The 104,502-nt window shown below is 49.1% G+C and overlaps 2 protein-coding genes across 3 annotated transcripts; both read right to left on the bottom strand.

Moving 5' to 3' along the window:
• Positions 1-4,616: 4,616 nt before the first annotated feature.
• On the bottom strand, positions 4,617-6,699 carry GBX2 (gastrulation brain homeobox 2). Its single transcript, XM_069569694.1, has 2 exons — positions 6,174-6,699; positions 4,617-5,140 (listed from the first exon to the last, which is right to left on the bottom strand). The coding sequence occupies exons 1-2, from the start codon at positions 6,697-6,699 to the stop codon at positions 4,617-4,619; spliced, it is 1,050 nt and encodes a 349-aa protein (XP_069425795.1).
• A 17,252-nt stretch (positions 6,700-23,951) lies between these two features.
• ASB18 (ankyrin repeat and SOCS box containing 18) lies at positions 23,952-101,728 on the bottom strand. 2 transcript variants are annotated; one of them, XM_069584720.1, is made up of 6 exons: positions 101,459-101,700; positions 78,481-78,603; positions 74,649-74,916; positions 50,452-50,956; positions 26,927-27,040; positions 23,952-25,705 (listed from the first exon to the last, which is right to left on the bottom strand). In XM_069584720.1, the coding sequence occupies exons 1-6, from the start codon at positions 101,661-101,663 to the stop codon at positions 25,520-25,522; spliced, it is 1,401 nt and encodes a 466-aa protein (XP_069440821.1). In that variant the 5' UTR covers positions 101,664-101,700; the 3' UTR covers positions 23,952-25,519. The 2 variants fall into 2 exon arrangements, with proteins under 2 accessions (XP_069440821.1, XP_069440815.1); XM_069584714.1 differs by lacking the exon at positions 78,481-78,603 and having other exon boundaries at positions 101,459-101,728.
• Positions 101,729-104,502: the final 2,774 nt, after the last annotated feature.

Genomic DNA, 104,502 nt, shown 5'->3' with positions numbered 1-104,502 from the left:
TGCTTTTGTGTGTCGGAGTTTCAAGCGCTTTATTACTCTGACGGTGTGATTTGCATTCACGTTCGGTTACCAAGATCATATTTCTCCTGTTTACACCATAAGGGCCTGAAATGAAGATTAATGCCACCCCCTTTGCCCAGGCACCTCCTTCCTGGTAGACCCCATACCTCAGCTCCCCGCAAGACCCCAGAGCCTGGCATTTAGCTTTGGCAGAACAAGGTCCCGCTGTGCCCTGCCTGTCTGGGAAGGGTTGGCACATCAGAGGGTCCAAGCAGACAGCCTGCTCCAGTCGTGAGTGCCTGGGCAGAGGCCTGGGGTCTCCCGGGACAGAAATAGGGGTGTGTACACAGGAGCATCCTCTCCAGGGAGGCCACAGCTGTGCCAGCAGGGGTGTCAGCAGGCCACTAGGCTGTGTGGGACACCCAAGATTGACATTGCCACCAAGGCCATGGAATGCACAGTACTCCAACCACTTAGGACTCCCCCCTACCCGCCCCACCCCCGCCCCACCCCGCTCAGGACTTCCACAGGAAGCTGCGAAGGCCCTGAGGCAAGAATCAGGTGGCGACCAGATTCCAAGGCTGCCAGAGTGTCCCTGATGGCTTCTTACTCACCAAAGTCTTCTGCCAAGGGGGAACAGAGAGCATCTCCGCGTGGGACAGGCCTGGGGACGGAGGGAGCAGCCGCAGAAGCCTGTGCTAGGCTTGCCAGACACAGTTGAAATGATTAAGCCAATTAAGCTCGAACAAACAGAGGCAAGAAGGAGCAGGTGCTAACCCCAAGAGAAAGGGCTCCTTGGAATGCAGGTACTTGGGGCAGCTACATGCCTAGTGCAGCCAGGCCAGCACGTGGACAGTCATGGCGTCTGGATGGTCCAGCCAGGCAAACATGGTCTCCAGAGACCTAGGAGACCTCTCCACCCGACCCCAGCTCACCCCCTTTAGCTGAAAAGGCCCTGCCAAAGAACCACCCTGGGACTGAGGACTGGAGGGTCAAACTGGGCACGGAAGCCTGTGCTGAGTCTCCAAAATTCCAGCAAGGGCTGGGGTTGGGAAAATCCAAGCACTGGTGGCCCAAGGCGCTGACTCCCCAGGCCCTGCGGGGAGCATGCGGGAGGAGGTTATTTGAGTCCGGAGACCAATCTAAGAGGGCCCTGCCCCCAAAAGTGGAGATGTGACTTCAGGTTTTCAAAGTACCCTTGGTTCTCCAAAGGCCGGGGTACCCAGTTCTCTGAGGGACTAGGGCTGGGGTTCATCCCATTTGGTGTCTCTTCCTGCAGCGCCCCCCCACCTTCAATTCATACCCCTGCCCCGGCTGGTGGACCCAGGGTGCAGACAGCCCCCAGGAGCCTTAGCGCAGGGAGGGGTGGGGTGGGGGGCGCAGGTCCACGGCGCTCCCAAGCGTAATTATTTGATCTGCAGATGTAAGTGGAATTTATTGTAACAACAAATATAGTGATGTCAAAACCCAACCTTGGATTAAAGCCGGCAGCCAAAGGGGAAGTGTATTAATTTCCAACAGCATCTCAGGCCAGAGCCTATTAGAACAAGCTATTCTTCAGGCCCCCCCATCAGAATTAATCATTGGGAGTTAATTTGAAGCTCAGACAAGTTGCTGTTAATTTAGTGCAGGGAGGACGGGATGGAATAAAAAGCGGAGGTGCTGGCCGAGCCTCGTGGGTCTCATTAATCAGCCAGCTGAGACGGCCTGGCTTGATTACAATTTGCAAAAAAATTCATTAGGGCCCGGGCGATTGACAATTTTTCTCTCTGCCTGTGATGTGACTCATTAGGCAGCCAAATGAAAGCATGATGACGGCCATCATGACAGCGGCCATCAAGCCCTGCTTGTTTATCTTCCTCCCACGGCCTGTCTCAGGGGCCTGGGCCTCCTCTGGCTGGGCTCTCAGGGGGTACCCAGCATCCTGGGGCCGGGGAGGGGGGGCACCCAGCCCAGAGAGGGCAGAGGGCAACCGGGCAGTGGTGCAGCGTCCGCAAAGCTGGGGCACCCCCAGGCCCTCCACTCCTCCAGCTTCCAAAGGCCAAGGACCAGCACAGCTGGGGGGTGGGCCTGGGAGCTTGAGCCTCTTTGTTTGTGGGGCTCCCTCAAGGTGCCCCCCTAGTTCCTAGGGAACTTCACTTCCCCCTCAGGTGTGTGAAGCCAAGGCCAGTGGCTCCCTCCCCTCTGCATCTCCCATCCCCACCCTGAGTTTTTGGGAAAGGTAGACAGGGGTGTCACACCTGTTATGGAGGAAAGGAGTATGGAGGGGAGTGCCTTGCTCTCAACACCCAGCGTCTCTTCCCGAGTGCCACGGGGAGTATCCCTGCCCGAAGGCCGCAGCTCCCCTGGCCCTCAGGGCCGGGAATCTAGGCCATCGGCCACAGTTGGTCCAGGGCCGCCTATGCGCCCCGGAAGGGACCGCCCGGGTGCGTGGGGTGGGGCCGGCGTGTCTCCAGAGGCCTGCGTTGCAGCGGCAGCGGCCTGGGGCCTGGAGGGCCTCTCCAAAGAGATGATGCCAACGGGCCTCCGGGCGGGCGCGCTCACTGGCGGGCGACCGACCCGCGGGGTCGGTGGGAGCGGCCGGGCTGGCGGACCCCACGCGGGGCAGGGAGCGGTCGGGGCGCTCCCCTCCACCACAGGCCCAGGGCGCGGGCCAGGGGCAGCCAGGCGCCCCCACGCCTCTGCGAGCCTCGAAGAGCGGACTGAGGCCCTCGGGGAATGGCCACTCCACATCACTGCGCTCAAAATCCATGCCGGGGCCATTTTCTGTCCCTGGAAATCTTGGGGACGCGGAGGGAATCGGGGTCTTGCCCTGCGCCTGAACTTCGGCCTGACACTGGGGTCCCCAGTGCCCCTCCGCCGCGGAAAGGTGATGGGTTGAAGGCCGTAAAAATTAAGTCAATATTCTTATTGATCCACGGCTATAGGTTTCGCCTCTTGGGCTGAGAACCGCGGTGAGCGCGGCGCCCGGCGGCTTCTCAAACCCGCTCCCCGGCCTCCACTCGGGAGGCTGAGGCTGGCTTCTCTTCCCCTGGCGGCTGGTTCGGCGGCAGCGAGGGCTCGGTGACCGCGCTCGTCCGCTCCGCGCCCCTGGGTCTCCCCTGGCCTGTCCGCGGCCTTCTCCAGAGGGGCCCGGCCGCTCGCATCCGGGCGGGCGCTTCGGGTCGGGAAAGGGGCCGCGCGGTCCGCGGTGCGGGAGTGGGCCCAGGGTTCCCGCCCGCCCCTCCCGCGGCCGGCGGGCCGCATCCCACCCTCGAGGCAGGGAGGTGCCCAGGGCTCACCCCCCACCGCGGACCGGCCCCTCCATCTACCCCCGCAACTGGCCGGCGTTCCTCGGGGTGGGGCGGTGGTCGGGTCCCGCCCCTCTCCGACCCCGCCCGGAGAGGGAGGCGCCGGCCCGCGGGTGCCCGCAGCCCGCCTCTGCCTCCCAGCCCGGCGCTGCCCGGAAGCCGGCTCCGCTAGCTGGGTTTCTGCCCCTGTCGGGAAGATCGCGCCCAGAACCCGATCTCTGGACGCTCCGCTTCTTTTCAGGTCGGGGGATGCTTGGAGGGAAACGCGTCCCCTCCCCCGGTGGTCGTCGATTTAGGGAATGAAGACTTTATGCAAAGCCACCCATACCCGCACTCACTGACCCTCCTACGGCGCCCCTCTCCTCCTCTGGCCAAAGTTTGCCAGCTTCCCAGATACTGGTTAGGCTGAAGAGAAGGGAAGAGGTTAGATGTCTAAGGTGGAAATTAGGTTTTCTCGAATTGGTAACCCAATTGGAGCTATTCCTCTGTTTAAAACCTGGTGAGCTGCTGGATGGCTCTGGTCCTTCCAGCTTGAGGAGGCCCCGGAGAGGGAGTGGTGCTGGTCTCAGACCAGCTGCTCGGCCACTGCGGGCAGGAGGGTCCCTCTATAAACAGTCAAATCTGGACATACTTATGAGACCTCGGAATTGGTCTTTTTTCTCTTTTTCTCGCTCCTTCTTTTTATTATTCACAAGACTGAGATTGTTTTAATGTCATAACTTATAGGAAAAATAAACTACATTGAAATAAATTAAACACAACGGAGACGTGCTTCAGACAGGGCTCATAGGATATGCAACCCCAGGAAAGAAAGCCAGGCAAAAACCAAAGCAAAGCAAATTTCCAGGCTGCCCCCAAAAAACGTCTGCTTCTCAGTCAACTAAAAAAAGCCAGAATAGAAACAAAAATAAGTGGTGACCGTGTTTGTTCTTGCACGTGATGTTTACCTTTGGAAAAGTGTGGAAAGGTGGCTGCTGTGCGTGGCAAGTTGCAGCGGAGGCTTTGTTTTCTTCGGGGAATGTAGGTGGAGGAGGTTATTGGTCCTATAACTTTCAAAATACGGCAGCTGAGATCCAATCTATATAGATATCTGTACAAAGTAGGATAGTATAATAAATATTTAGTGTGTCTTCCAGGTGTAGCTGTAGCTCCTTCAAAAGCAGTCTTTCAAGCTCGTTAATGGATATACTCTCAATTTGCTTGGGACGTCCAAAGTTGGGGGGTGACTCTGAGTTTTGCTGCAGACATGGTGGAGCCCACCATGGGTTCCCTCCCCGAAGCTGTGGCTTCTCCACCGTGGTCCAGGCCGCGGCTGGCCCTGGTCCCTCAGGGCCGGGCCTGCTCCAGCTGCTGATGCTGACTTCTGATGGCGAACCTGCTGACATGGACGGGTATGGGGACGACGATCTTGGGATTCCTGGAGGGCTCCCCTGTCTTGGAGTTGGCATTGCCGGCCTTCACCCGTTTCCACTTGGCCCGGCGGTTCTGGAACCAGATTTTCACCTGCACCTCGCTGAGCTTGAGGGCGTGCGCGATCTGCGAGCGCTCGGTCAGCGAGAGGTACTTCTTGCAGTGGAACTCTTTCTCCAGCTCCAGGAGCTGCTCGCTGGTGAAGGCAGTCCGCCGCCGCCGGTTCTTGCCCGTGGACGTGGTGCTGCCCGCGGCGCCGCCGCTCGGCGGGGCTTCCTCCAGCGCGTGGCCGGGGTCCTCCTCCTTGTGAGCCGCCTGGCCAGGCAGATTGTCATCCGAGCTGTAGTCCAGATCGCTCTCCAGCGAGAAGCTCTCCTCCTTGCCCTTCGGGTCGTCTTCCACCTTTGACTCGTCTTTCCCTTGCCCTCTGACAGCCCCGACTGAAAGCAAAACCAAACGGCGTTTTATTACATTTCGCACACTGGCCTTCCTTCCCCGTTCCCACCGTCACTCGGGCATTCCCCCCCTGCCCCACAACTCCCCCCTTAGCGGATTGTCTTTCTATGACATTAACACATTGTGATTTCCTGGCCTTTGAGGGGTAGAGAGGGGAGGGGAGGCGTGAGAAAGCTCAGGGGAGAGGAGGCGACAGTACAGGCGACGGCCCTTTGCCCAGAACCATCACTCAAGGGGCCGCCGGGCCTCCTCCGCACCCTCCCAGTCTCCCGCAGCTTAAGGCAGAAGTTAGCAGGCGGCGTGAGGCCCGTGAGAGCGTCCTCTTTGTCCCCGGGGAGGGGGCTGGGTGAGGGCTGAGGAGGAGTTCACCATTTATCCTGCCTCTCCCTTCTCCACCCACTCCTCACCCAGCCTGAAAATTCTGTGAACTTCAATTTCATCGCACCCAGAGCCGGGGGGCGCAGGAAGGTGCAGACCCCAGGCGGTGTCGGGTTTGGGGTCAAAGGGAAGTTTCGTAGCCTCAGGAGAAGTTCCCACCAGACACCCCAGCAAACTCACGCCCTTCCCCCAGGCAAGCGACAAGCCCGGTAAAGGGGGTTAATAGGTCTGGGCGCCCTCAGGCACACGCGCTGCAGAGATGCGCAGCCCAATTCTCTTGCCCTCGAGGCTGAAACCTACCCGAGACCCCAGGTCACAGCGCCGGGGGCCGTGCAAGACTCCGCCAAACTCGCCGGCGGAGAGATTTGCGGCTCCGCGCAGAAGCTGGCCACCGGGCGCTAAATGCACGCCCCCCTTACTCCACCCCCAATTTCCCCACTTATTGCGTGGCTCTAAAAGACCATCCCCCGTCCCCGCAGAGACCCCTCTGGCGCAGCTCAGCCGCATCTTCCAGCTCCTCTGGCTGGGGGAGCCGGGGGCGGGGGTCCCACAGGGGCATGGCCCTATCCCCTTGGTCCCCCCGAGGGAACCCGGAGCTAGCGCGCCCCCGCGCCCGGGTCGCGCGCGCTTCCGACTCACCGAGCGACGCCTGCACAGCCTCCGCCGCGGAGAAGGCCAGCAGCGAGCCCTCCTTGGCCAAGAAGCCTTTGCCGTCCTCCGAGTCGGCTTGCAGCGCCTCCGCCTTGTCGAAGTTGCCGCCGCCGCCGGGCAGCTGCTGCGGCGCGAACTTCCGGGCGGCGGCCGCCTCCTGGTGCTGGGGGGACGCCGAGAAGCCGCCGGGCAGCGTGGCCATGAGCGTGGAGGTGAGCGCCATGCCCTGGGCCAAGCTGGAGCAGAAGCCGGTGGGCAGGCTGGGGATCTGGTGGTGCGGGTGCGCGGGCGGCAGCGCCGGCTGCAGCGCGGCCTGGGGGAGCGCGGGCGGCGGCGGCGGCGGCGGCGGCAGCACCACCGGCCGGTAGGGCATGAACATTGGGTAGCCGGTGTAGACGAAATGGCCGGGGCTGGGCTGCGGCGGGCTGCCGATCAGCGAGTCTATGCTGAAGGCGGTGCTACTCCCCAGCGGGCGCTGCATCATCATCAGCGACGGCGGGAACGCTGCGCTCATAGACGCGCTCGGGGGAGGCCCGCGACAGGCGAAACGTCCCCGCGCTGCGCCGCCGCCTGGAAGCCCCCCGGGCGCCGGGAGCGCAGCTTGGAGTCACGGGCAGGGGCCGAGCGGGACCCAGAGAGCAGGTGCCCACCTCCCCCGTCAGTCCTGGGCCCGCTGCATGCCGCTGGCAGGCCCGAGTTGGGGCGGTGAGCGGGGGTGAGGCCGTGCGCCCTGGAGTGGAGCGGGCGCCCGGGCCCTCCCCGCGAGGGCTTTCTCCGGAGCTGCTGCCCGCCGTGGGCCCCGCGTCCGGAGCCCTGGCGCGTAGCTCCTGCGGCCCCCCGCCCGGGCCCGCAGCCGTCGGCGCGTCCGTCTGTCTGGCCGGCTGTCGGTCGCCTCCGGCTAGCCGCTAGGGGAGCGCGCGAGAAGCCGGCGCACTTGTCCTCCGCGGGCGCCGCCAGCACCTTTAAATCGCGCTCTTCTTTCTCATTCACATTTTGCCTGCTGCCGGGCCCGGCTCCGCTCACGTGGGGCCTGGAGCCGCCGCCGATTGGCTGTCACTAGGAGTGGGCGGGGCGAAGACGGGACTCCGCCCCTTCCACCGGGACTGGCCGCGAGCTGGCTTGTGGGCGCAGCCAGCGCAGCGCGCGGGCCCGCGAACCGGAGCGTGTGCTCCCGGCCCGCTCCGCGCAAACTTGAAAGGGGCGGTTGGCAGCTCCGAGGCTCGAAACTCGGGTCTCGACGGCATCATAGGAGGGGGGGTGGGCCTCCGAGGGTAGCATTCGGGGCTAAACCGCGGGTTATTTTCTTTCTTTTATACATGCAAGGGAAGGAAACGTGCTGGGTACTGCTGCTGCTGTTGTGCCCGGGGTTCCGGCGAGGTTCCCGGAGTTGGGGGCGAGGCCCTTGCCCTTTCAGATCCGCCCCCTAGGGCTCCTGCCCCGGAGTTGGCAACCGTTTGCCCGCTGCGGGGAACCCTCCAGGTTGCTCACGGCGCCCCGGCATCCCCAGCGGCGCGGGGAGGTGGCCGGTTCCCCCATCCCGAGCCGGGCCCGCCCGCGAGCGATCCCTTCTCATTTTTCATGACATTCTTAATCATCGCACCTATTTACACACTTTGCCGGCGCGCACCAAAATAACAGCCACGATAATTATGATAATAAAGCGAGTCCTTTATCTGCTTCATCCTCGGGGAGGAAGGGGGGAGTTGCTGCGCCGCCGGATTGTATAACGTGAGATTATCCTGATGAAAGCTTTATGATGTTTGCTCAAATAAAAGCTGCGTTTTGTAAATAGGCGCTAATTAAGCACGTTGAGAACGGAGGGAGCGCTCACCCCGGCGCCACCGCCCGGTTTCCAGCGCGGGGACTCGAGGGCGCGCGGGTTCCCTCTGCCTACTGCAGATTGGAGCCCGTTCCCTCAGGATGGTCTCCCTGTCTCAACGATGGTAAAAAACAAACAAACCAAAACCCAGAATTTGGGAGTAAGGGAATTGGAGAGGGAGTGGGTGCCAGGAAAGTTCTTATCCCCTTCAGCATGGTAAAAACACAAACTTTCAGCTCTTGTGTTCCGTCTTAAAATGTAATCGTTTCGAGGCAAGGGCAGAAGGTGCAAAGCGTGCCAGCGCGCGCGGGGCTTCCACGCGCCTCCAGGGCCTCAGCTCCTACTTCCCGGGTCTAAACGTTTGCCCGAAACGGCCGACAGGCCCCGGACCTCGGGAGGAGAGGAGAGAAGGGCATTGTTACGCCGGTCATTAAAAATCAGCTCACGCCAAGGAGCTAGTGGTTGGGGAGTTGGCCCGTGTTGGACGTGTGTTATGTATCACTTACAAGCACATTTAATTGGGAGATAAAGATAAATCGATCTTTATGAATTTATCGACCCGATTCTTTGACTCCCTCTTTTTCGCTCTTCTTTCTCCGGCTTTAACCTGAAGGCCCCTCGGGGGGACGTCTTAATTCCGGGCCAGCATCTCAGCCGGGAGTCTGGTCGGGGACCCGCTGCCCACCCAAGGGGCCCTGAAGGACCGAGGGGAGGGTGCCTCCTCAGCGCCCCGGAGTCCTGAGAAAACTCGCTGGCCCCTTTGCCTGCCGCCCTCCTCCTCGCCCCCGCCCCCCGCCCCACCACCACCCGGACAAAGACGTCTCCGGCGCGTTTCCCCACTCCAGGCCGCAGTAATAGATGGCTTCGGCAGCAGGCGGCTTGAAAGGAATTCATTAGGACGCTCGCTGCCTGTATTGCCTCCACTCCCTTCACGCCCAGACCCCGAGGTGGCTTAGGCGGAGCGAGGGAAAATGAATTCCCGTTGGGATGGAGGCACGGGGAAGGAGGCGTGTGTAGGCTCTGTAAGCACGTCCTTTCTTCACTCCTGCAAAAAAAGAACCAGAAGAAAAGAAAAAAAAAAATCGAAGCCCAGGGCAAAAGGCTGCTTTCTTTATGAGCATAATAAATACTGCCTCTCATTATGAGATACTTAACAGATACACCGTCTTGGGAACGGTTACCTTGTTTTTTGAATACTGAGGGGAAAAAACGCGCGGACTGCTTGCTTGTTTTACCTTGATACAGCCGGGTCGCTTCGCTGCTTGACACTGGCATGTCTGTATAAGCTGTTGCTCATTTTAACAAATTTGCCATCCACTTTCCTCTTTTGGCATAAAAACGTTGTTCTATGGACTTCCGTCTTTTGATTACCCTCTGAGAGACAGAGGTGCCTTTGATTATTTTGGTAATCATTCTGCCTTTAAAGTTCAGCAAGAAGATTTAGGTCCGTTGAATTATAAGTCCACTTGAAACAATTTGATGGTATATTATTTGCCTCCATAAATTGCCGTGGAAAGTATTGACTATAGGGGTTATAATACTAATCTCCTTTTATTAGTGAATTCAGAGAAGGCTCATCGATATGAATTTTTATTTACTAGTGTGCTTTTTCTGGAATGCAATGCAGCCATATTTTCTCATCTAATGTTTAACTGCTTAGAAAACGACTGTTGGCGTCATAAAAGGATCCCTGTGTTTCACCGTGATTAACAAGATTCATTCGGGGCACCTCAGCAACCTGCAAAGCGTTCAGAGCGCGGGGACAGTGGATAATAAAAGCCTTTAGAGTTTTTCCTCCGCTCCGTGGAGAGATTTATGGGCAGCGAGAGACAGGTACATGGCTTAGCCATCCTTCGGATTCCGATCTGCCTAGCTGGCAACTGCCTCAAACTGCAGCGCCCTCGGTAATTCAGCGGCCCAGGCTGCGCGGGAAAAACGTCCGGCACACCATCTTTGCAACTTTCCTGTAAGAGTCCTTCCCATGCCCCTGTCCCACTTTCTCCTAGGAGGAAGACCCAGAGATGGAGCCGTAGGGCGATCCGGGTCCTCCAACTCCAGTGAACTTCGGCGAACTTCTTTTCCTGGGAAACCTCCCGCCCGCCGGGATGAAGCTGGACCAGCCCCTGGACACTTTCCTCGGCCGGTGCCAAGCTGGTGTCAAGACCGTATTAGGCCACTTAAAACATCAGACGTCAGTAAATGTGATGGTAATTAAGCTGTCGCCACGCTTCGGGGCTGGCCCAGTCAGCTTTTGCACGCAGGTGTATGGATGGAGCCTGAGTATAACAAGCTCAGTGCACAAGTGAATGAATATTCATGCCGCTGACTTGCGGTGGCCTGCCGAGTCCAGCCCGGAGGAGGAAGCGGCGCGAACCGCCGCGCTGCCACGCTGCCGCCGGGGTCGAGGTCGCGGGTGGTCGTGGAGAGAAGGCAGTGGGAGCCCCGGGTCTCCGAGGGAGCAGAGAAGCCCGCGGGCCTGGCGGGCAGGGCGCTCCCGCCCGGTGCCCAGTCCCAGGCTTCAGGCCGGTTTCTCGGGCAACCACGTTGTTTTTATTTATAGGGACTTTGAGTGGCCTGATCATTTGGTCATTGCCGCAGCCCTTGCTCCTGGCAATAGTTGGGAAATAGCTTGGGATGGGTTTTATTTATGGAAGGGCAATTGGGATTCACACCCAGCTAACCCAGAACAGTCCCTCCCAAGCCCAAGACGAACTTACAAAGGGGTGCTTGTGTAAAATTCCCCATCAGACACACCAATTTGCAAGTAGCAGAAAGCATTGAAGCCTCATCTTTTTAAACTATTTTATTCAGCCTTTTTTTTTTTTTTTTAAATCTGAAAGCCCAAAATAGACTCCATGTGGTTCTAAGTGAAGTCAGCCCTTGGCTGGCTTTGAAATAGCTCCTGCAATTATGTAAAAGAGCCATTCACCAACAGGACGGAATTAAAAGGGATCTCGCCCGCTTCCCTTTCATTGCCAACCTCTCATGTTTGGCTTTTCAAAGCACTTCCAACACGATGTCTTTCTCCAGGACAAAAGGCAGAACAAAAAAAGTCCCCAAACTTGTAAATTGAACGTCAAGGGAACTTTAAACAATTTAAAGCCCATAAATAATGATAAAGGGGACTGGCAAAAAAGGCAAACCCATTCAATTAATAGAGTTTCCCAAGCAAAGATCAAGTGGTTTATAAAATAAAAGTCTTTGGTTTCATTATTCTGCTCCTTGGCCCTGCAGAAAGCAGGACGGCTTTTTTTTTTTTTTTTCTTCCTAAAGCACCCTGAAGAAGAAACACTTTACAGGACCGTGTGTGCAGCGGCATTCTTAGGTAGAAAGTTTTGCTTTGTGTCCCCCACCTTCAAAATAGCAGAAACAAAACCACCAACCAGAAACGTGAAGACTTTTTTTTTTTTTTTTTTTGCATATCCTTGGAAGAGTTGGAAATTGTTCTCCGTGGCCCTGCAGGCGGGGAAACCTGACCCTCACACCTGCGCCGCCCTCCCCACCCCAGCGCGGAGAAGCGCGCGGAGCCACGGCCGCGTGGCCCTCGAGCCGCGCCCGGGTGGGATCTGGGGACCAGGGTTGGGTGGGTTGGGGGCTCCTGCGCCGCCGGGGAGCTCCGGGGCTGCTGGCGCGGACGCGCCGACGGCGCACCCGGGCGCAGGCTGCGAATGCATGGAGACCCAGGTTTCTCGCACTCCAAGTTGGCCTAGGCTCCTGAGCCAGGGTCTCGGCGTCCAAGGTCGCAGGCAGGGGTCCGGGTTCCTTTTCGGAAGAGCCCTGAAGGTTGGAGAGGGAATCTCATGACCACCGAGGGGGTAATGGATTGCCTGCCACGCTGTCCCTGGAAGCCCCGCGCCGGCGCCTCTCCGTGGAAGCACCCAGGCCGGCGCAAAGGGGCTCCTCGGCGGGCACTGAGCCTGGCCGCCCTAGGGTTCCAGGCTCTGAGGACGAAGCATCGGGCGGAGGCCCGCTCGGGAGCCGGCCCGAGGGCGGTAGTTTCGGGACAGAGCCTGGGGAGCGGGCCCAGTTGTGCGGGTGGGTGGGGGGCAGGGGAGTAGAACTCGCTTGGGTTCCCCGGGGGCTGGCTCCCGCCGAGGCCGTCCTGAACCCCAGGCCTGGGATCGCCGCGAAAGCAGGCGCAGGCCGCGCGGCACTTCTCACCTGCCTTCATCTCCACGCAGCCGCCCCCTCGGATCCGTGCGGTCCCACCTTTCGGGGACTTCAAACGCGCCCCGGCACCCGGCGCCGGACTTTTCATCTCCCCGCACAGGGGGGGCATTGTTTGCGGGGACTTCACAGAGATGCTAATCCCTCGGTCGCAGAACCGGCGGCCCGGGGAGGCGGGCAGAGGGCACTGAGGGGTGAGAAGGTGCGCCAGCCTGGGTTGGGAGCCGCCGGACGGGCACCCCTCCCGGGACGCCGGGGTCAGCTGCTGTCCGCCTTCCGTCCCATTCCCTCCCAGCCCTCCCGCCTTGTCCTGGCGGCGGCGGACACACAGTGACAGGCCTGGGCCAGCCGCAGCCAGCGTCCTGTTGATGCTCAAGTGCGAAGCGACCGATGGCCAGCGTGCCCTCCGCTTCCAGCGCCCTGGGGGAGACCCAGTCCAGGGACTCCAGACTGGAGTCTCTGGGGCCTCTCGGGCCTCCCAAACCGGGGCCTCAGCTGCCACCCCTCGAGGGCCCCGACCCCCTGCTGGGGTGTTGTCTTTTAAAGGGGACGAGGTTTACCTAGAGTTCATCCATTTAACCCTTTGGAAACCGCATTGGAGGGAGCAAGGGAGTGTTTGGCTCAACCGCCAACCACATCAAGGGCGCCGCTCCGACTTCAGCTCTACAGGGACTGAAGGAAAACTGGGGACGCTCCCAGGCGGAACTCGTCTCTCCTTTTCTGCAGAGATATTTGCAAAGCAGGGCTGCGTTTCCTGCGCTTGCCGCCCCCTTCGATTAAGGAACTGTGACCCAGAAAGGATGTCACAGGACAGGGCAGGGCACTGGCTGTAAACAGAGGGGAGGGATGTTGGCTTAATGCGGAGGGAGACTCAGCACGGCCTCTGTCCCTCCCAGTGAATCCCTCGCGTGGATTTCCGGGGTGGAGCGAGAGGTCATTGTAAAAAGTTTGCTTATCAATAAGCTCCTCTTGGAACTTCAAGGGTAGGTACTTCTGTAACTGACCCACCCAGCTCCACTGAGGTTTTCCCGAAGGACAGCTCTGACTCTCCAAGGTCTGTCTTATATGACAGAGGTTTCCCATAGGAGGACAGGAGAGGGTGTGGGCTAATGGGGGCTCGGGGGAGAGCTGTTTGATTATAATCAACCATTAAATGCAGATAACACAGTAGGTGCAGAAGCCCTCTGAAGAGGTAAGCAGAAGCACCTCACTCACAGTAGGGCGCCCGACTCACAGGGCCAGGAAGCAAGAGGGCATAGCCCCCGTGTCGTTGGAGGAGAAGCCCAGTGTGGACCCTGGTCTCACGAGGGAGGGAGGGCCTTGGAACCCACCAAGAACCAGCGCCCACGAGGAGGACAGTCCGTGGAGGTGGGCCACAGAACTCATCCCCACCCCCACCCCACCCCCACCCCTCAGACTCTGAACCCTCACTTTCCTGGGCCCCTTTGCTCAATGACCTGAGGGTGGGTGTGTCATGGGCCCCAGGAGGATGAGCCAATTTCCTGGTCATCTGCATTTGTCAGGCTGGGACACGCCTGCACTGTTTACTGGTTCAAACACACACACACACACACACTGTCCTCATGGTGCACATACACACACAAGCCTACACTGTTTCCTGGTTCACACACACACACCGACACACACACATACACACTGTCCTCATCGCCCTGAGCCACTGCCTGAGAAGGCTGGAGTGGTACTGGAAGGAGGCAATCCTTGTTTGCAGGTCTCTAAACAAACCTCTACAACCTGCCACCTCACACCCTCCCAATATGCAACCCCTCCTTGCTGGGGATTGACGAGAAAACTGCAAATGCTGATCTCCCAGCCTCTGAAACAGAAGCATCTCTTTGCGTTTCCACCATTGATCATCTGAAAACAGAGTGCTCAATTTGCATAAGTTTGCTACCAGCAATTATATTTTCCTTCGGGGTGCAGTCTGCAGTCGCCAAACTTTAGAGCCAGAAGGAACCAAGAGGCAGGGTAGAGGGCAGACCCGCTCCCCCCACCCACGTGCCCGTGCCCACCTCAGCCTGTGTTTTCATTTCGGGAGAACACCAGACAGGAAAGAAGGGGAAGAGGAGAGTGGTTCTTTGAGACCCAGTGGGAAAAACCCAGGAAACTTCAGAAGGCTGTTCCCCTCACTTCCCTAGGGGACATTTCTGTGTTTTGCAGGAAATGAAAGTATTTTTCATGGGGTGTGTTGCTCCTTGCATATGTGGGTTTGTTGAAAGAGTGTTTTGTTTTTGAACGATGAACAGGGTGTTAGAGACAGGCTGTTCATACCTTCCTAAGTTGTTTATCCTGCACACCACCCCCCCCTCGGTGGTAATTTATTCTTGTAGCTCCTTCGCACCCAGGTACTGAGCGGGGACCATGCTGAGGCTACTGCCCCTTGCAGGGGACACGAAGGCTGCTTCTGGGCGCTTCTGTCCATGTCCCTTGCCTGTTCTGATCAGGCCACAGCAGAGCAGCCATGGACAGTCACCGACCCCATAGCCCAGCAGAGGTGAAGGCTGGGCGGATGGGCCCCCTTCCAGCCGTCTGTCTCCTTCTGGACACTTGGGGCCACCTTATCTCCTGGTTGTTACCATTTTCCCTGTCCCCAAGTTTCTCTCCCACCCACTTAAACTGCAACCAAAATGAAACAAGAAAACCCCAGAAAACTTAGGAGATGGGAGACTTCTTAACGTTCTTTCTAACCCCCAAGCCCTTGAAATTCAATGCGTTCAGCATATTGTAACTTGTTTGGAAATTTATGCTTTAACATGTAAAGAAGTGAGTAATTTATTGTGGAAGCAAATTTTGCATTGACAATTTAATTTTAATAACCTAACAAGGTTATTTCATATCTGCAAACAGAAGTCAAAGAAGTACCATATATTTAATAAATTCACCAGGAAAAGGCAGGAACCAGTTTTACTTAAGGCTTCAAAATTTCAAACGTATTAGTCCGCAAAGCACCACGAGTGTACAGAGCGCTCAGGGATCTAGAGCGCCGCCTACGGTCCATGCGGATAATGACATCTCTTTAGGGCTTCTTTGGGTTCTGAGATTTCAAGGGAATTGAAGCCAGCTCCCCTTTTGCAGGATTAGAAGGTCTGAGAAGTCTGTATTTTTCATGTCTACAGTTGCACAAGAAAAAGTCTCAATTCTTTCCATTTCAGACGTCTAGGCTACAAGAGAAGGCTTTGTCACAAATGAGGGTGGTAAAAATCAGACCTCCATGATTACACAAGGCATTAAGAAATACCATCAGATTTTGGACGTGATCATAGAAAACCCACGTCGGCTCTCTTTAAAGTCCATGTAAAGTTCTCCTGGTTCTTTGACTCACCCTGAGCAGGGCCTAGAAGCGGAAAGGATAAGAGACCCTCTGACATCTGGGCCTAAAGGGTCTGGGTGCACCTCTGAGCCAACCCCGGCCTCTGCTTTTCCATCTGCGTAATGGGCGGGAACGCCTGCTCTGTCTCACCAGCGGTCTGACTGAGTCCCTAAAGCGCAGATAATTAATAGATTGCTTTTGTCACGGGTCGTCGTAGGGCCCCAGCTAGATCACTTAGCCATGGTGGCAGGGCGCCTGGCCCGCACAGGATGGTGGAGGGGTAGGGTGGGACGGTGTCTCCAAATTGCAAGCACGGCCGCCAGCCTCCGGAGTGATGTAGATGTTGGGTGCACGCAAGCCTGTGCGCTCAGAGTGACAGTCTCAACTTGGGGCAGTCTCTGATCTCAAGACTCTTGAGCATTTAAAAACAAAGGACAGGCCACCAGTGGGTCAGGACGCAGGTTGTACGTAAGGACCCAGGACGCCTGCCCGGTGTGGAGAGAGGTTCCGAAGCGCCGCCCCTCAGGGGGTCGGCAGGCAGTCCTCCTCTTTGCCGAGGCGGAGACGCAGGCGCCGACAGCCCCGGCCCTCGGAGGGTCCCTCTGCAGGGCGCGCTCATCACTAAATTCAGCGTTAGGAGGGCGCGCTGGGCACCGCCTTCCCAGGGAGACGAGTTCTCGTCGTTTTATATTATTTCATTTTAAATAAAAGATCTGTAAACTCTGTGAGTTAAACGAACAAAGCTCAAACACATTCCTCTTTGCGGGAGGGGGACGGCAACCTGCGGGAGACTCAGGTTCGATCCCTGGGTCGGGAAGATCCTCTGGAAGAAAGCCTGGCTACCCACTCCAGTCTTCTAGCCTGGAGAACCCCATGGACAGAGGAGCCTGGAAGGCTACAGTCCATGGGGCCGCAAGAGAGTCACGACTGGGCCACTAACGCAGAGGCGAGCCGAGTATTTTGGCCTCTTACTTCCACCCAAACGCCTCTTCCCAGAGCCCCCATCCTGAGCCCACCAGTAGGGACACTGAGGTGGACGAAGCTGGGGGGCGGGACGGAGCCGCCCGCCGAGGCCGGAGGGCTGACCCGCGCTCTGTGTCTGCTCTCGCCGCGGGAACCTGGCTCTAGCGCGCTCCCTGCGGGCGGAGGCCGGGATTGGCCCCGGAGCCAGGGAGCCTGGCTGCCCTGGCTCCGGCGCGAGGGGCGCCGCGTCAGGTCCGTATCCGCACGGGGACTAGCCCCTCGCACTTAGAGACTTCCGTTCTCAGAGCAGCGGGAGCCTGGTCGCCTCATTTCAGGTGCGTGTGTGTAGGGGGGGCGATTTTTACCGCCCCGCACCAACTTGATTTTTTTGGGGGGGAGGGTGGAGAAAGGAGCAAACATCTCCAGTTTTAATGTGGCCCAATTATCTCGTTTGCACGACTTAAAGTGTTTCTCTTTAATTCATTTCAATCTAGTAAATATGCTTCGGCAAGTAGCTAATTTCTTAGGGATGGCTTCGCGCCGTCATTTGCATATAAAGCGCGTCGGAGGCCGCCCCCATTTCCTAGTGCGCGTGGGTCGCAGCCAGCTGGGCCACCTCCTCCAGGAGGGACGCCTGGGTTTGGCCAGGGAAGTCTCGCAGGCCGTGGTCAGTGACAGGGCCCGAGGCTTGGGGGTGGGGGGTGGAGAGCAACTGGGCACGGGGGCCAGGAAGGGAACAGGCCCCTCCCTGGAAGCCCCCCTCCGCTGGCGCGCCACGGCACCACCTTAAAAGCCCCTCCACTCTTATCTCGGGATGGGGCGCCCTCGGTGGCCACGTGAGTGCGAGGGTCGGGGGCCGCGTTTATCCCCGAGTGCGGTTATTAAATCGCGTCTGGAGATAGATGGACGTGGATACCGCGGCGGGTATCGCGGCGCTCAGTTGAGCGATCTTCTGGCTTTAAATTCCGAATAAAAGTCTCAAATATTCCCGGGTCAGGGGGGCACTGTCTCATTAAAACCACTCTCGTCCTGGAACTGCAATGCAGACATTAAAGTGCAGTATTTTTCAATTAGAGCTGACGAATTCAATCAAAATTCCATAGATTAGGATGCAATGAGGCATGGGTCATTTACAGGGGAATTTAATTGCCGAGCCATTAGACAAATAGTATATTTGCCATTCCCGCGTTATCCATCATTTTCGACATCAATACCGGGGCCGCGTCTCCCCGTCCCGCAGCCGCCCGGCGTCGGCTGTAAACACTCCCTTCCCTGTATCTTCTGATTATATCTGATTTCATTTAGGGCCATGGGGGATTATAAATGTTCACGCAATCAAGTTCATTAGGACTTCAAATCGCATTTCTGATTGGGATCGCTCTGCCGCTGTCCTCGGAGCGCCTTTCAAACCCCAGGACGAGGCTTTCGAAAACATCTTTTTTTGAATTTAAAGCTTCACAGCCTTTTGTCTTCCGACGCCCCCTCCCTCCTCCCTCCGGGCGGCCTCGCGGTCCTCCGGCCTCGCTGGCGGAGCAGCAGCCCTGAACCCAGATATCCCGGGGCGGGGGCCCCACGCCCCTAGGCTCTCCTGGCGGGGCTGGGTGGTGGGGGGCACTGCGAGCTGCCCAGGCAGGTTTCCCCTTACCCAGACACTAGAATCCCCCGCGCGGCCGGCCGCTGGGCACTGATCATCCGGAGACGTGGCCCACCGGGCGCAGGGGGGAGGACCGGCCCCGCGTGTTCGCGGATCGCGGGTGGGCGCGGGGTTCTGGGCACCCTTCACCGCCGGCCCCGCGCCGCGGGTTCTAAGTGGTGCTCCGGGCATACTGGAGTCATGCGGCCGCAGGCCTGTGGGCAGTATCGGGCCGACCCTGGCACCCTGGGGACGGACACCCGGGACCCCTTTCGGGCTGGGCCCTTTCGCTCCAGAGATCTGGGTTGGGGGCGGGGCGGGGGGGGGTGCGAAGCCAGCGAAGCAATCCTCACTTCTTATTAACAAACCCAGGAAACAAAGGAGCAGCCTCTTCCAGGGAGAGCTCGACAAGAAAGGGTCGAGATATCCCTTCCAGCGCAGCTGAAAAATAATAGCTTAATATTAACTGCCTCTCATAAAAATATACTTCCATAGAGATACAGTTACAAGAAGAAAACCTTCATTTTACCCCCGTACTCTGTGCTCATCGCTGTTAGCTGCCTCAGTAATTTAATTGGAATGAAACGTGAGAAATGTGTCATTTTTGAAGAATTTATGCATCACTTCCTAGAAATCTCATTGTGTTAACTAGGAGCCCACTGCGTTCTGTTTAGAACCCATAATCACATTTTTATGTGTCTGTACGAGGAGTTAATGTGACCTCCTGTTTTTAGCAGATAAAAGAAAAATGTCTTTTCCTGTAACATCTGTATCAAACTCCTGCTTGCCCAAAGTGGGAGGAAGTCCTGTTGCCCCGATGTTTTCCCAACTTACCAACTTTTTCCAGATCCGGGAAAAGATATGTGAATGGGAAAAGTGCTACCGAATGAATAATTACACACCGAATTAAAACCCTGCATTAAACATAGTCGACAGCGAATACTGCATTCTCAATCATGTTTATTGCTTACAAATTGCATTACAAAGAAATCTACTCTTTTTATTGGAGTGATTAAGCAGAGTGTTAGGACTGAAGAAATACCATTCTGGAAGATGAGATGAAGGCTGAAAACCCAGCTAGTTACATCGCAGTGGTGAATGTATAATTTTGTTAAAGTACACGTTGAACACACAAATGAGGATTGGGCTGTCATTATGGCATCATAAAAGAGTCAACTTAAAATTATATTTATTTAGAAACACATTGCCTATAAAATGCGCATACTTAATACAAAGGAAGTAGGCAATGTTATAATCAATATTTTAATTACGGATTTTTAAAAATTATAGCAGCATAACTCTATATGCTATGTCACGACTCTATAGTTTTCCTACACCCTCCTCCCCTTTATCCTATGAGTCAAAATCTTGTTTTCTTCTCTTTTTAATTCTGGGGAGAGCCGGTGGGTGGGCAGGGTAAGACCGTTTGCTTATGGCGCCACCTGCAGGACTTCACGAAAATAAGTTTCAAGACTGGAATCCTTCCGCCTGACCCTAGAAACTGACCTCAGGCTTATTTTAGCAATTTAATGAGATTAATTTTTGTTTTAAAATAGAAAGATGCTGACAATTTCAAGACAAGCCCCGGCGTTTGAAATGCCTACTGAAAGCCAAAAATAAGATGCAGTATTGATCCTAGTGGAAACTTTGGGACTTTTGAATATCCAAAGTGCACATAGAAAATTTGACTAAGGAATAATTTATTCTTGAAATAATGGAATAAAAGATGCAATATTCCGGGTTTATCACTTGGTCCTTGGGCAGCCCTTAAGAGATGAAAAGCACTTGGCAAGCTAATAACATCCACAATTGCAGTGATTAAGCTCTCACAGACCTCCGCATCAGGACCGGTCACGAGCAGACAGGCTCATTCTCCAAGCCTGTATTTTACGCTGTTTTTGTAGAGGGTTAAGTGTCCTTTGCCGAAGTTCAACAGCCTGCCTTATCAACATGAAAACATAAGGTTTATTTCGAAGATGGAAACCGTGGTGCTTATATACAGTTACTGGGATTTGCAAATGCTTCTTAAAGAGTTGTTTTGATTTTCTTCAACACATGCAGAATTGATGATTATTATGTAACTTAAAATTAAATGGATTTTGAGTACACTAGAAAGAGAGGCCCAGGGCAGTGTTCAGAATTTTAAGCATGGCACGTCACGTGGTGCCATGCCTGTGCCCTGCCTGCCTGTGGGCTGTGTCTGTGACTCTCCTGCTGTCCAGGTGATGGGCGTGCTGGAGACGGGCAAATCTTCTCAGGACCATTGTTGGCAGAGAACCTCACATGTGCATTTTGTATTTTCACCCCTGCTACAATTTTTTCACTGTTATTTTATTTTTTGCTTAATTAAGAAAATTGCTAGCAGGAATTAAAGTCTGAAAAACTATCAATGAATTCCATCCCATCTGATGATTAAGATAACCCCCAAACCACCACCATTTTTGTCCTATACACTCATGGCCATACATCAGGGATCATTATCTGGAGTCACTAGAACCGGGGTGACTCTCTGGTCAGATGGCAGTTGCATGAAAGTGAAGTCGCTCAGTCGTATCTGACTCTTTGCGACCCCATGGACTGTAGCCCACTGGGCTCCTCTGTCCATGGGATTCTCCAGGCAAGGATACTGGAGTGGGTTGCCATTTCCTTCTCCAGGGAATCTTCCCGACCCAGCGATTAAGCCCGGGTCTCCTCTGAGCTCCTAGGGAAGCCCTGGCAGTTGTATAGCCAGCGATAATAAAGTTGGAGGGAAAATATTCCTCTGCTATCTTTTTCCTTTTTAGTAGTAAGAGCATCTGCTCTTTTATTACCTTCTGAATTTTGAACCATGTGAATGCGTCATTAAACACTACATTTAAAATTAAAGAAAGTTTAGGTCTTATGGAACTGAATTTATGTAATATACTCAGAGGTAAAAGTAATGATGTTTTATGTGAACTGTTTAAGAATGGAAAACATTTTTACTCTTTAATAAAAGAAATACCAGGCTATGTTTTTTTTCCTGCAAAAGAAGATAGCCAAGATAATTCTAGCTTTAAAGCAGAAGGTGGTTGCAGATATTTTCTCAGCTAACTTACTTCTCTCCCCCAATATCTTTTCTCTCTCCCTCCTTCCTCTCTTTCTTCTCTTAGTCTTGTCCTTCTCCTCCCCTCTTTTCTTTCTCTTATCTGTGTGGAATTATGCAAGTCCCCTTCATTTCAGAACTTCCTCCAATGTGGAGCATAGGGCAGGACTAGACACAGTCATCATACCACAAATTTTTCAGTTACTTTATTTTTTGCTTTGTTGTTGTTCAGTCGCTCAGTCCAGGCTGACTCTTTGCAACCCCATGGGCTGCAGCATGCCAGGCTTCCCTGTCCTTCACTATCTCTAGGAGTTTGCTCAAACTCAGGTCTGTTGAGTCGGTGATGCCATCCAACCATCTCATCCTCTGTCACCCCCTTCTCCTCCTGCCTTCAATCTCTCCCAGCATCAGGGTCTTTTCCAGTGGGTCAGTTCTTGGCATCAGGTGGCCAAAGTTTTGGAGCTTCAGCTTCAGCATCAGTCCTTCCAATGAATATTCAGGGTTGATTTCCTTTCGGATGGACTGGTTTGATCTCCTTGCTGTCCAATAAAATTCTTAGGGATGAAATAGTGAAGACGAATTCTTTGGCAGTGGAGGAATTTCAGGCAGTTACAGGGAGCTGTCTGGGGTTCACTGTGAGAATCTGGTTGTTTTAAGCAGTAATTTGGGGGGGGGAGTGTGTTTTTGAAATGTAATAATTGGTCATTATTTGTCAGAGTTTTAGAAACGTGAAGTCAATGTGGGGAACTCCCTGGCAGTCCAGTGGTTTGGGACTCCATGGTTTCATTGCTGAGGGTGCAGGTTTGATCTCTGGTCAGGGAACCAAGGTCCTGAAAGCTATATGGTGTGGTTTTAAAAGAGTTCTACTTTGTGGAGGGACTCCAAAACGTATTTAAAATTTAGTACATTTCAGAAGTACAACCAAAGTGTTCTCTGAGGAGGATGAGGTGGAGAGGGGAGCTTGAAGAACAGGCTGTGTCAGGCCAGCAGGTTCGCTCAGATTCTCCTTTGCAACATCCCGGGGGGACAGGGCTCCTCGGTGGCTCTGGGGCTGTATTTCTTACTGTTTGCCGTCCTCATTTGTTCTCATAAATAACGTCGCTTTGCTTTTCCGTTTCTACCGTCTTTATTCCAGCGTGAGGCTATTTCCTTCTAACAATAAGACAATCATAATAATAGAAGGGTCCGTGTATTATGGCATTCCTCCTCCTGACCACTTCTGGGTCTGAGGCTCTGCACCGTGTACGGCTACTCCAACCACGGGCAGGGGCGTCACCCAAGCTCGTTAGCGATGTTAAAGTTCCCAGACCCGCAGCATCCAGGCCCCACTCTGGATGCCAGTGTCAGAATCCGCATTTTAACAAGCTCCCTTTGGAGCAGAGAAGCCTGCTGCCGTCACGCATGGTCTTGCTGAGTCCTACCCCAGTGCGAGAGGTGTGCATACATTCACTTCCCAGCTGAGCAAACTGCAGCCGATTTTGGTTAAGGAACGGTTCCTCTTGCTCGGTGGAGCAGTCTGGATCTGAAGCCCTACGTCTGGGGTGTCACCGTGGACTCCTCCAGTGTATTGCATCCCTTTCCAGGACAAAGAAACTTCCCAGTGTCTCCCTGGGGCTTCCCCATGGCTCCGCAGGCGAAAAATCCGCCTGCAATGCAGGAGATGCAAGGGGCTTGGGTTCGATCCCTGGGTTGGGAAGACCCCCTGGAGGAGGGAATGGCAGCCCTTGCCAGTATTCTCACCTAGAGAATCCCATGGACAGAGGAGCCTGGCAGGCTACAGTCCATGGGGTCACAAAGAGTCAGACAGGACTGAAGTCACTTAGCATACACACACACAGTGTCTCACTAGGACCATCTTCTCACCTGCTTCATGGCTCCTCACAGCCTGTACAGTGAAGTCCAGAATCCTCGAGGTCCTCCTGATTTGCCTCCCAGCTCCTCCAGCCCTGCCTCCCTCCAGTTGTGAAAGCCTGGGGCCCGTCCCCTCAGGACCAATCACTGTCCCTCCATAGTGCATGCACCTTCCTGCACCCCAGCCTTTGTTCAACTTTTCCTTTTGACCCAGTGGTGGCTCCTGAATGTCTCTGTGGAAGAGGCTTGGGGAGAGCTCTGGAGCTGTGCTTATGTAGGTCAGGTGAACTGGCTGTCTCAAAGGGCAGGGTGTGGGAGGGTGAGCTGTCCTATGCCTCCCTTGGCCGGACCCGCTGTGTTGAAACCTGACCATCCCTCAAGACCCAGCCTGGCTCCTCCTTTTGTGACATCCGCCCTCACTGGGTGGCCCTGCCAGGTCCCCTCTTCAGCGCCACAGTGGGCTTCACTCATGGCGCAGACAACACCCCACCTTAGACAGCAGTCATCCGCTGGCATGTGAAGCGCCCTTCCAGACTGCCACAGTGGGATGGTGTCCCCGCCAGCCTGAGGTCCCAGCTGCATTGTGCACTGGCTCAAACGGGAAAAAAAATGGAGCCACTGCTTATCCTCAGAGGATGCTCACAGAGTTCTTGTTGTAAAATATGGGGTTTAACTTTTGAGGTCTGGTAAGGCCAACAGAGGGCTTCCCCGGTGGCTCAGTAAAGATCTGCCTGCAACGAAGGAGACACAGATTTGATCCCTGCATCAGAAAGATCCCCTGGAGGAGGAAATGGCAACCCACTCCAGTATTCTTCCCTGGAAAAATCCCATGGACAGAGGAGCCTAGCCAGCTGTATAGCCCATAGGGTTACAAAGAGTTGGACACAACGGAAGTGACTTAGCACACACGTATGCAAGGCCAACAGATGAGAAGAGCGATGTTCAGACCAGTGAAGAGATAGTTTATTCCTCATAGTTCCCAAGAGAAGGGCCAGACCACATGGGGGAGCACCAGGGTTGGTTAGGAGGTGGGGGCGGAGGGAGGAGATGTGGGCAGGAGCCTTGCTTGCAGTTTCCATGGGGATGGATCCACGGGCACAGGACTGGCTAATCTCAATAACTGCAGTGGGCTCAGAGGCAGAGGGGTTGCCCCCAGGTGTCTGGGTGGCCCTGGTTGGGGCAGTGGGTGGGAAGATAAGGACAGGAGATCCAGGGAGGTGGTAGGGGTGTGAGCCCTGGGCTGGTTGAGTTGTATTTGAAAAGGATGCTTGGGGGCACATTGTTTATTGTCTTTAAGAACTGGCTAACCCTGGGCGGGGGGCAGTCCCGGTCCGAAAGGCCCCAGGTGTCAAAGCACCAGAATATAAAAAATATGAAAACATGGTTAATCCAGTCCTAGGCTTTAGAGCTTCCTCCTGTTACGGATGCTCAGGCCGAGCTGAGGGCAGCCTCCACGAGCCTGCGTCCGAGTCTGGCATCCTAGACTGTCCCCCACAGCTGGCTCAGCTGGGTCTGCTGGGGCCGGTGGACAGAAGACTCACACAGGATCAAAGCATCTGCTCACCACCCCTCCAGCGTCCTCCAAGGGGCTCTGGGCGGTGACGCGCTCCGAAGCGCCAGCGGGCTCCTGGGCAGGGGCTCTCGTTACGGAAGCACGTGTCCTCCTCTCTGCATGTGGACGTCTGTCATGTTTAGGGGGGCAGGGTCTTCCCAGGGCGCTGAGCTCTAGGAGGGGTGTGATGTTTTCCTATCCTAAGTCAGAGGGTCTGAAGTCTGGGGATGGGGCTGGCAGGACTGTGGCTGAACCATTGTGGGCAGGGAGACCAACTCTGGGAAAAATACATACACCTTTTAGATCAACCTCTGTGGAAAGGTAGTCCATGTAGTCATGTATGGATGTGAGAGCTGGACTGTGAAGAAAGCTGAGCGCCGAAGAATTGATGCTTTTGAACTGAGGTGTTGGAGAAGACTCTTGAGAGTCCCTTGGACTGCAAGGAGATCCAACCAGTCCATCCTAAAGGAGATCAGTCCTGGGTACTCATTGAAAGGACTGATGTTGAAGCTGAAACTCCAATACTTTGGCCACCTGATGAGAAGAGCTGACTCATTTGGAAAGACCCTGATGCTGGGAAACATTGAGGGCAGGAGGAGAAGAGAATGACAGAGGATTGAGATGGTTGGATGGCATCACTGACTCGATGGACATGAGTTTGGGTAAACTCCGGGAGTTGGTGATGGACAAGGAGGCCTGGCGTGCTGCAGTCCATGGGGTCACTCGACTGAACTGAACTGAACTGAACTGCGGAAAGGTACTTTGTGATACATGTACTATGACATTCACAGTTTCAATTCTCAGAAGTAACCCTGAGAGAGGCAGAAAGGGCTTTTATTACCATCTCCATGCCCAGGTGGAACCTGAAGCGGGGTGAGGTCTGTGCACTGGGTGGGTGGGAGGTCCCATCCAAGGCCCGTCAGAAGAGCACAGTGTCCTGGGCCACACTGCTGGGTTTCAGTGCAGAACCCCCTCTGGCTCCAGAAGCAGGTAGTTTTGCAGGGACTCCGGCAAGGGCAACAGAGGCACGAGGGAAAAGCACTTTCTGCCAAACGATTTCCGGATGGCGCAGCGGCAGAGATGCTGCAGACAGCGGGGTGTGTGGGCCAAGGCAAAGAGGGCCTGGTAGAAAGCCTGGTGCACCTGAAAGGAGGTGGGGAGTGTCAGTCTGGGCACGTGGGACCGGCACGCTTCCTTCTGTTTCCCAGAGAGAAGAGGCCTGATGGCACGGGAATCCTCTCATGGCTACTGATGAGGGAGAGAGTGTGTGTGTAAGGTGCTGTGTGTGTGTGTGCCGCTCTGTGTGTGTGTAAGCCACTCTGTGTGTGTGTGTATGTGTTAGTTGCTTCAGTCATGTCTGATTCTTTTCAACCCCCATGGACTGTGGCCCGCCAGGCTCCTCTGTCCATGGGTTTCTCCAGGCAAGGATACTGGAGTGGGCTGCCGTGCCCTCCTCCAGAGGATCTTCCCGACCCAGGGATCCAACCTGGGTCTCCTGCACTGCAGGCAGATTCTTTACCATCTGAGCCACCAGATCCTACCCAAAGCGGGTCTGGGCACTTTTCTGTAGGGTTGCTCCTGCCCAGTCAGAGGGAAGTCTGTTTTGGGTGATCTCAGATAATATGGGTCATCTCCTTGAATTCCTAATCTGCACAGGGGGCTTCCCAGGCGGCACCAGTGGTAAAGAATGTGCTAAACGACCCGCCTGCAGTGCAGGAGACCCAAGAGATACAAGTTTGACCCCTGGGTCGGGAAGATCCCCTGGAGGAGGGCACGGCCACCCACTCCAGTATTCTTGCCTGGAGAATCCCATGGACAGAGGAGCCTGGAGGGCTACAGTCTGAAGGGACACACCGAGTCAGACACGGCTGAAGCAAATTAGCATGCGTGTGTATAATCTGCACAGGACTCAAGTCAATAAAACATGAGGGCCCATTTTCTAGAGGCTTCTACACAAAAAAAGTTTCTTTCTTAATCAGCAGTCACCTGTGGACTTTGTCGTGTCTGAATGCAGTGCCCGCAGCTGCCTCAGTCGTATCCTGAGATGTCAGAAGGTGAAGCGGACACACAGGAGTCTGGATCTCCATGGCCCACCCTCCCTTGGACACTGGTTATGGAGCCCTGACCTTCCTAAACCAGGGCGGTCCTTGCAGCCCACAGCACCCCAACCAGACCCGTGGGCTTAGTCAGTACTGAGCCTCCAGAAGAAAAACAGAAACGCTCAGACACGCCCCCGATTTGCCCTTCTGTTTCCTTCCCCAGATGTTTCATCCTTTCCCGGATATGAGTGCAAAACCCCACATAGGAGAACAGAAGTAAGACAACAGTCTGTACTAACGGAGGAAGAAGGGGCCACCCTCTCACCTGAAACACTTCTTCAGGGATCACCTCCTTCCAGGACTCGGAGACGCGGAGCTGAGGGTAGGAGTTGAAAAGAACCTCAATGACCGCAGGGACTGCTGCGCAGCTCTTCAGCACCTGGTCGGAAATGGTGGGAGACACACTTTGGGTGGGCTGGGTTTTGGGGCCAGGTGGAAAAGGCTGGGGAGGTGGGAGGGGATGCCTGCATTCTGCGTCAGCCACTTCCTGGCTGTGTGACCTCTCGACCCTCCCAGGGAACAATAGCATCCCAGTAACAAGAGTCCCTTGGACTGCAAGGAGATCCAACCAGTCCATCCTAAAGGAGATCAGTCTTTGATGTTCATTGGAAGGACTGATGCTGAAGCTGAAACTCCAATAGTTTGGCCACCTCATGCAAAGAGTTGACTCATTGGAAAAGACCCTGATGCTGGGAGGGATTGTGGGCAGGAGGAGAAGGGGACGACAGAGGATGAGATGGCTGGATGGCATCACCGATTCGATGGACAAGGGTTTGAGTGAACTCCGGGAGTTGGTGATAGACAGGAAGGCCTGGAGTGCTGCAGTTCATGGGGTCGCAAAGGGTTGGACATGACTGAGTGACTGAACTAACTAACTAACTATACAATAGGGTCCTGGTCAGGCCCCAGGTGTCTGGGCCAAGGAGTTCCCAGTAGGGATATGCTGCTGCTCTCTGGGTCTGGAGAGCTGCTCAGAGAAAAGAAATCAGAACGCCTGGGTGGGTGGAGGGGTGCGGTGGGGGCTGGGGTGGGGCGGGGAAGGAGTCTGCACAAGGGTGGCGTCCCCAATTTCTGGCTTCAGTTTTCTAGTGTGTCAGAAGTTGGGGGAGAAGAGTTGCTTTGCTGTTGGACTTTTTTTCTCCCCTTGGCCTTTCTGGTTTATTTTCGTAGTCCCTACTGGCCAAGGGTGCTTGTTTTCTAACTGGCAAATTCTGCAATTCAGGTCCATTGGCTTCATCATAAAGATGGAAAGTGTTTGCTTTTTAAAAGTAGAAATCTTTTGTTGTCATCATGGAGAAGTTTGAAAGTCCACAAAAGTAGACTGAACAGTAGGGTAAACACTCGCGTACCCACCATCAGCTCATGGCCCATCCTGCCCTCGCCACACTTCCAGTCCCCCCTCCCTCATGTTATTTGAAAGCAAATTCAACGTAGCCTGTCATGTCATCTATAAATAGTCGTGTGTCTCTTAAAGGACGTTTAGAAGAAACACAAATGCAGAATCATTGTAACAGCTGAGAAATTAACCATAGTTCCCTACTGTGTGCATGCTAAGTCACTTCAGTCATGTCTGACTCTGTCGACTCTATGGACTACAGCCCGCCAGGTTCCTCTGTCCATGGGATTCTCCAGGCAAGAATACTGGAGTGGGTTGCCGTTCCCTCCTCCAGGGGATCTTCCTGACCCAGGGATCCAACCTGTATCCATCTATCCTGCATTGACAGATGGATTCTTTACCACTAGCACCATGTGGGAAGGCAGTTTCTTAGTATCATCTAATATATACTCTATAATTGAATTCACAAATTTCTCTTAAATGCCATTATATCAAAACAATCATTTGTTTGCTTGAATAAGAATTCAGATAAGCCCAACAGCTTTACATTGGTTGGTACGATGTATTTTCAGATCTCTCTTTTTTGTTTTGTGTGATTTATTTGTTGAAGAAACTGGGTTATTCATCCTGTGGAGTTTCTCACTGTTGGGATTTTGCTGATTGTATCCCTGTGGGATGCTGCTTTTTCTCTGCTTTCTGTAAATTAGTAGTTGGATTTAGAAGCTTGATGGAATTCAGATTTGATTTTGGGGAAATCCCATGGACAGAGGAGCCTGGTGGGCTATAGTCCATGGAGTTGCAAAAGAGTCAAGACACGGCTTAGCGACTAAATAACAACAGGGCAACTTCATTATTCTCTGTTTTTGAGGTTTAGGATTTACCAAGTGCTGTGAAACAGTTTTGTTTATATCTCGGTTGAAAAACTGAGGTTAAGCCATTTTTTTCTGAGGTCAGGCGCCAAATAGCTGCAGTAGACAACAGTCAGAGCCAGTTGCAAGCCTGGCCAGCATCCTGCTCACGGGCTCCTGAACGCACTCAAGGCAGCTGCCCCCTTTACAACCTGCCTGCTTCTTTCTGGGCTTCCCTGGTGGCTCATTCAGTGAAGAATCTGCCTCCAGTACAGTAGAACCAGGTTCGATCCCTGGGTGGGGAAGATCCCCTGGAGGAGGAAATGGAAACCCACTCCAGTATTCTTGCCTGGAAAATCCCACTGACAGGAGCCTGGAGGGGTATAGTCCAGGGGTGGCAAAAGTCAGACACTTATTGACTAAACCACTACCTAGCTTCTTTCAGATGTAACACCCCTTTAAGTTACAGAAAGGGAAAGTGTCAGTTGCTCAATCACGTCCTGCTCTTTACGACCCCATGGACTGTAGTCCGCCAGGCTCCTCTGTCCATGGGATTCTCCAGGCAAAAATACTGGAGTGCGTTGCCAGGGGATCTTCCCAACCCAGGCCTCCCACATTGTGGGCAGATTCTTTACCATCTGAGCCACAGGGAAGCGTAAGCAAGATTTAAAAATTTCAGACTTCTCTTTTTCAGAGATAACACCTATCAACATTTTGTATATACTAAGGTTTTATGTATTTAGGAAGGAATCAGTATAAAAGACAAAAACGAGCTAGTGATTTGCATATTATTTTGAAACTTGACTTTTCATCAAAATAGATTGTGAACAATTCAAAAATTACAAATGAGCATTTAAACATTATTTTTAGTGGCCATATAATATTGTATGAATGTATCATAATGAACTGAATGAGCTAACTATTGTAAGTTGTATAATATTTTTTTATCTTATCAACAATGAATACCTTGAATATAGTTTCTCTGTGTCCAACCTTTCTTATTTAGATTGCTTATACTGAATCGCTGGAAGGAGAACTGCAAGTCAATGGGTGTGCATACTTTTTTTTCCCCTTTTTAATGTTTATTATTTTTCTCCATAGTTTTTATTTATTTATTTTAATTGGAGGCTAATTACTTTACAATATTGTGGTGGTTTTTGCCATATATTGACATGAATCAGCCATGGGCATACATGTGTTCCCCATCCTGACCCCCCTCCTACCTCCCTCCCCATCCCATCCCTCAGGGCCATCCCAGTGCACCAGCCCTGAGCACCCTGTCCCATGCATCGAACCTGGACTGGCAATCTATTTCACATATGGTAATATACATGTTTCAATGCTATTCTCTGAAATCATCTCACTCTCCCCTTCTCCCACAGAGTCCCAAAATCTATTCTTTATATATGTGTCTCTTTTGCTTCCTTGCATATAGGGTCATCATTACCATCTTTCTAAATTCCATATATATATGTTAATGTACTATATTGGTGGTTTTCTTTCTGACTTACTTCACTCTGTATAATAGGCTCCAGTTTCATCCACCTCATTAGAACTGACTCAAAAGTGTTCTTTTTAATGGCCGAGTAATACTCCATTGTGTCTATGTACCACAGCTTCCTTATCCACTCCTCTGCCAATGGACATAGGTTGCTTCCACGCCCTAGCTATTGTGTTGTGAGGGATACTGGGGTACACGTGTCTCTTTCAACTCTGGTTTCCAATGAGAGTGTATACTTTAAAGGTCTTAAAACATACTGTCAAACTGTAAGTGTATAAGTTGTTACCCTTTTTGAAGAACTGAGTACGAGAGGACCTCTTTCTTCCTACCCAGATCATCTCATTAATCATTTAAATTTATAGGGACAAGTTGAAATATTTACTGTTGGTTGACATTTGTCTTTTTTTTTTATGAATTGCTAGATTATGTCTTTTGCTCATTTTCTCTATACTGCGTTCTTTTTTACCATTGTGAAAGTCACTCAGTCATGTCCGACTCTCTGCAACCCCAGGGACTAAAGAGTCCATGAAATTCTCTAGGTCAGAATACTGGAGTGGGTAGCCTTTCCCTTCTCCAGGGGATCTTCCCAACCCAGGGATTGAACCCGGGTGTCCCACATTGCAGGCAGATTCTTTACCAGCTGAGCCACAAGGGAAGCCTTGCTGATTTATAAACATACTTTATTTATTAAGGTTATTTTTTAGATAGAAAATCATTTTTGCAAATAATATTTTATCCTTCTCAATATTAATATTTATTTTCCTTGTCTTATTACATTGACTAGAGCCTTAAAATTCAGTGTTAAATGACAGTAATTGATAAGAGGCATCATCTAAATTTAATAGGACTGTCTCTAATCTTTCACCATAATCTTGGATAGTAGTTTCACATAAATTTGTGAATTTATTGACAAAATTTATTCACAAAAAATAAATTTTGTGAATTCACATAAATTTGTTGTTTTTCAGTTGCTAAGTTGTGTCTGACTCTTTGCAACCCCATGGATTACAGCATGTCAGGCTTCCCTGTCCTTCACTATCTCCCAGAGTTTGCTCAAATTCATGTCCACTGAGTCGTGATGCTATCTAACTATCTCATCCTCTGCTGTCTCCTTCTCATTTTGTCTTTAATCTTTCCCAGCATCAGAGTTTTTTCCAGTGAGTCCGTTCTTCCCATCAGGTGGCCAAAGGATTGGAGCTTCAGCTTCAGCATCAGTCCTTCCAATGAATATTCAGGGTTGATTTTCTTTAGGATTGACTGGTTTGATCTTCTTGCAGTCCAGGGGACTCCCAAGTGCCACAATTCAGAAGCATCAATTATTTGGTGCTCAGCCTTCTTTATGGTTCAACTCTCACATCCATACATGATGACTGGAAAAAACATAGCTTTGATTATATGGACTTTGTCAGCAAACTGGTGTCTCTCCTTATTAATATGCTGTCTAGGTTTGCCATAGCCTTCCTGCCAAGGAGCAAGCATCTTTTAATTTCATGGCTGCAGTCACCATCCAGTGATTTTTGGAGCTCAAAAAAATAAAGTCTCTCACTGCTTCCACGTTTCTGTTTCTATTTGCCATGAAATGATGGGCTTTAGTGTAGTCAATGAAGCAGATGTTTTTCTGGAACTCCCTTGCTTTCTCCATGATCCAACGAATGTTGGCAATTTGATCTTTGGTTCCTCTGCCTTTTCTAAACCCAGACTGAATATCAGGAAGTTCTCAGTTCACATACTGCTGAAGCCGAGCTTGAAGGATTTTGAGCATAAACTTTCTAGCATGTGAAATGACGACAGTTCTATAGTAGTTGGAATATTCTTTGACTTCTTTGGGTTTGGAATAAAAACTGACCTTTTCCAGCCCTGTGGCCTCTGCTGAGTTTTCCAAATTTGCTGACATGTTGAGTGCAGTACTTTAACAGCATCATCTTTTAGGATTTTAAATAGCACAGCTAGAATTCCATCACCTCCACTAGCTTTGTTTGTAATAATACTTCCTGAGGCCCAGCTGACTTCATACTCCAGGATGGCTGGCTCTAGGTGAGTGACTGCACCACTGTGGTGATTCGGGTCATTAAGACCATTCTGTATAATTCTTCTGTGTATTCTTGCCATCTCTTCTTAATCTCCTCTGCTTCTTTTAGGTCCTTACAGTTTCTGTCCAGTAGCCAAGTACTGGATTTTGGACTCTTTTATTGACTATAAGGAACACAGTTCCTTATAGTTCCATTTCTTCTAAGGAATTCTGGCCCACTGTAATAGATACAATGGTCATCTGAATTAAGTCTGCCCATTCCCATCCATTTTAGTTCACTGATTCCTAAGATGTCAATGTTCAGTCTTGCCATCTCCAGCTTGACCATGTCTAATCGACCTTGATTTGTGGACCTAACATTCCAGGTTCTTATGCAATATTGTTCTTTACAGCACTGGACTTTATTTTCACCACCAGACCCATCCAAAACTGAGCATCATTTCTGCTTTGGCCCAGTGTCTTCATTCTTTCTGGAGCTATTAGTAACTGCCCTCCATTCTTCCCCCAGTAGCATACTGGACACCTTCCCACCTTGGGGCTCATCTTCTGGTGTCATATCTTTTTGCCTTTTCATACTGTTCATGGGGCTCTCCAGGCAAGAATACTGGAGTGGGTTCCCTCCTCTAGCGGACCACGTTTTGTCAGAACTCTCCACTACCTGTCTCCACTACCTGTCTGTCCTGGGTATGCCTGCACGGGATAGTGCAGAGCTTCCTCGAGTTACGTAAGCCCTTTGCCATGGCAAGGCTGTGATCCGTGGAGGGGATAAGTACTTTGTTCTAAGTTAAGGAAATGTCTTTGTATTACTAGATTCATGATTTAAGTTTTTAATGTTTTCTAGCCAAATCACTACAAAAAGATTATCCAATACTGACCTATTTTGCCTTTCATAAAACAGTCTCTATTTGGCTAGTCTTCTAAATAGAATGGTAGATTCAATTTGTTAAGATATTTTTCATCTTTTAATAAATAAGTTTGCTTTACAGTTTTAGTTTTTTGAGCTATTAACATTACTGTCAAGTTTTAATGTCACTCAGTGTTAACTTAGTAAAACTGTCTGAGACAATGTCTATCTTTTTAATACTCTGGGAGGTTTTGAAAAGTAGATAATTATAGGAAATAAGAAAGCATGATGGACTTTGCATTTGTACCTTTAGCTGCAGGTGATAATATTTTCTATTTTTTCACAGTTACTGGCATATTTTATTTTGATTTATTCTTGGCTTAATTTTGTTCAACTATATTTTCCTGGGGAAAAAAAAAAAGAAATTCAGCATTGCAGGTGTACTGGTCAGGGTGGTAACAGGAAACAGAGGGCACATTTGAGATTATTCCAGAAGGGTTATTGATCCAGGGCTTGTTTAGCCAGGTGTGTGTGCAGAATAACCACGAGGAGCAGTGCTTTGACACAGAGCTGGCAGTGGAGCTGATTCCCACTCCTGGGCCTGCAGGGTGAGGGAACGGAGTGGGTTGTCTTACCAGGAGCAGAGGGACTCTCACACCAACCTCAAGCTGAGAGGGTACCTAGTGAACACACCCTCTCACCTCACTCTCCTTCCTCCCTGGCTTCTGGGACTCTGCCCTGATGAAGCCCAGGGAGCAGAGAGCCAGGAGACGTGCAGATGGGTCCATGCAGGTGGAGAACAAATTTGGACAGGGATGGTTATCTGCACTGTATCTAGGGATAAGCACCCTTTCTCATCTGGAATTCACTGTGATTGTCTCCGGAGAAGACAATGACAACCCACTCCAGTGTTCTTGCCTGGAGAATCCCAGGGACGGGGGAGCCTGGCGGGCTGCCGTCTGTGGGGTTGCACGGAGTCGGACACGACTGGAGCGACTCAGCAGCAGCAGCAGCAGGGATTGTCTCTGCACTGTGTTTTGCATATTTAATGTCTTGCTGGAATTCTATTTTAATTATTTTTTTTTGTCAAGAAATCAGCTATTGAATTTCTTTGATCAATTCTCTTTAAAAATATTCCAATCCATTAATTTTTGCCTTCATCTTATTAATTCTTTTCTCCTTTTCTCTTCCCAGCTCCTTGGATTGACCACTCAGTTAAGTTGGCAATATGTCTTTCCTTCAGTTCAGTTCAGTCGCTCAGTAATGTCTGATTCTTTGCGACCCTATGGACTGCAACATTCCAGGCTTCCCTGTCCATCACCAACTTCCTGAGCTTGCTCAAACTCATGTCCATCAAGTTGGTGATGCCATCCAACCATCTCATCCTCCGTCGTCCCCTTCTCCTCCTGCCTTTAATCTTTTGCAGAATCAGGGTCTTTTCCATGGAGTCAGTGCTTCACTTCAGGTGGCCAAAGTATTGGAGTTTCAGCTTCAGCATCAGTCTTTCCAACGAACACTCAGGACTGATCTCCTTCAGAATGGACTGGCTGGACCTCCTTGCAGTCCAAGGGACTCTCAAGAATCTTCTCCAACACCACATTTCAAAAGCATCAATTCTTCAGTGCTCAGCTTTCTTTATAGTCCAACTCTCACATCCATACATGACCACTGGAAAATCCATAGCCTTGACTAGACAGACCTTGTTGGCAAAGTAATGTCTGTGCTTTTTAATATGCTATCTAGGTTGGTCATAACTTTCCTTCCAAGAAGTAAGGAAATGGCTGCAATCACCATCTGCAGTGATTTTGGAGCCCAGAAAAATAAAGTCAGCCACTGTTTCCACTAGTTTCCCCATCTATTTCCCATGAAGTGATGTGACCAGATGCCATGATCTTAGTTTTCTGAATGTTGAGCTTTAAGCCAACTTTTTTCACTCTCCTCTTTCACTTTCATCAAGAGGCTTTTTAGTTCCTCTTCACTTTCTGCCATAAGGCTGGTGTCATCTGCATATCTGAGGTTATTGATATTTCTCCTGGCAATCTTGATTCCAGCTTGTGCTTCCTCCAGCCCAGCGTTTCTCATGATGCTAGTAGTAATAATAAATATGTAGGTGCCATAGTACTCTGGTGGAGGAATCACCAGGTGCTAGAAATGACAGCTGAGTCAGACCTAGATTTGCAATGGTGTGGTGAGTTGGTCAAGGAAAGATTTCTGCAGGAAGTGACATTCAAGCTAAGACATGGGACAGCAGTTCCAAAAGATGTGGAGAGTTCTGAGGACTAGGATGGTCAAGGTATAGAAAGGAATTATCAGACATGGGAGGTGAGAAGGAACAGAAAGTACTGACTGTGGGACTTCCTTGGAGTGCAGTAGATGAAGGTTTGCCTGCCAATGCAGGAGACACGGGTTCCACCCCTGGTCCAGGGAGATCCCATGTGCTGTGGAGCAACTAAGCCCGTGCATCAAAACGCTGAAGCTCACGCTCCCTAGAGCTTGTGCCCCCAACAAAAGAAGCCACTGCAATGTGAAGCCCACGCATCCCAATGAAGAGTAGCTCCCGACCGCTGCAACTAGAGAAATTCTCACAAAGCAGCAAAGACCCAACGCAGCCAAATGTAAGTGAATAAATAAAATTATACATATATAAACAATATTGACTGCGATGTGAGGTTTGACATGGGGGCTGGGGTGGGTAGTGAGAATTGAGACTGAAGAAGATAGCAGGTCAGGGCCAGAAACGTGCTGTCGGCCATGATAAGAAGCTGGGCTTTATCTTCAGGGCACCGGAAAGCCCTTGAAGGGTGATGAGTGGAGAAGTGACAGGGTCAGATTTTAATTTTAGAAGTATCACCATGGCTACAGTGTTGAGAAGAGTTCCACGGGGCCATATTGGAGGCAGAGAGTTGAGTTACGAGGATATTTTTGCAATCTAGGGGAGAGATTTGTGCATGTTCAGTTGCTCAGTCATGTCTGACTCTTTGTGACCCCCTGGACTGTAGCCCGCCAGGCTCCTCTGTCCACGGAATTCTCCAGGCAAGAGTACTGGAGTGGGTAGCCATTTCCTCTTCCAAGGGAGCTTCCCAACCCAGGGATCAAAACAGGGTCTCTTACGTCCTCTGCATTGATAGGTGCCTTCTTTACCACTGAGATGATGGTGGCCTAAACTGAGCTGGTGGCAGCCAGGATGGAAAAAGAAGTAAGACTTTGAGAGATATTTAAGAGGTTGAGTTGAGAGACTCTGCAGACTGAGTTTCCCATTCCTGAGATGGTTTTTCCCCATCATCTCTTGGGCAGCTGGAGCAGCCTCATTCCCTTTGGCCTTCAGCCTCCCCTACCCAACCCAATCAGCCCTTGCCAAGAGCACCCCTGAGCTGGCTGCACCTGGTGGTCAGGGCTCTGCCTCCCCTCGGGCCTCATCAGCACCTCTGACACAGCTAACCGCATCTTCCACTTGGATATGTCCTTCTCTTGGCTTCCAGAAGCCACACGCTCATCCCTTCGCCACCCACGCTGCTGCTTCTACTCGGTTGCCTCTGCTGCTCTCCCGCCTGCGCGTCTTCTCATGCTGGGATGGCCTTGGAGTCAGTCCTCATTCCTCGTCTCTGCTCTCCCTCCCTGGTGATCTCATTCCATTTTCTGGCTTTAGACACCATCCAAATGCCACCAACTCTCGAAAGTCTACCTGCAGGTTAGTCAAACCTCCCTCCCAACCTCCAGGTTTGAATATCCAATTGCTCACTGGATTAGCTCCTCGTGGCTGGCTCTATCTTACACTTAAGGCATCGAAAACAGAACACCCGAGACTCCCCCCAGCCCCAGACGTCCTTTCTCCCTAAGCTTCCCCTTACCGCTCGATGGCACACCCATCCTTCCACCATCTCAGGCTCTTTAAAGCCTTGGAGTCATCTTTAACTCCTCTTCTCACATATCCCGCATCCTGCATCCAATCTGTCAAGAAATCCTGCTGGCCCTACCTTCACAAGATATCCAGAATCCATAATTTCTTTTCCTTTTTGGCTGTGCTGCACAGCTTGTGGGATCTCAGTTGCCCCACTAGGGACTGAACCTGGACTGTGATCGCGAGAGCCTGGAATCTTAGCCACTAGGCCACCAGGTGTTCCCTGTTTTCAGACTACCGCCCTCGTCCACGCCAGCATGATCCCTCAGGTGGACTGTGGCCACAACCTCCTAAGCCATCTCTCCACTTCTATTCTGCTCCTCCTAAAGTAGATTCTCAACACGGAGACCACAAGGAGCCTCAGAGAATGTCAGTCAGGATATACCACTCCGGTGCTCCAACCAATCCAGTGGCCAACGTCACTGCAGTGGCCTCGGGGACCCCACGGCCTGTCCCCTCCTCCAGTTCTCTCACCTCCTGATGCTGTCCCACGGCTTCTCTCCACCTTCAGCCTCACTGGTTCCCTTGTTGTCCCCCATGTGGGTCAGTCTCACTCCAGCCTTGGAGTCGTGGACTTCGTCTTATCTACTGGGCTATTCTTTCCCCAGACACCTGCTTAGCTGATTCCCTCATCTCTCTCAAGTCTACTCCAAACCATCCATCCTAATACCCTCTTTAAAACATGCTGCTTCCTGCCTCGGCTCCTCTCTCCCAGTCCTTATCACTTTATTGGCCCATTATTATGCTCATTGTTTAATGCTCATCTCCCTCATTAGGATGTAAGCTTCATGAGGGCAGCAATACTTTCCCCCCAGTACAGTCACTCATTAGGTATCCTAAGCACCTAGTATGACTCTGGCAAATGGCTGGTGCTCAATAAACATCTGTTGAATAAATAATGGATAAATAGAAATATTTCTTTTTAAAAAGCACTCAGAAGGCATGTCTTATGAACCTTTGATATCTAAATGTGTCTTTCTTTTGCCAGTAAAATACGAGCTATCTTGGTTGAATATAGAATTCAAGCATCTAAGCCTTTTCTTTAAAAATCTGTAGATGGCAGCCTGGTGCTCTGTGATGAACTAGAGGGCTGGGATGGGGGGTGCGGTGGGAGGGAGGCTGCAGAGGAAGGGGATATATAAATATATATAGTTATACATACATATACACACACACACACACACATATATATATATATATATATATATATATATATATATATATATATATATATATATATAGAGAGAGAGAGAGAGAGAGAGAGAGCTATGACTGATTTGGTCATCTGAGTGAAATTCACCCATTCCAGTCCATTTTAGTTTGCTGATTGCTAGAATGTCGATGTTCACTCTTGCCATCTCGTTTGACCACTTCCAATTTGCCTTGATTCATGGACCTAACATTCCAGGTTCCTATGCAATATTGCTCTTTACAGCATCGGACCTTGCTTCTATCACCAGTCACATCCACAACTGGGTATTGTTTTTGCTTTGGCTCCATCCCTTCATTCTTTCTGGAGTTATTTCTCCACTGATCTCCAGTAGCATATTGGGCACCTACTGACCTGGGGAGTACCTCATTCAGTATCCTATCACTTTGCCTTTTCATACTGTTCATGGGGTTCTCAAGGCAAGAATACTGAAGTGGTTGGCCACTCCCTTCTCCAGCGGACCACATTCTGTCAGACTATTCTTAGAAGAAATGCAGTAGCCATCATGGTTAACAGAAGAGTCCGAAATGCAGTACTTGGATGCAGTCTAAAAACTGACAGAATGATCTCTGGTCATTTCCAAGGCAAACCATTCAATATCACAATAATCCAAGCCTATGCCCCAACCAGTAACACTGAAGAAGCTGAAGTTGAGTGGTTCTATGAAGACCGATAAGATCTTTTAGAACTAACACCCAAAAAAGATGTCCTTTTCATTATAGGGGACTGGAGTGCAAAAGTAGGAAGTCAAGAAACACCTTGGGTAACAGGCAAATTTGGCCTTGGAATACAGAATGAAGCAGGGCAAAGGCTAATAGAGTTTTGCCAAGAGAATGCACTGGTCATAGCAAACACCCTCTTCCAACAACACAAGAGAAGACTCTACACATGGACATCACCAGATGGTCAAGACCGAAATCAGATTGATTATATTCTTTGCAGCCAAAGATGGAGCTCTATACAGTCAGCAAAAACAAGACCAGGAGCAGACTATGGCTCAGATCATGAACTCCTTATTCCAAATTCAGACTTAAATTGAAGAAAGTAGGGAAGACCACTAGACCATTCAGGTATGACCTAAATCAAATCCCTTAGGATTATACAGTGGAAGTGAGAAATAGATTTAAGGGCCTAGATCTGATAGATAGAGTGCCTGATGAACTATGGACGGAGGTTTCTGACATTGTACAGGAGACAGGGATCAAGACCATCCCCATGGAAAAGAAATGCAAAAAAGCAAAATGGCTGTCTGGAGAGGCCTTACAAATAGCTGTGAAAAGAAGAGAAGTGAAAAGCAAAGGAGAAAAGGAAAGATAATAAGCATCTGAATGCAGAGTTCCAAAGAATAGCAAGGAGAGATAAGAAAGCCTTCCTCAGTGATCAATGCAAAGAGATAGAGGAAAACAATAAATGGGAAAGACTAGAGATCTCTTCAAGAAAATTAGAGATACCAAGGCAACATTTCATGCAAAGATGGGCTCAATAAAGGACAGAAATGGTAAGGACCTAATAGAAGCAGAAGATATTAAGAAGAGGTGGCAAGAATACACAGAAAATGAAAGTGAAGTTGCTCAGTCATGTCCGACTCTTTGCAACTCCATGGACTGTAGCATATCAGGCTTCTCCATGGAAAGTCCATGGGATTTTCCAGGCAAGAGTACTGGAGTGGGTTGCCATTTCCTTCTCCAGGGGATCTTCCCAACCCAGGGACTGAACCCAGGTCTCCTGCATTGTAGGCAGATGCTTTACCCTCTGAGCCACCAGGGAATACACAGAACTGTACAAAAAAGAGCTTCACAACCAAGATAATCACTATGGTGTGATCACTCATCTAGAGCCAGACATCCTGGAATGTGAAGTCAAGTGGGCCTTAGAGAGCATCACTACGAACAAAGCTAGCGGAGGTGATGGAATTCCAGTTGACCTATTTCAAATCCTGAAAGATGATGCTGTGAAAGTGCTGCACTCAATATGCCAGCAAATTTGGAAAACTCAGCAGTGACCACAGGACTGGAAAAGGTCAGTTTTCATTCCAATCCCAAAGAAAGGCAATGCCAAAGAATGCTCAGACTACTGCACAGTTGCACTCATCTCACACGTTAGTAAAGTAATGCTCAAAATTCTCCAAGCCAGGCTTCAGCAATACGTGAACTGTGAAGTTCCAGATGTTCAAGCTGGTTTTAGAAAAGGCAGAGGAACCACAGATCAAATTGCCAGCATCCGCTGGATCATGGAAAAAGCAAGAGAATTCCAGAAAAACATCTATTTCTGCTTTATTGACTATGCCAAAGCCTTTGACTGTGTGGATCACAATAAACTGTGGAAAATTCTGAAATAGAAGGGAATACCAGACCACCTGACTGCCTCTCGATAAACCTATATGCAGGTCAGGAAGCAACAGTTAGAACTGGACCTGGAACAACAGACTGGTTCCAAATAGGAAAAGGAGTATGTCAAGGCTGTATATTGTCACCCTGCTTATTTAACTTCTATGCAGAGTACATCCTGAGAAACGCTGGGCTGGAAGAAGCACAAGCTGGAATCAAGATTGCCAGGAGAAATATCAATAACCTCAGATATGGAGATGACACCATCCTTATGGCAGAAAGTGAAGAGGAACTAAAAAGCCTCTTGATGAGAGTGAAAAAGTTGGCTTAAAGCTCAACATTCAGAAAACGAAGATCATGGCATCTGGTCCCATCAGTTCATGGGAAATAGATGGGGAAACAGTGGTAACAGTGTCAGACTTTATTTTTTGGGGCTCCAAAATCACTGCAGATGGTGATTGCAGCCATGAAATTAAAAGACACTTACTCCTTGGAAGGAAAGTTATGACCAACCTAGACAGCATATTAAAAAGTAGAAACATTACTTTGCCAACAAAGGTCCATCTAGTCAAGGCTATGGTTTTTCCAGTGGTCATGTATGGATGTGAGAGTTGGACTGTAAAGAAAGCTGAGCACCGAAGAATTGATGCTTTTGAACTGTGGTGGTGGAAAAGACTCTTGAGAGTCCCTTGGACTGCAAGAAGATCCAACTAGTCCATTCTGGAGATCAGTCCTGGGTGTTCATTGGAAGGACTGATGCTAAAGCTGAAACTCCAGTACTTTGGCCACCTCATGCAAAGAGTTTACTCATTGGAAAAGACTCTGATGCTGGGAGGGATTGGGGGCAGGAGGAGAAGGGGACGACCGAGGATGAGATGGCTGGATGGCATCACCGATTCCATGTGCATGAGTTTGAGTGAACTCCGGGAGTTGGTGATGGACAGGGAAGCCTGGCGTGCTCCAATTCATGGGGTCGCAAAGAGTCTGACACGACTGAGTAACTGAACTGAACTGATGACTGATTCAAGTTGTTGTATGACAGAAACCAACAATAACATTGTAAAGCAATTATCCTTCAATTAAAATATAAAAAAATCTGTAGATGGGGAGTTCTCTGGTGGTGCAGTAGTTAGGATATGGTGCTTTCATTGCCATGACTTGGGTTCAATCCCTGGTTGGAGAACTTGGATCCAGCAAGCCACGTGGCATGGTCAAAATAAAAAATCTGTAAATGATATTTAATTGTCCTATGATAATAGTGCAGAGAACTCAGAGTCCAGTCTGATTTTTACTCCTTTAGGAACCTGTTTTTTTACTTGGATGCTTTGCTAGGTTTTTCTGTGCCTTTTTAGAATGCTTTTGCTAGACTGTATATAGGTGTGTGTCTCTCATCACTGATTTGCAGAGAACATCCATTCAAGTCCTATGCTTTAAGACTTTTCAGTGCAGCTACGTTTTCTTCTATTATGTCTTTGATGATTATTTCTGATCCATTTGTTGTAGGTTCTTCAATAATATTTATCTGTGAGTTGGCTCTCTGCCCTTTATGACTATCACTTTGTCTTTTAATTTCTTGACTTTTTTTTGTTTGCACTTAGATCTTTTAACATTAGTCCTTTGTAGTGAACATTGTGGTTGACTTCCAAACACTCCAATTAGATTAATTCAATCATGATCATTCTATTCTCATTACCATTTAATGGTTTGGGGAAGGGCGGGTTTAAGCCAACCGGGCTCAATAAAACACAGAAAAGGACTTCCTCAGGGTTTCTAGAGAAAAGTGGCTGAATCTGAACAGGAAGCTGGTTGGAACTGTTGCTGGAAGCCATTTAGGGACCAAGAAAAGGACCATTTTGAGGGCCAGGTTGACTTACTGAGCTTAGAAGGCATATGGTTCTTTGATGATGTCACTGAGACTTAGAAATAACCAATTGTGAAGCCTGTGCTTCTTGTTATGAGAGATTCAAGGGGGGTTGGAACCAAGTCAGGCAGGGGCTGCCTGGCAGAGGCTGTGACTTTGAGGAGTTGTCTGGGGATACTGGAGCCATGGAGAGGAACGTGTTGCTGTAGAAGCTACTCAGGACAGAGGAAGAGGATGAGAAGCACCTTGGCTTTATTTCTCCCTCCACCTCCAATTTCCAATGGTGTCTCCCCTGGCTGAACCCAGCCAGAAGCCAGCTATACGGGGCTGTGTGTTAGCTTGAAGGGGCTAGCCACAATGCGCACACCTTGTCAGGAGGCAGAGTAGAACAGAGAGACAGCAGGGACTGGATCTGGGGGCACAGAGAGAAATAGCAGAGCACCCTCACTCACATCCTTGGTTTGATTCTCTTTATGAATCAGTTCTGCCTTTTATTTCCTTTTATGTAATCTAAGAAAGCTGAGTAGATGATGCTTTTTTACTGTGGTGTTGGAGAAGACTCTTGAGAGTCCCTTGGACTGCAAGGAGATCAAACCAGTCAATCCCAAAGAAAATCAGTCCTGAATATTCATTGGAAGGACTGATGCTGAAGCTGAAACTCCAATACTTTGGCCACCTGATGCAAAGAACTGACTCATTTGAAAAGACCCTGATGCTGGGAAAGATTGAAGGCAGGAGGAGAAGGGAATGACAGAGGATTAGATGGTTGGATGGCATCACCAACTTGATGGACATGAGTTTGAGCAACCTCCAGGAGTTGGTGTTGGACAGGGAAGCCTGGTGTGCTGCAGTCGATGGGGTCACAAAGAGTCAGACATGACTGAGCGATTGAACTGAACTGAATGTAATCTAATCTACCACTGTGTTCTTGCTTTCTTGGTATAAATTTATCTCCTCCATCTTCCTTTTCATGTCATTCTGTTGACTTCTCATCTTGGTTTTACGGATGTAAAGGCTGTATCATGTTGCATTCCACACAGGATGGCACACAGGCATACAACTTCTCAGATTTTTTTCTGGATCTTTTGATGAGAGGAACAGATTTCCTCTTTATTCTCAGGAAGCTATCTCATTCTTTTTTTCCTGCCCCTCCATGAATCCATTTATTTTTCTCTATATTCATCTCTGGTTAAGGTTAGATCCAGACATGAAGTCTGTGGACACACAGGGGAAGTCCATGGTCCTTTTCTCTGTTAGCCTTTGAGACGGTGTGGGGGGGGGCAAAGTGGAGGAAGGCTGGTAAGGGAGATGCACAGCCCGGGTCCTAGTCTGTACACCCTCCTGGTCACCTGTGCTCCATCAGGAGGCCTCTTCCTCCCACCCTCCCCCCAGCAGAGTCAGCAGGTTGCTATGCAACCTCGGTTCCTCAGTTTCCACCTCTGCACTTTTTACTGCATCTCCCACAATGCACTGCACCACCACCAGCATCCACTGCTACTTGGTGGACTTAAACGTTTGCCTTAATGTCTACTTGACTGCCTGAAAACTTAGGGCCATGCAGCAGAGGTGTGCTGACCCTTCCTGACTCAGACGTGAGGTCTTTCTGTTGGTGCACGGATTTTCTTTCTCTCCCTCTCCCCCTTCCTTCCATCCTTCCCTCCGCTTGTGTATGTCTTCAGAGATACTTTAACATGAAGACAGGAGCAGATGCTCTTTGAACCTGATAATCATATTACCATTATCATCTCTAGTCCCCTTCCTACCCAAAGTTTGTTTTTTCCCTAATCCATGATGGTCACAAGGCTGGGCTTAAATGGGCTTTAGAGAGGAGAGAGACAGAATGACCACAGGAGGCTGGGGTGCAAGGGGAGAGCCAGGCGGGTGTGCAGTCTCCCAGCCTCGCACCCCATGGTGGGCTCTTGATGAGCTGGTATTTCTGGCTTACGCGAGCCACCAATAACAGGCATCTCCCTGGAGCACAACAGCCCCTGAACCCAACTGGCCCCTTTTCCACGTTGGGAGGAAACGCCCTTTTAAAGAGAGGTCACACTGGACCTCTGCACATCTAGCCTGTTTGTCTTTTGAGATATTTTAGGCAGTTCCTGCGTCTTCAGACCTTCCTCAGGCCAACCTGGAGCCTCCAGCTACCCTCCCATCAGCCCTCTCACTTCTCAGCAAAATAGTCAATGGCTCCCAGTGACTGCATGCAACCTGGACCTCCCCACCTCCCCACCCCCATTCTCTCAAGAGCTACCCGCCTCCAGACCCCTCCTCCCGGGGTCACGGACTGTGACAAAGTCTTATTGCCTGTCTCTGGGAATTCATTTCCTGTCTCTCCTCTGTTCCACCTCTCTGGGGCTCCAGACCCTCCCCACCCCCTGACTAGCCCCCACCCCTGCGTTCCTTCATGTTTGCCAGGCAGCTGGCCGCCTTCATTATTTCTACGCCAACGCGGTTTAAAAATCTCCGCTGCCTCCTTGCTGTCTGCCGAGACTCAGCAGCCGCATCACTCTGACAACGCTGATGTCATTAGGGTCCGCGCACGCTCTCTCCGGCTAATGAGGCGGCAGAAAGAAAATTAAGGGGGGAAAAATCACACGGGCACATTGCTTTCTGTGTAGATGGATAAATAAAACAAGAGCAAGGGAAACGGAGGCGCGCTGTTGCTGAGAGCTCACCCCTCCTAACACGGTGGGGGGCAGCGTGTGTACACACTGCTGTGTGAAGGCAGGGAGAGGAGCCCTGGGTTTTGACTACTGCTCCCTCCAGGCTCCCCTCACGGAAAACTGGAGTGTGAAGTTCCCTTGCCGAATTCCGTAATTAGGTAAAAAAGAAAATACAAAAACTCCAGGTCCATATTGGCAGCGTGATCAATGACCAGAAGGAGAGGCAAGACGTGAGATTGGCAGATGTTTCTAGAACCCTAGTCATTCTTGCCCTCCACCTCCATTTCCCCTTGTTCCAGCTGCCTACATCCCTCACCTGGTGTGCAAGACTGTCTGTGGTTTCCAGCAGCCCTCTAGGCCAGCATGTTCTCTACCCCTGAGCAGAGAAGTCACCCTCCCCCCACCCCCATCCCCACCTCCGGTTCCCATTAGATTATGTCACTTCCCTGGTGGTTCAGATGGTAAAGAATCTGCCTGCAATGCAGGAGACCCGGTTTGATCCCTGGGTTGGGAAGATCCCCTGGAGAAGGGAATGGAAACCCACTCCAGTATTCTTGCCCAGAAAATTCCACCAACAGAGGAGCCTGGCTGGCTAGTCCATGGGATTGCCAAGAGTCAGACACGACTGAGTGACAAACACATTCACTTTCTTAGATGGCTTAAGATGATGTAATAGACTCCCACTGTTCTTAAGACAAAGGCTGCAACCCTTAAGGAGGGCTCTGCCTAGTGCCCCAGCTCAGCTGCTTCCTTTTGCTGTTTCCTCTCCAGTTACTGCATTACCCTCCCCTCCCCGCCCCACATATGTTGCTGTGTTCCTCCTGCCCCAGGACCTTTGCACCTGCTGTTCCTTCTGCCTGGAATGGTTTCCCCTCCCCTCTCCACAGAGCTGTGTCTTCAGCCTTCATATCTGGGATTGCACTATAAGAGCTTGAAGGAGCCCTGGACCCCCACCCAGCCAGGTTTGGTCCCCGCACCTCCCCCGCCCCAAGTTTGGCACTTCCAAGGGTTGCAGGGCCTTCATGCCACAGCAACTTCATAGTGGTGTATGTGGTTGTCTGAGTTAAGGCCATCTCACCCAGGTGACTGGCAGCTCTGTGTGTCAATTAAACACCAACTCCAGCCTGGAGCACAGCCGCTCCTAGCAATGTTTGTTGAACAAGGGCTTAAGGGATGCCTGGGGCCGGGGGGGGGGGGGGCAGCTTTCATCACTGGCGTTGTCCAGGCATGCCTCCAACCCGGGGGCAGGTCTGTGTGTTTGTACTCAGTCACTTTAGTTGTGTCTGATTCTTGGCAACCCTATGGACTGTAGCCCGCCAGGCTCCTCTGTCCATGGGATTTTCCAGGCAAGGATACTGAAGCGTGTTGCCACTGCCTCCTCCAGGGGATGTTCCAAACCCAGCCTCCTGCATCAGCAGGCAGATTCTTTACTGCTGAGCCACCTGGGAAGCCTTACGTGCTGTGCTTAGTTGCTCAGTCATGTCCAACTCTTTGTGACCCCATGGACTATAGCCTGCCAGGTTCCTCTGTCTTTGGGATTCTCCAGGCAGGAATACTGGAGTGGGTTGCCATTCTCCCCTCCAGGGGATCTTCCCAGCCCATGGATGGAATACAGGTCTCCTGCATTGCAGGTGGATTCTTTACCATCTGAGCCACCAAGGAAGCCCATGAATATTGAAGTGGGTAGCCTATCCCTTCTCCAGGGGATCTTCCCGATCCAGGAATCGAACCTGGGTCTCCTGCATTGCAGGCGCATTCTTGACCAGCTGAGCTACCAGGGAAGGCTGGGGAGCCCTCTAAGCGGAAATTATGTATGACTGCTCAGGTGAGGAGCAGAAGGCCAACAGAAGGTGAGCAAAGTCCTTATTCTAGACCAAGTATCCAACCTGCAAAGTCAACTAGTCGCAACCAGTGCAGACCCACCCTCGTGGGCGTTTCTCCGCGCTCCTGCCGGCGGCTCTCCTCCAGGCGGGGTACCCTTCAGTCCCAACAACTTCCAGGATTCAAACCTGGCTGCAGCCTAACACCGTGCCTGCACCTGCCCTTGCGCCCCGACCTGACTCTGGTGTTAACTAGCGGTCAGCCGGGCAGAAAGGCCTGGCATTGTCAACACGCCAGCATCCCCAGCCGTGACACCGCTTTGATGTCGGCGGCCGCGCAGTGCGCGCGGCTCCGACGGCTGCTCTGAGTCCGCCCGCCGTGGTGCTGGCGCCTTTGTCTGGGCGTGGGGGGAAACTGTGATTTATGTCATGAGCTCGCTGTGAAACCTTTTGCCTCAGTAATTCTGAGCTCCGTGGGTGTCTCTTTACATCTATTTACAGCGCGGCGGCTGCCCACGGCCGGCCTGCTCTGTGACATTCCCCGGTGCTTCTGTGTACGCCTCGCCATGGCGCTGAGTCCTGCCTGCCGGGCGTCTTTGTGGCTCGTTTCAGCTTGTTTGCTGCGCGCTCTACGGGGCTGCTGAGCGAGTCGGGGCTGCCCTTTTATGTCCCGCGGGGTGATTAGACCCCTTCCCCGGTGGAGCACGCGCAGGGGGCCTTGGTGGAGGAAGATGCTCCTGCCTGATTTCTAGAGTGTTCGCTTTGGTTGAAGGGCGGGGAGTGGGGAGGGTAGTGGGGGCGAGGCCAGAGTCTCACATTGGCTCGGAGGATGCCCAGGACTGGTAAACGCGCTCTTGTCCACAACTTGTTCCTAGCGCTGGTGCCAGGGGCCTGGGCTGTGGACATCCTTAGCACTCATGCGGGGATACCCTCTGGAGATGTGGGGATCTTCAGAATAAAGAGGTGGGATGCCCATTTCCAAAGAGTCCATGCAGCCCCAGGGGTGGTGAAGCTGCTGGAATACTCTTCTCTCATTCAACAAACTGAGGGAAGATCCGCAGGTGCCTGCACGGTGCTCTGTTCAGGGCAGGCCATACTGCTATTCTGTGAAAGCCGGCTGGAGATTAAGATTTCTCAAAGAAACTCCAATGCGTTCCACGGTGGTGTGGACTTGCTGGGAGATGCATCATCATTTCCAGGAGTCAAGCACCGCTCCTGGCCCCTGGGTCTGCACTGCAACTAGCTGGTCCCAGATGCAAACCTCATCCAGCCTGCACCCCACTGACGCAGCTGCATTCCTGAGTGGCTGACAAAGGATTCCCCAAGGGGATCCCAGGACAGGGCCCCGGGAGGCCCGGAGGGGAGGCACTGGGTCTTGCCCTGCATCTCTGGATCGAGTCGGGGCCATTCCTCCAGCCCTGGAGACAAGAGTTCACGGGCTGCCATCCTGTCCCCAGAATGTTGCCTGTGCTGCTGCACCTCAGACAAGGACACCTGGATGGAGATCAGTTTGCCCCAGGTAGTTTTCACTGTGGCGCATCAAGGAAAGTCTTTCTTTCTTGTTTTCTTATTCATTCTTTTTTAAAAAATAATTCTATGTATTTTTGACTGTGCTGGGTCTTCAGCATGGGCTTTTCACTAGTCGTGGCCGCAGGAGCTACTCTCTAGTTGCAGGGCGTGGGATTCTCATTGCAGTGGCCTCCCTTGTTGCGGAGCACAGGACCTAGGGCACACGGGCTTCAGCAGTTGCAGCACGTGGGCTCAGCAGTTGCGGCTCCTGGGCTCCAGAGCACAGGTGCAGCTAGCTGCAGCACACAGGCTGAGTTGCTCCTCAGCATGTGGGATCTTCCTGGATCAGGGATCGAACCCGTTCCTCCTGTACTGGCATGCGGATTCTTTACCACTGAGCTACCAGGGAAGCCCTCTTATTCATTCTTTATGCAGTTTCACAACAAAAGGCTGAAAGATGAATCTTGGTTCATGGTGTGAACTGGAGGGGTGGGAGGTTTCCATTTGTTTCCATTTTATCAGTTGATGGACTAAGCCTGCTAGTATTGGGAAATGTTGAAATGTAAATTATGAATATATTACAAAAGTCTATAATATAAATATTACAGACTATAAAAATGCTGGCATTTCTTCCCTTTCAAGAGCCCAGGAAATTGAAATCACTGCATTAGCAGAGTGCCTCAAGAAAACTACTTGAAGACAGTGCAAGAGTTGGCATAAGAAATTGTCATACTGTTTGTCAAATAAGGAAATGCCCAAGGACTTGTCTGGGTGGATTTTCCATGTCTCACCTATCGTTTGATAGACAAGAACTGTATTCTGTATACACCCACAAAGCAAAGTTGGCATCTGAGAACTGTGTGAATCTCACTATTTCAGATCATCTAGAATATTGTCCTTTTTGGATAACAGCTTTTAAGCTCTTCGTTTAAGACCAATCAGGCCAAAACATGTCTCTTGCATATGACTGGCAAGTCTGGGATAAATATTAAATTAAGCACAGCCAATTTTACATCTAACAGAATGGCTTCCCTTCAATGAAGTCTTTAGGGAGGACAACCTCTCAACCAGTATTTTGAGAACTTTTCTTTTGGAAACATTTTGTATCTGATTATTTTCTGACGATAAAGCTTTTTTTTTTTTTCTTCAAAATTTATGTTAGATTTTATTTTTTATTTTTGCTGTGCCTGACAGCATGCAGGATCTTAATTCTCCTACCAGAGATCAAACCCCTGCCCCCTGCAGTGGAGGCATGGCGTTTTAAGGACAGGACTATCAGGGAAGTCCATCTGATAAGAAATCTTTATTCTTCACCTGTCTCATTTCAGTGTAGATCTGACACATGGAAAAACGACGAGCTGCTCAGAGTCAAGTCTACAAAGTAGTTCCCGCACAAGCTTGACCCTGGACGGGACGCTTCACCTGACAGACACCCAGCTGCGGAATGTCCTGTCTGAAGTATTTCACAGGCGTGTGGTGAGGTCATCAGGCAAATGACCACATAGGGTATTTAATTTCAAGTCAGATACCAGATGTGGGAAGAGGCTGATTTCCATTGTTCACCAATTACACCCAAAGATATCTTGGCCAAAATATTTTGAGCCATCACAGCATCATAGAACTAAGTCCCTGGGACCTCCAGGTGACACCTTTGCAAGGTCACACTCGAGTATGTTTGTCAACACCCCAACGTTTTAATCTCCTAGGAACTCTAGAAAAGGCTTCTTCCCAGCCCTTGCTCCTCAACATGTGACTTCACTGAGAGCTTGGTAGAAACCCAGACTCTGCCACCCGCCTCCTGCGGATTCAGAATCTGCATCCGCACCTGTCTCCAGGGTGTTCCCCGGCCCCTGGAAGTCTGACAAGCGTGGCATGGCACTGGGCTGCAGGCTGGGTCCCTGCGCTGCGAGTCGTCGCGGCTTGTCCCGGGCCCCCTCTTACCTTGGGGAAGGCGTCGGGCCAAACGGTGGGGGAGCCGTGGTTGAGCAGCTCCTGCACCGTGAGCTGCGGCTTGGCGTCGGGCGCGCAGGCGGCCGTCTGCAGCACGCGGGCCAGCGGCGACGCACCTCCGTAGTCTAGCGCGCGCGCATCGGCGCCGTGCCGCAGCAGCAGGCGCGCCAGGCTGGGGCGCGCGTGGCCGCAGGCCTTGTGCAGCGGGCTGCGCTCGTCCTCGTCGCGTGTGTCTGCCGCCGCACCGTGCCTCAGCAGCAGCGCGCACAGGCGCAGGCACCGCGCTTGCTCATTGGGCCGCCAGGCTGCACCACACGCCGTGCTCAGGGCCGTCTCGCCGCGGCCATTCCTTGCGTCCACGCGCGCCCCGTGGTTCAGGTAGAGGCGCGCGTGCTCATCCAGGCCGCGCTGCGCAGCCACGTGCAGGGGCGTGTCCCGGCTGGCGCTGCCCTCGAGTTGCACCGAGGCGCAGTGCTCCAGCAGCGCCTGCGCGCACCTGCGGGAGGTCAAGGTCTGTCACCCGGATGGGGCTGCAAGCCGGCATCCGCGCCCTGCTTGCCCCAGCCTCACACGCCCTGCCTGCTGGTTCTGGGCCTTTGGACCCATTGCCCTTCTCCCCTGGGGAGTTGATCCTCAAATGGCAAGGGCAGGAATCCAGATCTCCACGTGCCCAGGTTATACAGGAGTTCACACTGGGCCTCAAAAGAAATGCGATGATGGCAAAGCTGGGGGTGGGGGGCGGGGAAGGCTTCAAGGCTCACCAGTTACTAAATGGTGGAAACAGCTAGGAATTTTTTCCTCCACGTGCGTTAAAACTTTGTATTTTGTGACTACTGAGAGAGGTGGGTTCCATCTGTGTCAGGAAGATACCCTGGAGAAGAGCATGGTAACCATGGAGAAGGGCCCTGGAGAGCTACAGTCTATGGCGTTGAAAGAGTTGGACATGGCTGCCCTGCTAAGCACAGCACACACCTTCCAAAGTAGCACCGTATGCCTGTGTGTTAAGTCGCTTCAGTTGTGTCCCACTCTGTGACCCCAGGACTATAGCCTGCCAGCCTCCTCTGTCCATGGCATTCTCCAGGCAACAATACTGGAGTGGGTTGTCATTCACTGCTCCAGGGGATCTTCCTGACCCAGGGATCCAACCCAGGTCTCCTGTATTGCAGGCAGATTCTTCTACCATCTGAGTCGCCATGGAAAAGGTAATATGGTTCAAATGCTGGAAACATGAATAACCTGGGCTCTTTGTCACAGAGGGCAGTTGAGGACCTGGGAGTCACGGTTGTAAGGAGGGCCCCTTAAACTGTTGGGCTGTTTATCAGCCGACGTGTTCCCCTGCTTGTGGTGATGGTGTGAGGCAAGGCTTGCCCTGTTCCTAGGGAGGACATCTATCAGTCCCTCAGGACATGGCGGCGGATTGGCCCTGGGGTGTCCTCAGACAGGACTGGAAGTGTGGGCAAAACACGCAACCGTGCCTAACTGTAGGACCATCAGTGTTTCAACTGGACTCTCCCGGAACGGCCTGTGGATTTTGGCAGTAGCTAAGCCCCACCGTGCTTCTGGGGCTTCCTTGGCTCGCAGGGGAAGCCAGTCTTCCCCAGAGGTGGGTGTCTCCTGCCGCCTCAGGTCCCTCAGGTCGGTGCCAAGGCTGCTCTCCCAAGAGGGCAGTGTTCTTAGAGCTTCTTATACACCGGGGAGGACTTCGAGCATCTCAACCTAAGCCCAGGTGGCAGCTGCTGACAAGCCCACTGGGCCGGGGCCCTGGACACTGGTGGGGAACTAACCCAATCTGGCCCAGCCTGAGAGCAAGACAGTCTCACAGACCCTCCCGAGCCCCTCCTTCATTCTGCTGGCCCGTGGCATTCGTGGGCACTGACAGGACACCAGCATCACTTCAGCCCCTACTCCTGGGTCTCCTCCTGGGATGTTTCTGCCCTGGTGTTTGCTCCACCTTTGGAGTCTGATGGGCCTGCATGCTGGCTGCAGAGGGTAAGACCCTGGTCCCTGTAGCTCCCCCCTCCTGTTGGTGCCCTCCTCATCTCTGCTCTGTTGAGTCCTGGCCCATTGGCCCCTGGCCCGCTCAGCCCTTCCTGGCTTCACTCCTTCCCTGGGCAGCTCTCTCACTCTCTCTTCTCAACATCCTCGGTTCCCTTGAGTGGAGGGGTCATGGCTGTCCCCTGCATCAGCTGGCCACATTATGGGCAGCCATCCGCCATCTGCCTCTCTTCCCCACTTGGCCCCTGGAGGAAACCCCAGTCGTGGAGATTGGCCCCTGCGTTCCACGGGTCCTCAGCGCCCTTTGGTCCACAGTTCCTGGGACTGAAGGCCGGCTCCTCAGTCCTTGCCCATTAGTGACTGTTCCACACGTTGATCACCATTCCCAAGAAATCCTATTTCTTTTTTTTTTTTTAAGATGATTTAGGTGGTGGCGAATCTTATTTGCGACCTGAGGGACCTTCAGCCTTCACTGTGGCATGCAGGATCTTTAGTTGTCGGCACAGGAATTCTTAGTTGCTGCATGTGGGATCTAGTTCCTTGACTAGGGATTGAACCCGGGCCCCCTGCATGGGGAGTGTGAAGTCCTAGTCACTGGACCCCCAGGGAAGTCCCCAGAGGTCTTGTTTCTACTCTCGTCCTCAGCAGTCTGCCCCAACTGTACTCAGTGAGTGCAAATTCCCTCAGCAACAGCCGTCCTTCGTGCCTTGTGCCGGTGAGGCGGCCGTGATACCTGGCAGAGTCTGTTTCTGCATGACCGCCCTCTGCTACTTCCATGTGTCTAAGGAAGGGACTGCCTCTCCATCCTGTTGCCCGGTGTAGTCCTTTCCTGCTTCCTTCCGGGCACAGCCTTTGTCACACCAGTGTTTCAAGTGTTCTCTGGCACGTCTGACCTCTCTCTTAGATGGTTGGCTCTTTGGGTATAGAAATGGACGTGTCTTTATTTCTGCTTCTCGGCACCTAGGGCAGGGCTGGCCCACTACTGGTATTCTCTAAAAGCATGTTGAACAAATGCATTTCCTTAGTGAACGTCTTTCAGTTTTCCTTTGTGTGGCCGCTGTTTTTCCTGTTATTTACCTGACTGGGACTCTGCACCGGATCCTTTGAGGGTTTCCAGGCTGGAAGCCGCTGGTGTTAAATCTGTTTACAGTTCTACCCAGGGACCTGCAGTATTTTAAATCCTCTCTCCATATTTCTCTGTCTTCCATGTCAGCAGTATCTTGAGAAGTGGTCTGTCTTGGGTGAAAGATCTTTACAAACAAGTATGATTAGATGTGAAGCGTCTTTTGGGACAATAGGCAGCTAAGAGAGGATGCAAATTTGACAATCAGAGTGCTTCAGTTTGCTTCCTCCGTGCCTCTCTGGGAGGAATTTTGAACAGTGCAGCAGGAGGTTAGAAATCAAAGGTTCCGTCTCATTTTGCCACTGAGCCTGTGTGTGCTCACAAACAATCACCAAACATTTTCTCCTGCTCTGTTTTTTTTTTTTTTTTTAAAGCAGCCCAGCCTCTCTGAAGAAGTCCACCGGGAAATACGAGTGGGTCTCTTTTCCACGTCCACAGCCTAACAGGCTGATGGCCAGGTTGCTCTTTGCAACAAAGATACCTTTCAGAAGAATGAGGACACTGGCCCAGCCTCTGGAGGACCAAGGATACTCTTTTCATTTTTAACGAAGAGCTTCTAATTGGCTAAATCTTGGCACTTCCTTAGAGCAGGTTGTGATGTAAGTTGCAGACCACGGGCACGAGAGAAAAACAACACAATGAATTGACTGGGGCACATCTCTGCTGGCACGCAGTGGGCAGTCATTAAAAATGAAGGCGTGGGAGCCTGTTTAATGACATGGAAAGCTGTCTGCAGTGGTCATGTGTAAAGACCAGGTTTGAAACAGCATCGAGCGCTCCTATGAAAAAAAAGCAAACGTGTATATGCATGGGAAGAAAGCCTGGAAACATACACGCCAACGTGTTCACCTCTGGATGGTGGGGTGAAGGGTGATTTTATTTCCTTTTTGCCTGCCGGTATTTTCAAATTTACTTTCCAAAGTGACTCAGAGTTGCAGTTTGACAGCGGAACAACAGCAGAGGTTATTAATAACAGAACCATCCCCTGCCAGCCACAGCAGCAGCTCATGGATTCTAAGAATGTCAGCTCAGCGTTCCAGGTTTCCAGAATGTGCTCAGATTTTCCATTGATCTGTCCAGGTGTAGGCAGAGGTCTTGGGAAGGCTGTAGGGCAGCACCTCTGAGGAGGTGAGAGGAGAGTCGAGGGAGCAGGGTGGGTGGAGGGTCCTTAGTGACAAGCAGAGCAGTGTTAATGGTCTCGGGGACCTGAAAGACCTGACCTTGTGTTTGTCAGCATCTCCAGTCAAGGAAGAAATGGCCCAGCAGGAAGGCGTACCCCAAGCCTCTGCAGGACTGTGTGGGAAGCTCTGCTTTGGCTGAGCTCTTTCCTCCAAGTGAGGTTTTCTCGATCAGATATCCTGCTGTTCTGGGAGACACAATACGGAAGGCCTGGAGACAGTCTGGGCTTCCCTGGTGGCAGACAGTGTAGGACGGTCACTGTCAGGAATCAAGGGTGCGTTCTCATCCGACCGTGTCAAAATGACTTGTCTCTATCTTATGAGATGAAGGAGACACTGTTGTCTGAACTGCCTCTGATACGAAGCAACTTGGGCAAACACTTCCCCTACCCCCCACCATCCCTCATCCCCATCTTTGATGATGATCATGGTGACAAGCCATTACGGGGCCCAAGGTTGACAGTACACAGAAAAAGTGGCTTGAGCCAAAAGGCAGGAGTTAATAGAGATGAACCCATCAAGGGCAGTTGAATTAATGTCATTTTGACTTATTTGTAAAGAGAGAAGGAGGCCTCCCAGCCCTCGTCTGGCACACAGCTCCCAGGCACCTCCAGCATCTTTCCGAAGCACAGCTTTCCCGCTCACCTGGCAGATGCAGATGGTGCCGAGCGCCTCAGCCCGGCTTCCTCAGTGCCCACCTCTTCCTTACCCGCTCACACCACCTGCCAAACTGCCCTGCACCCCACGAGACAGAGCCTGCTCAGGCTTTCCTTCTCCAGCTTCCCTCCTCCCCACCCCTCCAGTGGCACAAAACCCTGAAAAGTAGTATTTCATAGCCTCTGGTTCTGAGCTGGGACTTCAGTGCATTCCCCAGCATGTGACCTTTTAATTTATTTCTAGAAGAATGTTATCTTTAGGCTTTGTGACGAGTCTGCAGTGTAGGTGGAATTTGTATGTGGGGAAACTGAGGCTCAGGAGAAGACCAGTGACTCAGATAGGGCCATCCAGCCAGGGGGTGGCAGAGCAGAGGCTGGCCTGCTGTGTCTGGCTTAGTCCTTTGTCATCCCGCCTTGCTGCTCCTCCCATAGGTACTGTTTGTTAAGCACCTTCTGAGAGCCAGGCAAGGCACTAGGCATTTCCCAGAAGTTCTCTCTAAACCTTTCATTCACTGGTCCATTCAGTAAGTGGAGAGCATCTGCCATGCTCTGTACCCCAGGTCAAGGCAGGGGGCAGGGTCTCCTCTCTGAGCCCCCCGCAGGGCTCCTGGACACACCTTCAGACAGGACGTTGAAGGCACAGAAGGTTGGGGACATCGCCTGGCTGGAGGACCTTGTGCTAGTGGGCAAGGAACAGGAGCCTGCTTCTCGCCCAGTCCTCTGGGCAAGTCTGCACTGGAGATTTCATTCTCTCTGGTTTTCCATGAGGATGTGGTTTTTGAGGCTTGAAGCAGTGATCTCAAGGGTAGAGACCTGGGAGAGGATGGTGAGCCCATAGTCAAGTCAGAACCTCCTGATTGAGCTGTGAACCCAGCTACTGCTGGAGATGAGAATGACTCGACAGTCGTCAGAGGATGATGGTATCCAAGGATCAATGCAACAACAAGGACAAAGAACGATCAAAGACGGTGAAATTCACAAAAGTCAGTTACATGTTTTTGGAGGGAAAACAGACCTTCCTTTCAAGCCCTCTCAGATGGGTTCAGCATCTATCTCCGGAGCAACAGCTTCACTTGCTGGAAATCCTTGGACCCTCCAGCTGCCCTTCACTGTCCTCTCCTGTGCTTGCGCCTGAACCCCTTGTGGCCAGTGTGTTTGCTGAGAGTAATGGGTGTCATGAAGCAGTCTTGTCGAATCATCATTAAACTACTGTTCCTCCTTGGAGTTGACATGGAGGCAGATGGGCTGGAGACACGTCCCTGGGGCAGGGTGGCTGGGGCCAAGTCTGGGTCCATCCATGAGGGCAGGCAGTGTGGCTGGATGCTGAGCAAGGCAGGACTGCAGGGCAGGGCGGGGGCGGGGGTTAGGTTGGTGCACAGGGAATGTGGGGGAGAGACTTGGGAGGACAATACAGCCATGCTTTCTAATGAAGCCATCTCAAGGAGACTGCCTCTGTGCATGGACTCCCTGGCTGGTTCCAGGTGAAGGATGGGGAAGCTGCTGCCCTGACTCTGATGGAGGAGCAGCTTCCACTTGGTTTGTCTGGACCTTCTGCCTCTCCTCTCCTCTGGGCCCTGCCGCTGCCCCTTTCTGCTCTGTATTTTCTTCTCCTCCCTTTCTCCCAGGATGCTCGGCTGTGAGACTGTCAAGCATAGATGTCCACAATTGAAATAGCTGATACGAATGGACAAATCCTGAAGGGTAGCAGGGAGCATAGAGAGGGAAACTGCCCAGCCATGTCTATTCTTATGGTTTCCCTTGGAGCAATGGCTGCCATTTAATTTGCTTCTGAAGCGTTCAATGGTTGTGGCTGCTAACGATACTTTAGGCAAATTCCCCGTGTCTCCCCCCACCACCCTGCAAACTGAAAGCGAAATTCTGCATTTGGGTGGACTGAGGAATGACTGAAGGAACTAACTTCGATAATTCAGTTCCACTGTTTGTCCTGCTTTCCACTGAAGGAGTGTCTGACTTTCTGGAAGCTTCACTAGTATCCCCTCCTCAACAAGAAATGGGCAACCTTCCTCTTCTGCCCTGGCCCCAGCATTGGATGAAGGGGGAAACCCAGAGGCATCAGAGTGAGGGGAGAAGAAGGAGGAGAGAAGTTAAATACAAGACTCTGCTCTCTTTTTCGCATCAGCTGGCCGAAGTATTGGAGCTTCAGCTTCATCAGTCCTTCCAGTGAATATTCAGGGTTGGTTTCCTTTAGGATGGACTGGTTTGATCTCCTTGAAGTACAAGGGACTCTCAAGAGTATTCTCCAGTGAGCTGACTCATTGGAAAAGACTCCGATGTTGGGAGAGATTGAAGGCCAAAGGAGAAGGGCAGCGGAGGATGCGATGGTTGGATGGCATCACTGACTCAGTGGACATGAGTTTGAACAAACTCCGGAAGATAGTGAAGGACAGGGAAGGCTGAAATGCTGCAGTCCATGGGATCACAAAGAATCGGACACAACTTAGCGACTGAACAGCAACAACTCTCTTTTTAGGTTGTGATGTGAACCCCAGCTACCTCTGGAGAAGAGAATGACTGAACAGTCACCAAAAAGATGGGGGGTGGGGGAACTTTGATTTGTATGTGATAAAAGCTTCTTTTTTCTGATTTATTTTAATTGGAGGCTGATTACTTTATAATATTGTGGTGGTTTTGGCCATACATTGACATGAATCAGCCATGGGTGTACATGTGTTCCCCATCCTGAACTCCCCTCCCACCTCTCTCCCCATCCCATCCCTCTGGGTCAGCCCACTGCACCAGCCCTGAGCTCCCTGTCTCATGCACTGAACCTGGACTGGCGATCTGTTTCACGTATGGTAATATACATGTTTCAATGCTATTCTCTCAAATCATCCCACCCTCGCCTTCTCCCAGAGTCCAAAAGTCTGTTCTTTACATTTGTGTCTCTTGTATGAGAGAAAAGTTTTATATACATGTTTTTATATATTTTTTAGGTGAAGTAAAATTTGTATACAGAAATGCACAGGTCTGAAGAGTACAGCTGCACAAATTTTGGCAAAGGGTGTGTGTAATCAACGTAGCATACTGACATACGCTATGGCATTTGCATATTGACATAAAGACAGAGCATATGAAACAATTTTTTTTGGCCATACCTCACAGCAGGTGGGATCTTAGTTCTCTGACCAGGGACTGAACCCGCATCCCCTGCACTGGAAGGCCGAATGTTAACCCTGAACCTGCATCCCCTGCGCTGGAAGGCCGAATGTTAACCCCTGGACCCGCATCCCCTGTGCTGGAAGGCCGAATGTTAACCCTGAACCTGCATCCCCTGCGCTGGAAGGCCGAATGTTAACCCCTGGACCATGGGGGATGTCCAAGATGTAGCATGTTTTCATCTCCAAAAAGCTCCTTTGTGTTTGCTACTGGTCAGTCACCACGGGCAGCCATGATTCTGATTTCTCCCCCATGTTTGTCTTTTCTATAATTTTCTACTTTTTTTTTGGGTCTGGCTTCTTTAGTGTAACATGTCTTTGACATTAATCTATATTGTTGTGTTCACAAGTAACTCATTCTATTTTATTTATGAGTCACATGTAATTGTATAGCTATACCACAGTTTTAAAATTCATTTTCTTTTTGATACTGATGGGCATTTTGACTTTTTGGCTATTATGAATAAAGCTGCTATGAACATCTTCATGTAAATCTTCATGTGGGCATATGTTCTTATTTCTTTTGGATAAATATTTAGAAGCAGAATTGCTGGTAGGTATATATTTAACTTTAAAAGAAATGGTTAAGCAGTTTACCAAGGTGATTACATCATTATACACTCCCAACAACAATGTATGAGAGTTCCAGTTGCTCCACATTCCTGTCAACATTTGGTGGTGTCTGTCTTTTTGCCTTTAGCCATCCTAAAGACTGTGACATAAAGAATATTTCCTCACGGCTTTAATTTGCTTTTCCCTCATGACTAATGATGTTGAGGACATTTCATGTGTTTATTCGTCATCTGTATATCTTTCTTGAGGTGTCTAATCAAGGATTTTGCCCAGAGAGTAAAGATTGGATTTGGCCTGGATTACCTGTTTTAATTCCTAATAGTGAGTTGTATGTATTCAAACAGAACTTGGCAAGCAACCAGAAAGGTGAGGAATCTGCCTGAGATCCTAGAAGTGGCAAGGAAAGAGGATAAACCTATGACAGAACATGTTTGAAAGGTCGTGATGAGAGATGAGCAGAGCTACTTTCTGACAATTAGTGGTTTTTGAAAAAGATTAGGTTAACAAGGGAGAAGTTATCTTTCAACATCCATGTCTCTTATGACGTTGGCTTTCTTTTTTTTAACTCAATTAAAAAAAAAGATCTATTTGTCTTCCTGTGCTGGGTCTTAGTTGCAGCATGCGGGATATTTAGTCGCTCCATGTGGACCCTTAGTTGTGGCATGTGGGGTCTAGTTCCCTGACAGGGATCGAAGCTGGGCCCCCTGCATTGTGAATGGGGGGGGGGGGTCTTAGCCACTAGGTCACCAGGGAAGAGCCGATACTGGCTTTTGAACCTGGCTCTGATGGTTTCCACTTGGTAGTGTTTTACCAAGAGCCCATGTTTTTCCATTTTACTGATTAAACATAGGCTCTTGGTGAGCCTCAGCTTTCTAACCTGTAAACTGGGAATAACCATGCCTTGCAAGCCTGTGGGGAGGATCATAGCAAGTCAGACACTTGCAGGTATTCAGAATGTGAAGTTCTTGTACAAATATCAAATTATCCAATGGGGGCAGCCCCTAACTGACACCTTGTTCTTTAGTATTCCTCAAGATGCCGCAAAGTCCTGTTGGACCAGATCATGCTTTCTCCTCTCCACATGAATAATGAGTCAGTCACTCATCTGGATTGTAGAAAGTGGACTGTTTCCTGGATTGTGCATCAGTGCCCATGAGCTAGAGCTCATGCAACTAAACCTCTTGTTATTAGGCAGAAGCTTTGGGACTGGGGTGAGGACTCAGAATAATTGTTCCTGCTCAAATCCTGCCCAGAAAGTACCTTTCTTGCCTCAGGGAAAGGCACACTTCATTTTTCTCTGCCCAGATTTCATCCTGCCAGGTTTGAGTTAGAGAAAAATTGCCCAATGATTTTTTTTCAATAATCTTTTCCTCCTAAGATAATTAGCTGCTTGCACAAGTCCAATTCTGGCTTTAAATTAACTTTTATTTAGTTGAATTGACACAGCTGGGACAAAGAAGTAAATGTGCAAGCTTTTTACTAACATGCTCATGAAGGAAGCAAATTCCCCTCACTTTTGTATAAATTGAGACAGCTATAGATGAGAAAAAAATCAGGACTCTGCTAATTTTTCTCTCATTTTAATTATCTCAGAATTTTAAAAAGGGTCAAGGAGAGGAATCTGGTAATAAATAGGGCGAGACTGGCATGCAGGCTACTAACGTGAAGAGAGTAACTTTACTGGAACTTTTCTTTTTGGGAAAATCTCTTCAAAAGGTTCCTAGATTAAAGCTCTGATATCCCTTTTTGTGTGTTGAATTCTGAATTCTGAAGCTTGCAGGTTGGAAGGAAGCACAGATAATTTTTTTTTTTTTAATCCCAGGAACTCAGAGACTCAAAGGTTTTAAAGTCCTGCACCCATGGAGAATTGCTGACTAAAAGGGGTTGGAACAGAACTGGGTCCCTAGGTGTGGAGACCATTGTCATCAAGAGTTAGAAAATGAAATGGCTCTGTATGTAGGTCAACGACCCCCTCTCTACTGAAAGGTAAAAAAATTAAGGATGACCTAAAATCTACTATGTATAAAAAGATTCTGGAAAAAGTAGCTCTTTCCTGTCAAAGTGATAATGTTTATACTACCTGAAGCCAGACCTCCTCGGAGTCTGACTTTAGGGGGACTCTTCAGAGCTGAAAAGCCGCAGTCTAAATCTCAGTCCCTCTCTGACATCTGTTAACTTTCATCCTTCAAGGGAGTTGGCTATGTTATTGTAGAGGTGTTCAGTGGGACCCACCACCATCTTCCATCAAATCATTGATACTGAAGGGATTCTGAGTCAGCTGTTGCAGAGTTCTGCCTGAACTTATGCTGTGTTCCTCACTTATCTTAAACTTTTCCTCAATAACTTGGATTTAAATAAGTCAAGACTGTCAAATGAAATCACCAGGGAGAAAGACTCATGTAGAGAAACACATGGAGACAGAAGGGAAAATGAGAAGAAAAAGAAGAAAGAGGAGGAAGAGAAAGACAAAAGAGAAGGGGTTTTACAAAGCCCCGTCTTAATACAAAGGCATTTTAGGAGTCTTTATTAAGCAATGTACTGGATTTGAATGATGTCTGCAAAAGCGGCTGAAGTCAGGAAATGAGTTTCTGTCGCACAGTGTGTAAGCTGAGTAGCTCTGCATCTGCCTCGGCTCCTTATCACAACCAAAGGTAAGCCTGTTGGCTTGTCTTAAGGGCTGCTGTTAGGGTTCACAATACCTTGTGTTCTGAGTAGGTGATACATTCTTATTTCCTAGTAAAAAGCCACATTTTTTCCTAAGACTATAAGGTGGAAGATAGATTTGAGTCCAAGGTATGAAGCAAACTTGGTGTTTAAAATTCTTTCTATTTAAAAATTACTACAGATTTACAGAAGAATTGAAAAGATAATACAGAGAATTTGCAAATGTCCTTTACCCAGTTTGCTGTAAAGTTCACATCATATATTATCATGGTGCCTTTGTCAAAATTAAGAAATTAACATCAATCCAATACTATTAACAGAACTGTGGACTTTATTTGGATTTCACCACTTTCCCCCTAATGTTCATGTTCTGCTCCAGGATCCAATCCAGGATACCATGCTACATTTATAGAAGTTAATTTTGAACAAAACTGAATATAGATATGACTTTTGAGGAGGGTGGGAAGCATGATGTGTTCCTAGACATGGAATACCATCAAATGGGTTATATTTTCCATAGGAACCTGTTGAAATTGGGAGTATGCTCTTAACTAGGAACATTACTGTAAATAAATCATAGACGACCAACAAATATGGAGACAAAGAAACCACAAAACCCCATATTAATTAAAATTAGTGAAATATTGTTTCAATTCCCATGAGATAGCGCAGAGATTATACAAGAGACCTCAACAATTGTAGTCAGCACCTACATAATTCTTAACTACATGCCAGGTGCTCATCTAAACGTTTTCCATATACTAGCTCATTTAATTCCCCTAGTCACCCTATGTACGAGGCTCAAATATTATCTTTGTTTTACAGATGAGAACACCAAGACACAGATAAATAACTTGCCCAGGCTTGCACTGCTAGAGTTCGACCTAGACCTCAAATGTAGCAATATATGTACTTCTAACAGATAAAATTGTAAGGTATAAAAATATCAAAACTGAATAAAATCAATGTAAAACTGCCTAATAATTTGCTCATTTTCTTTTGCTTTGATTTGGTTGGTTTATATCCTTTAATACAATTGATGCCTCTTTGTCTCCTAGAAAATTTCCTGTTGAAATATGCCAGCCCACACCTCGACTTCCATGCACATAGTGTATTCTGCGTGCCCTTGGCCCAGAGTCTAGCACACTGATGTAAACTACCTTTGTCTCCCTTGAAACTGAAAGCATCTTGAGGAAATAGACTATAATGGAACATAAGTCCAGCACCTCTTAGAGTTCAACAATTGGCTGTTGAATGCTTGTCAGAATGGTTCACTCAATAATGAAACTTAGAGCTGTACTTTTTGAAAGTAGATGGGGTTTCTATAATTCTGTCATCAGATGGCAACCTTGTACAGCAGCAAATCACCTACCAAATGTGTCAACGATAGAAACTGTAAGTTAAAATGAGGCAGAGGTTAATCTCCATTTAGTATCCCTGCAGAATGGCTATCTACTTATAGCTTTTAAAAAATCATTGAGAAATGTATTCATAAGCATTTCTACTTTTGAATTTTATATCTGTATATCTTATCTCTCACAAATTATGCCTAGGTGAATCTGAAATTTACAAAAGGAACAGAGTTAAAATAAAGAAAATGTTATTCATACCCAGATGATAGAATTGATAGATGGGAACATTAAAATAGTTATTTTAATTATATTCTGTATGTTTGAGAAACTAGAGGAAAGACTAAACATGTTAAGTAAAGACAAGAAAGGTATTTTAAAAAGACCTAAGACTGGGCTTCTATAGTTGAAAATTATAGTGTCTGAGATGAAAAATACACTACATGGGATTAATGGCAGATCAGGGATTTCAGAACAAATGATAAATCAATTACGTAAGAGAAGAGTGAACAGAGTATTAATGAACTGTGGGACAACTCCAAGTGGTATAACATACATGCACCTGGACTCCCTGAGGCAGAGGAGGGGTCATACAGAAAACAATGTGAAGAGGTAATTGCCAACAATTTTTCAAATTTGATGAAAAGTATAAGCCTACAGAAATCAGATTGATTATATTCTTTGCAGCCAAAGATGGAGAAGCTCTATACAGTCAACAAAAACAAGACCAGGAGCTGACTGTGGTTCAGATCATGAACTCCTTATTGCCAAATTCAGACTTAAATTGAAGAAAGTAGGGGAAACCGCTAGACCATTCAGGTATGACCTAAATCAAATCCCTTATGATTATACAGTGGAAGTGAGAAATAGATTTAAGGGCCTAGATCTGATAGACAGAGTGCCTGATGAACTATGGACGGAGGTTTGTGACATTGTATAGGAGACAGGGATCAAGACCATCCCCATGGAAAAGAAATGCAAAAAAGCAAAATGGCTGTCTGGAGAGGCCTTACAAATAGCTGTGAAAAGAAGAGAAGCAAAAAGCAAAGGAGAAAAGGAAAGATAATAAGCATCTGAATGCAGAGTTCCAAAGAATAGCAAGGAGAGATAAGAAAGCCTTCCTCAGTGATCAATGCAAAGAGATAGAGGAAAACAATAAATGGGAAAGACTAGAGATCTCTTCAAGAAAATTAGAGATACCAAGGCAACATTTCATGCAAAGATGGGCTCCACAAAGGACAGAAATGGTATGGTCCTAACAGAAGCAGAAGATATGAAGAAGAGGTGGCAAGAATACACAGAAGAACTGTACAAAAAAGATCTTCAAGACCAAGATAATCACGATGGTGTGATTCACCTAGAGCCAGACATCCTGGAATGTGAAGTCAAGTGGGCCTTAGAAAGCATCACTACGAACAAAGCTAGTGGAGGTGATGGAATTCCAGTTGACCTATTTCAAATCCTGAAAGATGATGCTGTGAAAGTGCTGCACTCAATATGCCAGCAAATTTGGAAAACTCAGCAGTGGCCACAGGACTGCAAAAGGTCAGTTTTCATTCCAATCCCAAAGAAAGGCAATGCCAAAGAATGCTCAAACTACTGCATAATTGCACTCATCTCTCACGCTAGTAAAGTAATGCTCAAAATTCTCCAAGCCAGGCTTCAGCAATACATGAACCATGAACTTCCATATGTTCAAGCTGGTTTTAGAAAAGGCAGAGGAACCAGAGATCAAATTGCCAACATCCACTGGATCATGGAAAAAGCAAGAGAGTTCCAGAAAAACATCTATTTCTGCTTTATTGACTATGCCAAAGCCTTTGACTGTGTGGATCACAATCAACTGTGGAAAATTCTGCAAGAGATGGGAATACCAGACCACCTGACCTGCCTCTTGAGATATCTGTATGCAGGTCAGGAAGCAACAGTTAGAACTGGACCTGGAACAACAGACTGGTTCCAAATAGGAAAAGGAGTATGTCAAGGCTGTATATTGTCACCCTGCTTATTTTACTTCTATGCAGAGTCCATCATGAAAAACGCTGGGCTGGAAGAAACACAAGCTGGAATCAAGATTGCCGGGAGAAATATCAATAACCTCAGATATGCAGATGACACCACCCTTATGGCAGAAAGTGAAGAGGAACTAAAGAGCCTCTTGATGAAAGTGAAAGAGGAGAATGAAAAAGTTGGCTTAAAGCTCAACATTCAGAAAACGAAGATCATGGCATCTGGTCCCATCACTTCATGGGAAATAGATGGGGAAACAGTGGAAACAGTGTCAGACTTTATTTTTTTGGGCTCCAAAATCATTGCAGATGGTGACTGCAGCCACCTAATTAAAAGATGCTTGGAAGAAAAGTTATGACCAACCTAGACAGCATGTTGAAGAGCAGAGACACTACTTTGCCAACAAAGGTCCATCTAGTCAAGGGTATGGTTTTCCCATTGGTCATGTATGGATGTGAGAGTTGGACTGTGAAGAAAGCTGAGTGCCAAAGAATTGATGCTTTTGAAGTGTGGTGTTGGAGAAGATTCTTGAGAGTCCCTTGGACTGCAAGGAGATCCAACCAGTCCATTCTGAAGGAGATCAGCCCTGGGATTTCTTTGGAGGGAATGATGCTGAAGCTGAAACTCCAGTACTTTGGCCACCTCATGCGAAGAGTTGACTCATTGGAAAAGACTCTGATGCTGGGAGGGATTGGGGGCAGGAGGAGAAGGGGACGACCGAGGATGAGATGGCTGGATGGCATCACGGACTCAATGGACGTGAGTCTGGGTGAACTCCGGGAGTTGGTGATGGACAGGGAGGCCTGGCATGCTGCGATTCATGGGGTTGCAAAGAGTCGGACACGACTGAGCGACTGAACTGAACTGAACTGATAAGCCTACAGATTCAAGAAATTGATGACTCTCAAGGACAAGAAAGATGAAGAAAACATCAAAATACATCATGATCAAGTTGCTTAAAGCCAGTGATAAGGAGAATATATAAAAGCCAGAAAAAAGGATACTATATCCAAAAGAACAAAGAACAGATGGATAGAAGACTTCCCATTATAAATGTAAGTTAGAAGACAGTGGAGTCCTGTGTCTAAAACACTGAAAGAAAAAAGGAGCCTGTCAACCCAGAATTCCCTACCCAACAAAAGTGCCTTGCAAACACTCAAATGAAACAAAGAGTTTCCCAAACATACACACACTGAAAGGATTTATCTCTAGCAGACCTTCACTGCAAGAAATATTAAAGAAAGTTGTCTAAGAAGGAGGAGGATGATCTCAGATGGAATTTTCAATCAATACAAACGAATGAAAGGAGCCGAAAATGGGAACTACATGGGTAAACATACAAACTTTTTTCTCATTACTTCAATAAAAGATAATTGACTGTTTGAACAAAAATATTAACAATGTACTCTGGGACTTATATACAGAAGTAAAATATATGATGCCAATAGCGCAAAGGTCAGGAGGAGAGAAATGGAAGAATAGTCATATGTTTTTTTATATATTATACATAAAATAGTATAACATTACTTGAGGGCAGACTGTGATAAAATAAAGATGTAGACTATGAACCCTAAAGCAACTACTAAAATAATGGAACAAAAAGTTATATGTAACAAATCAAAAAAGGAGATAAAGTGGAATCATGAAAAATACTTGATTCAGAAGAAGGTAGATAAAGAGGAAAAGGGAACAAAGAATGGATGAAATGAATAGAAAAAATAACAGGCTGTTTGATTTGAACATAAGCATATTAAAATCTTATTAAACTTCAATGATCTAAACACTCAATTAAAAGGCAAAGACTCCCAGATTGGATTAAAAAAGACTCAGGTATACCCTGACTACAAGAGATCCATTTGAAAAGTAAAGACCCAAATTGAGCACCACCTTTAATCTACAGCCAGCCAGGAACTGAGACCCTCAGTCCAATAGTCCCAAAGAACTGAATTCTGCCTATACCTAGATGAATCCAGTAGCAGATTCTTCCCTAGCTGACCCTTCAAGTGAGACCCTAAGCCTTGTTGGCACCCTGATTGCAGTCTTGTGAGAGATTCTGCAGCTGAGGGCTCAGTGAGGCCATGCCCAAACTCTACTCATAGAAACTGTGAAACAATAAATGTGTGCTGTAGTAAGTCTCAAGTTTGTTGTAATTTGTTACCCAGCAATAGATTACTATTGCAGATGGAAGAGTATACCGTGCTGCTGCTGCTGCTGCTGCTGCTGAGTCACTTCAGTCGTGTCCGACTCTGTGCGACCCCATAGACGGCAGCCCACCGGGCTCCCCCGTCCCTGGGATTCTCCAGGCAAGAACACTGGAGTGGGTTGCCATTTACTTCTCCATTGCATGAAAGTGAAGTTGCTCAGTCATGTCCGACCCTCAGTGACTCCACGGACTGCAGCCTTCCAGGCTCCTCCGTCCATGGGATTTTCCAAGCAAGAGTACTGGAGTGGGGTGCCATTGCCTTCTCCGATACTATGCTTACACCAGTCAAAAGAAATATGTATTAATGTCAGACTAGGTATTTTAATATCAGACAGAGTAGACTTTAGAGCAAAGAATATTTCTTTAAATAATGATGCCAGTTATTCAAGAGGCCGTGCTGATGCTAAACATCTATGTACTGATAACCAATAATAGAGCTTTGAAATATTATACAACTGCAAAGAGAAATAGACAAATCCATGATTACAGTCAAAGATTTGAACACCCCTCTTTCAAGAACATGTAAAATAAGTAGGCAGAAAATCGGGAAGGATATGGGAGGATATAGACAACTTGACTTAATTGACATTTATAGAACACGCCACCCAACAACTGTAGAACATGCATTCTTTCCTGGTATGCACAGAAAGTTTTTACCAAGATAGAATATATTTTGGATCATAAAAATAGACTCAGTAAATTTAAAAGGAGCAAAGTGATACAAAGTAAATTATCTAACTATAGTGGAATTACATTAGAAATAAATAATGGAAAGATATCTGAAAAATACCCAAATATTTGGAAAGTAAGTCAGTTTTATATAGCCTATTTTTCAAAGAAAAAACTCAAAAGAAACAAATGAAAAGACAAATCAGAAAATATTTTAAACTGATTGAGAATGAAATGTTAACCTATTAAAACATGTGGGATTCAGCTAAACTAGTGCATAGTGGGTACATGTGTAACACTGAAATACTGTGGACTGTGGCCCATCAGACTCCTCTGCCCATGGGATTTCCCAGCAAGAACACTGGAGTGGGCTGCCATTTCCTTCTCCAGGGGATGTTCCCCACCCAGGGATTGAACCCAGGTCTCTTGCATCACAGACAGATTCTTTATCAACTGAGCCACCGGGAAGTCATATTAGAAAATAAAAAGCCATCAAATCAAAGACATTAGCTGCCATCTTACAAATCAGAAAGACAAGAACAAATGAAATTCAATGTAAGCAAAGGAAAGAGGAAATGAAGATCTGTCAGAAATCAGTGGAAAATAAAACAGTAAAACAAAAAAGAAAATCAGTAAAACCCAATATCGACTGATCACAAATTCCATTATTGTGAGTGAAAGTGGTGATTGTACAGATTCTGCAGCTATTAAAAGGATAATAGAAGACAACTTTATGACAATAAATTTAACAACTTAGATGAAAGAGGTAAATCTCTTGAAAGATACAAGCTATCAAAGCTCACTCAGGAAAGAAAGAACCTAAACGCCACTATAGCCATTAAATAAATTGAATTCATAGCTGAAAACCTGCTTAAAAATGAAACTCCATGCCAAGACAGCTTCACTGATGATTTCTACGAAACACTTAAGGAAGAAATAAAAATAATTTTATACAAACACCTCTCAGCTCATTTTTGAGGCCAGCGTTAACTCAGATATCAAAACCAGACAAAAACATAACAAGAAAAAACTGCAGATCAATACCTCTCACAAACATAGATGCAGATGTTTTAAAAATTCCAGCAAATCCAACCCAGGAATTTATAAATTGTGGTCTGAAGAATGCAAGGTTGGTTTAACATCTGAAAATCAACCAGTGTAAATAATTATATTAACAGACTGAAAATACACACATAGGATCAACCCTATGTCCATGGGATTTCCCAGCAAGAATACTGAAGTGGGTTGCCATTTCCTTCTCCAGGGGATCTTTTCAACCCAGGGATTGAACCCGTGTCTCTTACATTTCCTGCATTGGCAGGGGGGTTCTTTACCACTAGTGCCACCTGGGAAGCCTCGGGAACAACTCAATATATGCAGAGAAAGCATCTGAGAAAATCCAACATCCATTCATAGAAAAAACTCTCTGAAAACCAGGGATAGAAGGGCATTCTCTCAATCTGAAAAAACTTATCTACAAAATACCTACACACAATATCATGCTCAACAGTGAAAGATTTAAGTCCTCTAAGATTAGAAATAAGGAAAGTTGTCTTCTCTCACTGCTTCTATTCAACATAGCACTGGAGGTTCTGTCTAGTGCAATAGAGCAAGAACAAGGCATCCAGATTGGAAAAGAAGTAAAACTGTTTATTGAAGATGACACGATTGTCTACACAGAAATCTTTTGGAATTCATGATGGGCTACGACTGCAGCCATGAAATTAAAAGACGCTTCCTCCTTGGAAGGAAAGTTATAACCAACCTAGATAGTATATTCAAAAGCAGAGACATTACTTTGTCGACTAAGGTCCGTCTAGTCAAGGCTATGGTTTTTCCTGTGGTCATGTATGGATGTGAGAGTTGGACTGTGAAGAAGGCTGAGCACCGTAGAATTGATGCTTTTGAACTGTGGTGTTGGAGAAGACTCTTGAGAGTCCCTTGGACTGCAAGAAGATCCAACCAGTCCATTCTGAAGGAGATCAACCCTTTGGCCACCTTATGCGAAGGGTTGACTCATTGGAAAAGACTCTGATGCTGGGAGGGATTGGGGGCAGGAGGAGAAGCGGCCGACCCAGGATGAGATGGATGGATGGCATCACTGACTCGATGGACGTGAGTCTGAGTGAGCTCCGGGAGATGGTAATGGACAGGGAGGCCTGGTGTGCTGCGATTTATGGGGTCGCAAAGAGTCCGACACGACTGAGCAACTGAACTGAACTGAACTGAACTAGAACAAATACTGAGCTTAGCAAGGTTGCAGGTTGCAAATTAATACACAAAAATAAATTCTTATCAATTTATATAGTAGCTACCACCACAGAAATTTAAATAAAAATACCACTTACAAAAGCACCAGAAATTAAAAACTTAGGGATAAATCTGAAAAATGTATGCAAGCATTGTACACTAAAAACTATCAAATGAAGTTAAAACAAACTAGGAGCTAAATAAATGGAGAGATTTATTGTGTTCCTGGGTTGAAAGATTCAATATTTTTATGTCAAGTCTCCCCAGATTGATCTATAGATTCACATCAACCCCAGTCAAAACACAGCACTTCTTTTTTTTTGTAGAAACTGACAAACTGATTTTAAAATTTATGTGGAAATGTGAAGAGGCTAGAAAAGCCAAAACAACTCTGAATGATGCTGGAGAATTTATGCGACCTGACTTCAAGATTTCTTACAGAGCCACAGCATTCAGTACAAGGTGGTACTGGTGTCCAAAAAGACCAATAGAGCAAGGTATAACAGGACAGAGGCACAGAGCAACAGCTCTGCAATGGAGCTCTGGGGGCCTTGCATGCACCCAGTGGCCACACAAACAAAAGTTTGAGCCACTGCTGGTCTAAGCCTTGGCAGAGCACCCGGCGATCCTCCAGAACTTGTTAAGGGGCTGCTATAAGACCCTTGTCCACTCGCCTCCCTGTGTCCCCTGGGAGGCTGTCCTGAGCTGTTTCTTCTCACTTCCTGGGTTCTGGTGAGGTTTTGGACTTCCTGCCTGCCACGCTCAGAACAGAGCTGTGGACTATAAAGCTGCTCACCTGACACCTAGATTCAGGTGTGCTACAGCAGGGTGTCCTGCAAGTCACGTTGCCATGATGTATCTCCTTTTGTATGGGTGTTGTCCTTTGTGGTGTGTAGGGCAAGGACCATGCAGAATTGGAACCTTTGGCTGTTTTTCTTCTCACTGTGTATGGAAGTGTTAAAAGTGTCTGAATCTAGGAGTGGCTCCTTGGGTCTTTATTGAATCAGTCAGGCCTTGCCCTGTCTTGTGTGTACTTGACAAGAGAGCCAGAAATAAACCCATACATATGTCCTTATGGAGAAGGAAATGGCAACCCACTCCAGTACTCTTGCCTGGAAACTCCCATGGACGGAGGAGCCTGGTGGGCTGCAGTCCAAGGGGTCGCTAAGGATCAGACACGACTGAGTGACTTCACTTTCACTTTTCACTTTCATGCATTAGAGAAGGAAATGGCAACTCGCTCCAGTGTTCTTGCCTGGAGAATCCCAGGGACGGGGGAGCCTGGTGGGCTGCCGTCTATGGGGTCGCACAGAGTCGGACACAACTGAAGCGACTTAGCAGCAGCAGCAGCAGCAGTGTATGTCCTTAAGTTGACTTTCAACTGACGTGCCAAGGCAAACCCGAGAAAGAAAAGGCTCCTTGACAAATAGTGCTGGAACTACTGCAGAACCACATGCAGAGCAAAAAAAAAAAAAAAGAAAGCCTTAATTCCTACCTCACACCATATTCAGACATTAACTCAAAATGGGTCATAGACTTAAATGTAACATATAAAGTTATTAAAAGTTTCAGAGAGAAACATAGGAGGAAATGTTTGTGGCCATGGTTGGGCAAAGTTGTTTTATTTTAGAGAAAATAACCCAACATGATTCCTAAAATAAAAAAAAAATTGATCAGTTGTAAGGGTTAGTCACTCAGTCGTAGCTGACTCTTTGCAATCCCATGGACTGTAACTGTAATCCCCAGGCTCCTCTGTCTATGGAATTTTCCAGGCAAGAATACTGGAGTGGGTTGCCATTCCCTTCTCCAGGGGATCTTCCCAACCCAGGGCGCGAACCAGGGTCTCTTGCATTGCAGGCAGATTCTTCACCATCTGAGCCACCAGTTAGATTCCACCAAAAGTAAGAACTTCTGTTCTCCAAAGGACACTTTTAAGGGAAGAAACTATAACCCAGAGACTGGAAGATAATATTTATTAACCACATAGCTAAGGGACTTTTACCCAGAATATATAAAGAAATCTCAAAATTTAAGAAAAAACCCAACAACCCAGTATTTTAAAAAGGCACAAAATTTGAACAAGCACTTCACCAAAGAAAATAAATGTAGGCTAAATAAGTACATGAGAAGATGCCCAACATCACTTGTTATTAGGGAGATGCAAATCAAAACTGCAGTGGAATAGTTCTGAATCCCTATAGAATGTCTAACAGCTAAAGAGTGACTGTACCAAGTGTCAGTGAGGATGGGAAGCAGCAGGAACAATCATATATAACTGGTGGGAATGCAAAACGGTAGTTCCAACTTGGAACGCAGCTTGTCATCACATGACACAGCTATGCCTAGGTATTTATCCAGGAGGAATGAAACGATATACTCAGACAAAGGCTGGTACATGAATGTTCACAGCAGCTTTACTTGGAATAGCCTCAGGTCGGAAATGATCAAGCGTCTTTTAACATATGAGTGGATAGACACACTGCGTTATTCTGTACCAAGGAATACCATTCACTAATGAAAAGGAGTGAATTATGGATATACAAAACAGTATGATAAATATGCAAAGTATGGGGATTGACATGTACACAGTTATATTATAATAGACCAACAAGGACCTAACGTACAGCACAGGGTACTCTGCTCTAACCTTAATGGGAAAAGAATTTGAAAAATAATAGATATATGTATCTACCTACTCATTGGTTCCCAAAGAGTCCAACACAACTTAGTGACTGAACCACAGAAAGATTCTTGTATAACTGAATCACTTCACTGTACACCTGAGACTAACCCAACATTGTTAATCAAACTATACTCCAATATAAAAATGAAAAATAAATGATTCAAGAAAAAAATCTGAAAGTAATATTTTTGCATGAAAGATGTCAGACAAAAGAGACTACGTTCCATTTACACTGAATTCTAGCAAATTAAGACTAAGCTACAGTGACAGAAAAACAGGTCAGTGGGAAACTGGAGAAGGGGGAGGGAGAGGTTCCAGTGCGACATGGGAATATTTTGCTGGTGATGGCTGGGTTCACAATCTCGGTTATAGGGATGGTTTCACCTGCATCCCTGTGTCCAAATTTACCAGATTGTATACTTTAAGCATGTGCACCTTACTACATGCAATTACAGCTCAGTAATGCTGCTTTTAGATATTATATTGTTTCCAGTCACCTTCCTTCAGTCATCTTCAAGCCTCCTGGTGGTCCACGTGGCTTCCTGAGTCCCTGCTCTGAACACAGGTGACATTGGTAGGTGGTGCCCCCGTCTTGATCCCTGAGAGCCCAGCAGTCCTGCCTACCTGCCCTTAACGTGATGCTTTTATTTAATCCTCACCATAGAGACAGAAAGCCATGAAAACTGAAACCCAAGAACAGGGACTAGAACATTCCGACTAAAAGAAACGTCAAGATGGACACAAGGCAAGCTGGGAACCCGGGAAAAGAAGGCCCGTGCGATGACATGGGGCCCCCGCCGCCTCTCTCGGGACCTACTGGACCCCAAGTGGATAGACCTCCGCAAGGACAGCAGCGTGGCTCGACCCGGAACCGGCGGAACTTCTAGAACCCCCGGCACCTGGGCCTGGGGTGGGGATGGTGCTAGAATATGCGGGCACAGCTCGACTGGCTTGTGGGGCTCCGAAGCCCCGCCCGAGGAGCTAACCATTTATGTCACACTGTGACAATTATTCTGCATAAAATTATCGTTAAAACCCCTAATTTTTCAGCCTCCAACCCCGCCAGTGGCCTTTTAGCATTCTCCAGCGCGGGCGTCTGCGGCCGGTGATCACCGGCTCATTACCTCCGTGTGGCGCCGCCCCCCCCCGCGCTCGCAATCAAGCACTAATTAAACCGGCGCGGGCCAGGCTGGGGCCCGAGGCTGGGCGGGGGGCGCGGGCAGAGCAGGCCTGGTGGCCGCCGCGGGGCTGCGACGGACTGCGGGGACCGTGGCGAGGGCCGCGGGCTCCGGGCTTTGGGTCCGGGCCGGCGGTGGGCGGGGCCGGATCTGAGGGCGGGGCCTACGGGGCGGGGCCTGGGGGCACTTAGCGAGGCCGCTCAGGGCAGGGCTTCATGGGTCCGGGTCGGGGTCGGGGTCTGGGTCGGGGCCACGGGGCCCGTGGGCGGGCCCAACAGGGGGCGGGGCCTGGGGCCCTTATCTAGGCCGTGCAGGGCAGGGCGTCCGGGGACCGGGGCGGGGACCGGGGCGGGGACCGGGGCGGGGACCGGGGCGGGGACCGGGGCGGGGACCGGGGCGGGGACCGGGGCGGGGGCGGGGGCGGGGGCGTCGGGGGGCGGGGATCAGGGTCAGGGTCGGGTTCGGGGCCTTGGGTCCTTACCCGAGCGAGGCGGCCGTGCGGCAGAGGTGCAGGGGCGCCAGCCCCTCGGCGCTGAGCAGGTCGGGGTCGGCGCGGTGCTGCAGCAGCAGCCGGGCGCAGGCCGTGTGGCCCCCCAGGCAGGCCTCGTGCAGGGCGCCGCGGCCGCCGGGGCTGGCGTCGGGGTCTGCGCCGCAGCCGAGCAGGTGGCGCACGCAGGCCGTGTGGCCCTGGGCCGCAGCGATGCACAGGGGCGTGGTGAGCTCGCGCTTGTACTCCAGGGTCCAGAGGCCTGGGGAGCGGGTGGGGAGAAGGAAGATGAGAGGGGGCCGTTCGTGGGGGACGGTGTCCGTTATGACTGAAATAGGGGGAAACCATCTGTTAGGAGGAGGGGCCAGGTGGGCATGTGGGGAGCTACGCGAGGATGCTCGGGCCTTAGGGACAGAGAAACGAGTGAGATCCGACTGGACCACAGACGAGGGATGGAGGGAGGTCTCGGGGGTGAACCCTAACAGAGAGGGGCAGAGAGACAGCAAGGGAAGGCAGTGTGAGGGGGGAAAGAGAGGGCGACAAGCACAGAGAACGACCTGGAGAGGGCAGAGATGGAGACCTGGGGGAGAGAAGCAACAGAAAGGAGAGGCTGAAACCGAGCCGAGGGATTGGGGCGGTGGCGGGCAGAGGGGTGTTACTGAGAAGCAAGAGGGTTTTGCCAAATGTGAGGGGGACTGGGGACTCAGGTAAGATGTGAGGAGTTAAAAGCTGAACAAGCAGGAACATTTAAGGTGGAATTCACACTTTGCAGGCTCTGAATTAGGGCAGCTGCAGGGCGGAAAGTGAGCTGTGGATTTTTCTGGAATCCAAGCCCTCTCTTTTTGAGTCCCTGATTTTATCCCCTTTATCATTAAGAGGAGAAGACAACAGACAAAACAAACTGACCCACATCAGCAAGGCTGCTCAAGAAAAGGACTCGGAAAGTTTAGTTGTCTTGGAAGTGGCCGGTTTTCAGAAGCACCCTTTGATGTGGTGGTCTGCATTGAGCACAATCCTGGTTTGTTTCTTTGCGCTTTTTAGGGTTTTGTGTGTGCACGAATGTGCGTGTCTGTGTGTGTGTAAGGTTGCTCTTTCTTGAAGGATGAATGGAGCAGGAGCTATACATTTCACTTCTCTGAAAACTTTGGGCTTTCAAAAGGCCCGTGGAAGGTTGTTAGCGGCCACGAGCGCTCCTGGAAATGGGGAGAGCTGTCCCTGGTGAATACACTTCAAGGGACAGGATTTCACATGGCAGGGATGCCTTCTGATAATGATGGAAGAATCGATACCGTGGCTGTAATGAGCTGTGGAGGAGACCCTTTTCATAGGCCACCTCCTTCATGGGACCCATGCTGAGCAGTTTTGAAAGACCACTCATAATTACCTACCTCAATGTAGTGCAGGGTTCTAGCCTGACCCCGGGTCCCCAAGGCCCAGCCTGGAGGTTGTGCACTGCTGGAAGAAGAGGGGCCTGTCATCCTGGTGGTGGGTGATGGTGGCCGGAGGCCCCAGGGATGTGGTCCTACATGGACCCCTGTCTTCACTGGGTCTGATTTGATGGAGGCATTGATCTGGCCCTTGATGATAACAGTGACCTACATTCGCATCTGACTCTCTGTAACCCCATGGACTGTAGCCTGCCAGGCTCCTCTGTCCATGGAATTCTCCAGGCGAGAATACATTCTTGTAGGGCCCAGCTCCTCCTCCTTGATTCTACTCATTTCCCCTAGATAGGAAGTTTACATACTGAGGGGCCAGGAAGCAGGTACTCCGTTTTCTAGGGCATGCTAAGTTCCCAGCTCAGCTTTACCCACCATCGGCAGCTCTGTTCACCCAGCCAAGAAGCCAGAGTCTTCCCGTGGACTCATAGAAAGAGGCAGTGGAGGGCCATTTAGCTCTGCCGTGGCTTAGGGCCAGCCCCCATCTCCAAGTCCCTGAAGGCTTCTCTCCCTGTGGTGTGTGAAAAGTGTGTGGGTGAAAGTGTTAGACTCTCAGTCATGTCTGATTCTTTGGGACCCCGTGGACTGTAGCCCACCAGGCTCCTCTGTCCACGGGATTCTCCAGGTTGCCATTTCCTTCTCCAGGGAATCTTCCCCACCCAGGGATAGAACTTGGGCCTTCTGCATTGCAGACAGATTATTTACCATCTCAGCTACCCCTTAGCATCATCCTCTGTGGGAATGGTTTCCTGGGACCACAAGCTCCAGGGGGCCAGCATTCCATCGTGGGTGTGGCACCCAGAGGCTGGCCACCGTGAACCTGTGTCTTCCCTTCCCCATTGCTCCCTTCAAGAGGTGCTGAATTGGCTGCAGGAAGCATGGGGACCCCTGTCTCAGCCTGGGCTGGATCGTCTCTGCTACTGGACCAGCGTGGAGCTGGTCAGGTGGCTGAGCTGAAAGAGCGCAGAGGCCAGCAGCATTCATCTTGTCTTCCCAGCTCGCGCTGAGGCCACGGGCCAGCACCAATGCTCAGGGCTGCCCTTTGCTCGGTAATAACTCAACATCCCTTCCCTGCCAGGGTGCTCTGATTTCCTGTCGTACAGTTGTGTCACAGAAAAACAGCACACTTAGGGGTGGAAAGATTAAGGTGGTAAAGAGGAAGGAAACTTTCATTCAGACCACGAGCTGACATTAATATCTATTTGAAATTACATCATTTCAGCATGTTGCGAGTGTGTCCAGGGCTGTGAGGCATGTGATTAAAAAATACATTAATCAGACATTCAGGCAGTTGGCATTCTTAATTGGATCGTCCCACAGCCCTTTGGAGGAAGATGCACGCCCCATCTGGGACAGGTGAGGGAGAGGAGACCCGGAAAGGCTCTGCGGTGCCTTTGGTTGGGAGGGATTTTGGCTCAGATGACCTGTGTTTGCTTCCCCGCAGCCCCTGCCGCCTCGCTGGCTGCTCTGAGCTGCTTAGCCCTTTGGCAGGGTCTGGGTTTATTCCCTTCTCCCCGTGTGAGGTGTAGGCAGACTGTGTCAGTGCCCTGGAAACCACACTTCCTCATTCTTGGTCTGCCAGAGCTCACGAGTCAGGAGCACAGAGCCCTGGCCCTTGGCCCGCTGATCACAGAGCCTTGCATCCTCACGATTCCAACATGTGAGCCCTCTCGGTAAACATAGCATCGGGAGGCAGGGGCGGAAGGGTGCCCAGTGCAGAGCTCCAGCCGAGGAAGCTGCACTGCAGCCTGGTGGTCAGCTAGTCCGTCCATCCCAGATGGGGGCAAGGGGGCTTCTCTCTACTTGGGAGCATGTTTGCCTGCCTGGCACGAAGCAACAGTGTCCCAGCGACAAGAACGCAGGCATATACGACCTAAGGACCTCCGGTTTCTCCCCTCTCCTCCCTCTTCCCGGGCTGCCCTGGCATCCAGGAGGAGCGTCTCCTGAGGGTTCGCCCTGCCCAGTGCTGGCTCTGTGCCTGCTTCTGCCTTGGAGCCCTGGAGTTCACAGATTCAGAGAGGAAATGCGCAGCACTGCCGGCCGGGGGCCACTCCAGGAGGGGTGTGCTTTATCTCCCAACCCCCTGGCTGCCAGATCCAGGCTCTGGCAGATCAACAGCCAAACCGGATCTCTTCTGAAAGACAAGAGGCCACTTCTAGCATTGCACGGGCACTCCTCACCCACTGTTTGGCTTTTCCAATGTGATCGCTCCTATCCGATCACCTAAAAGCTACGTCTGAAAAATCGTGCACGCAGAGTTTTGCTTGTCAATGTCTTTGGCTCGAGCTTGTTAAATGCAGCACCGCCGTGAGCAGTCTACCCGCTGCAGCTATATGTTCAGACATGTGTTAGTAGCTCCTTAACAATGACGGGAAGAGCAAAGGTACCTGACAGTCCAAACGTGGCTGGGGATTTCACCTGCCACACCATCTCGTCCTTCTTGATCTCAAACACCACGTTGGCATCCTGGAAGAACTTGTCCATGAGGGGCTTCAGATGCTCCAGGTCTCCTGTGGCCAAGGCAGCGTGGTACTCGAGGACCGGCGACCCATCTCTCGCCTGAGGCTCCTTTTCCATCCTCTGAAAGATCTGAAGTCTCCCTCTAGCTGGCTCTGGCCGTCTGTCCATCGCAATGCTGATCTCAGAAAAGCTCTCCAGGAAGGGGAAAGATGGTCTTTTGGAGTGTGAGCTATTTCTATTGTCATTACTCAATTGTCAGCCAGCCGGGGTTGGGTATTTATAACTCCTGTGGGCTCTGATGTGATAACCGTCACTCGGTATGACCAGCATCATGTGACCACCGAGACGCCAAAGAGCTCGGCCACCCCCTTGCGATTGTATACGTGTGAACTCTAGAGCCAGGCCCATCTGTGTGTCTCCCAAACAGCTCGGCACACCACGCAGGCAGACGGCCTGAAACAGGCAGGCTTCTTTTTCCTGCTGTGTAGGATGGCTTCTTTCATTTCCTCCTCTTCCTTAGCTGCTGTGGCCAGTGGTGAGCGGATGTGTGTTCTGAGGGCTGTGTCGGCCCCGAGGCTGTGTCAGGGAGATCCAGACGGACACTGCAAATGGCCAGGCTCTGCACAAGTGTCCTGGGCCGAGGCCCCATAGTAGGACAGAACAGGGATTCCCAAAGGCATCGTCATCTGGGGCCTGTGGGTTTCTTCCAGCTGTTGAGAACTGATCCCCAAATGTGCATCCCTTGCTGAAGATGAGAGAGGCCACAATTTTTTTTTTAATGAATGGTAACAGCTCTTTGTTAGCAACTTGCTAGTTACTGGCTACTAGTTCAGGGCTTATTTTATTGTCTAAACATTAATAAGGTTTAAAAATGGAGTTACTGTATGACCCAGCAATTCCACTCCTGGGCATTTATTCAGAAAAGATGAAAACTCTTAATTAAAAAAGATACCTACACTGCAGTGTTCATAGCAGCACTATTTACATACAATAGCCGAGATGTGGAGCAACCTAAATGTTCATTAACAGATGAATGGGTAAAGAAGATGTGTGTGTACACACACACACACACACACACACACACACACACGTGCGTGTAATAAGAATATTAGCCATAAAAAGAATGAATGCCATTTGCTGCAACATGGATGGAACTAGACATTATTATACTAAGTGAAGTGGGTAGGACAGAGAAAGTGAAACATGTTATCACTTATATGTGGAATCCAAAAAAATGATACAAATTGACTTATTTATAAGAAAAGAAGTAGACTCACAGAAGTAAAAAAACAAGCTTATGGTTACCAAAGGTGAAAGTAGGGACAGGGATAAATTAGGAATAAACTAGGAGTTTGGGATGAATGGCTCAGCGGTAAAGAATACATCTGCCATGCAGGAGTCACAGAAGACATGGGTTTGATCCCTGGGTCGGGAAGATCGCCTGGAGCAGGGCATGGCAACCCAGGCCAGTATTCTTGCCGGGAGAATCCCATGGACAGAGGAGCCTGGCAGAGTTGGACATGATCAGCAACTAACACTCACTTTCGTGATTTAATAAGGGGACTTCCCTGATGGCTCTGTGGTAAAGAATCCACCTACAATGTAGGAGACATAGGTTTGATCTCTGGGTAGGGATGACCCACTGGAGAAAGAAATGGCAACTTATGGCAATGACTTAATAAAGATGTATTTTACCCTCCTCATAGACCTGACTTCTAGGCATAAATGCATTCCACAGGCTGACCGAAGGCCTGGAGCTTCTTCCAACAGTAAAGCCCACATCTCCTCTGCAGCAGGGGACTGCAGGGTGCCAGACAGGAGAGGTGTGGCTGGCTGTCTGCTCGTCTCTGTTGCCTTTGTGCAGGCGCGTAGATTGAGTTGACTGTGTCTTGAAGGCTGAAGAGCTCATGCGGATGGCAGACAGCGTGGGGAATGGGGGTTGCTGAGAACACTGCTGGGTACTGTGGAAAATGCAATGGTAAAGTATACAGATCGTGTTTGCCAGGAACATGCAGGCTTCTTTGGACACAAGAGGCAAGAGTATACAGAGAATGGTACACAGCATCACTGTGAAGACCATTTCCCTTCTAGAATGTTCACTAAATAAAATTGTTGACTCTTCCCTTTTCATTTCCTGATTATGTCATTGCCCTATTCATTTCAATAGCAATATTAATTCTTCAGATATCTCATTTCTTTAAACATAGCCATTTTGCCCTGTTATATCCTCAGACTGATAACTTGTAAATAGATGCATTTCTGAAAGACTTTTCAGGTACAACTATAATCCAGGATCCAGCTGGAGCCTGTGCTTTAAACCGGAGCATTCCTTTGTACCTGATGCATGTTGCCATGGGTTATTTTTAAAAGGGGTGGAAGCCTGGAGGTGAGTCCAGTGATAACAGCCATTCTACCCTGTGTTCTGTGCTAAATTTAGCTTTCCAAGTGTTATATTTGTCAACAGTGCCCTGAATACCCAAGCTTGATTTCAGTGGGTAGGGAGTAGTAGTCCAGAAACAGACTTTGTTCTTTGTGAGAGCTTTTTAAAAATAGCGCATGGTAGACGGAATTGGTTTCACAAGTAGGACATGGAGATTATCAGGAGCATAGCAGGGTTGTTGTTGTTTGAAGAAAAAGAGCTGTATGTGTGACTATGACGTCAAAAAAGTCAAAGTAAACAAACAAAAAAAGCCAATGGCCCGAAGCCCACCCATTCATTCCCCCTTTCATTCGGTAATCATTTGTGTAATATTATGTTCTAGGGTGTGTTGCTGGGTTTGGGGGATTCAGAGACAAAAAGGTATAACACATTTACCCTCAAGGAACACGTAGAGTCCTGGCTGCACCAATTAGGCAAGAAAAAGAAATAAAAGGCATTTAAATGGAAAGAAAGAAGTCAAACTGTTACTATTGGCAGATGGCGTAAAATTATATATCGGAAACTCCAAAGATTTTTACCGAAAAAGTAGTAGTAGTAGTAAATGAATTCAGTAAAGTTGCAGGATGCAAAATTAATATACAGAAACCTGTTGCATCTCTATTCACTAATAATGAACTATCAGAAGGAGAAATGAAGAAAACAATCCCATTTACAATCGTATCAGAAAGAATGAAATACCTAGGGATAAGCTTACCTAAGCAGGTAAAAGATCTGTACTCAGACAATGCAAAGGCATTGAGGAAAGAAATTGAAGGTGACGCAAACAAATAGAAAGATTTTTGGTGCTCATGGATTGGAAGAATCAATATGTTAAAATGTTCATACGACCCAAAGCAATGTACAGACTCAACGCAATCCCTATCAAAATATCAATGGTATTTTCCACAGAACTAGAAAAAATAATCTTAAAATTTGTATAGAGCCACAAAAGACTTCAAAGAATCAAAGCAACCTTTTAATTTTTCTAAATTTTATTTTCTTGCCTGCACCTAGAGGGTCACAGGGTCTTCATTCCCCAACCCAGGCCTGAACCCTGGCCCCAGTATGAGCACCAAATCCTAACCACTGGACACGTGGGAATTCCCAATCAAAGCAATCTCGAGGAGGAAGAGTGAAGCTGGGGGTGTCATCCTCTCAGACTTCAGTCACTACAGCTTTAGCTACAAAGCTACTGCAATTCAAACAGTATGGTACCGGCACAGTAACAGACACAGAGATCAATGGAAAGGATAGACAGCCCAGAAATAAACCCACACACATGTGGTCAGTGAATCTACAAGAAGGGATGCAAGGGTATGTGACGTGGAAACGTCTCTTCAATAAATGGCTTTGGGAAAACTGAACAGCTACATGGAGAAGGATGAAACTGGACCACTCCCTTATATCATATACAAAAATAAACTCAAAAAGAATTAAACTCTTACATATAAGATCTCAAGCCATAAAATTTCTAGAAGAATATGTAGGCAGTAACTTCTCTGACATCAGTCTAACCAATATTTCCTTGGATATGCCTCCTATGGCAGGGGCAACAAAAGCAAAAACAAACAAATGGGACCTATTCAAATTAGAGAGCTTTTGCACATCAAACCCATCAGCAAAACAGAAAGGCAACCTGCTGAATGAAAGGAGATATGATATATATGTCCGGCAAGATATCCAAAATATATAAAGAATTCATACAACTCAGTATCAAAAAAGAAATAATTCTATTAAATTATAGGCAGAGGAATGTTTGTGTCTCATTTTCATCATCCTCACCCTTCTCAGCTTCCTTTAAAGGCAACATATAGCCTTCAAGATGTGAGTCACCACTCATCTTCTCTGCCTGCTTTAGTTGATATGAAAACTCAGTTTCTTTCAAGAGTGAATTTACCTGCAAAGTTGCTTAGCAGTTGTCAAAATCTTTGAGGAACTGAATAAAACAGAAGAAGGACCAGGAGATGAGAATTTTAGTTTTCAAACAGGAAGAGAACTTGATTCCTCAAAGCCTGAACTGGCATCAGTCTTGGGCAGGGTCCTTAAATGGCTCATGAAAAGGTTGGATCGGGAGTATTCAGAAAAGAAGTGGGGGCACTTGGAGCTCTGGGGTCACTAGGAGGAAGTCAGGGTGGACTCAGAGAATTTTATTTTGTGACATGGTTATCTCATTAAAATGCAGTGAGATGTAGGCATAGATATGGTAGGCATAGATAAGGCTGAAAATCTTTCAGAGAAGATGGAAAAAATACGGGTCATTCTTTAGGAAAATCTTGCTAAAAAACTCGAACTGGAGAAATAATATACATGGTACATGTAAAGTATTGCTGAATTCCAGAATCACTGGAGCTTTAGAAACACTGATGCCTGGATCCAGCCTGAGAGATTCTGATGTAATTGGTTGGAGAGTGCAGCTTGAGCATCAGGGAAGTAAGAAACTTTCCAGATGCCTCTAACATGCAGCCATTGCCCAAAAGGGAGGCCCAGAATCCAAACAGACTAAATCTTTCTAGGAGCTGGCCAGGTAGTTCACTGGATGTGAAGATGGCTTTGTGAAGAATATGGTAGGGACTTACAAGTGTAATGTTTTGTCCACGAGAGACACAAAACCTGTTCTCCCTACCAAGGCTTGTAGCACTGGTAGCTAACAAGACAGGATTTTTCCTTCTCAGTCAAATGAGATGGAAAAAAAAATCCACCTTGCAATGATAATGTGATAAACAAAAGCTAGTGTTCAAACGGTAATTATGATTTTCATGTGATATCAGGATCTTTGCATCCTGCCACTGAATTGATGAGCGATTGATTTTCTTTTCATCAGAAGCATCAGAGGATGAGCTCTGATGAGATTCTGTGGAAAACCCAGCTGAGCCTGACATGTGAAGCTAGTGGGTTTGTTACAGGGTTAGCCTGCTTATTTGGGGCCTCGACACTCCACGTGTTTGTGCCATGAGGCACGTGCTCTTGGAAAAGGACTATTGTGTGGATTTTTTCCCAGGCCATTAGGCCAAGGTCTGGCTTCCTTCTGGGGTCAAGTGTCCGAGTAAATGGACACACTGGGGCAAGAAGCCATTCCCCCTTGGGGACATCATGAAAGTCTGAGCACTGTTTCAAATATGCCAATGTATCATCCCGTTTTCCTGGTCACTTTTCTGCTTCCTACATGAATCGTTTCTGTAAATGTCCAGAGACTAAATCCAACATATGTACCACCTGGCTCGGGCTTCCCAGGTGGCACAGAGGCAAAGAATTTGCCTGCCAATGAGGGAGAGGAAGGTTCGATCCCTGGGTCAGGAAGATCCCCTGGAGGAGGAAATGGCAAGCACTCCAGTACAGAGGAGCCTGGTGGGCTACAATTTATGAGGTCGAAGTGAGGCAGACATAAGTGAGCAGCTGAGCACACACACACTGCCGGGCACAGCACCCCAAATCTTACTATGGATTTACTTTCACACATGTTTTGATCCTCACTCTCCTTTTTTTAATTTCCAAAGGCTACTCCTCCTTCATCCCGCCTCCCTAAAGCTTTTTAAAATGTCAGCAATTTTCCCCTTAGGGTTACCAAGGGTTACCATGTAGAATAAATTAGGAATTTGGGATTAACATATGCACTACCATATATAAAAAGAGGTAAACAAGAACCTACTGCAAAGCACAGGGAGGTCTATATACTCAATATTTTGTAATAACCTAAAAGGGAACAGAATCTGAAAAAGAATGTATATGTGGATGTATAATTGAATCTCTTTGCTGTACACGTGAAACTAACACACCATTGCAAACCAGCTATACATCAGTTAAAAAATATGTAAGGGAAAGAAGCAAGTCCCCAAAAAGTTAAAAACATTTCTTAAAAATAATAAGCTGGCATTCTAGCATGTATACTATCATGTAAGAATTGAATCGCCAGTCTATGTCTGACGCAGGATACAGCATGCTTGGGGCTGGTGCATGGGGATGACCCAGAGAGATGTTATGGGGAGGGAGGTGGGTGGGGGGTTCATGTTTGGGAACGCATGTAAGAATTAAAGATTTTAAAATTAAAAAAAAAAAACTAAAAGAAAAAATTAAAAAAAAAATAAATAAAAACAAAAAAAAAATAAGCTGGGCAGGTAGGTATGTAAGGCTCTGCTTTTTTGTGGACCATTTTTTAAAAAGTATTTATTGAATTTGCTACAACACTGCTTCTGTTTTATGTTTTTTGGTATGAGGTCTGTGGGATGTTAGTTCTCAGCCTGGGGATGGAACCCTCAGCCCCTGCATCTTAAGGTGAGGCCCTGGACCTCCAGAGAAGTCCTGTAAGACTCTGCTTTTAAGAGCCCGGGACACATCCACATCCGCTGAAGCCAGCCACACAGACATCAGAATCCAAAACATGGACGTGGCCTCACCTTCTCTCCAAATAACAGTGTTAGCACAGCACACCTCATTTAATAAAACATTAAAGCATCGTACTCCCTCAGATCAAGTGTATCTATTAATAATGACTTAAATTGTCTGTACTGATTTCACATTATTAGGAAATCTCATTCCCATCAAGTGGAAGAATACAACAGGGGTGGGGGTGGGGGGTGGGGACACCTTGCTAACTTATTTCCGAAGAGCATGACCCAGCTCGGGGCAGATCCTGCCAAGCCACACCATCACTTCTCATCACGAATGCCGTCTCATCCAAAGGTCAAGAGCTGCTCTCATCCAGAGTCCAGGAGGGTTCTTCTGGATGCTCAGAAGCGAAGGTGCCCTTGAGCACTGCCACCCACGGTGGCTGAGGGGGAGACAGAGTAGCCTGATCCTTTGCGGGCACAACCACGGGTAAACAGCCCTGGAAGGACGTTTACAGACTCCGGGGAACCATGCAGGAGAGCAGCCCATTGAAGCTCTCCCTGATAAAGGTGGTGGCGTTTCTTTACAACTGTCATGGGGATTTAATTACATGATAAAATTGCAGCTCCTGCCTCTTGAGACAAATTGCCTGTTCAGACTGATTGTTTTTTATGAATCTCACACAGGGAGCAAAATGCTTCTCTCCTGAAGTTGGCTTGCTCTGATGGTTATACCTCATCATCCTTTACATCCCTCCTAGAAATGAGGAGCTTACTGATCCTGCAGCTGAGGAGGGGGGTGCGCCCGGTGGTCTCTTGGTTGTTTTGCAACTCTGCACAGAGCAAAGCCAGCCCAGTGATGTCTGATGGATTGCAAGTTCATTGACCTTATTTTTCTGCTTGCAAAAAAAAAAAAAAAGAAGAGAGAACTTTGAATTTCCAACAGAAAAATGAAAGGCATGATAAGGAATAGAAATGACCGCTAAACATATACACAACATCCAATTTTACCGATGTGAAATGCAAGTTAGAAAAAGAGATCTTTTTCATCTATCCAGTTGTGAAAGGTTTTTTAATTTTTTGAAATTTTTGGCTGTGCTGGGTCTTTGTTGTGGCACATGGGCCTTCTCTAGTTGTGGCCCAAAGGGGCTTCTTTAGTTGTGGAGTCAGGCTTCTCTTGTTTCGGAGAGCGCGCTGCAGAGCACGCTGGCTCAGTAGTTGCAGTGCGTGAGCTTAGCTGCCTGCAGTGTGTGAGATCTTAGTTCCCCAACAAGGGATCGAACCTGAGTCCCCTGCATTGGAAGGTGGATTCTTAATCACCGGCCCACCAGGAAATTCTCCTGAATGTTTTTATTTTAATTAAGTTTTGGAAGAGTTTAGTGAAACTGATATTTCAGAGTTTGCAGGTAGAAGGGTGAATTTCTACACCATTTGGAAATATTCTATATTGAATGTACATGTAAGGGGCATTTTTCAGGTACCAGAGGCCTACAGAGATTCAGAGTAGAAATCCTTGCTTTTAAAGAGGATTACACCTGACTTGCCTCTTGAGAAACCTATATGCAGGTCAGGAAGCAACAGTTAGAACTGGACATGGAACAACAGACTTGTTCCAAATAGGAAAAGGAATATGTCAAGGCTGTATACTGTCACCTTGCTTATTTAACTTATATGCAGAGTACATCATGAGAAATGCTGGGCTGGAAGAAGCACAAGCTGGAATCAAGATTGCCGGGAGAAATATCAATAACCTCAGATATGCAGATGACGCCACCCTTATGGCAGAAAGTGAAGAGGAACTAAAGAGCGTCTTGATGAAAGTGCAAGAGGAGAGTGAAAGAGTTGGCTTAAAGCTGAACATTCAGAAAACTAATATCATGGCATCTGGTCCCATCAGTTCATGGGAAATAGATGGGGAAACAGTGGAAACAGTGTCAGACTTTATCTTTTGGGGCTCCAAAATCACTGCAGATGTTGATTGCAGCCATTTAAAGACGCTTACTCCTTGGAAGGAAAGTTATGACCAATGTAGATAGCATAGTCAAAAGCAGAGACATTACTTTGCCAACAAAGGTCAGTCTAGTCAAGGCTATGGTTTTTCCAGTAGTCATGTATGGATGGGAGAGTTGGACTGTGAAGAAGGCTGAGTGCTGAAGAATTGATGCTTTTCAAGTGTGGTGTTGGAGAAGACTCTTGAGAGTCCCTTGGACTGCAAGGAGATCCAACCAGTCCATCCTAAAGAAGATCAATCCTGGGATTTCTTTGGAAGGAATGATGCTATAGCCGAAACTCCAATACTTTGGCCACCTCATGCGAAGAGTTAACTCATTGGAAAAGACTCTGATGCTGGAAGGGATTGGGGCAGGAGGAAAAGAGGATGACAGAGGATGAGATGGCTGGATGGCATCACTGACTCGATGGGCATGGGTTTGAGTGAACTCTGGGAGTTGGTGATGGACAGGGAGGCCTGGTGTGCTGCGGTTCATGGGGTTGCAAAGAGTCCGACATGACTGAGCAACTGAACTGAACTGAACACTTAGCAAGAGAGAGGAAGACTAGACAGCCGTTAGCTGGCAAGTGGAATGGGATCACTGATGGATAGGAGTCCAGGTGTGAAGACGAGAATGATCAGGGAAGTTATGAGAATGACAAAAAGCAGGGGTGGGACAGGCTTTTTCTGAAGGTGGCATCTGAGCAAAGCACAGAGGGAATTGAAGGAAAAGATGGCTCATGATCCTCGAGGGTGTCTGTTTCCTTCTCTTGGCCTGTGCTGGGAGACCTGGTCCTGGGCTGAACAAGAGGCAAGCATCCTCGGCCTCAATGCTGTGTTGGTGGGGCCCAGGGTGCAGTCTGGAGGGTGGGCACTTAGGGGACCAGGCAGGCAGAGAGGAGACCTGGGAGAAAGCAAGACATCGGCAGCAGGTCGGGATCAGAGTCGAGGGCTTAGACTTTGGTGGACACAGAGGTGTGCTGCCCAGATGCTGCTGTTTGGCAGGACTTGTTGCCCCCTGTGAGCTCCTTCTGGGGAGAGAACCACCTCCTTCCAGAAGGGACAGCCCCCAGTGGGGCAGATCTAGAGACTGAGGGAGCTGGGAGACAGGTGCTGCCGTGGTGACTTCATGTGGGGAAACCACGACATGGGTCACCTCTAGCGCTCCCCTGGGGTCTGGCCGATATGTGGGGGGTCCTGGGTCGCAGGCCAACCTCCCCTCTGCCCACCCTGCCCTCTCCCCTCCCCTCACAGCTGTGGATGCCCAGCAAACACCCTGCAAGACCACAGAAACTGACTGTGAACTGGGCTACCTGGAAGGACGGGTGGGTGTGTCGTCAGAGCAGATGAAGACGGGGGAGCAGAGACGGCCTGTCCCAAGGCCAGGAGGGGTGAGTGGGGTTGGGGGGGTGTCACTGAGGCTGGTGCAGACCAGAGTTTCTCAACCACCTCAGCTGAGGGACTAGGGATGTACAAATTTATTTTATTATTTTTAAATTTTTTGGCCATGTGGCATACAAGATCTTCCCTGACCAGAGATGCTCAAACTCCTACCCTGAAGCTCTGAATTTTAACCACTGGACCACCAGGGAAGTCCAAGGATGGGTTTTTTTGGTCCCAATTTGTCATAGAGTGATGCTTTTTCAGAATACAATTAAAATTAATTACAAAAAAAACCCAAAATGGAGAAAAGGCAGAATTCCAAGTCCAGTAATCACACATGTGGGTGTTATGTGAATTGTCAAGTTGCTGTTGACGTTTCTAAATGTTTACTGACAATTTTCACAGCAAACCCTTTATGGGGCACCCTCTACCCTCAGTGGGCTGTGAGTAGCACGTTTATTGACCAGTCACTGGAGTGCAGGGTGGGTGAAGAGATGCTGGGAGAGATGGTGGGGTGGGTTAGTTCACAGCGCATATTTTAAGCCCTCGGACACAGGCTATAAAATTGGGACTGTTCATTGTTGGACAGGGGTTGCTGGGCCTTTTTTGTAAAGTGTCAGATAATAAATATTTTAGGTTTTGTGTATCTTATGGTCTCTGTGGCAACTACTCAGCTCTGCCATTGTGGCATGAGAGCCACCACGAATAATATGTAAATTAACAGGCAGGGCCATGTTCTAATAAAACTTGATTTATAAAAACAGGTAGCAGTTTGCAAGCCTTTGTTGTATGCAGTAAGGAACAATTGCGGGCTTACAGGCAGGAGAGCCACATGCACCTCAAATAGGAAAGTTATTGCATCTTTTTCTCTGCATACCTTTTCTAGTCTTCACCTCAGTGAAATGTACTCTTAATTCTAATGGCAAATTTGACTCAACAACAGTCAGCGGAGCATCTGGGGACCAGGCACATAACCTGTCTCTTTCTTTTATGTCTATCCTGCTTTGGGTTTGCTAAACTTCTTTATTTAAAAAAAAAATCACTTATTTATTTATTTTTGGCTGTGCTGGGTCTTCACTGCTGTATGGGCTCCTCTCTAGTCGTGATGACTGGGGGCTACCCTTTGTTGCTTTGTGAGGGCTTCTCCTAACTCACTGCAGATGGTGACTTCAGCCATCAAATTCAAAGATGCTTGCTCCTTGGAAGAAAAGTTATGACCAACCTAGACAGCATATTAAAAAGCAGACACATTACTTTGTCAACAAAGGTCCGTCTAGTCAAGGCTATGGTTTTTCCAGTAGTCCTGTATGGATGTGAGAGTTGGACTATAAAGAAGGCTGAACGCTGAAGAATTGATGCTTTTGAACTGTGGTGCTGGAGAAGACTCTTGAGAGTCCCTGGGACTGCAAGGAGATCCAACCAGTCCATTCTAAAGGAGATCAGTCCTGGGTGTTCATTGGAAGGACTGATGCTAAAGCTGAAACTCTTAATACTTTGGCCACCTGATGCAAAGAGCTGACTCATTTGAAAAGACCCTGATGCTGGGAAAGGTTGAGGGCAGGAGGAGAAGGGGATGACAGAGGATGAGATGGTTGGATGGCATCACCGACTCAATGGACATGAGTTTCAGTAAACTCCAGGAGGTGGTGATGGACAGGGGGGCCTGGCGTGCTGCAGTCCACGGGGTAGCACGAGTCGGACACGGCTGAGCGACTGAACTGAGCTGAGCTGAGGGCTTCTCATGGCAGTGGCTCCTCTTGTCGCGGAGCACAGGCTCTAGGACACGAGGGCTTCAGTAGCTACAACACGTGGGCCCAGTGGTTGCGGTTTGCTGGCTCTAAGCACAGGCTCAATAGTTGTGGCGCATGGAGTTAGTTGCTCCACAGTGTGTGGGATCTTCCCGGGTCAGAGCTGGAGCTTGCGTCTCTTGCATTGGCAGGCAGGGGTCTTTACCACTGAGCCGCCAGGGAAGCCCTTGCTAACCTTCTTGAATCTGTAAATCTATATCTTTCATCCAACTTGGGAGATGTTTGGCAATTATTTCTTTAGATCCTTTTTCTGCCCCATTCTCTTTCTCGTCTCTGTCTTGGATTCTGCTCGAACGTGTCAGGTCTGTGTTTCCCCGCAACCCCTGTTCATTTTATTTTCAATTGTTTTCCTTTCTGACCTTCAGACTGGATACTTTCTTTTGATCTGTTTCAGACTCCCTGACTCTGTCTTCTGTCATCTTCGGTCTTCTGCGTGGCCCTTTATTGATGAGAATGAGGCCCCCCGGCTTCAAGGGAGGAGAGGTGTTGTCCTTCTCCAGCCGGGCCCCTTGTGTTGCCACAGGGACTCTGTTGGTAAAGGAGGAGGGAAGTGGGCGTCTGCAGCTGCTCTCAGGGCACCAGTTTCTCCACCTCTATCCTTCCTGCCTATGCAAGAGTTCACTTCTTCAGATTAGATGATCTCATTCCATTGCTGAACGGCTCCTCATGCTTACCGAATACATGTAAACGCCTATGTCTAGAATTTGTGGCCTCGCACGACACAATCCCAACTTGCTCGCCCGGATAGTCATCCCTCCCCTCCGACTCCTTGTTTCCAGCCAGGCCCCACTTCCCTGCGTGAGGTGGGCTGTGCGCTCCACATCTGCTCACTCCGCTCCCTCTGTCTCGGTCCCTTCCTTTCCATCACAGCCCATCAGATACACATGCTTCTTTCAAGGGACAGTCCAGCAGATTTTTGCTGTCTTCCATATGTTGTTTTGTCTATTAATATTTATTGTACTCTGTACAATGCCCAACTGCTGGGCTTAGTACTTGGTACCAGGCTATAGGTAATGCATTTGCTATTTCCAGTTGGTTTCTTTGGAATATTTATCCTGACAGGGTGTACCAACGCAGGAATCACTGCCCTCCTGGAAAGGCAGAAAAGCACCTTCCCTCTTATCTTCCTTTCTTTTTGTTCTTTCGAACCCTCCAGTGTGCTGGGGAACGATGCTAATAGAAGTGTGTCATCAGCATACATTATGTCTTTATTAGCCTGTTTCTCAATTTTGATTCTGAAAATATCCTGATTTAGTCTAATTGCAATCTCACCGAGTTCCACAGGCAGTGAAGGTTCATACAGGGGGAAGCTGAGACGTGACCCTGCAGGATTTTTCTTCCTGCCCATATGCTTTGAAGCTGGACCATTAGCTCGAAGGCATACATCTCATCTCATCACAGCGATTCAACCTGCTTCTGGGAAAAAAAAGAGCTTAGGGTGTGTGTCTGGTGGAAAGCAAAGGAATATCTTCATTCTAGGTGGTGGGAGATATTTTTCTGAAGCTAAAGCAAGGGCTGCTGCTGGAACTATTTTATTCCTAAATAATTTAACTATATTCAAAGATAATCTGATGTTATTGTAGGAAAGTGTATTTCTAATAAATTCCACTTGATCTGGGTGAATCAATTCAGGCAGCGCATAATTGAGTCTGTTAGCAAGGACTTTAGCAAGAATTTTGCAATCAGCGTTAATTAAGAAGATGGGACAATAATTTGTGCATAATTCCGGATCTTTTCCTGGCTTGTGAATCAAAGTAATAAGAGCAATGCTCCGGCTGGTGGTGGGATAGTGTCATTAGGTGCTGATTTATAAGTACTTAGAAAGGTTTAATTTCATTTTGCTTGGAGCAGGGTCTCCCTGCCCCCACACGCTCTGATCAGGGCTGCAGCCAAGACAGCAGAGCCCGTGTCTCCCCATCCTTCGCCGCCATCACTGACCTCCTGCTGCCCATTTGTGTCTTTATTCTGCAGCCGAGACACCCCTCTCATTCACCCAGGGTTTTTTTTTTCTTAATACTCTTATTATTTGCAGCGTATTTCTTAATACTATTTGAAGAGTGTTTCTTAATACTCTGAATTATTTGAAGTGATGGACTCCATGCTCTTGATGTCATGTCTGCATGCTCGTGTGTGATGTAAATTCTCAGAGCTGTCACAGGCTCCATGGGGATGTTTTCCATGGATCTTCCAGCTACATGTCTCGGGGTGGGTCTGTGTCAAGAGCCCTCGGCTGTAAGTCAGGGAACATGCCTGGCTTGTGTGCTGCTCCTCACTGACTGTTGCCCAGTAAGGGAACACACGAGAACCCTGGTGTCCGGCCTGTAGATGCAGCCATAGGACAATTATAGGCATGCGGGGCAGCGGGAAGAGCTCTGGGTTTCCCCCTCCTGCAGCTGTGGGACCTGAGATGTGGAACTCAACCTCTCTGAGCCTCATTTTCCTCTGCTGGGAAAGTGGGAAAGATGGCAGTCCTTGGGAAACACAGACCAACTAGAATCCTCACTGCACTCAGTTCCTCCCCCATTGTCTCCACTTGGGGCTCGTTATAGCACGGACAGGCTCTGGTCTGCAGACTTTTTCTCCTAATTATCGGAACAAGGCTGTCTCTGGGCAAGGCTGCTGCTCTTTGGTGAGTCAAGCTGATAAACCCACCTCTCACCAGGAGACACCTTCCCTATCCATCTGACCTGGAGCCGATGGTTCCTGTGAAACTGGAGCCCGTTCTACACACCCATGAAGGCAACAGGGTTTTTGTCTATCTCCAAAAGCACCACATGCTTGTCTTAGAGCTCCAGTTCGTCCCATTTGGAAGCACCCTGGAGAGACGACCCCACTAATCCCATTATTTTTTTCTTTTTCTTTTTGGCTGTACTGTGTGGTTTGCGGGATTAATTCCTTGACCAGAAATTGAATCCTGGGCCTCAGCAGTGAAAGCTGAGTCCTGTCCACTGGACTGCATGGGAATTCCCAACAGTCTGATAGTTTTAAATGAGGAAATTAGATTCAGACGGAAGAACAGCCCATACAGGTTAAGGACCACACAGATAGCGGGAGAGCCAGGCTTGAACCCAGGTCTCGTCGCTGCTAGTCTCTTGTGGCCATTACACCGTCGAGGCACATGCACTTGTCATTTGTTCAAATGTGAGTCCTCCAAGGTGGGAGTCGTGCTTATTTAACTTACATTCAACTGCTGAGCTTTCCGTGGGGGACCTTCCCCTCCATGCAGAAGGAGGTGGGTGTAGCCCTGACCGCAGTGCACACTACACATCGCGCTGACTGAAGGAACAGCCGGATCCCACAGCAGACTCCCCTGGGCCCTTGTCCATCCCACGTTCACCCGCACTCACTCTGCACCTATATGTGTGGCGGCGTGAGCTCTCTTAATAAAAACCCAATTAGTATTTCTTTAACTTGCCTCCAGATGCTTAAATACCATTACCCCAAACACAACATAATGCCTCTAGTTTTTCTATTTCAATCAAGAATTCAAGTAGCATCTTGACTTGTATATAATATATCAGCAGCAAAATCATGAAATGCTGACATCCTTAATAATAGCAATTAGTAATCAGTTGTTTCTTAAGTAGTTTGATTACGCCAGTTACCAAATTGTACAGTTGATGCATTTGGGGGGCAAGCAGGGTCTCTCCACCCCTCCCCCGCCATCCTTTCTCCCTTGCTGTGTTCTCTCAAGTCACTGAGCTGATAGGTGTTGCAAAGAGGTGAGGTCGAATAATTCCATTATTGCTAATACTGAACAGCACAGACTTGGCTTTAGCAGAAAGTAGAATCAAATATTTATTTGCTGAAAGACTCACTCTGATCGTGTCTGGAAACGCAGACTGTGTCCACCTGGGTAGATGTTAACTAAGGAGTTTGGCCTGCCCGTGCAGGCAGGCCACCCAGAGTTTGAGCCTTTCTATAGGTCTCCCTGGCGGCTCAGAGGTTAAAGTGTCTGCCTGCAACGTGGGAGACCTGGGTTCAATCCCTGGGTCGGGAAGATCCCCTGGAGAAGGAAATGGCAACCCACTCCAGTATTCTTGCCTGAAGAATCCCATGGATGGAGGAGCACGGTGGGCTACAGTCCATGGGGTCACAAAGAGTCAGACATGACTGAACAATTTCATTTTCACTTTCACAGGTTTCCCAGATAGCTCAGTGATAAAGAATCTGCCTGCCAATGCAGAAGTTGCAGGAGACGCAAGTTCGATCCCTGGGTCAGGAAGATACCCTGGAGAAGGAAATGGCAACCCACTCCAGTATTCTTGCCTTGAGAATCCCATGGACAGAGGAGCCTGGTGGGCTACAGTCCGTGGGGTCTCAAAGAGTTGGACACAACTGAATGACTGAGCACACACAGGGCTAAGGCCTTCTGCCAGGCTCTGGATACCGGGCAAAGGTCTTGATCTCAAGGAGGTCATATTTGAGAATGAAACATTCAGTGGGTATAAAGATTAGCTCAGCAAGGTTTTGTGTTTCAGTAACAGATGGAGATTGAGGGCTTTGCACTCTTGTGGCGGGAGGAGGAGGGTCTGTGTGTTGGGTGAGCAGGGTGGGCTTTCTGGGGAAGTGGCCTTCTAAGGGATCTAGAAGAAGGGGTGATCTAAGTGAGCCTGGGTTTTGTCCTGGTGGGGAGGTTTTTGTTGAGAGGGGGTAGGTGGGAAAGATGAGGGAGCAGATTGTGGATAAACTGGAGCTCAGACTTGTTCCCCTCATCACACACACACACACACACACACACACACACACACACACACACACACACACTGCCCAGCTCCAGGACAGCCTCCTTGGTTCCTCACAGGGGGCCAGTCTGGGTCTGACTGGGGTTGAATGCCCGCTAGAGACCTCCATGCACTTCCCAGCACCCTACGGGGCATCCCAGGTACATCTTTGCAGGACAGCAGGCGGCTTCCCAAGGGCACAGGTGGGTTGCATCTTTAAGGGAAAACCTGACTGAGGACCCCGATTCTGCCCCATGGCCAGGCAGGGCAGGTACGTTCGGCACTTGGCCCTGTTATATGCCGAGGCTGAATTTTGAAGTTCCTTTGCCCTCTGCCCTCTGTAAGGGGCCCCATGTACACCTGAAGGGTTCTCCAGAACACGTCATTCCCGACATTTTCCCGGCTGGTTCCTCTTTTCCCTATGCTTTTACTGGGATGCTGACACGGATCTGCAGAAATAAATAATAATTATTTTTTTCTGCTCTATTTTGCAAGAGTAATAAGCTTACACATGAGCATGGGGATCTCACTGAGCAAAACATGGTCCCTGGATATTTATGTTGACAAGCAGAAAGAACGGCTACTTATCTTACTGCTGCAAATTATTGTCCTGTAAACAGTACTCGGGGTTCTTTCAGCCAGGGCTGTCCTTGGGATGGACGATAGAGCCTCTGCTTTCCCTGAAACGCCGTTCAGCCTGATCTTCAGCCCTGTGTCTCTTGGTCTGGGGACGTCTTCAGAGCCCGCCCCTTGCTGGGTCCCTGCCCGTCTTCTCACGCATCATCCCTTCATCTTCACCTTCCTCCCTGGGAGAACTGAAATTCTTTCCTGTATCCATTCCCAATGTGCGCGCTATTTCAAGGTGTCGCCCCAAGTTCCGACCACTCACCACACATTCTAAAGCCCCCACGTGTAGGTCTGAATGCAGACGGCTCTTGTTCCTTTGGGGTGTGTTGCTGGAGGACTCACAATTACCCCTCCCGCGGGAAAGATTCCGCTTACTCCCACACTCTGGAAAAAGGCAGCCTCATTCCATTTTAGACTGAGACAGTGAGATTTGGGGGTCATGGCTTGAGAGAAGCATGGAGCGGGACGGGGCCTCAACAGTGATCCAAGCCACATTTCCCAAAGAGTGTCTGCAAACCTCCAACCCCTCCCTCAAACCTGCCGACTCCCACCCCACCCCCCTGCTGGTGGTGAAACCACGCAAGCCTTTACCCTGTCCCCTAGCATCCGCTGACAGCTTGGGTCTCCAGGGACCGCATCCCAGGTGTGCTCCTCCATGGAGTTTTGCTCAGGGTCCTCTGCTTGGGAAGCACTAATCAAACCTCATGCACTAGTTACAAGTAAAGGCACTGAGTCAGAGAGGGAACGTGACTTCTCTGAGGCCACACAGCTCATTGGTGGCTGAACCCAACTTTCCCGCTGGAGCGTTTCACTCCAGGGCTCCTTGAGGTGCCTGACAGGCTACCTCTGATGACACCAGCTGGGCTCTGCACTCTTGGGGGCCCATCCTGTGAGTTAGTCTTGTTTCTAGTCTCCCCTCATTCTCCTGGGCTCACAGCAAAAGCTCAGACCTCGTCACAGTCCCAGATCCCTCTGATTTCTGTCTGGCTTGGTGTTCCTGTCCTCTCCTCTCCCCGAAGCCCTTCCCAGTGTTTCTCAGCGTTGTCACTTACCTCCGTCTCTCACTCATCTAGCCCACTGTCTGGATTTAGACCCTGCCATCTCTTCCCTGGGCACCCTCCTTCCATCACCTCCTAACTAGATCTTGTTTCCTGACCTGTCACGCTTCCTTCAAATCCCGCTCTCACATGTTAGCTGGAGCGGCAGCCGCCTCGTGCATCTCCACCCCAGGTTCAAGCCCAGGTTTACTGCTTCCCCTGCAATAAAATCACTGGTAACAGGATGTGCCCTAAGGCCACGCGCTTAATCATTTAGTTACCAGCATCCTGAAAGGAAAACAACCTGGAGCAAGCCCAGGTCCTGACAGCTTGTCAGCAGCACTGACCTGTCCCTGCCCTTTTGAATTGCGCCGTTGGGCAGGGAGAAGTATATACGGATGTGATTTAGAACCTAAAGGTTCATCGTGGGACGGAACAGGCCCCCTTCACACAGATTTCATTGGTTTCAAGTGTGCAGTAAAAAGGTGGGGACAATAAAGATGGCGCAGGAAATCAGCAATGTGAAAATAAGCAATATTTTACTTTTTGTTGGAGAGGCTGGATTTTTATCTTGGATTAATAAAAACATGTTATTAATACTGAGAGGTTTAGCTATTTAAAATAGTCCGATGTTACCTGTAATTGATATTAACGTGTAGCACTGACCGTGTGTCCTGTTGTGAAAACAGTTATGCTATTTAATAAATGAATCAAAAGAACAGACTGGACTTCCCTGGTGGTCTAGTGGTTACGAATCTGCCTGCCAGTACAGGGGACACAGGTTCGATCCCTGGTTAGGGGAGATTCCAAGGGAATGACGGGAGGCCAAGGGGCAAAGAAGCCCGTGGCTCCAGAGCCGCCCTAGAGCAACTCCCGAGAGTCCGCCCTCCACAACCACAGGCGCCACCGCGGTGAGAAGTCTGTGCGCTGAAACGGGAGACACCCAGTGGTCAGCAGCGAAGACCCAGCGCACCCCAGAAAAAAGTGAATAAAGAACAAACCAAGGTTGCTGTTGGGCTTCCCTGGTAACGCAGGTGGCAAAAAGAATCTGCCTGTAAGGTAGGAGACCTGGGTTCGATTCTTGGGTTGGGAAGATCCCCTGGAGAAGGGAATGGCTACCCACTGCAGTGTTCTTGCCTGGAGAATTCTATGGACAGAGGAGCCTGGTGGGGTCCATGGGGTCGCAAAGAGTTGGACACGACGGAGCGACTAACACACACACACACACACACACACACACACACACACAGAGCTGTTGTAAGAATAAGAAATGATATTTTAACACAGGGACTTCAAATATACAAAGCCCTAACCCACTGGGATAGGTTTGTGAAAGAGGAGCAGGTACTCGCTCCAGCCAGAATCCCGGCAGAAAGCAGGTGGCGGGGATTCAGGGCATCTCGTAGGCACGCAGGGCTCAGGGAAGCGATGGGGTCTCCAGAGGCACCGGAGAAGCCCCACTCCCTGTGTCTCAAGGGGCAAGCAGGGAAGCTGACACCCAGGATCTGAGCCTTCAGCCCAACGTTGAAGCCAGATCACAGGGGTCATCTGGGAGGGACGAGTTCCTGGAGCAAATACTCTGCCCTCTCTGCTCCTCGCAGCACCTGGCCTTAGCTGCACCAAATAAGGGGTCAGAGAGCCTGGGGCCAGGAGGATGCGATTCACCAAGTCACCCCAGCAGCAGGCAGTGGGCAGGCTGGCTCGGAAGGGCAAGTGCAGAACCTAGAGCTCAGCACTCCTGCGGGAGGCGCAGGGGAGGAGGTCAGAGTCCCCTCCGCACCCCCGTGCAGGCTCCTGGGTTGATGCCTGTACTGTGTACATTCTCGGTAGGACCCGGCCCATCCAGGCAGAGCTAAGGTCTGAACAGAGGCGGGGTGCTCCCTGGGCACACGGTTGCTGGGCCCTCGCCCTGACTGGGGCCCAGGTATCGGGGAAACCAAGGAGAGAAGAAGCAGGAGACGGTTTCTCCCTAAAGCCTTCTGCAGGCTGCTTTCGCCCCCGGTGAAAGGCAGCACGGGAAGCAGCGGTGGTTGAGGGGTGAGGAGGGTTGGGGGAGGGAGGAGCAGACGGGTAGCCACTCCCTCGGAAGTGCCAAGCTCCGGTCTTGCCCGGAAATGCCAGGCTCTGATCTTGCCCTTCATCACATTACATCACCACTCGCCAGCACCAAAGGCCCAAGTGTGTTCCCTTTTGGTGACCTGCCTACGTGAGCACGTGTTGGTGTGTGTGTGTGAAGGTACATGTGTGTGTGATGGTACACGTGTGTGTACTCACACATGTATGTTGGGAAAGAATTTGCCTTGTGTGGGGAGGGGAGCCTGCACATCCCTTAGGAGTCAAGAGAGGCTTGCGGAGGGCATATTTGAAGAGCTGGGAAGCAGCCTGTGCAATTAAAAGTTAATCTCAGGTCAGGGAAAATATTTTCAGCAAGCGTGACAATGGTATTATATCTATGTTATGTGAAGGAGACACACAAGGTGTCAAAAGAGATATGAAGACATGAGGAGATATTGCCCAAGGACCTGACTAGACAGGTCACATGTGAACAGGTCTGCAAAGAAAACCCAAACCCTGTGGATAAGACTTGGTCCTGAGCAGTAAAGAGAGGGCGGGTGAGCAGGCATTAGAGAAGGGCCAGGGCACGCTGACTAAATTGGAGATTTAAATGTGAGTATTAATCACCCGTAATGTTCAGGGTGGGACGTGACATACACATTCACTGATGGAATAGAAATCCTTTCAGAGAACAATTTGGAGAATTTATTCTTGTCCCAGGAATTCTGCTCCTAAGGATTTATCCTAAGGACACAACCCTGAATAAGAAAAAAAGCATATGAATGCTGGTAAAGACACTAATTACAGCATTATTGATAGTAGCCAAAATGTAAGTGCACAGTCCCTTCTTGGAGGAATTTGGTTTAAGTATCTCGTGGTTAATCACCTCAATAGGTGATTGAAATTAAGAAGACCAGGTAGCAACATGGAAAACACTTTAGGTATATTAACTCAGCAGAGCAGAGCACAAAATTATATCCCCCCCATGACTGTAAGTCGAGGAAACTTACACGTGCAAACGGGCTAGCTCGGAAAAAGAGCGGAGAAATGAAAGGAGCCCTGTGTTGGGATGTGGGTGACATAGTTTACTTTTTCTCTTAAAAATTTTTGGTATTGCCTTAATTACCGCCTGTGTAACACACATGTACACTGTGTGTGTGTGCACACGTATAGGGCTTCCCTGGCGGCTCAGAGGCTAAGAGTTTGTCTGCAGTGTGAGAGGCCCGGGGCTGAACCCTGGTTTGGGAAGATCCTCTGGAGAAGGGAATGGCAACTGCCTCCAGTATTCTTGCCTGGAGAATTCTGCGGACAGAGGAGCCTGGCGGGCTACAGTCCTTGGGGTTGAAAAGAGTCGGACACGACTGAGTGGCTAACACACACGTGTGTAAGTATGCACAGCATATATCAATATATATGTTGTATACATATGTATACTTATAGGGTGTACATGGGTTTCCCTGGTGGCTCAGAGGTTAAAGCGTCTGCCTCCAATGCGGGAGACCCGGGTTCGATCCCTGGGTCGGGAAGATCCCCTGGAGAAGGAAATGGTAACCCACTCCAGTACTCTTACCTGGAGAACCCCATGGTCGGAGAAGCCTGGTGGGCTACAGTCCACAGGGTGGCAAAGAGTTTGCCACGACTGAGGGACCTCACTTCCCTAGGGTGTACATACACTACACACTATGTGTATGCTATCTATATTTATATACGTGGCATCTACATATGTTATGCATTCCCTAGGATGCTATGGAGAAACTTGAAGGAACTTTTTGGCCAACCTAGTATATGTATCCGGAGAAGGCAATGGCACCCCACTCCAGTACTCTTGCCTGGAAAATCCCATGGATGGAGGAGCCTGGTGGGCTGCAGTCCATGGGGTCGCTGAGGGTCGGACACGACTGAGCGACTTCACTTTCACTTTTCACTTTCATGCCTTGGAGAAGGAAATGGCAACCCACTCCAGTGTTCTTGCCTGGAGAATCCCAGGCGGGCTGCCGTCTCTGCGGTCGCACAGAGTCGGACACGACTGAATCGACTTAGCGGTAGCAGCAGTATATGTATGTGAACACTGTGTATGTACGTAGTGAAGACTGTGTGAAAGTGAGGTCGCTCGGTCGTGTCCGACTCTTTGTGACCCCATGGACTGTAGCCAGCCAGGCTCCTCTGTCCATGGCGTTCTTCAGGCAAGAATACTGGAGTGGGTTGCCATTTCCTTCTCCAGGAGATCTTCCTGACCCAGGGATTGAACCCGGGTCTCTCACATTGCAGGTAGACGCTTTACCGTCTAAGCCACCAGGGAAGTCTCCGTATTAAATATGTGTATACATACTATGACATATGATACATACTGTATATAAACACAGGTATGTGCTGTGTACATATACGTATACACAATATAGGCAGCACGTACATATGCTAATAAATAGTAATCGCAGAGCTGGGCATGTATCATTCTCCATTTCAACCATCTGCCCTCCACACTCAAAAGCCCACCCCTCGCGTGTGCACAGTGGGGAACCCAGCAGGTACGCGGCGGTTACCTGCGAGCACCCCGGGGGGCAGCTGGGCGGAGGGGTCCTTCATCCAGTCGTCGTTAGCCAGCTCTATCACGGCGTCCACGTGCCGAACGTCAGCGCAGATCAAGTCCCTCAGTCTCGCCTCATCCCTGCCTTCCAGGGCTGACTTTAATTTCTTTACGAAATCTGAGTTGACCGGGTAATCGGGAAGGCGATCGGAGACCGACATTGTGCTGTCGCCTGTGTGTTCACCAAATCGTTCTTCTCAGCTGAGTCCAGAGTCAGCAGCTGTGTGGACAGGGCTGTGGGCGAGCCTATAAATAGAAGAAACGTGGTCAGTTACAGCCCCGGGGACTGGCCACCTGCCAGCAGCCCTCCCTGCTCCCTTCCTCACGGAGACGGGAATTAATCTCCCCAAGGCCTCCGTTAGGATCCTACAGAGGGGGCCAGTAAAGGCGTCTGTGAGTGGGAGAAGCAGATAGCATAGGGTTGTAAAAAGTCAGGCTGTCCTGGGCACTGCTGACCAACGTGTTCTTTTGTCAAAGTGAGACTGTCTTGAATGTTTAAGATCCTCTTCCCCAAGATTGGGTTTGCAAATCTCTGTGCTGTTGAAAGGAACATTTTGTAACATTCTATTAATACAGCACTGTACCTCTTCACTTCATTTAAATAGAGAGTCTGGTTGACTATAAATTGGACCTGAGTTGAAACTGAGGAGAATGCAGGGACATCTTTGGTTTCTAAATTCAGAGATGGACTGGCCGGTCCCTAGAAGACAAGATCGGCACGTAGGTGAACACAGACAAGCATCCTAAGTGTGAGCGGCAGGCTCTGTACTTCTTAAGGATGCGAACCTCTGCTTAAAGCATCCAGTTCCACGCCCAGTGGATGTGCAAGGCACTGATGTTGGTTTCTGCGCATTCCTTGGGGGTAGGGGGCTTCCCCCCATAACCTGTCTCTAGTGGTCCTGTATCTCTTCCATCAACCTGGGCACAAAACACAGGGGCTCCAGTGGCACCTGGGTGCTCTGATAATTTGAGGGGCCCAGGCTGGGCCATTTAGCTTCAAAGTTGGTTTTTGGATACGTTAAAAATTGAAATATATAACACTGTGTAAGTTCAAGGTGTAGGTCATGTTGATTTGATGCATTTATATATTGTGACATGATTGTCATCATAGTGTTAGCTGACACCTCTATCATGTTACAGAATGGCAAGTTTTTTTCTTTTTTTGTGGTATAGATCCTTCAGTTTTTTGAGTCTCTTAGAAAGTTTGATGTTCATCCACAGCAGTGTTGTCTATTATCACCTTCCTGTGCGCTGGAGCCCCAGGACCTACTTATCCACTGGTTGCAAGTTCGTGCCCTTCGGTGCTATTTCTTCTCTGCCCCACCTAGTTTGTTTCCTATATTTAAAATTTAAACGATTAAGCATAGTTTTACAATTGAAGCGTAGTTGGTTTATAATGTGGTGGTAGATTCTGGAGCACACAGAGTGATTCAGTTATACATATATTGGTGTTGTGATCAGTCATATCCAACTCTGTGCTGACCCCATGGGCTGCAGCCAGCCAGGGTCCTCTGTCCATGGGACTCTCCAGGCGGGAATACTGGAGTGGGTTGCCATTTCCTCCTCCAGGGGATCTTCCCGACCCAGGGATTGAACCTGCATCTCCTGTGTCTCCTGCATTGGCAGGCGGGTTCTTTACCACTGCGCCACCTGGGAAGCCCATACATAAAATTTTGCAGAAAAATCTGAACGAATTTTTGGCCAACCCGATACGTATGTGTGTATTGATATGGCTTTTATAGAGTCCCCTTCAACTTGTGTCTCAGTCTTGCCACCTCTTCCTTTTTTCACTGTCTCCCCATGTGATGGTTAATTTTATGTGTGAACCTAGCTGGGCTATGCTACCCCAGATACTTGGTCAATCATATTCTGGATGTTCCTGTGAAGTTTTTTGATGAGAGTAATGCTTAAGTTGGTGGACTTTGAGTAAAGCAGATGAGCCTTCATAGTCTGAGTGGGCTTCATCCAATCAGCTGCAGACCTTCAAAGAATAAAGACTGATGCTCCTCAAGCAAGAAGGCATTCTCCTAGCGGGTAGCGTTTGGACTAGACCTGCAGCTCCTCCTGGGTCTCCAGCCTGCTGACCTACACTTCAGGGTTTGGACTCACTGGTTGCTACAGTTACATGCGTTGATTTCTTAAAAAAATAAATCATATGCATCTTTATTTTAAGACTATGCACACACACACACACACACACACACACACACCCCTACCCTCTTGGTTCTGTTTCTCTGGAGAACCCTGAATAAAACACCCTTCTCCGCTCAGCTTCTCTGCATGTCTTTGCAGTTTCTATTCCATATGCTGACGCTTTTTCCTGACACGTCTACATCTGCATTTGAGGAGCCAGCCCTGGACTTCCTATCCAATATTTGTTCTCCTTCCTCCTACATAGCAGAGCCTGGGTCTTCTTTGTTGCGACAATGTGCTTGGCCCCTGGTCATGAATTATGTTGATCTTAGTCAGCAATATCTGCCCTAGTCTCCTTTGCTAGCTACCAGACTTCTTAGCCTCCCTTGTAACACAGCTGTGGCCAGTGAGAGTGGGCAGGATCTGCTCTGGTGCATCTGGGAAGTTTTTTGCCTTCTTGATTGAAAGAGGAGGTAGTGGCTCACACTTCTTTCATTTCTCTTTCTTCTCTCCTTGAACATGGACATGATGGGTGGAGCTGTGGCAGCCATATTGTAGCCATGAGGGGACAGACATGAGATGAAGTCTCAACATACTCAGGTGGGTGGAACAGAAAGAGAGGGTGAGACAGATGGTTCCTTGATGACATTTCTGAACCTTTGTCCCAGCCTCAGGCTGCCAATTCAGACTTCTTATCTTTATTCCTTATGTACTCTTCATGTGTTTTCTGTGACTTGCAGCTGAAAGTATTCCTGGTTGATGTAGGTAGTGTGTTCACTCTGCCTTTAAAATCAGGAACACGTCCTGGTTTTGGTTTAAAGAGGTGCAGCAGACACAGGACAAAGAATGTGAGTCAGCTCTCTAAGC

This window comes from Ovis canadensis, chromosome 1 (assembly GCF_042477335.2).
Source record: "Ovis canadensis isolate MfBH-ARS-UI-01 breed Bighorn chromosome 1, ARS-UI_OviCan_v2, whole genome shotgun sequence".
Classification (NCBI taxonomy): Eukaryota; Metazoa; Chordata; class Mammalia; order Artiodactyla; family Bovidae; genus Ovis; species Ovis canadensis.
The sequence above is the reverse complement of the archived record's forward strand: the minus strand, read 5'-3'. Positions and strand labels throughout refer to the sequence as shown.

What these genes read in the sequence shown, in the direction of transcription:
- GBX2 (XM_069569694.1), bottom strand. Translation starts at nt 6,699, where the DNA reads ATGAGCGCAGCGTTCCCGCCGTCGCTGATGATGATGCAGCGCCCGCTG. An exon ending in GGCTGTGCAGGCGTCGCTCG is followed by an intron (nt 5,141 to 6,173) that starts GTGAGTCGGAAG and finishes TTTTGCTTTCAG; the next exon opens with TCGGGGCTGTCAGAGGGCAA.
- ASB18 (XM_069584720.1), bottom strand. Translation starts at nt 101,663, where the DNA reads ATGTCGGTCTCCGATCGCCTTCCCGATTACCCGGTCAACTCAGATTTC. An exon ending in AGCCACGTTTGGACTGTCAG is followed by an intron (nt 74,917 to 78,480) that starts GTACCTTTGCTC and finishes CCCGCTCCCCAG; the next exon opens with GCCTCTGGACCCTGGAGTAC. An exon ending in CGCACGGCCGCCTCGCTCGG is followed by an intron (nt 50,957 to 74,648) that starts GTAAGGACCCAA and finishes GACCTCCCGCAG; the next exon opens with GTGCGCGCAGGCGCTGCTGG.